Source organism: Lissotriton helveticus, chromosome 7 (assembly GCF_964261635.1).
Source record: "Lissotriton helveticus chromosome 7, aLisHel1.1, whole genome shotgun sequence".
In the NCBI taxonomy this organism is placed as follows: domain Eukaryota; kingdom Metazoa; phylum Chordata; class Amphibia; order Caudata; family Salamandridae; genus Lissotriton; species Lissotriton helveticus.
In genome coordinates this window covers 68,015,658-68,159,836 of record NC_136068.1, presented here as the reverse complement: position 1 = coordinate 68,159,836, position 144,179 = coordinate 68,015,658, and the positions used below count along the sequence as shown (strand labels likewise).

General features: G+C 45.0%; 1 protein-coding gene and 1 long non-coding RNA gene across 3 annotated transcripts; one reads left to right on the top strand and one right to left on the bottom strand.

The window, feature by feature from the left end:
- Window positions 1-34,957: 34,957 nt before the first annotated feature.
- LOC144768072 (solute carrier family 2, facilitated glucose transporter member 1-like) lies at window positions 34,958-107,381 on the top strand. Its single transcript, XM_078651460.1, has 8 exons — window positions 34,958-35,336; window positions 41,629-41,869; window positions 51,427-51,589; window positions 51,804-51,991; window positions 88,976-89,080; window positions 90,451-90,552; window positions 103,022-103,225; window positions 106,120-107,381. The coding sequence occupies exons 2-8, from the start codon at window positions 41,681-41,683 to the stop codon at window positions 106,276-106,278; spliced, it is 1,110 nt and encodes a 369-aa protein (XP_078507586.1). The 5' UTR covers window positions 34,958-35,336; window positions 41,629-41,680; the 3' UTR covers window positions 106,279-107,381.
- A 1,935-nt stretch (window positions 107,382-109,316) lies between these two features.
- Window positions 109,317-131,027, bottom strand: LOC144768073 (uncharacterized). Of its 2 annotated transcripts, none has more exons than XR_013598463.1 (2): window positions 130,934-131,027; window positions 109,317-111,392 (listed from the first exon to the last, which is right to left on the bottom strand). It is a non-coding gene; the product is annotated as an uncharacterized LOC144768073 (long non-coding RNA). The 2 variants fall into 2 exon arrangements; XR_013598462.1 differs by lacking the exon at window positions 130,934-131,027 and adding an exon at window positions 118,867-119,002.
- Window positions 131,028-144,179: the final 13,152 nt, after the last annotated feature.

Sequence of the window (144,179 nt, the reverse complement as noted above, 5' to 3'; positions counted from 1 at the left end):
TTGTTCTTTTGTTTAAGCCTGACTGCTCGAAGCCACAGCTACCTTGGCTAAGGTTTTCACAAACGAGATTAACTGGACCCAAGATGGTATTGTGAGTGTATTGCATGGTGTGGTCCCACAAAAACACACACCACTTTCCTCACAGTGGTGTAATGGTGTAATTTATGGAATTCTCTGGAACAAATATAATGCGAAATTCCCAAAATTACATGAATTATGCCAGCATAATTTAAATTCAGGTAAAGTCTTGTCTGCATTTGAGCACCACAAATATTTATAATAAGGGCTCCCGGTTTTATGGTATTCATTTTTTTAACACTACTGTCTGTATTTGTCCATATTTATTTGTTGCTCAATTTATTAGTATTTATCCATATTCTGGGTTTTGTGAAAAAAGTAAGCTGAACCGAATATCTTTTCACATTTACTTACCCTATAAACTTGCTGTCGTGCTTGAATGCCTAAAACAAAACAAAAGGATCCACCTCTAAGGAGGGTTCTATTAATTGAGTTTCTCAGTGTGTCAAAAAGGTGTGTTGCCTACCTTGGTTGGACGCACACCGTGTTTGCTTAAATACCCCTCACACACCAAAAGGGCTCTTGGTGTCATGCTTCATTATATGGGTCCTGTGATGGCGTTACCTTGAGCGAGGCAGTGTTGACTTCTACAATGCAGTGGCAACACCCTTCCCACCCATTCCAGAGGCTCATGGAGCATTGTCCCCCATTTATCCTAATTAACAATTTAGAAATACCAATGGGTATTGTATAAAGTATATTTAGCATTTTTCACTTTTCTGTATATATCATATAACCTCATTACATTTGATTGCAACATAGTAAGTACTGAAGGGATCAGTTTCAGTCCTGATGAAGAAGCCCCGATGCTTTGAAACATGTTGACTTGATCAGGAGTATCCGCACATTACAGCAGGACCACCGTTTTTAACAGTACCAGTCTCAATGACCTATTAAAGTTTTTTAAGTCCATGGGGCCAGGTCCTTTTTAATTCACCTTTTGGATTCACTCTTGACCCTTCCTCTCACTACCCCTACACCACACATAGTACTGAAAGATCAGTGCTCCCCCGTAGTCGCAGGTCGTAGCATGCCCGTACCGCCGCGGGGCGGGAAGACCCCTATGATGAAGCATGACACCAAAGGCCTTTTTGGTGTGTGCGGGGTATCCAAGCAAACACTGTGTGCGTCCAACCAAGGTAGGAAACACACCTTTTTGACACAGTGAGAAACTCAATTAATAGAACCCTCCTTAAAGGTGAATCCTTTAGTATTGTTTTAGGTTCTTAGAGGAGGCGGTATCCACCTCCAGGTGCCCGCGTAGGGCACTACCTCTCCACTCCCTAATCCTGCTTTTTGTATGCTTGAATACCTGACAGGTTTCATTAACCCCTCCCGTGCTCATGACGAGCTCAGCTCGTCATGAGGCACGGTTGCGCTGTGCTGATGATGAGCTGCGCTTGTCATGACACGCGCGGCGCTCACACGCTGGGCTAAATCCCCCACTGTGCTGAGCATTCTGAAAAACAGGCGTGGTCACGACGAGCTCAGCTCATCATGAGCACAGCGCCACCGTGCAGCGTGACGAGCCGAGCTCATCACAAGCACCGTGGCTTTGCGCGCGTCCCCCCTCACCCCAGCGCCGCAGGGAATTAGCCCCGCGGTGAAGGGGTTAATATGAACAGGCACATATGATAAATCAATGCACTTATATGAAACTATCAGCCAGATTCATGAAGCAAAATTGTGATCGCAATAGCTGCGAATTAGCTATTGCGATCGCAATTAACAGAAAAGCTATTCATCATGCCAAAAACACAGGAATAGCGAATTCGCAAAAAGTAAATAGCGAATTCGCAAAATAAATCGGAGAATCTAGGAGGAACCCCTATAGTGAATCGGAAATAGCGAGAATCCATGGATTCTGCGATTTGTTTTGCGATTTCGCTAAATAATCGCAAACGCAATTCATGACAACTCGCAATTTGCGAAAAAGCCGAAAATCGCTATTTGCGAGGCTCAATTTAAGGAGAATCAAAAGCAGGTGGTAACCATAAAAAAAACACAGTAGTAGCATGAGGACTCTCACAATGCCAGGACTCTACATGGTGGTCAGGCGGCGAAGGCTCCAGGCTGCAGCACGGAACAGACGCAGGATCCAGGAGCGAATATTCCGCCTGCGGGTCACCCTGCTGGGCCAAATTGCGGAGCAAATTTACTCCAAGTACCACCTGAATGGGCCAATGATCATCAAGCTGATCCGGGACCTGGACCCCCTGATGCAGCACCCAACAAGGAGGACCAATGCCGTGCCCACCCATGTCCAGGTCTTGTGCTGCCTGCACCTACTGGCCTCCGGAAGCTTCCAGGGGATAGTCGCTGTTGCAGGGGGGGTCTCCCAGAGCACCAAGTCCCGCTGCCTTATGAGTTTCCTGGAGGCTATGCTGACCCGGCTACACCACTACATCTCATTCGCGACCACCCAACAGGACTTGAATGAGACAAAGCTACATTTCTACAACGTTGCGTAATTCCCACATGTAATTGGATGCATTGACTGTACCCACATCCACATCTGCCCACCAGCACAAACGGAATACATGTACCGCAACCGCAAGTCCTACCACTCCCTCAACATCCAGATGGTTTGCAACGCTAAGACTTACATCACGGACATAGTGGCACAATACCCGGGGAGCACACATGACTCCTTCATATTCCGGCACAGCGGCATTCACACACGACTGGCCAGGGGACACTTTGGCGAAGGACACCTAGTAGGTAAGTACACATGACCCCAAATAGTACATTGTGATCATGTAGCTGCGCAGAACAGGCACTCACCCGCTGCTCCTTTCATTTAGGTGGCAGCGCCTACGGTCTCCGTGAGTACCTCCTCACCCCATACCTCAACCCTGCAACACCACAGCAACGGCGTTACAATGCTGCACACATACGCACAAGAAATTGCATTGAGAGGACATTTGGCCTTTTGAAGAGCAGATTCCGCATACTTCACAAGACTGGTGGGGCCATCAAATACGAGCCTGAGGTCTGCTGTCGCATCGTGGCCGTGTGTGCAATACTCCACAACATTGCTACCAAGCGCAGGATACCTGTCGAGATCTCTGGCAGTGAGTCGGAAGGGGACAACCGCCCACCTGCACATGTGCGTCATGCACGCGGGGAGAACCCTGCAGAAGGACACAGGCGCCGCAACCACATCACTATTAACTGTTTCTAGTGCCCACATTCCCCTCACACAACACTGCACTCATGCATGACAAATGTAATAATTACATGAGTCGGATTTAAGTGGAACCATACATTCTTATTGTTAAATCACAATAATGTGGCTTTTGTTGTCCATGATTGCACATGGGAACAGTATTATGTCATACGTCCCAATGCAGGGGTAGAGGACTTGCTTGCAGATACTGCATGGCCCTGCAGACTGAGTGAATAGTGTCACTGGCGCCTCCGTCCTGACGCTCCCAGTCGCCTCTCCGTGTCCTCAATGACAGTGTTGGCCCGTGATGCTGCAGTGGGCCTGCTGCTGCGGCTGCGTTCAGTCACCGGCGGCAAGGACATGCTGCTGTGGCTAGACGTGCCCTCGCTGGCATCATCACCACCCCCTGGTTCTCCATGGGCAGTTGGCTGCAGACTGAGCACTGCTGCTGTCACCTGATCCAGTGCCCTGGCTACGTCCTGGCAACACTGGACCATTTGCACCTGCATTGCAAGTGACCGGCGGGAAAGTTGGGATGTAGCATTGCCAATTATATGATTAGACCGGGTGTAGGCTGACAGGTGGGTCAGCAGCTGGCGGTGGTGGCGGCGGGTGATGTCCTGCTGGGAGACCAGGATCTGGTTGTTCTCTCGCACAGCTGCGGTCAGCTGTCCAACATGCTGCGCGGTATTGGTGAGCTGCAGATGTTTGGCAGCCAGGTGACACGCCTGCGTCTAATGTACCTCAAGCATGCGGCGTTCAATAGCCAGGCCAGGATCCCGTGCATGGACAGCCCTGCCCGCGCGTGTTGAGTTGTCACACTGCTGGCGCGTCAGTCCGCTAGAATGCGACCTGACTGCGGCTGTGCACCTCGTCTGCCTCCTGGCTGCTGGTGGTGTGGCCTGTACCACTGCCGTGGGTAATGGTTGGGGTGGTTGCTGCCCACCTGTGGCTGCTGGGGTGGCCCTGCCCACATGGGGTGGTGGTGGTGGTAGTGCTGCAGGTGGCTGAGATGGTCCTGGTTCAGGTTGGCCCTCACCCTCGGTGTCCTCCGTGTATTCATCGATATGTAGGGCCTCACTGTCGGTGCAGGGCTGTTCTGCTGCACCTGTGATGTAAATGGGTGCATGATTAATGATATGTATCTTGCACATGAGATGTTGCTACATGCATGCAGGCCTGCTTTCCCTGACTGGCTTTTAGAATTACTTTGAATTGACAGGTCTGCCTGGGTTGGGCTATCTGGGAATGTTTTTTACACTACAACTCCCACAATGCAATAGGGCATTTCAGGTGTGCATGGCCTGCAGTACTGGGGTTCTCAAATTGCTAGCTATGGGGTCATGGGCACTGTTAGGGGACGGGCTCGCTGTCGCATGGCACTTACCTTGGGATTGTTGGGTGGGTCGGGACGAGTCAAGCTGGGTGACCCCCACGCAGGCTTCAGGAGTCAGGGTGTCCTCCACGAGGTCCTCCAGTGGGGTGTTGGGTGTGGCAGTGGGGTCTCCTCCACCGGTGGCAAGACGCTCCCCAGCCTCTCCGCAATCCGCTCTTTGGCACGACCTCTGAGGTCGTACCACCTCTTTTTCAAATCGTCGATTGACATCTGGGTCATCCCGACAGAATTTACCTTTGCGCGGATGCGCAGCCAGATGCGGCGCTTGTCAGCCTCTGGCACCCTCCTGGAGTCCTTGCCAAACAGGCGTGCATGGTCCTTACAGACCCCCTCAATTAGGAACTCAAGTTCTTGCTCCGAGAACTTAATCTTCCTCTTCCTCTCATGGCCACTGCTCCCTGCTGCTTCCTGTGACATTTTGGAGCTTGTGGAAGTCCTGCTGTGGTGCTGCAAGTTCACTGTTGTGGAGCTCCTCACAGTCCTGCTTCCACTATCAGGCTCAGTGGTCTGAATGAGGGAGGGAACAGCCTTCTTCCTGGTTGTGATGTCATCATTGGGCTCGAAATGCGACTTCCCGTTTTTGCGATCTCACAGTTAGCGAGATCGCAAATTGCGATTTCGGTAATTGCGAAATCGCAATATCAACCAAGAAATCGTCCGATTCTGCGATTAATATGCGATTGGGGCAAAATCGCAATCGGCAATTGCAGGCGATTGCGATTCGCATTTTTTGCGCGCATTTCTTCATGAATGCCATTCTACGTATTCTAAATTGCGATTCGGTAATTTTCGCAATTTGAAATTCGCAGAATGTTGCATTGATGAATATATTCCTATGTTAATTGTTATATCTACCACTGGTTAGGCCTCTTTACTACAATTCCTTTTTTGTTTTCACCCACTTACATATCAATCCGCAGAATCAAAGGATGCTGAGGCAGCGCCAGGACTTAAACCTGTTCCAAAGTCTTAAGCCCTGGATATTACTTCTGCACAGTTAAAGCGCAGAGAAGGCCCTCCGCTTTCAGAAACGCCCATGAATTCAGTGGGTCCACCTAGTTCTCACAGGTATCACCTCATCTTATGGACCAGAAGGCATGAGCAGCCGTGGAAGAAGTTATGGATGGGCTAGGACAGTGGTTCCCAAACGTATTCAACCTGTGGCTCCCTTGACCTAATTGGCAGTTGGCCGTGGCTCCCCATCATGTCACTCTTTTGTTTTTTTACGGGTGGGAGGATGTAAGCCAGACCTCGGGAGTACTTCCAATTTTTGCCCTGAGGTGAATTGGGATGAAGCCAATGAATACACTGTCTTGGTGTCACTTTTAGTTTCAGGTATTTCTTTCATTCCTCTGCCACATTCCTCCTCCCAGAAATAAAACATACATGGCCCAGTCTGGGGTGATTGAACAGCGTGCAATCCTTTAATTCCAGGTACATCTCGGTATATATTTTCCACTTGCTTTCAGCAAGTGAAAATGTGGTTAGAAACACACTTTGTTTCATTGTTTTAACTCAACAATCAGTAAAAATGGTAATTGTGCATCGGTAGTTAACCCAAAAATAAAATAGAAATAACCAAGCCAGACAACTCAGAATACGCTCCAAAATCATTATCCCAAGTTCAAGGGGAGCTTTTCGGAATCGGACAAAAGTGGATAAAATGTAAGCACGTCCAGTGGTTTCATAACACTACATTTTCTCTAGGTGAAATGCAAGTTCAGCTTTATGAAATAGCTTCAGAGCAGTGGAAGTACCAGTCCCAGATAAATAAGCGGTGCATGTCTTATCTCACATTTCAACAGTCAGGCCAACAATCTATTCTACATATATTCTTTTTTCCTGTAATTAGGGCCCATCTAGATATTTGTTGTAGCAAAAAAATACTCATCCTGACGTCACTTCAGTGTGTGATTGTAGATAAGGTTTGAAAATACTCATTATATTTGGGAGGCCTTATTCTTGCTTTGAAATAATAAGTAAATTAAACAGCTGTAAGTTTGTACTTGCGGCGTTTTACCTGTTAGCGCCAGTGTCTCTTCCTGAGGCAGTGGGGAGCAAATCCAGCAAAAGGGAAAATGTTGGCATTTACTAACAGCAATGCAGAATAGACAAGCACTCACTGTTGTGACAATATATATGTCATATATAAACCTCTCCTGAGCACATGTGATGCTGGAGATAATGACATCTTAAAAAATAATACTCTCCGTAAATGTTGATTTAGCAAGAAGTAGCACAAGTAAGGTATCCATCACAGCGAGGGTGAACCTTGCCCAGGCCAAGGCCTCTATAGCCTCCCATCTGCTGCCACAGGCAAGCAGTCGACACTACTAGAAATTAAACGTGTTAATGTCCTTCCCTGGTACTGCCATCTTGATCCCTGATATCAGGGATAGAGGGGCCGTCCAATACGAGCCAGATCATGCGGAAAACGCAACTTTTCCCCGATCTGGATTGGGGGACGTCAGAGGCAGAACAAGTCTTCCCTTCTGGCAAGGAATAAGGGTTACACGGGGCAGCTGGGAGGAGGTGCTGTTTCTTAGAAAGGGAAGGTGTGTTTATTTCTAGCAAGTCCGACCATAAAATTATTTCAGTGGCAAACTCCTGGAATATACGGAGGAAATAAGGGGGAACTGCTTTCATAGAGGCTGAAAGGTAAAGGGTTAATATTATTACACTAATAATTTTGATATGCTTTGTGCCTGGCCTTGGCTGAGGGTCAGACTGGGTCCGTGAAACGAATCCAGGCTCCAATTGGAGCCTATTTCGAACACAGCAGCGAGTTTGCCCACTGGAAATTCTGTCTGATAATTTCTGGCACGGACACAAACAAAGTGCAGGAACAGCAGCCAGCATAATTACAGGGGCTTGGCCGGTCACGAGCTTGTCATGTTCCCCTTTTTTTGCAGTAAGCAAGAGGTATTTTATTCCGTGTGAAACCAACCTGTATAAATAGTGAAGGATCCTCAAAAGAGCTGCGCAGCAGAACACGGGCTGCAGTAACGCTCGACAGGGCTGCTATGCATAAGCGGAGGCTACCTGAAAGCACGTCAGAAGCGCGTATGGCGGCCGTGCGCTCCTGGGCCAAACCAAGATTTAAAATTACTCAGGTGGCATTTGAAACTCCCCTGTGTGTTGCGCCGCACATGGGTGTCATTTGAATACCATTCACTGTCTTGCTGCCTTAAAGCTGACTGCTGACAGGTAGCGGTAGGGCGTCTAAAGACGCATCACTTGTTAATTGCGCACCTTCTCACCATTACAATACTGCATGATTAGTAACCCTGGGCGTAGTGGGCGGAGTGGGGCTCCGTGGAGCTACGTGAAGTGGGCGCACAACTACGCCCACCCACGCACTCCGCGTAGCCCCACTCCGCGCCGCCCGCCTCCCTCCCGCCCTCCCTAAGTACATAAATGAAGGCATAAAAAGCTTTTAAAAACACTTACCTTGTCTGCCGCGTCCCCGGGGCTCCCTCTCGCCGTCCCGTGATTCGCGACGCCACCGCATCGGATCCTAGTGCGCATGCGCGGGCGGCCGCGCATGCGCATTCCTCACGAGAAATGCGCATGCGCGGCCGCCCGCGCATGCGCATTAGAATCCGAAATGGCGGCGCGCATCGCGGGACGGCGAGAGGGAGCCCCGGGGACGCGGCAGACAAGGTAAGTGTTTTTAAAAGCTTTTTATGCCTTCATTTATGTATTTAGGGAGGGCGGGAGGGAGGCGGGTGGCGGCCGGCTACGCCCCGTGTGCGGAGCGCCCGTAGTGCCGCCTGGCTACGCAAAATACGTAGGAGACGGCACTCCGTGCACGGAGCGTATCTGGCCGCCCAGGGTTAATGATTAGAAGCTTCCTCAGCGCAGGCCATCTTCCCACATTGTGCGCGGCGCCCCTGGTGACTCTTAACGGCGCACCGGGGTGCCGCGGCGCACAATTTGGGAACCACTGGGCTAGGACAAAAACAGATCGGGCCTGGCCCTTATGTCGGTGTCTGGCGTCATCTAGTGGGGCAAGTCATATTAGCACCATGAATAAACAGCAAAGGATTTGATTGAAAATCTGTCCATGGATTTTTCGGCATCAATTTAAAGCCATGAAAACATTTTTTGCCGCCTGGGAAATAAGCCCATTTCCTCCCAACCCCACCCCTCCTCCGATGGCCCTGGGCATGAAACTCAGGGGCATATTATCAAGGGATTTATCTCCGCTTTTTTGGCTTTAAAAGCCAAGAGAGCGGAGATAAAATTATCTCCCTATTACCTAGCTGTCGCTAACACCAGTTAGCGACAGCTAGTAGGAGATAGCGACCATCTTGGGCCCCGCTTTGCATATCAGAGAACTTTATCACTAATGACATGCAAAGTGGGCGTGCCAAGATGTTAGCGACTGGAAACAGTCGCTAACATCGCTATCTCCTATTACCAACTTTTGGAGATATTCGCGCTAAGCGAATATCTCCAAAAGCTAACACCTGCCCCTGAGCAGTTCTTAGCCATGTTATCCAATGGGAGGTGGATAACATGGCTAAGAGCATTTGCTCGGTAATGCATGAATATCGCTCACTTTTCAGCGATATTCATGCATTTCGGCCGATTTTTATCGCTTAGGAGATAAACCTTGATAATATCAAGGCTCCTAAGCGATAAAAATTGTCGCTACACGGCGATAAAATTATTGCCGCTAAGCCAACCTAGCGATAATTATCGCTAGTAGTTGGTAATATGCCCCTCAGTAAGTTAGCACTGCTAATAAGTTGGTGAAGAAGTCACCGTGGTAGACAGATTGAGTCCAAAAGGATATACCGGCTATTTCACTGTTACTCCAACATGATGAAAAGCGTTAATTGTGGTGGAATTTGAATTTTGGCACCCCCCTTTTTTCTCAGCCCCCACTTGACGGATCCCCCGGAAACTTTCCATGCACAATACAGGCAAAAAAGAACACTTTTTAAAAAAAAGTTTTATGGAGATTTGTTAACGGTATCAAAGTTATTAGCAACAGAAAAAAAATATTTTCTATAAAAATGCATACCTAACTATAATTACCCTGTGGAGACTTGTACATATATTTATATATGTAGTTTCTGTAACATCACTTTAATCTTTGGTTCTTTCACTGAATGTCTTTCTATCACATTGCTTTAAATAGGCCTGTCCGGTACTGAGTACCAGCACTTTTTTTATTTTGAGAGGTAGAGTACCTGCACTTCTCAAGTGATATAATACTTTTAATTCGAGAGTGCCAGCACTTCTCAGAAACAAGCAGGTACTCTGGTGCAGGGTACTTGCACTTCTATTTTTCCATTTCAAGATCTATCTATCTATCTATCTATCTATCTATCTATCTATCTATCTATCTATCTATCTATCTATCTATCTATCTATCTATCTATCTATAATATATGGTATACTATATATATATGTATATATATATATCTATATATATATATATATCTATATATATATAATATATATACATAAAATATATATATATATATATATATATATATATATATATATATAACAGAACCCTTTCAAGTGTCTTTAAATATGTGAATTCTGTCTCAGAGTGGTGATGATTTTCCTAGAGAGTTTTGCAGTTCCTTCAGGTGGTCTCTACTTATGCGTTGTACTACCGAATATTGACGCCAACAATGGTTATATAGAAGAATATGGAGGACAAAATATTGAGGGACAAAATATCAAAAGATAAGTGCATATAGGGAAGTAAGAGTTTTATATTCCTAGCTCCACATCTATTTATCTTGAAGATATATGAACTGTGTAGGTACATATATGTGGATGTAGGTATAGGAAATCTAGACTTACTCATCTGTTGGTTCTTTTTAAATTATATTCTCCTCTATTTTCTGTCCCACTGATATTGTGGGATTCATATGCAGGGGGTGTGGCGCCGCGGCTAGGGCGACGGACTCCGGAATCTGGGGATCACGGTTCGATCCCCGGCACCGGCGGCAGATTAGCCCAGCACCATGTGACTCTGGGCAATAGCTTGCTTAATCTTCCTGACGGCCCCCAGCGCCTAGAGACCCTTATGGGTGATTGTGCACTTTACAAATGTGGATTATTATTACTAAATAAGTGGTATTTGGAGTTCCTTTCTCTCAGGGCATTTCTGGGTTTCATATAACAGAGCGGTTTATGATTTTTGTGGTGGTTACCATTCATCGCAGGTCCAGTTCTGGGGTTTGATCCTCTGAATGTTGTAAGGCCCTGGCAAAGAACCTTAATGGGAGACCATTTCTCCAGTTCCTGGAGTAGCCAGTTGCTACTCAGAGGTATCTTTTTGGGTACAATCAGTTACAACTAATACCCCACAAATAACTGTATCAGTGCACTGCAGAGGGTTAGCCAAGCATCCCTTGGCCTAATTGACTCTCAGCAGTACCTTGGTCAAGCTGTCAAGGCTTATAATAGGAAGTGTTTGGTTCTAGGTGATATATAGCACAGCAATCACACGTAACAAGGATAACACTGTTAAAAAAAACAACAGGGTGGTTTTTGGAGTCATACAATGTAGGGTGGTGAAAAGAACCCTGGTCCAGGGTCATGTTGGCAACACATTTTTGACCTATGGTATCTCTGGAATGGTAGCTTCTACAAGGACTATTATTGAACAGTCCTACCCACCAAATGACACTATTGAGATCCTGCATTTAAGTACAAATACCCAGTTTTCGTCTCATAAAACATCTATATATGGAAGTTAAAAGGTATTACACATTGTTGAGAGATTTGCAGCCTGATTCATCAAGCCGAAATCGGCTCGCAAAGGGCCAGATTCTGAGAATCTGGCCCTTTGCGAGCGCTTTTTTTGCATTTGGGATTCATCATCCCAAATGCAAAAATCGGTAATAGCGATTTCGCTAATTTGCGAGGAATTACATTTAAGGAATCTCTATTTGAGATTCCTTAAATGCAATTCATCATCCATTTAAAAATTGCGAATTCGCAATTTCGGCCCGCTATTTACCGCGAGGTCAAACCTCGTGGTAAATAGCGAAAAGTTAGAAAAATGCTTTTAAAAGCATTTTTCTAAGTTGCATGTTGCACACACACATGTCCTTTGGACATGTGTGTGCGCAACACCTGTTTCAATTTGCATTTAAGGGGTGCTACAGGGTGTCCTTTGGACACCCCTGGCACCCTTTAAATCGCTATCTTATTTGCGAATAGCTAATTGCTAATCGCAAATAAGGAATACTCCCCATTCATTCCTATGGGCCTTTTGGCCCATAGGAATGAATGGGGAGTTATTCCTTATTTGCGATTAGCAATTTGCTACTCGCAAATAAGGAATGTGTAGGAATCGCTATTTATTTAGCAATTCCTACATGAATCCCGTTTTGCAAGTCCTTAATAGCGATTCCTTATGAATCGCTATTAGGGGCTCGCAAAACGGGAGAATGATGAATCAGGCTGTTAGATTCCCTCGAAAACAAGGCTTGCGTTTGCCTGCTTCAATTTACCTGTATGGGGGAATGGGATTTCTTAGTGCAGTTCCAGGAACTTGTGGAATCGAAGGCGGTGAAAGCAGGGTAAGATTGCTGTTGCCATTGAACAGAATTTCTCCGCTCCTCGATGCATTGCCTCCTTACCATGCTAGTTTACATTCTGTGTTTGGTTTCCACAAAACAATCCTGTTCACAATTTAGTACTCACTTTTCTGGCCAATAGCTTCCTATTTTGTTTTTGTATATAGGTAGCCATTAATCTGTTTTTCAGTGTAGCACAACTCCTGTAGCAGACCACTGGAAACCATTGAGTTCTTCTTCCTGTGTGTTCCTGAGAAATCCAACCCTGCAAGGCACATTCCTCCTAGCACCAGACCTATGAGCTCTAGCATAGGCAGTACAGTTCTGCAAGGCCCATTTTTATTGGTTTTGGTCCTATATGTACTCGGCTTGCATGCAATAGTCACTGTGCTTTCACTCAACTAATCATAGCCTGATACGTCCAATCTTGAATATCAAACTTTAAGTATTGATCTTCATTTGGGACTTGCATTCAGAAGGTTTCATAATGCCTTTTGTTTCTTTTGTTCCTTGTAATTGACACTGCTTTCTAAAGAGCATCCTATGCCACATGTAGCATAAGGGCCATCACAGGGACAGGCAGAGTAACATTCTGATGAAGCAAGGCTTGCTGTAGACCAGCTTATAAAGAGGTGAAGATTTGACCCAATGTCCACCCCCTGGTTACTGCTGTTTGCTGGTGTCCCTCTTACAATACTTGGAGGTGGCATTCATTTTAGTTATGTCTGATCCCCCAAGTTCTCAGGGATGAGCTTATAGAATCTGAAGGTCCTTGCGGTGTTGGCGTATTGTTGTCTAGAGACATTTCCATTCAAAGTCAAAGTCAAAAACAAAGTTTATGTAGACCATTGATCTATAAACCACAGTTCGTCATATACAATTTACATCTTACAAATTCATATTCTTAACAGTTAAAAAAGTCATATTATCCTAAAAATTACATTTATCACACTTTAAAATCAGGAATTCATTTGGATTATGGAGCTACTGGGTACTTTTAAGCCTCCAGTCTTTCAGGGAACTTATACACACCCTGCATGTATTTCCCGATAGCTATCGCGATATCTAAATTTTCCATATCGACTAGTAGCTCCCGTGCTTGTGAACGCTCCTTAACATCATATTTTAAAAATATCGGTCACAGAAACTGTTTACGTAAAATTAAAATTATATAACAATCCAATAAAATGTGCAAAATATTACATTTCATTGAAGGAAGTATGTATAATCTACACCTGGTAATAATGCTCTATCACCCCGGATACTCTACCTCCCCGTCTACTCTTCCCTGCCATCTCACTGTACTTGAGCACCAAATCCCCAATCACTGACTCTATTCTCTTTAGCAATGATTAACAATAAAAAAAAAATAAAATGCCTATTACATTGGAACTGTTTTCTCAAATCATCTTTCTGTTCTCTGCTTGATTTTACATCACTAATCCCAGAACAGTGATGGTGTTTTTAGAGAAGCACAGTAACATTTGGATAGACAACATTTTTACAGCTAGAACAGTAAATATGGACTGTTCTTGCATTGAAATGATCATGCTGTTTCTATCCGTTGGACCGTTGGTCTTTTCCCCTCCATCCATCAGCACGTCAATCAATTCATTCATTCATACAACCATGTGAATTCTACCCAACCTGTTTGTCTTTACTTCCATTTATGCCTCCTACGTTTCACTGCCCAACCCCGTCTTACACAATGCCCTGAATGTTTCAGGATATATTTTGTGCTTAAATTAAAATCCTTATGGGAGTTGTAGATGCACACATGCACACAGATATCAAAAACATGCACACAACCAAGTGGAGAAACACCTACACACTCCATATACGAAAATAAATACACACATATACTCATATTGAAGCACAGACAATACTGAGGCAAACAGACTCAGAACACACAAAGATGCAAACATTCAGATACAGACACACAAGCAACACAGATCTGTGACTGGGGGCGAGTGTCTGAAAAGTTTCAGCGCTCTGTCCATCATCTCCTTGTGTTTACTTTGTTTTCCCTAAGTTGGCAGGGTATGCCCAGACGTGGGTCCATTGCTCACTTTGCCACTGGATTCAAGCTAGCCTGGCTGATGAAGGGTGTTACCTCGAAACCGGTCCCAGGATGCTTGTTTCCAGTCCAGGGAGGACCTGGCTTGGCAGTTCGGGTTGGACTGTTGTGTGTGTGTGTGCCGTCAGTGTACATTTGGAAGTTCAAACTGTTGATGCTGTAGAAGCAGCGCCAGGATGTGTCGATAGATGCTGAAAAGAATACACTCCTTGAGAAACACCACAATGCACTGGTGTGTGGACAATTTGACTAATTCGATCCTGAATTTTCAGCTGCGGTTAGTGACAAAACAGACAAACATACACATATACAGACATTCAACGAGAGGATCACACCTCTAAACCAGAATATGCAGTACCTCCAAGGCAGATTCTGCACCTTAATCAGAATGTGCCACACAGGCAAAGTTTAAAGTCCATATGATAAAAGTTTGTTATCTTTAATAGAATAGTATGGAAAGCTTCCTAAAGAAGATGTTGTGGCCTCCTATATAAGGTGGGAAACAGCCTTTACAACTAGATTTTTACCACTTGTATATTTACCACGTATTTTTTAACTCTCATGCTTTCAAAACGCATATGCATTTTACAATGTATGCCTATTCCACATATTTGAGTTAAGTTCAGGGGTGTGGGGGAGTCTCCCCCACAAATGCATTTTATATATATTCATATGCATATATAAACAATGCGTGGTAAGGGCATACGTTGTAAAATAATATGTGATCTAAAAAATGTGGGGTAATAAATGCATGGCAAAGGCATGCAGAGTATTTCCCTGCGTTGTTCCGTCACTTAACCGATAAGGTCTGTAGTCCTCTACAAAAGCTCAGAATGTTTCTGTTGTAACTTTAATCTCCAAATGGTACCTCCCGTCCACAGTTTCCTATTGTAGCTGACTGATAGACGTTGTCATTGACTATAACAGGAGGTTTGAATGTATACTAAGCAGTGTGGTGGATGACAACGTTTTCAGCTTGTTGGTAACTTTGAACAGTTCTGCTGGTCCCTTTATGGTATTTCGTGTGATAGATCTGGGTATTGCACTGGGTTGTCCAGTCTGAGATTGTGTGTATATTTGTGGTCCTGAGATGGTATGGTTGGAGGGAGAGAGAAGTGGAGAGAACTATTCAGATGTACTTTATTATTATTATCTGACATATGAGTGTCATTGTGAGATGTAAAGAAGCGATCAGATTGTATAGATATTTGGGACCTACAGTGGTAGACTATATTAAAGTCCTCCAAATTGTCCAGCAGTGTGTAACTGATCTCGTCAGTTATTCCATGCCTCTTCATTTGCTGGTGTTTTTTTTGGGGACCTATACAGAGCTAGTGATGGACAACCCTCATAGCAGATATGTCTTATGTGAATTTAACAGGTATACGTTTGAAGTCATCCTATAAGATCTTGGAATGCTTGCCATAGACGTGTGGGCATGCAGGGCCCTAGAAAATCTGCATTACAATAGCATGACTAAACATTGAGTGGATCAGGGACGGTGTTAACCTTAAAGTCTATGAGGCAATGTGTCCCTAGAGACAAAATTAAAAATAGCACTTTAAAAAATACAGTCAATATGAAAGGACTGACTCGGAAAGGGAGATTGAGATTAGACAGAGTAACTCAATAATTCAATTACATAGAAGTAATTTGCCATGTAGGCCATCAAAATTCAGGAATATATAATGATGGCCAAAAATCAGGGAAATGATACATCTCAAGTGTGCAGAAAAATCCATAAGAGATCAGACAGCATTCCTAGAGGCTCAGGAAAGGTCCCTCAAAAGGTTCTAGCTCGCCCACAAATTCAAGGTTTTATTGCAGTTTTCTTTCATAGAAATTACAGGAACTGCGAAGTCAGCATGGTAGGATCATTGCTCCAACAAATCACATGTTCACAGTTTAAAATTCACAAAACCCTCTCACTTTAGCACAAACCCACCACATGAATATTGATTTGCCCCTTCTGACCTAATATCGCCCGGAGGTGTTGGAAAAAAACTAGTTACATAAACAACAGTGAACCATTGTGAATGAATGCAATACAGTGTGGAAGTGGAAAGACCTTGGGTATTGTTGCAAAATGGCTTTCCTCTAGCGGGCTCTTCGAGAATAGTGTTATACAGAAATAAACAATCATCATCTTGCTGTATGTAGAGTAAGGTGAGAAATATAAACACCTAATGAACATCATGACATCCATTTTGAACTAACTTAGGTGTAGGTATCCTAAGCCAGAAATAAACACTTTAGCACATTGTAATGATTTGGTTTCAATTGAAATAGCTCCATGTCAAAATTCATGTGTGAATTGAGGTGGTGAATGACTAACATTAATGCACATTTTAGTTTAAGTACAAAAGCTCTCTCAGAAGCTTTGAGGGCTTTTAATAGAATACCTGCAGACCTTCCATGACGGTTTTGAGGAACTACTATAGAACTGCTAGAAGAACATCCATAAGTTATACAGGTGTTATATGACCGCCTGTAAGGAATCTCATAGAATATTTTAAGGCTTACAGTACACACTTTGAAATCCCCATATGGTAATGCTGAGGTCTTCTACCGAAGCCTTGAACACATCCTTTAAAAGCTTTGACTCTTTTATAATCTCTATGTTAACTGAGATATATTATACTTATTATAATGCTGTTCTTTTTCTCCTGGTTTTCAATAAACTCAAACTTAAAAAAAAATGTTTGAAGGCTTTCTTCTTTCTACCAATCAACGCCTCCTACACAAATTTCATGGACCTCTTTTAGAATGCTTGAACACCCCCTAAAGAATATTTCAAGGCATCTTGTAAGACCATTGATGGTCTTCTGCACACACTTTGAAATCCTCCCATGAGAGGTTTGTATGTATCCTAAAAATGACCTCCCTAAGATACTTTGAAGTTCTCATCTGCAAGCTTTCATAGCCTCCTATTGAACTTTCAAAGGACTTCATTAGAAGCTTTATGGGCTTCTATGGATGTTTGAAGACCTCCGACAGAGGCTTTGAAGTATGCCTGTAGATGCCATGTATGGTAACTACAGGAGCTGGGAAATTTTCTTGTTGAAGCCTTGAATTCCTACTGCAGAAGGCTGAAGGGCTCCCGGGAGACATGGCTACTAGGCAGTGACATCACAGAGGTAGTGTCATGGGTTACCGTCTGCAGTCCTCCCTGGGCCTTTGAGCCTGGGGAGAGATGGAAGAAAGGAGAATCTCTGATTGGATCACTCAGTGCTGTCCATGTTTTCTTCGATACAGGAAGAAAGTCTATCTGAAAAACGGCAAACCTAGAAGACGTCCCAAAATAAAACGTCCAATGGTGGAAGGCAAGGTAAGGACATTTTCATTAATGTTAGATGAAGAGATGCTTCATTTGCTGTACAAATCTTCTAATTTGTTTTGAATATCAACTTTGAGAAAGAGACCTCATATACTGTAATAAAGGTAAACACGCAAATCTCTTAAACTACAGGGGTTTAAAGGAGTTAACTATTTTTTTTACAAATAACATTGTGACATCTTCGTAATTTGCTCAAATCTCAGCTCTGCCAATAACACTGTGATCCTATTTTTTGTGAATAATTTTGTCAGGTCAGCCTTATAGAAGTCAGGTTGATTTGTTTTACAGAAAGACTGTGCTTAAGGCTTCAGTCTGTCTCTTATCCTTCTTGCTCTATGTAACAGGAGAGAGGCCGAAACCACCCCGTGTTCAACAGGTATATCACAATTGCTTTCCCCTGTCCCCTAGACCTGCAGAAGTTGGGATTGAGATACACACGCTACTTGGTGCCACCACTGGACCATTGCCAGCCTGCTCGCACACATGGACCTCAGCCAATGGAATATCGTGACCAGGCACCAGATGTCCCATGGAGATGAGACATGGCCCACATTGTCCTGCCCTTTATTGACTACAAAGAGTGTGAAATAAACTCTAAGGGCCTGATTCACAAAGGTAAACTTACACTTTTGTAAAGTGTACGATTGTTTACTATTCACAAAGAGATTTAAGAGTACTGAGCCCGATTCACAAAGGTAAACTGAGACTAGCTTTACAACTTTTGGTATTCGCAAACGGCATTTACGAGAAGTAAAGTTAGGCTTTTGTCTCAGCTGAACTTAAGACCAAAACTTAAGTTTATCTGAGACAAATGTCTAAATTTTCTACTCGTAAATGCCCTTTGTGAATACCGAAAGTCGTAAAGCTAGACGTTTGTCTCAGTTTACCTTTGCGAATTGGGCCCAGTATCTTTACGAGTGCGGAGTCTCCACACATTAAAAGATCGTTCTTTTATGTGCGTTGAAAGATATTACTCATAAATGCCTTTGTGAATATCAAACAATTGTAAACTTACACAAAAGGGTAAGTTTACTTTTATGAATCAGGCCCTAAAGGGAGGGAGTCAATTAATTAAATGTAAAATGCCCCATTATGATGGTGGCAGTGATGTCTATTATTACAGCACTGTGTTTAGCAAATGTCCTAGCCACTGCCAGGCTGCATCATTTCACCGCTCTGACACTGCCCATGGCTTTCCATCATACCATGTGACCAGCAGCTGCAGACATGGCTGGCCTTGTTTGAGACCAATGGGAAGTGATGTACAGCATCAGTCCTGCATTTGAATGCTCTCCTTGCCAGAAACTTGCACAGAATAATTTCTCTGGGTCCTGCTCCACATTCTCCACATCAAATCAACCTCTGTCCCAGCTTCTCAGATCCCATATTCTGTTTAGGTCTGGCTGCAGGCAGCTTTATCGGTCTACCACCAGAGCTTTTGTCATCAAAACAATTATAAAGAAGTAAAGAGAGAGGATGGGCTCTGTTCAGCCTTCTTCAGCCATTGGCTTTCATGTGTTTTTCATGGCTTGCTATTGCTTGGATGGGCTGTCTGTCAGTGTCAGGGCCCTTTGGGGATGGTTACTTTAGGTGGTCCTTCTTATGAACTCTGCAGATGCACCGTGATGTGCAGTGTTGTATATTCTTACTTGGTTCATTATGACTACTTGGTGTCTGTAGTCCTTTCTTAGTGTTCCTACCTTCTCTATCTCCCATAGTTCCTAAGTGTGTTCTATCTGGTGTGTTTGGATTCCAGCCTTGGCAGTTGGTCTGGTCAGCTGTGGGGTTTCACTGCTCTGCTATCTTATTCTATGTAACTTAATAAATCCATCTTAATTAGCTGAAGACGTGTCCTGCTGCTTACCTAACCTATTTACAACATGCAGCCTTAGCCAGGCTGTGCTCGATATATTTACCTTGCTGCCCACTGACATTTCAGTTGCAGACGTGTCTGCACTACTTGCTATTGAGATGCTTACGCCTATCATACAATGACGTCACAGTGCATTCACTAATTGCTGTGACTTATCCACTTGTTTTACTTTTGGTGTCGCAATACCATATTGTATTTAGTGTGTTTTTCACACAGTATCTACAAGCAGACACACAGGCCTTCCTAAAGAGCAGGAAACAAGTTGACTTTTTGACAGAAGTATCTTATAATGCAATTTTTCATCCACAGTGGACTTCAGACTATTTAGCGTATACAGCAGTGAGCCTCGCAAAGTGAATTGTGACTATACTGATTTGTGGCCCTGGGACCCTTGCTAAACGCGTGTTGGGGTTAATTTCTGACTTCGAGAGGCAACAGAAATGGGAACCGACTGAAGAAAGACTGTTGACTCATTACTGTTTCATATCGGTTTATCAGTCGGTTTTTGGAATATAACTAGCAAGTTCCTGGACTTAGGCCTCATCTTGGCCAAGAGGGAAATAACGTCCCATTGGAAGGCTGCGGCTGGCCCTAGTTATGTAAGGTGGAAGGCAGCGCTGCTACTGTGGGCGGGCAGCGAGAGCTCACTCAGGATGCAGCAGGCGCATAGATCCCAAAGTGATAGAGCATTAGAAGCGGCAAGGGAATGGGAGGCCCTGGTAGCGGAACTCCGGATGGTAGATGCGGATGCTGATTCGGATTCCGTAGAATCAGCGGGGGAGGAACAGGCGTAACTGGCACTTCCAGGGTTGGGAGGAGTTAGCGTGGGGGGGAGATCCCCGCAACATGGAAGGTTAAGGGGACTTTTAGTATAGATAATCTGATGACCCATATAAATACGGCACAAGAGTAGTACGTTCGCGACATTTTTTCCTGAGGTAGCAGCGCCAGCAGCAGGGGTGGGGGGATGGGAGTTGAGGTTCATTAAAGGGGACATGAAGGGAGTTTGATTGTTATTCAGAGCCAGATCTATAGCCTGCTTGCTGAGGATTGTGGGAGTAGACGGCAAGATGTCAGGATAAAGGGAGACTCTATATTGTAAGGTTGGGTGCATATTTGTCGAAAATTATTCGATCAGAAATGAGGAATGCTCTATATTTATATGAGTCCCTTTGGTGCTGTTTGTGTTTCAAAATAATAAAAAGATTTACAAAAAAAAATAAAAATCAGTCGGTTTTTGGAATTCGTCCTGAAAATTAGTGTAGGTTGGACTTCACAGTTCCTATAAGAATGTGGAACTTAGCAGGAAACTCCATTTATGTGCCATGACTCCTAATTTTACTTTACCACACAATTCAGGCTACCTGTAGTGGCAACTACCATCGAATGAACTTGTCGCAATGAATGTGCTGGCCTCTGCCTGGCACTTTCCCAAAGGTGGACGTTGGCTGCTTTTTGCCTGAATTGTATTGTTTTCTGTTTCCAGGAAGTGACGTGGACCCTCATGAACTCTGTCTTCTCGTCTGTGCTCGGCTCTCTTCAAATCGGATACCACACCGGGAACATGAACACCCCTCAGATGGTAAGGCAGGGCACAGGGGCAGATTGGCTGCACCTTTGTGTATGCGTCAGACTGCAGGTGTGTCAACCTTAATTTAATTTAATTTAACTGTGGGTTTATATAGCGCTAGAATCAACTCCCAGAGGAGTATCTCCGCGCTTCGACCGCTTGGGAACCCGTCCTGGCTCACCCTGAGAGATGGTCCCTAATGGGTTTCTCTAAGGTGCGACCAAGCATCCCCGGCGGTCTGGGGGGCCGTTGTGAAGATGAGGCAAGCTAATGCCCAGAGTTGCCGAGTGTGGTCCCTGACTGGAGTAGGCACCGAGGCGAGAATTATCGAGCCTGCTGACCCTGGTCCACGACCCTGCCGCGTCGGGAATCGAACCCTGGTCCCGGGCCGTCCTCTGCTTACGGGTCTGCCGCCTCTAACCAGTGAGCCACACCACTCCACTTACAGCATTATGCAGAGTATCTGCATACTTCTGCATATAGGAACAGCTTGTACAGTCACACTGATAACATGAATGCGCGTGGACATGCCTGTCACGTGCTGCAGGTGTAGGTTATGTTTTAGAGGGTGAACAGCGCTTACAATGCAACTTTTACAACGAACTACCTTTACGACGCAACTTTTACAACGCAAGTTGTTACAACGACTTGCGCTGAGGGGCGCTCTAGGATAGGGAATAGTTTAAATTACTATCCAACACCTTCCCTACTATCCACGGGGACTGGAGATGGAATAGTAAATTAAACTATTCACTATCCAGCGCCCCCCAACGCAAGTCGTTGTAACGACGTGCGTTGTAAAAGTTGCGTGGTAAAGGCATGCGTTGTAAAAGCATGCGTGCTCACGACACATCCGCTTTAGAGCAGGCTTCCCAAGAAGCTCTCCTGTGTGCACCCAGCCTACTAATGCTCTGCTTGGGTAAAAAATATACGTACAACAAAATTAAATAGTGCTTATTGGAGACAAAAATGTGGGTATTTTCAGACCTCATGAGTTGATGTTTGGAGCAAAATGGTTGAATTTGCAAAATATTTTTAAGCTGATATCAGAGAGAAAAAAAACATCATGCAGCGTTAGGGAGGATTTACTGATCAAAAAATAAATTACATTGGTGCCAGGGGCATTGCAGCTTTGGCTGTTATGTATTACACACATAGAGGCATTCCACATTGTCAAAGCCTGCTCTGCATTATTGCTGGCAACCCTGCCTGATGCACTGAGGTGTAAAGCGCTCTGATATCCCTCATGATCAAGCGTGCGCTATATAAAACTTTATAAATAAATAAATAAATAAATCACTGCTGACAATTCGTGAATTGTGTGGTCACTAATGTAATCTCGTCTGATGTGTCACTATTACAGCACTAATAATATTAGTAGCTTGGTGGGGGTTTCATTGACCATAATTAGCTCTTATTACAGAAAAAGATGGAGACCCCTGCCTTAAAGCCTCCAGGTTGAAAAAAAGAATAAGCCATAACAAACAAGCACTGGCACAGCTAAAAGATAGTAGAATGCTCCTGATGTCCACTGCTTGGATTGTGCTGTATTGGAGTATTTCTATTGTAGTCGCTGTGAATTGTTCTGATTTAAACGGGATTCCTGACGCCCTTTCGAAGTGCCTGCTTGATAGGAAGAGCGTGAGGTTGTGCTAGATTCTTCATATGGTGCAGGAAGCGATGCTGCACATACACATGACATGTTGCTTACCCCCAGATGCATCAAGCATCCATTTTGCGATTCCTTATTAGCGAAAAAGAAGGAATCGCTAATAAGGAATAGCAAAATGCTATGCAAGAAGAACTTGCTCAAAAAATAGCGAATTCTTAAAATTCCTTAATTGCGACTCGCAAATTGCGAGTCACAATTAAGGAATACCTCCCCATTCATTTCTATGGGTCTAGAGGCCCATAGGAATGAATGGGAAGACATTCTCAATTTGCGAATCGCAATTAGCGAATCGCAAATTGAGAATGCGATTTCAAGGGTGCAGGGGTGTCTAAAGGACACCCTGTTGCACCCCTGAAATTGATCTGTGCACATGTGTTGCGCACACACATGCCCTTAGGGCATGTGTCTGCGCAACATGAAACTTTGAAAAATGCACAAAAGTGCATTTTTCAAAGTTTTTGCAAATTACCATGAAGTTAAACTTCATGGTAATTTGCCACTCCTATTAGCGAAATCGCACATTTTTGAACTTTGATGCATTGCTTTTAAGAAATCTCAATTTGAGATTCCTTAAATGCAAGTAATCACAATTTAGCGAATTCTTAATTTGCGATTTTTGCATTTGGGTTGATGCATCCCAAATGCAAAAATACCGGTCACAAAGGGGCAGATTCTGAGAATCTGCCCCTTTGCGAGCGGATTCTAGCTTGATGCATCTGGTCCTTAGAGTGTAAGAAACAGGCAGCTGGACATGCCTAGCACTTTGAGTATTCAGGCTTCTATAGTTTGGTTAGTATCAGTGAGGAGGATCTGCAAGACTGAAGGAGGAAAGAAGATAGGAAATGAGAAAAAATGTATCTCCCATCTGCATAGAAATGGCATGAGAACACAAAAGAGGAGATAATATACTCCAGAAAGTTAATGCATAGAGGGAAAGGACATGTCCATGTATAGGGAGAGTCTTGAGGGATGCCAAAAGTGAGGTGGGTGTGGCAGCTTGAAATCACACAATTTCAGTGTGTGCTTGCAAACATAACTGGAGTTTAAAAGGGTTTTATCGTAGAAGAGTCATAACTTGCTACAACATGTTATTGAAAAGCATTTCTTTCTGAAATTAACTCTTCTAAAGAGAGCAGAGCAGAGGTCGAAGCAAATGGGTAATAATGGGAACTGAGTTCCACTACTTCAATGTTTCTATTATTTGCATCCAATCCTTTTAATAACCAATTTAACAGTTTGTTCCTGCTGCCACACACACCTACACCACACTAGTTACATTTCCACTACTTTTTGTTACGCTTTGACCTCTGGTTAACATTGGTTTAGTAACATCAGTGGAAGCTCCACCCTGAGGGTTGTCTTGAGCATCCCACCATGGCGTGGAAGATGTGGTTGTTGTTGACCAAGGAGTGCATACACATGGTTGGCTTGTGGGGGCCCACGGGTTGAATGGGGTTGTCTGCCGGTGCAGCTGACCGCCACCTGCTAGTACTAGATTGCAGAGGAATTATTCTATGGTTTGATGACTTTCAGACATTATTTTTATTAGTTTTGCTGTGAGAGAGATTAGAGCAGGACAGTGGCATCTCTTCTGCTATGGTGGAGGGGTGTTGCCCCCCTGCCCCCTACCCACCAGCTGCCTCAAAACATCAGGAAAAGAAAAGTAAAAGGATAACAAACACATTTGATTATCATTTTATTTTTCCTTTCCTGACGAGTCTTTGTGGTTGGGGACATGGGGGATGACAGGCTGCAGGAGGAGTGGTGGTAAGTGCACTGTGATCAGTGCGCATGATGGTTTGGCCGGCCGAACCGTCATGCGCACGGAAGCTAACTCCAACCCGATCTACCTTGCCGGGGTAGAGACAGCGGACACAGGCTCCCAGTCTTACTGGGAGCGCACATTCAGATCGCTCTAGCCAATCCTTATGCTGCTTCCAGCAGCATGAGAGCAGCGTCAGGATTGGCCGCAGTGGAGTCCAGGAGCCTGTACCTGTGGGGGAGAGGAGCAGAAGAGCACGACTTGGCCGGCTGCAGGTAAGTTATTATTATTTTTTTTAATTTGTCATTTGTCATCCATCGTCCCGCAAACCCCCCCCTCCGGCCTTGCCACTCTTCGAAAATAACAGCCGCTACTGGAGTAAGGTTCTCCAAAGTCGGCCCTGGAGGACGGGATCCATGCCAGATTTTTAGAATATCTCAATTTAGATAAATGTAGTTATCTTAAAAGTCTGGCCCGGATCCGGCTGTCCAGGACCAACTTTGGAGAACCCTGGACTAGAGGAATATGTAGCAAACTACGACTGTATGTTCCAGTATGCACCAATTTCTAAACGTATGCCATCCTTCTGACATGGATAGAGTGACATCCCTGCACGACTTCTTGAAGTAGTTCTTGCTTCCAATCACCAACTCTTCCTTGGGGGTGATGCTTCTCTCTTTCCTGAGCTTAAGCTCCCTTTCCTTGGAGCAGATAATCTTCTATATAGAAGGAAGATGGTCCTCAAACTAAACATTTCAAAATATCAGAGTTAATCAAAAATTCTGAAATTTTTTGCGCAACTAATCAATTTGCGCTCCTTATGAGTCGATTTTTACAGTTTAATTGAAAAAGTATGTGCAGAGATATCAATTTCATATGTAACAAAGCTAAATTTATTTACATAATTAGATTTAAATCGCTATACATTTGGTGGTTGCTCCAGAGGGGGAACGTGCAAAGAAAACGGTGCTCGAATAAAAGTGAGTAGGGGAACTTATTCCCAAGGAGAGAAAAATAGTAGAGAAAGGTTGGAGTTTTTGTGTGAGATTGATCATGTGTATCAATCTTGCGCAAAAAAAATCTGAATTTTTGATTAACTCTGATACTTTGAAATGTTTAGTTTGAGGACCATCTTCCTTCTATATTGAATGCTACCCAGGTCCACAAACTTGTAATGGGAAACCCCTTACCTGTAATGGCAGATAATCTTCTAGCACATATGATCAGACGCAGAGCTCTGTTTACCTATACGTATATCTTCATTCCTGAAAGACATCGTTACATCCCGGCTCCTCGCCAGACTCTGATGTGGTCTGGGCAGTGCACTATCAACAGATGCCACTAGGATGGCATCTCACATTCACCCAGCATGCCGGGCAACTCAACCACAGCTGGAGAAGCATGAGTTAACCATGGTGTAGGAGAGCAAACTCATTGGAGTGCCATGAGCTCTAAATCACAATTGAAAGGCAAGCTAACGAAGAGAGAGAGTATGCCATCCGTTGTGCACTCTTTCGCTTTACTTTCAGATATGAACAGGAAGTGCCTGGTCTGTCGCTAGATATGCTTATTTGTTGGGCCTTTCCGTGAAGGAACGTCTGATTTTCAAACAAAGGTGTCTCAGTGGTGATGGTCACTCCAGATCTTCCCCATCTGTTAGGTCACTGGGCAGCTGTTAGATCTGCCCATCATAAGCTCCTCCTTCACCAACCACCTTTGGGCATGGTCACAGTGGCCAAGCTTGTGGATTTGGGTGGTAGCTCCCAGACCCAGAGGAAGGTTGGAGGGGCACAAATTGATAGGTAATACACTGTAGGGGTGGCCAGACCAGCCAGATGACCCACCTCCTACGGTCAGGGTGCGGCAGTCCCTAGATTGCTTGATTTCCCATTCCACTGAGAGTCAATATCTAAAGAGAGTAACTTGGTTATCTAGTTAGATTGCACCAGTATTATGGCCTAGTGAAACCAGTAATAAACAACTGTATCCACAAAGGATAGAAATCAGGACCCAAAGAAAAGGCCTCATAGTGACATCCCACAAGTGAGTATGTTGTTTTTTTATCCATGTTCTTTATTGTCCTGCCAGTTAAATATCTCTGTAGTAAGACCCAAAAGGGGCAGAAACTATGGGGCGGCTTCTGCCAGACCATAAAGTAGCTTTAGAAAATGCACGGGTCAACAGTACTATTTCTACAGCACTGGGAGATTCCTCCCAATGTGTAAGGGACATTACAATTTGTCCTGGCCAAGACTTCCTTGTTAAAGGGTTTGGGCACAGCATTGGCAACCTCATCCCAGATGTGACAAAACTTCTGATGTCATGCAAAAGGAGCGCCACGGGTGGCCAGCAGGCCTCTCAGGGTTTTCTGACAGCAGAGGCAATTGAGTCCTGAGTTCAAAATAACCCCCCTCTGCTTTCCTCTAAATAAGCACCCCTGTTGTGTGTTGAGTTAAAATATTTACAGTTCTTACGAAAGCTAACTAGGCATTGGTGTGATGACTGAAACATGTTGACTCAGGGATACAGGGGATACTAATTTAACTCCTTTAAGGTGCCCTTTGAAAGTAAAATTAACCCTCAGGACACCCTAAACTATTTAAAATTGAGCACAATATCCAAAGAGCGCCCCTGGCTACCAAGGTTACCTATTAGGTATCTGGATGATAACGCTATGATGAAGCATGCCGCTTGGAATTCCTGTGGGTGAGAGTCCTGGTAATACCATAGGGTGATCCCCTTGGGCAGGAATGGAGAGACAGGCTAGGCACAGAAGTGTTTCTCAGCCTTACTTGGGGGCAGAGATGCACCTCAGGGTATGTGTGGCATGGGGAAAAGCCAAACAATCTGTGAAGTCATTTCAATGGGGCCAAGGACCTCAGGGAAAACAAATCAATCCTTGTAGCAAATATTGGCTTTTGTCTCTGGATTCAGAAATTCCAGATCTTGCTACAACCTTATGGATTAGCCAAGTACCCCCTTTTAAGCTTTGACTCTTGAAGCTGCTCCAGAGATCTGGGTGTCCCCTCAGCAATGGCTCATCCACTAAGGTGGAGGATAGTTGCCCCACTGCTTTTCAGCATAAAATAATAATAACACTTAGGGCAGGGTCGAGCTTGACTGTCGTCACAGCCTACAGGGGAAGGAGTAGTTAGTGCACCTAAGTGCGCATGACAGTTTGGCCAGTCGTTTTGGGCCAGCCAAATAGTCATACTCACTTAGCATGTTCTCCACCCGGCTGTATTGCACCGCTTGGATTAAGAACATACATAGGCTCCCACTCCCCGTCTGAGCCCCGAACCAAGCCAGGTCACATTTATCAGCTGAAACAGCTTCTCTCTATTTTAGGGTTTTTTCTGTAATTGTGGCAGTGAGTATGTGATTCCATAGCTTGGGCGTGACGCACATACACGTCTATAGCTTGAAAGTCTTTCTTCATGTTCCATTGTGGTATATCACAGAGGCCGCTCGCCGTTTACATATCATGCACCATTGTCGGTAGTGCGTGAGCCTCCTTTCATTTGCTTATGCATACAATTAACATATCATTATATGTAGGTGGTCCTTATACAAGGTCTGCGTAAAAACTGATGTAGTAAAACTGCACCTGGAATTACCAACACCGCAGGGAGCGGTAAATACCAGTTGTAGTATTACCACTCTATCATGAGTTATTACACTAACAATGAGCAGTAATATGCATCCTTTTCCCAGGTGTTTTTTTTTGTTCCTTACATTTTACTTTGCATAAATTCCGCTTGACTGTCGCAGGCAAAGTGTGGCTTTCGACATCTCCCATGCATGACTGCAAATCTTGTTCAGGCAGAAACTCCTGTTTGTGCCAAATGAGGATTACGGGATACTCAAATTGAGGCCACAAACAGCAGTGTGCAACACTGTGAAAACAATACACAGAGGCCAAAAGTGAGCACAGACCACTGTTTGTAAGTCCTCTTTGAGGGTAGTTTCCAGCACTGCTCAAGTATGCTTTATCGAAGATGGGATGTATGATGTTACCACGCAATCAAAATGATCGCGGTACATCACAACGCAGTTTTTACAACGCAAGTCGTTACCACGACTTGCGCTGTAGGGTGCTGGACTTAGGAATAGTATAATTTACTATTCCAACTCCAGCCTACGTACAGTAGGGAAGGTGTTGGAATAGTAAATCTACTATTCCTTAGTCTAGTGCATGGGTACTCATAAACTTTCTCTCGGGGGCCAAATTTACAGTGTGGTTTGAGTCCGAGGGCCGCACCGGTGGGGGCGGGGTCAGTGGAGGAGGGGGGGCTAGAGCAACAAAAAAAAAAATTGTGACCATGAGGTTGAACACAGGTCCCTGCAGCAGACGCCTTCGTCCACTGAGCTACCAGACCCGGCATACACATCTCTCTCTCTCTCTCTCTCTCTCTCTGTCTCCCTCCCTCTATCTCCCTCCCTCTATCTCTCTTTCTCTGCCTCCCTCCCTCCACCCCTCTCTCTCCCTCTCTCCCTCCCTGGTCTCCCTCTGTCTCACTCACTTTGACTGTCTCACTCCCTTTCACTCCCTCTCTCTCCCTCATTCTGACTGTCTCACTCCCTCTCCTTCCCTCTCCTTCCCTCTCCCTTCCCTCCCCTTCCCTCCCCTTCCCTCCCCTTCCCTTCCCTCCCCTTCCCTCCCCTTTCCTCCCCTTTCCTCACTCCCCCCTTCCCTCACTCCCTCACTCCCTTCCCTCACTCCCCTTCCCTCTCTATCCTTCCCTCCCTTCCTCACTACCCTTCCCTCACTCCCCTTCCTTCACTCCCTCACTCCCTTCCCTCACTCCCCTCTCCTCACTTCCTCCCCTTTCCTCAATCCCCTTCCCTCACTCCCCTTCCTTCACTCCCTTCCTCACTCCCTCCCCTTCCCTCACTCCCTTCCCTCACTCCCTCCCCTTCCCTCACTCCCTCACTCCCTTCCCTCACTCTCATTCCCTCCCTTCCTCACTCCCCTTCCCTCACTCCCCTTCCCTCACTCCCTCCCCTCACTCTCCTTCCCTCACTCCCTCACTCCCCTTCCCTCACTCTCTTTCCCTCCCTTCATCACTACTCTTCCCTCACTCCCCTTCCCTCACTCCCTCACTCTCCCTTCACTCCCTCCCTCCCCTCACTCCCTCCCTCACTCCCGTTCCCTCACTCCCTCCCCTTCCCTCACTCCCTTCCCTCACTCCCCTTCCCTCACTCCCTCCCCTTCCCTCACTCCCTCACTCCCTTCCCTCACTCCCCCTCCCTCACTCCCTCCCCTCCTTCTCTTCCCTCACTCCCCTTCCCTCACTCCCTCACTCCCCTTCCCTCACTCCCTCCCTCACCACCTCCCTCACTCCCCTCCCTCACTCCCCTTCCCTCACTCCCCTTCCCTCACTCCCTCACTCCCCCCTCCCCTCATTCTCTTCCCTCACTCCCCTTCCCTCACTACCTCACTCCCCTTTCCTCACTCCCTCCCTCACCACCTCCCTCACCACCTCCCTCACTCCCCTCCCTCACTCCCTTCCCTCACTCCGTCTCCCTCACTCCGTCTCCTTCTGTCGCTCTCCCCCCTCTGTCGCCCTCCTCCCTCTGTCTGTCACCCTTTCTCTGTCTCCATTTCTCGGTCTCCCTTTCACTCCCGCTCTGCCTCTGTCCCTCTACCTCCCCCTGTCACCCTCTGTCATCTCACCCTGCCTGTGTGTCACCAGGGCTGAGACAGCTTCCCCAGCCTGCTTCCCCAGCGCGCACAGACACACAGCCCCACCCTAGCACTTCACAGGTCTTTAAAAAGACCATTTGCATGTGAATGGGGCTTTGCTGTATTTCACCTCCTCTTAGCGCCCCTGCAGCTCCACTCTGGCCTCGCTGGAATTAATCGCCCGGCCCCCACAGAGCAGCAGAGTGTTTGCAGACACTCTTTGAAAACACGGGTACGATGTCTCATGGTCCGCGGGCCGCCACTGAAGGCTTGCCGGGCCGCTGCCGGCCCGGGGGCCGTACTATGAGTACCCGTGGTCTAGAGTGTGCCCCAGTGCAAGTCGTGGTAACGACTTGCGTTTTAAAAGCTGCGTTGTAATGGTACTGCTGTGTTTTGACCGCGTGGTAAAGGTTGTTTACCTCGAAGATGCACTGTGTGAATAGATAGCACCCTTCAGCTCAACCCACACACAGAAGAGCAAGACCATTTCATCTGTTATCAAGGGGACCTCTGACTAGTGCATGTTGGAATTAAGTCGGGATCACTGAGACAACTGGTCCTGGAGGTGTGCTCTCATTAGGCCGATTTCCTCCCTTCATAAACGTTGAGCATCCCAGAAACGGATGTATGACATTACAACGCATGCTTTTACCACGCATGCCTTTACATCGCAGTTTTTACAACGCATGCTGTTACAACGCATAGCGCTTAGGGGTGCTGGATAGTGAATAGTTTAATTAACTATTCCAACTCCAGTCCCCGTGGATAGTAGGGAAGGTGTTGGATAGTAAATTAAAACTATTCCCTATCCTAGAGCGCCCCCCAGTGCAATGCGTTGTAATGGTTTTCATTGTAAAACCTGCGTTGTAAAAGCACTGCGTGGTAAAAGTTGCGTGGTAAAGGATGTTTCCCTCCCAGAAACAGACACTTTTCTAAAACTGTAGAACTTTTATGATGTTATAATATCTCAGATTGACTCTAAGATGAAGTCTAATTCAGAAATTCACGTATGGATCAAGTCGAGGCCTTTAAATCAGCTGGTATGAATATTTGGTTCAAATATATTATGAAATACTTTTTTTTAAAACTATAGTGTCAGCATGCCAACATCTTTAGGATTGAATTAAAAAAATAATTTAAAAAAGCATCACGTTTGAGATTGTCCACCCTAGTAGGGCTCCTGCAGAGAGCAGGTCTGTACCCCTGTCCCCCAGTAACTCTAAAATGCTTCTTCCGCCTCCTGCACAGATCATCGAAGAGTTCTTCAACGACACTTGGAATCTTCGCCATGAACAGCCAATGTCCGTGGAGACCCTCACCATGCTCTGGTCCCTCACCGTCAGCATCCTGGCCCTGGGGGCCACCGCCTCCGCCCTCTGTGTTGGACTGCTGGCCAACAACTATGGAAGGTGAGTGCAGGGGGGCCCGCGAGAATGGTCTTTGGCTCAGGGCTACTTGGTTATGTGGCAGGGCGGTCAACATTATGCATCAGGGTTCACACAGATATGAAGTGTAAAGTGGCATATTTTGAATAAGGCTTCCAGTTTTCCGATTTTACTGATTTTTTTCAGATAAATACAGACAGAAAACAATCTATTTCCTGTCTGTGTTTATTTTTTAAAAGCGGAAAAATACAGAAAATTGTCCTTCTTGTGAGTGACTCTCCTTGTTGTCCTTCATGAATTCCAGACCAAGTGCTATGCAGATAGGTGCCATGCAGATTTAAAAACAGGATGAGATTCCCTTAAATACAAGCATATGTTAACATATATTTGTGTATAATGCTAATATTTACCTGTCGTAGTTTTATTTTGTTATATTTACCTGCTTAATTTGTCAACTGCAACAGGCACCAGAGTAGGAGTGCAAGTTAATCAGTTAAATAAATGTGGAAATATACCATTTTACATCTCAATGTATTCTCTAAACATAAAATAAATATGGATAAATACCAATAAAATGGCCACAAAATAAATATGGATAAATACAGATGGAAATGCCTTCTCGGTGCTTGATTTGGCAACGGTTCCACCCCATTACTATCAGTTTAACATCTAAAAACAGCAGTCGGCAACTGAACGGCGACCTGCTTGTGCATGGCATAATGCCTGCCACTGCACAGCAACCGCGGGTTAGCATTTTTAGTAACTTTTGATCCATCTGAGCTAAAAACCATTTTTTTGTTACAATTTCTAAATTATGCAGAACATGATGGATTTTGTGGCAAGTGCAACTAGTCCATAAATATACAGAAAACGCTGCGGCTGCAGAATCGCATAATTTTAATGACCAGGCTTTGGCTCTCAGTGGATGTCTTGGTGGCAAATCCATCAGAATGTGTCTTTCAAAATTCAGCAAAGTTGGATGCTGTCCCTGGAGTTTGATGTCTGTGGGTCAGTAAGTTCAAGCATCTATCAGGGTATGCCTTTGGGGGAACGAAAAATCATCAAGGTATGACATTGTGTTACATTATTGAAATGCGGTGGCAAACATACACCATAGCCGCACCGCATAACCGAAAGCTCTTCTGAAGCTGATTGTCCAGCATTTATTCGCCACCTAGTGTCTTTCCCCTCATCCTTCTGAATATTTTGGGTGGATACCCAATGTTCATGTCTTGCCCTGTTTAAGGGAGTAATACTGAAGTTTAAGTATAAAAAACTCCTATCTTCACTTAAATTACATTTCAGAGATTTACCCCCAGATTCATCAAAGTCCCGTTTTGCGTGTCCTTAATAGCGATTTTTATGGAATCGCTATTAAAGACTCGCAAAACGGGATGCATGTAGAAATCGCAATTTTTTTTGCGATTTCTACTGCTTCCTTATTTGCGATTCGGTAATTGCTAATCGCAAATAAGGAATGGCTTTCCCATTCATTCCTATGGGCCTAAAGGCCCATAGGAATGAATGGGGAGTCAATCCTTATTTGTAATTCGCTATTACCGAATCGGAAATAAGGAAGCAATTTCAAGGGTGCCAGGGTGTCCAAAGGACACCCTGTAGCACCCCATGAAATGGTAAGGTACACTGGTGTTGCGCACACACATGTCCAAAGGACATGTGTGTGTGTAACATACAACTTAGAAAAATGCACTGAAGTGCATTTTTCTAAGTTTTCGCTATTTATTTGCGGTAAATAGCGGCCCCAGATTGCGAATTCGCAATTTTAAAATGGTTCATGAATTGCATTTAAGGAATCTCAAATTGAGATTCCTTAAATGCAATTATTCGCAATTTAGCGATTTCTAAAATTGCGATTTTTGCATTTGGGATGATGAATCCCAACTGCAAAAAAGCGCTCGCAAAGGGCCAGATTCCTTTGCGAGCCGATTTCGGCTTGATGAATCTGGCTGATAATGTTTACATATACACATTCTGCAGGGTATGGTTCATACTCTCACTTGTTGCTTCTGTCCTGTCTCAATGCACTGTGGTGGATGCAGTACAGTTCTTTTTCATTGCCAGTATTTTTGTTGTTAAATACTCCTGACAAATTTCATGTTTTTGCCATTCTTTAGGGGAGAATATGCCTCACATTTGGGGGCATTTACACGATGCTTGTCGCTTATAACAAAGCTTGGCGTGTGCCTTCACCTTAGAAAACTAATGTAGGACTTCCTTCTTAGTTTCATGGCTTTTGCATTTCTTCAGAAGAGAATAATCTTTTTCATTTGGAAAGCTTACATGGTGCTTACATACCTCTGAGGTGAAATAACAAAGGACATGCGTGGGCGTGGCTTGGGTTCAGATAACCAATGGAAGACTTCCTTCTTAGTTTCACTGCTTTTGCATTTCTTTAGACAGAGAATTCCTTCCATGCTGCTTACCTGTCACTAGCACGAAATACCAAACTACGGATATATTACAGCTTCCAGCTTTGTTTCCTGGTACTTGCATTTCTTCACAACATTCCTTTAATTTGGAAAGTGTGCTTACATATGACTGTGGTGAAGTTACAAGAAAGATTTGTGCCGGTGCTATCCGGTGCTCAGCACCGGCACTTAAATATCAGGGCCGGATCTATGAATCTTGACTGCTGACTGTAAAAATAAATATAACTTTCTTAATTGTACGTGCATTCTTTGTACGTGCAGCCACTCACTGCTGGCTCATGGCTCCCGTCCCGCTGCAGCGTGTTTTCATATCCCGCCGGCCGTCGACTCCGAGAGTCACAGTCTCATCAATCACGTCACTCACTGACTGTCAGTGTTAGACAGCGTTTGGGACCGGGCCGGGCGGGGTAACCGTAGTCATGTTGCAACTTGCAAGTTGGTGTCAGCCGCAGCTGCAACTGTGACTCTGACTCTCTCTCTGACCGTGAAATGCACCCAGGCGCAGGCACCCTCGGCTGCCCCTGTCCAGCCCCCAGGCCAACTCCAACCAAAGCAATTCAAGGGCAGGCTGGCAGCGAATATTTAATAAATAATATATGCAGTGTGTGACTGTCTGTCTGTGTGTACTAGAACTGAAGTAGTTAACTTTCGTTGACGTTTCATCATTTTTTCATCATCATGGCATTGGCGCCTGGCTGGCGGCCGGCCGGCTGCAGAGTTGTTGATAGTTTCTATTTGACACAGGGTGCAGGAGGTGGGCGGGCCAGGGGGCCTCGAAACGGAAGTTGCCAGGTGGGGCCGGGCTGGAGGTTCTGATGGGGGTAGGGGCTGTGTGTGAGCGCTGCAGCGCGCGCAGATTTTTTTTCATTTTCGTTTAGGCAGGCTGCCACAGGCTAGCCACGCCCCAGCATAACCACCGCGCTGCGCAGTTAGTTACAGCGGCAGGCGCAGCTCCTCCACTGCTGCCCCACCAACGCCAAGAGAGCACAAATTAGGCGCGACGGCCCCAGCGGCCCTACCAACGACGACGACACCGAAGGGCAGAGGCAGAGCCAGCTGAGCTGACCCTGGGCTTGCTGGCTGCCCTGTGCTGTGCTGTGCCAGCGGTCCGTGATGGTCTGGTGGCCGGGCCTGCTGCAGCCGGTTGGCCCGGGTCGGTGTACTGTCTCCAGTTACTTGGCTGGGCCTGGCAGACTGTGGCCTGCTGCTAGTAGCAAGCACGCAGCAAAGTAGAGCTGGGCAGAGCTAGCTAGCTAGCTAAGCTAGCCTCTAGCAGTGTGTGTGCCACTGCCTGCCTGCCGACTGGCCCCACACCATGAATAACGGTAAGAAGTACTGAAGATAATAATACAACAATAAATTAAGTTAGTTAAGAGCACCACTAATGACTTACAGTTTTAAGTTAAGCTTAGGTGATGATGACCCGATCTGCTCCCACACTTTGTTCCTTCAGTTTTTCTTTCATTCCGGTGGACGAGGGGGAAGGAAGGGGAGGGGAGGGGAGGTGGGAGGAGGTGCGAGTCTGCGACGGTGCCAGAATGGAACCTAATGGATTTCTAGGTATTTTTACAGGCAGAAATGAATCTATCGTCGGCCTGGTATTTGAGTTGTGCGTGCCAAAGAAGTACTGTAAATTGCTAAAGGTCAGTTGTTGTAATTGGGCCTGAATCCATCGAGCCAGCCAGCTTATTGTTGCTCCATTCGGTTTTCAGGATGGCCAGGCCAACATACTGACTATCTCAAATGATAATCATTAAATTGAAATTGTTCCGATAAAGTATTTTGGCATTCAGTGTCACTGCTCGACTTGGCGTGCTGTGATTGCATTGCAATAACGCAGTAATTGTTTTCAAAACGGTAGTTTTTACTTTGCATTGTTTATTAGGCCGTGTTAACAATTTAACCACCATCCAGATAAAAACCACCTAAAGTGCAAGTTGTGTAGGAAATTATAGAAAAGACTGTACAAACAAATGCTTCTGATGTAACCTGCAGATGACCTTGCCTTTTTTCCTGAAATGACAGTTCTAAAAGTGTATGGCACACTGCTGCACAGAGAGTTACTTTTAGTGCAATTATTTATTATGTGAATGTATGTGAGCCCCCTGACCTCAGTGACTGTCCGCGCGCCGCTTTCAATTGGCCCACCCCATTCTGATATCATATCGTGATGACTGGACATTGCGTCTTGCCTGGCTCGATTTTGACCCCTGATTTGCACGCCAACCTGCCTGGAGAGCTCCGGGTAATATGCGTGACTGACTCCTGTCCTGACTGTAAGACGTGACGTCATTGTTGTTCCCGGGGCTGAGTTACTGCAGCAGTGCCAATCTAAGCTGCTTGAGGTGTGCGCTTCCCTTCCCGTAACACTCTACCTCCCGCCAGTTCTGTTCCATATTTAAGCCCTCCACTGTTGCACGCCAGGCCAGCAGCCGGCCGCCGCACAAGCCGGGCTCAGCCTCAGGCGCCCGCAATCGGGTGCTACTGCCTACCGGCTGACTTGCGGTGCGGTGCCAGCTAGCCAGCCACGGAGCCACCGGGTCCTTAAATGCGCATTTTATTTTGACTGTGGTAAAATATCTGCTGCGCCTATGGGCTCTCATTTAGATTAAACCAGGATTGCGGCACCATGTCAGTGCAACTGTGCGCATCGCGCATGCCTAAAAAACCCTGCACTATCCTATCTGGCTGGCTGCCACACTTGTAGGACACACACGGACACCCTCTGGCTTTACCATACATGTGAAGTTTTGGGGCTCGAGACGAGAGTTGCAGTGAGTGCTATAATTATATGCAGTCAGAGAAAAACTCCACTGGAGTGGAAACCCAGTCCAGCACGGGGGTTTTGCACTTTTGCTGTACACACCATCTGGTCATATGTCATCCACAGCCAGCACAGAGCAGCGGATCTATGTGAAACTGGAAGGAAGGTTTAGTACGTAGCTGACAGTGGCCAAAGTAGTCGTCTTGTAACAGTGAGTCTGCCTGTCCCTCCGCTGGCCAGTACAGTGATGTAGTAGTTAACATGATTGAGGCTGTGATGACTGAGTTCAGTATCTCCAGGACCCAGTCCCAAGTCAGCGATCTAATGGCGGTTCCGTTCGGCCGGTGACTTTGGGAACTTGACTTCCGACCTCAAAAGTCCTGCCAATAATACCCAAGTCCTGTAATACCCTGCCTGCCCGATCACGCTCTCCACATGCTGCTAGTGTTCTGCAAGTGCAGCTTCCCGAATCCCAAGCCTACTCACCACTATTCTATGCCCCCCAGAGTACTGATGCTCCCTGCAGAGGGGTGCAACGTCTTCCTCTGTCCCCACAGCCTGTGCCATCCCCGCCCGCATCTCTGCTATTCGTTTGTTGTTTTTCAATTCCGTATTTTTGCGTCACAAATGCATGGTTCACCCGGATGAGTTTTTTTTTAATAATCTTTATTGGCACAGCAACTGACTGCAACATACAATATCTGTGGAAAACAGGCATGTTAAGAACAGTGTTATTATAATCCCCCACACCCTCGCTCTACCCATCTGTACCCGATATGCATATTGGAGTAATAATACCATGTCACCAGGAAACAACTGAAAACCTGGATTGATAACTTTATATAGATGATCATGCCTTCTGTATACATCTGGGTTTTTGGGCTCGCCTCCCGATGTGGGTGGAGCTAATAAAGTAAGTGGGTGGAGCTAGTGGAGGGAGTGGGTGGAGCCCAAAAAAGTGGGTGTGGCCTCCGACAAAAATTTCAGCACCTGCACTTCATATTTTACAAATTAAGCACTGGTGGGCATGGCATCAGCTCAGGCAGCCGACACCGGATTTCCCTCTTGCTCAAAACAACCCCTTTTCAACATCTGAGAGGGTGTAGGTTGTGGGCAATCCCCTCAGAGAGTGTGTGGGTGGTGGGCATCCCCTCAGAGAGTGTGGGGGCTGTAGGCATCACTCTCAGATGCTGCACCAGCCCACCTGGTGGATGCAGCTCAGTTTACTCACATTTCAGTTATTTTTTTAAGTCAAATAGTAGCTCTCTCTGGAAATTACTTACATGGTGTGTGCTTTCCTTCAGAGGAGAGCATTCCTTACAGCTGTGAGTACTTGGATGCTGCTTGGATTTGACTGCTGTAAAACACCAACAGAAGCATGGCCACCATACCAACAAGTAAGACAGCCATTAAGGGCTTACTTCCTGTTTGGATGGAGCCATTTTAACCTAATGTAGGACGTGTTTCATACTGTTGTGTGTTGCACCATTCCTACCACCATCTACTATGCTGAATGCAGTATATTCAAATACTTCCTTTTTAAGTTTACTCAATTTCACATCTGCACCTAAGACTAATGATCAACCCTCTATCCAATTCTAATGTTTTGATGAGGGTTTTGTGCCTTGCCGGGTCACATTAGTAGGAATCGCAGCGGTCGTAGAGGCTTCAATAATGGTAATCTAGAACCATATTGGCTTCTATGTGGACTCTATGTATCCCGTATGTTTCTGCTACTTAGGGCCTCATTGTGAATGCCGCAGTGTCTGACACCGAGAAGTTCGGATTTTATCATGTGCCATAATTATCACCAATGGGGCATCACATGGATTTTGGTATTGACAGCACCTAAGTCTACATGTCCTGGTATTTTACTAAAATATTTTCCACATTCAATTTAGTAAGGTTTGGTCTGCTGAAATGTATCTGCGAGATGCAATATTTACCTGTTGCTATAAAAACTCCACAATTGTACCTGCCACTCATGATGAAGCCCTATACATCTGTCAAGTACCCTGTAACCAGGCAAAATCGGAATTTTGATTTCCTGTATGTATATATATATATATATATATATATATATATATATATATATGATCAAGAGTACACAATACTCGAAACGCGTTGCCAGAAAGTTCAACAATAAAACATCTTGCCTGAAGCCGTGGGGTCTGTCTCCTTCTTTCGCCACGCCACGCGGTGTGGAGGTCTGAGGATTTTGTTCGTCATATATATATATATATATATATATATATATATATATATATATATATATATATTCAGAGCAAACGTCCCTTGCTGGAGGAGGAGCGGCCGGCCAGCTGGTGCAGGTGACGAGTCAAGGACCAGACTCGTAAATTATTCCGAGCAATTTCAAAAAGACACCGCACTCTTCTCGGATGTTTTCAAGCGTATTTAATCCAACTTTAAGAAAAACTTCCTCACCTACGCGTTTCGAACACAACTGTTCTTGATCACGGTACCGTGATCAAGAACAGTTGTGTTCGAAACGCGTAGGTGAGGAAGTTTTTCTTAAAGTTGGATTAAATACGCTTGAAAATATCCGAGAAGAGTGCGGTGTCTTTTTGAAATTGCTCGGAATATATATATATATATATATATATATATATTTTTTTTTTCTTTTTTTTTCTATTATTCCCATTTTTTGGATTGGTGAAGTTGAAGTGGGGTATTATTGTCCATACTGTATTTATAAATTTAGTTTTCGCTATTAGGGAGGACAATACAGATGCATACATTATTTCAAACACCAATATATTTTTGTTTTTGGGGGTGTATAAATGTGGACAATTAGATTATTGGACTGTGTGGGAAAAAGTCAATTTTATTGATGTGAACTGTGACTGCGCTACCAATAGGCCCAAACAATGTGACCCACAAACACAACCTCATTTCTTTGAGGAATCCCTGATGGTGACAATGCCTTGCCCCACATCGCCTTGACTTCACAGTGACCCTCCTAAAGGGAATCCTTCAAACTGCACACGCCTCATTAAGGGCCTGAGGGAATATGACCACACCAGCCCCAACACAATGGAACTCCATTGACCCAAGACCAGAGGCATCATCTTCAAAGCTGGAACAACTGGCACACCTGCCCTCCTGGGAGACAAGCTTACCATCTCTGGTGGACCACTGGTTCTTAGAACATCATCAACATGAAAACAAAGTAGTGCACAAAATGCCAGAAATTAATCAAAAGGACTCCTCCATCTAAATGTAAATGTCATGGTACTTATAGAGCGCACTGTCACCAGACGGTCACCTTGCGGTGTCGCCTATTCAGCTCCCTGGCGCTGATACTCATACCGCTATGGAACCCTTCCTGGCTTTCCCTGTGAAGTGTCCACTCCTGCGCACCCCCAGGGTGAAGCCAGGCATCCTTAGCTCTGTTGGGGCCGGTGTGGAGGCTAAGCAAGCTATTGCCCAGAGTTGCAGCGTGGGGCCCGTGATTAGAATAGGCACCGAGGCAAGAATTAACAGGTCCGAGGAAATTTAGCTCAAGACCCGCCGAGGCGGGAATTGAACCCTGGTCCCGGGCCAGACCTCTGCATCAGGGTCTGCCGCTCTAACCATTGAGCCACAGTCCTCCTTATCTAAGCACCTAGGATCTGTAACGATATCACCATATCCAACAGGACTGTCCCTTCCCTGCTCTAATTTAAGAAAGGAGCAAGGGCTCCTTAAGAACACTACAGCATGATGCAACAGCACTTGCACTTCCCTTTTGAGTAAGTATAAAGATATATCCATTCATGAAAAGATACAGGAAAGTATTGGAAAATGGTGTTCACTGTTGCTGAAAAAGATTTGCAAAATATGTGACAACATTGCAAAGCATGCTTCAGGTAGTTAGTTGTTTCTCTCAAAGCTTTTCTGCACTTTGAAGAAAGATCCACACATTTTCCTGACTGCCTTCTCTGACTCCAGGCTATGGTTTGCAGTTGCAGCAGGCGACTTGCAGCAGATAACACCTTCCTCAGTCTCAGTACCTTCAACACCCTCCAGTCACATAGAGGAACTATTGTGGCCGCTATTCCCTTCCCCTCCCTTTCCCTTTCCCTCCCCTCTCCTCCCCTTCCTTTCCTTTCCTTCCCCTTCCTTCCCACATCTCCTCTCACCAAGCCTCCCTCTGTAAGCCCACAATTCTTTGTTACAGCAAGGAAAATACCAGAGGCAGTGGTTTATTATGGTGTCACATTCAAAATGTAAGAAAGCATGACATTGACTTATGTTAGAGTAAGCTTGATTACTAATACATTACACACTGCAATTCAAAAACAAATTCAACGCATTCTTGGAATAAAAGAGTTATCTGTTCAAACATAGCACATGCTGCTTTCGCCTCCCTGGCAAGCTGTATCCTGTGCAAATATCAAAACCCCAGCTAAGGAAAATTAAGTGTGTAAGAATAATTCTGAGTGCTTTGTCTATTGATCAGTTTGCATTTGGAGGTTGTTTTTGTCCCCATAGTTTTTCTGCAAGATGTGTCTGTGAGAGTCGATAGTCTGTTACTAAAGAGCAATACGAACTGAGCTTACGCTAACATTAGACTGTGTTTACAATGTCCTCCATCTTGCATTGATGTCACAGTATACCATGTAATGACTACTGCTGCTACCAAATCTCCTTGGGGGATTAAGTTCTGTTTACAGTTTGTAAAAGTAAAAGTTTAGCATGATTTACTATGGGCATGACAGATGCATACAGACAAAATGCATAGACACAAACACTGCTGTTGACACCAAACACAGCTTATGGCTTAATGGATGGCTACTAGAATGTATACATTGTGTATTACAAAAAGCTTGAGTGGGTCTTGTTTCCTACAGACGGAGTGCCATCCTTATCGCCAACTCCCTCTCCTTGTTGGCCGTGGGATTTATGGGCATATCAAAGCTAGCCGCGTGCCCTGAGCTGCTGATCATTGGACGCTTAGTGATGGGATTTTTCTGTGGCCTCACCATGACGCTTGTACCGTTGTACATCCAGGAAGTGGCACCCACACACCTGCGCGGGGCCTTCTCCACCATAAACCAGCTATCCTACACCATTGGGATCTTAGTTGGGCAGGTAAGTTTGCTGTCTTCTTGCCAGCGCGGGCGCTCTGTATTGGGTGAACAGCGCCTGGATACCCTCACGGGTGACAAACAGCGCCCTACAAATCTACTGATTGATTGAACTGTGAAGTTGTTCTTTGTTTTTTATATCAAAATAGGGAAATCATACAACTATATGAGAGTCTTGTCCACCGGTTGGACTGTTTGAGGGGTTAGTAAGAATTGAGTGATGTGTATGCGGCCAGCAATGGAGTTAATGAGTTAAACTTGATGTATGTGGTGCCACCAACATGGGGATGAATGGCACACCAGTGATGTTGAGTGTATATTTATTGTACCACTAGCAGCCCGTCCCGACCTTGTCCGGGAGCAATCAGGCTTCCCCGACCCCCCGCCCGCCCCGACATTGTCCAGCAGCCTGGGCCCCCGTCCGCCCCTTCCCCCGCCTGCCCCGTCCCCCGCCTGCCCCGACCCCTGCCTGCCCCGACCCCCCCCCGACCAAACATTGTCCGTGGGTCCGCGGGAGCCTTACCTCAGCCACCGCTCCTCCCCCGCGCTCCTCAGTTCACCGCTCCTTGCCGCTCGTCACCACTCATCCCGCATGTCCGCCGGTCCTCACCGCCTGTCCGCTGCTGGTCACCACTCCTCCCCCGCGCCATGTCCGCCGCTCCTCCTCACGCTCCTGGACGCCGCTCCTCCCTGCGCTCCTGACGTCAGCACGCAGGTCGTGGCCGGCGCTACTTCGAAGGGACTACTTTTTTTTTTAAGGTACATTTTTTAAATAACGCATATTTTTATAGTTTATATAGCCTAGGTCCATCTGCACACCCTGACGATTACAATGATGTATCGGGTGTGTGGATTGGCGCTGTGGTTCCCGAGTTCACCCGCCTCAAAGGTTCAAAGTTCTTGCTTTATAATAGTAGTATAGATTAAGAGACACAGACACACAAGTGAAGGTTAGAGCAGAGTTATTAATGCCCCTCAACCACATTCCTCGGTCCAGTTGCCTCTTGACAGAATCTTATAATTCAACATTGTTCCGAGAGGAAAAGAACCAACTAGTATATTTATTTATTTATTTATTTCCAAGGTTTTATATAGCGCTACTGGACCCGGGGGTATCAGAGCGCTTTACAAGAGAGGTAAACAATTACAGTAAAGTAAAACAATGTGCATTAAAACATGAGTTACATAAAATAGGGTAATAGAATGTGCTGGGTGTTTAAGGGTGATGGAGATCCATAGGGGGAGGGGGTGTCGAAGTTCAGAGGGAGAAGGGGAGAGGCAGAGTGAGATGCGGGGAAGGGGTTGAGGAGGAGGCGAGAATCAGGGAGGAAGGAGTGTAGAGAGTCAGACATAAAGTAAAGTAAAGTCCACATTTGTAAAGCGCACAATCACCCGTAAGGGTCTCTAGGCGCTGGGGGCCGTCGGGAAGATTAAGCGAGCTATTGCCCAGAGTCACATGGTGCTGGGCTGACCTGCCGCCGGAGCCGGGGATCGAACCGTGGTCCCCAGATTCCAGCGTCAGTCGCCCTGGCCGCGGCGCCACACCTCTCCCACATCAGTGCGGTTAGATTCCCCAATATAGGTAAAAAGGAATGTACCACAATATCATTTGCGTGCATGCGGCCAGTATAGATGGAATGAGCTAGACTGTATGGGTCCATTCATTGGGTATCTTCTCATCCTGATTTTGAGTATTCCAACAAGAGACCGGGATATGGTGCGGTTAATGAGCTCTCGTGTGTGATTCTGTTGGTGTTTTTGTTGTTTACAGTCAGTGGGTTTCAAGAATTCATGAGCCAATGGGCTGTGGAGTTTCATGTGCATTGCAGGAGGACTTGTCAAAGCATATACGTAGACAGTTTGACGTGGCCTTTGCTTGATATGTTGCTATGTGAGTGCGATAAGTAGTGTTAGCAGTGGTTGTATGACTAAACAACTACCCCATTGACAACGAATGGCTAAACCACGAAATCTAAACCACTACCCAAACCAAACCACTACATCCTGTACAACGAATTACTAAACCACGAACATTTATCATTTATTATTTTTCCTGAATCTACCAGTCAAGGTGTGAATTGAAACAGCCTGTGGAAGATGGTCACTTTTAATTCTTGATTCAATGTAAGAATCAACAGTTCAGTGAAAAGAGAGCTATAGACCTGAAGAAATATTCAAGTACTGCTTTTCTTAAAGGTGATACATGCATATATTAAATTTCGTTATCACCATTTGATTTCCAATGAAGCGCTGTCAATGATTAAGATTATAGCTTGCTCAAAGTTTTCCTCGACTATCCTTTTGAATAATAACTGTTGTCTTGGGTGTTCCACAAAATCTCTCCTCTCTTATTTCAGTTCTGCTTTGAAATGGGGTCGGCCAGATTGAATCAAGGTTTACGGCGTATTCAATTTTCACAGCTGACACTGTCATATGCAGCCTCCTATTTTTCAGATTGTATTTTCAACTCTCTTCTAATGGACGTCCCTAGATCTCTGTACAAACTCCTGTATTTTGCTGCGATGTCTTTTTTTCAACTCAATAACTAAGATCACTCGCATCGAGGTCTGATCTTCATCACATCACTTAAAAACAAGCATTTACAATGCAACGGTTTCGCCTTTGACAAAGTTAGAGCTATTGGCATTGCAAATGACAAATTATTTATTTATGTGTTGGTTTTGAAAACAGATAAATAAATGGCATTGTCATTTACAATGTCAATAGCTTAATCTTTCGCAAATGAGAGACCTAACGTAAACAAGAGGGGGGGAGGGGGGCCACCAGACAGGACTTTATAGTGAGTACACATACACACAAACATCTTATAGGACAAACGTTGCACAGAGGGCGTGTCATACACAGATGACAAGCAGTCCTCGCTATGAAGAGGCCGTGTGTGTTGGTACATCTCACAACGGAGGCACGTGTCATGCATAGAGTGGGATAAGTATCTTATGCTGAAGATACAGTTACACTGTGCAGGGAGAGAACGGTCATCTTGCAGTGCGAACATACATCTATCATAGTGCTGACTGAAAGAAAGATGCTTATACTGAGGATATATATTTATATATACACACACACACACCTCACAGTAAACGCACACACACACCTCATAGTGAGTACACGAACATGCCCCAATGAAGGCGGGTGTACAGTGAGAGCACGTGCGTCTGACAAAGTAAAGTGTCCGGGTACATGAACATCTCACACTGATGGCTCATGGACACCTTTTCGTGATAGCACACATTCATCTGACAAAGGGCACATGTATGTGGAGATCTCACAGTAGTGACACGCATGCAGCTTTTAGTGAGAGCATCTACATCTGACCCAATGTATAATGTACCGTGCACCTCTCACCGTGATAGCAGCTATGCACCGTATAGTGACAGCACAAGTACACCCGAGTGGAGAGCAGTGGGTCAGTGTTGAGCAGTTTGAAGGTTGATGGACGGGCGTGGATCAGTGTTGGACAGTTTGAAGGGTAGATGAGCGTGGGTTAGTGTGGGATGGGCTGACGGTTGGATGGGCGTGGCTCAGTGTTGCACGGGTTGAAGAGTGGCTATCAGTGGGTCCGTGTTGGACGGTTTGAAGGGTGAAGGATGGATGGGCATGGGTCAGTGTTGTCTGGGTTAAATCATGCAACAGGCCACGCTTAGTGCTGGGTGTAGTCGAGAAGCCCACGGGCGTCAGGCTTGGGCGGGTTCAATGCTGGTCATGCATGGCTGTCCGGGGCGCTGACCTGGGCTCAGTGATGAATCGGCATGGCTTGATGTCGAAGGTTTTTGGGGTATGGTTTGTTTTGCTTGAAATCGGCAAGACTGGCGAGAGCAGGTGCTGTTTGATGGGCAGGGTTCAGTATTAGGTGCAGGACACAGCGAGTGACGGCTCTGAGCAGCAGGCGACACCCCGCCATATGAACATAACACACCGTGCACACAATCTTAATTGATATTCTAGTGTAATGATTGTTGTTTTTCTTTTTGCTTGTTTAACTGTTTACATTGCAAACAAGCCTTTTTTGTCCTGCCTGAATGTTTTGTTTACTGTATATGTTTTGTAATGAATAGGACGCAGAATTTTGTCCCACTTTATTTGTTCGTGTCAGATCTTAACCTTGTTATTCATTAACTTTCACTGTCCGGCTGGGCAGTATTAATGTAGCACTGATTCTACTCTATACAGATTGTGTATCTATATTAGTTGCTTTCCAAGGACCACTGTTCTTATAAAATACTTATTTCGTTTCAGGTACATATTTATTGCAAGTAATTCATATGTAGTGTTTTGACCATCAGATTCAAATACTAGATGGACAGCTAGTACAAAATGTAAATAAAGTGAGATCCTAGCGCTCACAATTCTAGTGTTTCAAATGGCAAAAGTGTTAATTACCGCAGAAGGGTATCCCATTAAATGTGCATTATCTGGAATATCAAAGCAATGAAATCCATCCAGTAAGAAAGAATCTAGAACCTAAACTTCTGGAACCAAAAGGACAGCTCGCAATGTTACTAGCCTTTAATCATCTACCATAATAAACAAAGTTCGATAACCAAGTATATTCCATAAAACAGTGCAAGCCTTCCTACAGTCAACACCGACAGGCATTAATATCAGGGTCCATGTAATCTACAACACAACTATTTGTTCTTGCTAATCTGTGAAATCGATTTCCGAAATGATGTCATTGTTTTTCGATGGAAATTCAACAGTCAATGCTCCTCTATCAAAAGTAACTCAAACAGCTTCTTTTAGAGCGGATATTTTCATACAATCAACCTATTGGCTAGGGCAGAAGATGACTTTGTTGTTGATATGCATTATCTGGGGAGTGTATTCATAAGATACAAACTCCGAATTATTCTAACTGTAATTCCGCCAAATAAAAATCAATCTGAGCTATTATTATTATTTAAGGATTTGTATAGTGTGCCAGCTACTCCAAAGAGTGCTAAATAGCAAGTCTGATCTCTAAATAGGATAATAGGGAGTCTAGAAATACGAACTAAATAGCCAAGTCTTTAGCAAAGTTTACAGCAAAAAATCTTTGGAGGATTTCTGCTTTGTAAGGGAAGAGCTTCTGGAGGCTAATGATAAAAACTGAGACCTATTCAAAGTTGCCCTATTTTTATTTGATCTCCCACTCCCACCATTGTGCCCATAAAGGGGTAGTTGTCCTGACTCTTGCTAAAAGATGTACCCACTGTCCTAGTAAAATACTTATTTCATGAGCTTTGTTCACACGTGTAATTTCATCTTTCCTACCCACTTTGCTACGGAAACATTTGTTCACTAGACAGAGGTCCACCTCTCTGATTTCTAATAATGTGTACAAACATAAAACTGTGCTAGAAGTGCCAAACGTGGCAGAGGTTGAGGACACGCGATGGGCCGATACATTCTGGTCTATAGCCTGACGGGCTGTAAGCTTATTTCCATCTTTTCCTCTAGCGTTTTTTCCTTCGACCTTTCGCTTGTCCAGCATTAGACCTGCCATGCTGCAGAGGAACTTTATTTGAATGCTCTTCATCCATTTACACATCAAGGCTGAAGGAACTCTAGAAGCCAACTCCTGATTTTTTCAGCAGTTGTGTCCGGTTTTGCATTTCTTTTTGCTTCCAATACTTGCATCTTCTGATAATAGGTCCGCCGTCGCACATAGAGGCCGGGCACTTCGATATAAACACCGTGTGACCTCCCTATTTTATTAACTAATTCTTGACTAGTAGAGTCCCGGCAAACAGATGTTACTTTGTTTGTTTCCATACGATAGTTTGTTCAAATATGTTTTTATTACCATCTTGTAAACCACAGACCCACAAACCGGGAGGGGGAGGGGGGACTGGCTCACGGAGAGCGGGAGGGGGGACGGGCACACGGAGAGCGGGAGGGGGGACAGGCTCACGGAGAGCGGGAGGGGGAGGGGGGACAGGCTCACGGAGAGCGGGAGGGGGGACGGGCACACGAAGAGGGGGGACGGGCTCACGGAGAGCGGGAGGGAGCGGGAGGGGGGACGGGCACACGGAGAGCGGGAGGGGGGTCGGCGGGAGGGGGGACACGGAGGAAGGCAGGACAACACAGCTAAAGGAACGGACAGGAAAGGAACCACTCACCTGGACTTCCTCGGTCCACCTCTCTGATTTCTAATAATGTGTACAAACATAAAACTGTGCTAGAAGTGCCAAACGTGGCAGAGGTTGAGGACACGCGATGGGCTGATACATTCTGGTCTATAGCCTGACGGGCTGTAAGCTTATTTCCATCTTTTCCTCTAGCGTTTTTTCCTTCGACTTTTCACTTGTCCAGCATTAGACCTGCCATGCTGCAGAGGAACTTTATTCGAATGCTCTTCATCCATTTACACATCAAGGCTGAAGGAACTCTAGAAGCCAACTCCTGATTTTTTCAGCAGTTGTGTCCGGTTTTGCATTTCTTTTTGCTTCCAATACTTGCATCTTCTGATAATAGGTCCGCCGTCGCACATAGAGGCCGGGCACTTCGATATAAACACCGTGTGACCTCCCTATTTTATTAACTAATTCTTGACTAGTAGAGTCCCGGCAAACAGATGTTACTTTGTTTGTTTCCATACGATAGTTTGTTCAAATATGTTTTTATTACCATCTTGTAAACCACAGACCCACAAACCGGGAGGGGGAGGGGGGACTGGCTCACGGAGAGCGGGAGGGGGGACGGGCACACGGAGAGCGGGAGGGGGGAGGGGGGACAGGCTCACGGAGAGCAGGAGGGGGAGGGGGGACAGGCTCACGGAGAGCGGGAGGGGGGACGGGCACACGAAGAGGGGGGACGGGCTCACGGAGAGCGGGAGGGAGCGGGAGGGGGGACGGGCACACGGAGAGCGGGAGGGGGGTCGGCGGGAGGGGGGACACGGAGGAAGGCAGGACAACACAGCTAAAGGAACGGACAGGAAAGGAACCACTCACCTGGACTTCCTCGGTCCACCTCTCTGATTTCTAATAATGTGTACAAACATAAAACTGTGCTAGAAGTGCCAAACGTGGCAGAGGTTGAGGACACGCGATGGGCTGATACATTCTGGTCTATAGCCTGACGGGCTGTAAGCTTATTTCCATCTTTTCCTCTAGCGTTTTTTCCTTCGACTTTTCGCTTGTCCAGCATTAGACCTGCCATGCTGCAGAGGAACTTTATTCGAATGCTCTTCATCCATTTACACATCAAGGCTGAAGGAACTCTAGAAGCCAACTCCTGATTTTTTCAGCAGTTGTGTCCGGTTTTGCATTTCTTTTTGCTTCCAATACTTGCATCTTCTGATAATAGGTCCGCCGTCGCACATAGAGGCCGGGCACTTCGATATAAACACAGTGTGACCTCCCTATTTTATTAACTAATTCTTGACTAGTAGAGTCCTGGCAAACAGATGTTACTTTGTTTGTTTCCATACGATAGTTTGTTCAAATATGTTTTTATTACCATCTTGTAAACCACAGACCCACAAACCGGGAGGGGGGACTGGCTCACGGAGAGCGGGAGGGGGGAGGGGGGACGGGCACACGGAGAGCGGGAGGGGGGACAGGCTCACGGAGAGCGGGAGGGGGGAGGGGCACACGAAGAGCGGGAGGGGGGAGGGGGGACGGGCTCACGGAGAGCGGGAGGGAGCGGGAGGGGGGACGGGCACACGGAGAGCGGGAGGGGGGACACGGAGGAAGGCAGGACCACACAGCTAAAGGAACGGAGAGGAAAGGAACCACTCACCTGGACTTCCTCGGCCGGCGGTCGGCCGCCAAATGGCCCAAACAAACCTCAACCATACAAAAAAAAAGCCCCGCCCACCGCCGCATGACGTGGCCAAAAGAGAAAAATTCTCGGGAACGCCCCCGAATCTGGTCCGGCCTTGACGGACAGATCCGGCACCCAATGGCTAGCCTCCATTTATGGAGCTAGCCAATGGGAGCCGGGGGACGTTCCCGAGTTCCTTATTGAAAGCAAAGGATTTCGCCTGCGCCGAAAAGCTGCGCAGAGCGCAGCCTTCGCCAGGCGAAACCCAACAAACCTACAGTGCCATCTACTGGCCTAATAGGCTAAATTAAAACATATTAGTATTTCTACTTCGTAATTAAAATCAGTAAATGGCAAATATATTTTTAAATATTACACATTCCCAATTTTTTTAATATATCCAAAAATCAACATCCTGTTCCAAATTATTGTATTATTATTGCACTTGTTTTTAAGATTCATTATTAACATTTTGACACTTGCCTCTGGTTTAGTAAGTCGTGGTTCAGGTGGTCGTTGTTCGTGTACAGTAGTGGTTAATGAGGTCGTGGTTCTGGTAAAGGTTGTGGTTAAGGATTCGTTGTTTAATACACTCGTTGTTAAGGATTCGTTGTTTAATACACTCGTTGTTAAGGATTCGTTGTTTAATACACTCGTTGTTAAGGATTCGTTGTTTAATACACTCGTTGTTAAGGATTCGTTGTTTAATACACTCGTTGTTAAGGATTTGTTGTTTAATACACTCGTTAAGGATTCGTTGTTTAATACACTCGTTGTTAAGGATTCGTTGTTTAATACACTCGTTGTTAAGGATTCGTTGTTTAATACACTCGTTGTTAAGGATTCGTTGTTTAATACACTCGTTGTTAAGGATTCGTTGTTTAATACACTTGTTGTTAAGGATTCGTTGTTCAGGCTGTTTTCTGTTAGCAGTGTCTCGGTAAACAATGACATTTAACAGTTGGCCTATATGAGCAGTGATGGATGGGTGTAAGGAGTTCTGTTTTACATGTTCTGCTGCTTTTGTCAAGGTAAAATGACTGCTGTGATGAGTATGGAAATATGTATCTAAATTCTGTGAGAACTGCCTGACGTGAAATCAAGTCTTGAAAACTTTAATTACATAATACTGTAGGAAAAGTTGCATGTTGAGTTTGGGAAACAGAACAGAGTACAACGTCCTTTTAAATAATATTTCAGGACTCTCTTTTTGGGAGCATGAGGAATCTTTATGCACTTGCTTTGGAACAGCTCAAATGTTGTCCTTGGAAAATTTGACCGGGCTTTGTACTTGGTAATTTTCCACATGGCGTGGGTAACAGGACACCAATGTATACATAACAAACACAAATCACTGCGCATGGCTACAGATCCTGTTAGAGTACCAGCCCCATAATTTGAAATCCAAAATAGCCCATACAAGCAGACATCTTGTAACACCCAGCCTTACCAGCCTCTGACCACCCTCAGGGTAAGCAAGGTTTTATACCCAGCCTCACCAGCCGCTGACCACCCACAGGGGGAGTGAGGTTTTCTACCCAGCCTTACCAGTCTCTGACCACCGTCTGAGCGAGCGAGGTTTCTACCCCAGCCTTTCCAGCCTCTATGAGCATGTGTGTCAGTGATGGGAGAATGAGTGAGACTCCATTAAAGCTTATCATGAATGTCGCAAGAATAAGGGTGAATTTAATGTCGTCCATAGAATCATTGAGACTCACCATTCTTAATTGGTTAGTGAGGATTTGGGATGTTTCCGAATTTAGTGTTTTTAAAGGCGTTTTATATTTGTTGCAGGTCATGAGTCTGGAGAACGTCCTGGGGACTAGACAATGGTGGCCGGTCATGTTGACATTGTCCATGGTCCCGGCTGTCCTCCAGTTTTTTATTCTCCCCTTCTGTCCAGAGAGCCCCCGCTACTTGCTCATCAACTGCAAGAAGGACGTCATCGCCGAGAGAGGTGAGAGCACTGCCGTCTGGGTTTGTGTCCATCCCGGGGGAGGAGGCATGCCACGTCACCTTTCATGCTTGGCCCATGTGGGGAGAGATCTCCGGCAGGGACCGAGCAGCCTCTCAGTCAGGGTGATCGTTCCATCTGCGGCCTCTCTACATTTGTGCCATAACCATAGCCCATCATCCTCCCAGTCACAAACCCATGTCTGCTCCTTTTGCAGTGCTACAGAAGCTGAGGGGCACCCAGGATGTCATGGAGGAGATGAAGGAGATGCAAGAGGAAGCTTGCCGCCTCAAGGACCTACCCAAAGTCACAATGTGTCAGCTCTTCCGAGTGCCCAGCTACAGGATACCGATGATCATCTCCCTCATCATCAATGCCAGCTCACAGCTCTCAGGCTACAATGCGGTGAGTGGGGCACCCAAAACTATCACAGTCAGATGTTAGGGTAATCCAGGACATTGGAAGGGCTCTCTTCTTCATCAAATACATCAAAAAGCTTACCAAAATCATACACACCATTCAAATATAACCAAAAAATCTAGCACCTTATCTCAATCCTGGCTGTCTATTCGTGCTAAGGATGGGATTTCTCTCATGCTTGTAAATGCCGCAACGCCTTGGGATTTTTTGCTTCAAACACTTGCTAAAGTAGGTCAACTCTGCTCATAGTCAGCTGTGCCTATTGAAATTAATCAAACCCTTTCCCCTCTGGCTGATACTTTATAGACGGTGATATAGGAACGTGTGCTATTCCAGAAAGGTGGAGAATGCAGTGGGATGAGGGCTACTATATGTGCCATTTTGCTCATAAAAGCTTTCTTCAATTTCACTCCCTAGTTAGTAGAAGGTGCACAGACACAACATAGGCAAACCACAATCTTAGGTCACTTTACTGGAGCTCCTTTGATTTTTGTTGTAATTTAAGTTGGCTAGGGTGTCCTGTGTACGTTAAAATAAGGAGATTCAGCATCTTAAATTCACCAGGCTTACAAATGGATGCACTTCTTCATAGGGCTTTACACCAGCAATTCCCTGATGGGAGAATTGCTTCTTTGCAATTGATTGCCCGCTCACTTTAATGTTTTAGGAAAGTTGAACTTTTTTCTCAACCATAGTCGCTATAAAAGTATTTTTTTATTTTGCGTAAAGTTCCTCTTTAGTTTGTACTAGCAGCCCGTCCCGACGTTGTCCGGGTATGAATTGCTGCCGGCCAGTAGTATATTGTTTTGTAGGATTTCGTTTTGATAGCATTTCTTATCTGTGACAGGCCTGTGAAACGCTCCGATTCACAGTGCACTGCTGATGCACTTAAGAGTGCGCGTTTAGTAGTGTGTGAACTCGAGTTTCTCTACTTTATTTTTCCTTGCAATATTATATAGCGCAAACTCGACAACATGCATGAGCACAATTTAAACAACCATTATTCCGCAACTTTCTTTCCGCATACCATCACTCCGCATACTTTCATTACGAAAGTACCATGACTCCGCAATGCCATTATAACGCATGGCATTACATTTTATATGCTTTTACCACGCATACATTTACAACGAAATTCGTTGTAAATGCATGAATGGTAAAAGCATGTTTTTTTTTATGTTTGGATAAGGTAAGTATGGGTATAGGGGTATATGTTTTGGGGTACTGAAGTATATGATTTGGGGTGTTTGGGTATTTTAAGGGTTCAGATATAGTTTTTGGTTATGGGGTACAGGGGTAGTTTTAGGGTTTAGGGATAGGTATGGGTTTTGGGGTACAGGGGTATTTTTAGGGTTCAGGGCTAGGTTTGGGTTTTGGGGTACAGGGGTATTTTAAGGGTTCAGGGCTAGGTTTGGGTTTTGGGGTACAGGGGCATTTTAGAGTTCAGGGGTAGGTTTGGGTTTTGGGGTACAGGGTTATTTTTAGGGTTCAGGGCTAAGTTTGGGTTTTGGGGTACAGGGGTATTTTTGGGGTTCTGGGGTAGGTTTGGGTTTTTTGGGGTACAGGGGTATTTTAAGGGTTCAAGGCTAGGTTTGGGGTACAGGGGTATTTTAGGGTTCAGGGGTAGGTTTGGGTTTTGGGGTACAGTGGTATTTTTAGGGTTCAGGGCTAGGTTTGGGTTTTGGGGTACAGGGGTATTTTTAGGGTTCAGGGGTAGGTTTGGGTTTTGAGGTAGATGGGTATGTATAGGGTTCAGGGCTAGGTTTGGGTTTTGGGGTACAGGGGTATTTTTAGGGTTTAGGGATAGGTTTGGGTTTTAGGGTACAGATGGGTTAGTGTTTAAGGGTGTTGGGGTATTTTAAGGAGTAAGGGTGGGTTATGATTATGGGGTGCAGGGGTATTTAAAGGGAGCAGGGTGGGATTAGCACACAATATGAGACATGGCATGAAGGGCGGAACGTACCACACGCCCCCAGCGTTTGTCACGCCCCCAGCACAACGCAGACACGCCCACAAGGGACTACTTTGCTGGCATGGTTCTTTTACCTTTTAAATGTATATTGTGGGCGTCTGCATAGCCTATGTCCTTCTGCTGCAACTGCCCTTTCCAACGCTGTATTGGGTGTTGTGATTGGTGCTGTGGTTCCTGAGATTACCCGCCTCAAAGGTTTGGGCTCTCTCTTTATTATATTAGTATGGATTTCTTGTTTGATTTCTTTTTAATTTACAATTTTGAAGTAGTTCCTATGTTTTTATTATTCTTTGTGTGTTTCAGTGCTTAGTGAGTGGCTCCTGGCAAGGTTTCCTCTCTAGGGCCTTAAGAAAAAGGTCCACCAGGGGAGGCGGGACAATGATTGGGCTGCATGTTGTCTATATTCCTCAAACAAATGTACAGTTTAGGTTGGTTCTGAAAATAAACAAGCCCAACAGGTTTTCAGTCAGAATCATTAAAAATGGAGAGTCTCTGAAGAATTACACCACGGATAGTGCTGGAGGAATTATTTCCATCATCGATTCTCCTGGATGCACATGCCCATCTACCAGTCGGATGGCCCAATGGTAATTTGTAAAAAACACAGTTGATGGACAGAATGTAGAACAATGTCATACATTCACCCCAGTACAAGGATCTGGGCCTAAATCCATCGTTTTTTTGCACTCCACACCACCCTGGGTCAGACACTGGCTATATGCAAATCAGCTCTGACCCTGTGCCTCATGGGAACAGTCCAGTCCGAACTACCAAGCCATGTCTTTACCAGACCTGAATCAAGCATCCAAGGACCAGTTTCTGGCTATCAGCCTTCATCAGCCTGGATAGCTTGACTCCAGTGATGTGGAGAGCCTGGGACTCACGTCTGAGCATACCCAGCCCACTCGGGGTGAAAATTGCAAAAAACACAGTTGATGGACAGAATGTAGAACAATGTCATACATTCACCCCAGTACAAGGATCTGGGCCTAAATCCATCGTTTTTTTGCACTCCACACCACCCTGGGTTAGACACTGGCTATATGCAAATCAGCTCTGACCCTGTGCCTCATGGGAACAGTCCAGTCCGAACTACCAAGCTATGCTCAGACGTGAGTCCCTGGCTCTCCACACCACTGGAGTCAAGCTATCCAGGCTGATGAAGGCTGATAGCCAGAAACCGGTCCTTGGATGCTTGATTCCGGTCTGAGAAAGACATGGCTTGGTAGTTCGGACTGGACTGTTCCCATGAGGCACAGGGTCAGAGCTGATTTGCATATAGCCAGTGTCTAACCCAGGGTGGTGTGGAGTGCAAAAAAACGATGGATTTAGGCCCAGATCCTTGTACTGGGGTGAATGTATGACATTGTTCTACATTCTGTCCATCAACTGTGTTTTTTGCAATGGTAATTTGTGTCATTGGCAGGGCTTTCTTTCAGATTCACATCAGCCCCATAGGCCCTTTCAAAGATGGTGGCTCCTGTGTCAACACATCTTTGTGAGGAGCAGATCCCAGATCTTCCTTTCCTGCATCGGTGACTTGTAAATACAGCCCCTGTATGTGTAAGTCAGTGCTTAATTTGTAAAACAAAATAAGTTCCAAGGCCCTTGTCAGGAGGCCACTGCAGCTTGCACCAACCATTACCCCTGTCAGTGCTGCCAATGACAGTACCAACACAACTACTAACCATAACACTCCTCCCGGTGTGACAATTCAGACTATTCCAGGCCCCAAAGCTATAAGAATGGCTTGGGTGGCAGGTATTTGTTATTTTTAACATATATTGAATTAATAAACAATTGTTGTTCTGCTCATCTCTAAATAAAACAAGCAGCAGCACCATGTGGCAGACTGTCATAAGTGCTGGTGTTAGCAATTTAAGGCTGGTGCAGAGCACCAGAAAACACTGTCTCAAATTAAGCATCGGTATAAGCTCTTAAAGACATGCAGGCTATGGAGGTAGTAAGTGGAGAGATAATGTGTGTCTCCATTTGAGAAGAGGAGCTCTAGAGCCCTGAATGGGCAGGAAAGTAGGGATACTAGGCTTTAGTATGAGAAGGAAAGTGGATGTCAACGTGAGCTTTTTAACAGAAATGACGCTTTGTGGGGTGGAATACAAAAGAAGTGGCTGAACAGTGAAGTTCAGCAGGATAGAACTCTGAAGGTAAGCACAAGAGACTAGTTAGTTTGCAGAATGGGCGGCTTAGATGACGCAGAGAATTGTTTTATGGCATGAAGAATGGAGATGAAGACAGCGAGATAGAAAGAGACATGTTGAGGTAGCTTTTGCAGAATCATTGTCCATCCTGAGATCTGTAAGTGCAGATGTTTATAGCTCAGTCTCAGGGTTTTGTAATCATCTGCCGAGGAATGAGATATTTCACATCTTCAGTGAGTGAAAGCTGGGAGCAGCACTTCATTTGTATATGCTGGTGCCCAAAGTTTTTCTCAGAAGTTTGGTTTATAAAATTCGGTGTCGGCACAAAACCCAATCTGTTCTTCAATCCTTTTATCAATATGGTACTCTCAAGAGGTGTGGTGACCCTGGTGAAGAAGTTAACCACTAACTTTGTGGGTTTGTCTTGCTCCGGAGTTGCATCTGTGGTTCGTCTTGTGGTTCTTGCCACTGAACACGTTGGTTGGCCCTCTTCTTTTTCCTCAGCCCCTGCCACAGCCTCTCCCTAAAGAAGGAGGGTGAGGAACATGATGAGGAAAGAGTGAGTGTGGTGTTTGTGGGGGCATTTGAATCAGAGGTTTCCCCAGTGGCTGCTGTCCTGGGTATGGCTCTTTAGGGTATCCATAAATGGGTGGAGGTTGTATACCACTGCTGCAGCTATCTCCACTGGAGGAACAGCTGAAGGAATTCTGTTTGGGTCTATGAGATGTAGACCCATCATCTGAAGAGGTTTCCCCACCTGTGGCCTGATAATCTTCTTTGATGTAGGGGTATGCTTTTTGCTTTTCAGATTTTGTTTTTCGCTTTCGGATGTTAGGTTTCCGAACACCAAGTCTGCTCAGTCTGAATTTCACCAATGCCTCTTTAATCAGCTACCACTTTCCCTGCACCTTTATATCACTCTTGCAAGTTCCTGCTTTCTCCCTTTGCCCGTTTTTCTCTTCTTCCTTCTTTCTGTTTTTTGCTTGTTTCTCTCTTTTGCTCTGGATCAAAGTCTGATGAGGAAAATTAAGTGCCAGTCCCCAAAAATGAGTGCCGGTGGCCACCACTGGCAATTTTCGGCTCAAACTAAGTATGGGTTGGTAGTGTGGTAAACATCCTATACGACAAATGCATTGCAGCGCATGCCATTACTGTACACCTTTTACTATGCAAAATCTTTTACAACGCAGGGCTTTACACTGCAAACCATTACAACACATTCCCCAAAGCAATGCCCCGGTGAAGTTAGAATAGTAATGGCGTGTTGTCAATGCGTGTGGAATAAAGTGTCCTATTCGGTAGTGCTGTAGCGCTATGGCGCATCTTTCCAAGGGTGAACATGCAAGGTGAGGAAAAGTGCGAGTCAAATGCTGAGCACAAGGTGTCATAAAACCTGCAACTGAGGGGATTTATGGCGCCATCTGGAAAATGATGTCATAATACATCTCAAAATCCCAGCTGACATCATCAAAGTGACACTCTGGAAGGCCTTTTATTGGTGATTGCTAGAGAGGTGGAGCTGCGCAACGAGAACTGTTCTCTTCTATGAAGCGATGGCCCCTTTAAGATCTAGGTAGATATAATCCAGATTTGTAGTAACAGGGTCAGGTGAGTGCTTGTGAATGGTAATAGTGGCCTTATAACGTATGTTGAGAATGGCAGTGGAAGTGTCAATTCTGAAATGTATCAAGGCATGCTCAGATGAGGAGGATTCACTGGTAGAGTGGAGTAAGAAAGAGTGTTGTGCAAGAGGAGGGTGTCAAGGGGGTTGCGTGAGCTTGGAGGATTTTGATGGTTGTTGGCCAACCAGAGTTGTCCTAGTGCAGCTGTTTGTGATTGCTCAGGTGCAGATTCAAGTCATGAAGGAAGATGAAAGACAAAGAGGGCAGCGTATAGAATAGCATTAGGGTCCACAGAGAAGGATCCTACAGTGTTAAGGAGGAGAAGGGCATCCTGATGTGTTGATGGAATAGGGTAACCATAGTGACCAAGATGTGTTTAGGAGAGGAACAAGAGGAGTCACGTGGTATGGGTGATAGTGTCATGTGTAGGACTAGGTGAAAATGTATTCCTGTTTGGGAAATTTGCAAAATTTGTGAATTTTCCATCACACAAACTTTGTTAAATGTGCTAGTTCTGCTTTATACAAAATTTGCAAATTTGTGACATCAGCAAAATTTCACATTACATATCGTTTTACTTGTATGACCGGATCGGGCAGAAAAATTTCCGAGACATTGTGCGAGTATCTCACATGATTCTTTGAAGCAAGATGTCCCATTGCATGAAAGTCTGTGTAACAGCACATCATTTTTGAGAATTTTCTTGAAAAATGGCTGCATGATTTCTCACAAATGTGAGAGGAAGTCGATTCCAACCCCTATATTGGAGTTGTGGCGGGACAGGAAAATGTGGCTTTAATGGTCGGGAGACCAGCTAGCATGGCAGCGAGATTGCTTAATATGTCCTTGCTTGTTTTGAAGAAGAGAGTTGTAAAGTGGTAGACTGTCTTTAGTGGTTCGGTAGACTAAAGCCTCTACTGCAGGGATCTGTAAATCACATAATTGCCAATGGTTGAAATACCAATGGCTCCACTCAGCCTTTCAACCTACTGAGGTGAAAATAAATAGGTGCTATTGTGTTGAATAACAATCAACATCTGTTAACTGGCAATAGCACCAAGGTCAACCTGGGTTCTACAGAAACGCCTGCTATGTTATATAGTGGAAGTCAGAGTTAACAGTTATGACTTGTTATAGGTGGATCATGGATATCATGGGAGAGGTTTAAGACCAGCATCTTTACCCCGTTTACCGCTGCGGACATTCCGCCATGGTGCGTGCGTTCTACTGAGTGGGCGGGCTGTGTCGGCCAACGGTCGTGTGCAGCAGGTAGTGCTAGTGTCGGCCGTTGGCCGACGCGAGCACGGAAGAGGTTAAAATTGAGTGCTCTGTGTTTAGTCAAGGAGGAAAGGCAAAAAATCCTAGGTAACAACGTTTAAGGGTGCCGGTGAAGGGATCGATAGTAAGAGAACGCAGTGGCATGGTGCGCTGGTGGGCAGTGTGAGTCTTCACTCGTGGACTTAAATGACGAGAGTGACAACAGGAGACGGTTGAGGGGGGCTTCCATCCACCAATTAAATTTACAGGTTGGATGCCAATCTCTGGGACAAAAGCACCAGCCATCAAGCGTACAGTATGACATATGTCTAAAGGTTAATGCCTGTGAACTCATCAACTACAACAGTAGGCAAAAGAATGGCCCATACATTAGGCTGAAGCGGTACCAGACACTCAAGTTTACAGTAGGTAGTGCTTTCAGGGTGAAGCAACACCAGCCATTCAAGAGTAGTTAGATATGAGAGCAACAACTACTTAACAGTACTAGAAGGCACTCGTAGGGCACTATTGTTAGGGAATAATAGAGGGAGTGGCCCACCAACCAAGGGAGTGGGTACCAACACGATCAGCACAAGAAAAGTCCATTGGACTAATGTCACTAATAGTTGCCCTAGTTCAAGCAGCACTTCATTCACACCAGTGTAAAAAATCAGGGATTCCCACATTTATAAACACAAAAACATTTCAATTAGAAAACCTGATTCTTTACAAAAATTAGTCAAATGTATTGATCAATCAATGAAAACTGTTAAAAACACAATAATAAAAGGGTTTTTCTACACATTCATGATACTCAAGGCGGACAAACGTAATATATAAAAGTACAAAAAGAGACAAAAATAAAGTCAATCATTTAAAAAAACATCATAAATCATTAATCCGTTTGGAATCTATACACCATGTCATGCTAGTATCAGCAGATGACACCAAGATAGCTCCTCGAATTTAATTCAAAACAATGGCGTTGGCACATTACGGTGTGTTGCCTGATTCGCACCACCTTTTTCAAGACCGAGAGATAGATTGTCTCTTTTTCACAGTTAAAAATTCAATAATATCTAAAGAAAACAACAAAAATACATAAAAGTATGTCATACTCACAATATCACATTTGACATTATCCCTTTATCATACATACAATTCTAAAAACATTTCATATATTAAAAACAATTTTTCAAAAAATATAGGCATATATGATCACAATTGGCATCCCTTAATGGGACGCTACATAGCCGTTATTAAGAACTAGGCACTTTATTCATATTAACTGAATGGCATCCCTAAAAGTATGTCATACTCACAATATCACATTTGACATTATCCCTTTATCATACATACAATTCTAAAAACATTTCATATATTAAAAACAATTTTTCAAAAAATATAGGCATATATGATCACAATTGGCATCCCTTAATGGGACGCTACATAGCCGTTATTAAGAACTAGGCACTTTATTCATATAAACTGAATGGCATCCCTTAAAGGGGCCCTACATAGACGCTATTGACAACTAGGCACTTTATTCACATAAAATAACATCCCTGGGGTCCTCACATTTGAACCCGTTCACATGCATATTCCTCCATCAGGTAACCTCCTTCCATACCTGAGTGACCGTATATTACACTAACTGGCTACGCATAACCAGAAGCCCCCATACCACAGAGAGACCTTCATATTTTCGCATACATGATATTACGCAAAAATAGAAATAGGAAGACTGCTGTGTTTCCATGTTCATACTTATCAGCAATCTATAAACTTTGGGTGATATGCTACATACCTCCTAAGTTGTGTCAATAACGCTCAATTCTTTATATGAGTCCTCCAGATGGCTGCCCCGTTTCTTTCTGAAATACAGTGGGCGCCAAGAGAGTATATCATTAGCCCTATATTGTTCCCAAAACAGTCCTATGATTATCCACAAATTGTGACAAAACCCATGCTAATATATACCGAATGGAGAGGGCAGGGCCAGTGCATCATTGCTGCTGATTCGCAGCAGTGACCAGTGGCCCCCTCAGTATGAATTGCACATGTCGGTTTGGCCGGCTACCTTGATAGGGACATGCGCAATTCAAACTCGCAACACAGCTGTCTTAGACAGCTGGGTTGGAGACCAGGCACATGGCTCCAGTTCCTTTCAGAGTGCTGAGGTAGCCTGCTCCAGCCAATCCAGATGCATCACTCATGCTGTATGAGAGCAGCATCTGGATTAGATAAGATAGTTAGCTGTAGTGTTAAGTCTCCTAATCACTCACGGGCGGGTGCTCGAGTGGTGGTGCACACCACTAATTATTCCGGCTCTGTTTCCCCGATTTCAAGAGAAGTAAAGCAGTCACGAGAGACGTTTCTTCTAGATCTTTTTATTCCGAAACAAACAAACACGTTTCGGCGACCTGCCTTCTTCGGTGTTTGTCGACACACCGGGAGGCCGCCATACATTTCAACATTACAGGCACGTGTCGCAATGGAAAAGGCACTTGCTCAACATCCCCGCTATGGGCGACATCTTGTAATATGCAATTTTAAACATTTCATTTTGTTGCACATTCTTTAAGCTATCACAAATTCGACAAAACATTTGTACCACGATGGCATTCAAACTTATTTGAATTACAGGCTCATCTGTCGCATTCTTGCATTTCCTTATTGGATGAGCTCATTATACGCCACATATCGGCTTACAGAATTGCTAATCACATTGCCCTTTACCCTGTATGGGTGTTTAACATTTCATGCACCCATTAGTTATGCGGTACTCCAGTTGTCTCTATTAATTATATAGAATTCATCATGCCGTGGATTGGCTTAAGTCCCTTTTATTTACATTGGACACTCATTACCTCATTGATGCATGCACGTTATCATTACCAGCAGTTCAGTCATTCCTTTTTTTTCATAAACATTCAAATGACTAAATACCACAAAATATTCCATATACCATCATAATATATGTCAAATTTCATTATCTCCACTTTTCAATTGGCCTCTTAATCATATTCAAATTTAATCAGAATTGCTACAAATTATTATTATTATTATTTTTTTTTTTTGAAAACCTTTATTGGTCCATAACACAAATTACACTGCTGTAACGCCTACAACCCACATCAGTAGGCCGGCAGCTTTGACATGCCTTATGAAGCTGTATATACTTTTTTCGATGGGGGTGTACTCCTAACACAGCATGTCACCTACAACCCATCCGGGCCGGCCGCGATGTATCTAGTTGTGGGCCATATAGGAAGTTTACATCTAAGCATCTTGAACATAATGCAGTTTATAAGCAACGGAGTTTTGAGGTTACTTTTTATTTTTTATTATTTTTTGTTTTTGTTTCCTTAAATCAACTTTACAACATATTATTCACTTTTCCTTCCCCTAATGAGGCCACCATACGGTGTATGTGGCGTGGTGGAGCTTGCAGTGTGGATTGCCAGTGTGTTGTCCTGCAGCAGTTCATATTGCCGGGCATTCTCAATATTACAATCACGCACCACGTAAACGTCCCTCATTATCAGGGAAGGTATAACTTTTTGATGCCATTCAAAGAATCTGATGTTGTGCTATGTCCTGGATGTGATGTAGTGAGTGTTTCCTAGTGTGAGGAAAGTTGTAAGAAAACAAGATACAATACACCCAAACAAAGTGTACCCAAGGGGGGGGGGGCAACAGCCTCGCAGTCTGCTCCTCCTGTGTAGCTACTGGTTTTATTCAAGGGTGTCCCGTGCGATGTGTCATATGCCTATACATGTGAGGTCTGGGGCGTGCACTTCCTGGCCGAGGGAAGAGATTAGGGGGTGTGTGTTGGAGTTATATTGCCCCGCTGTTCGGGGGTGTGAGCTCTGGGAGAGGGGCGGTGGCCTGGCTATTGCTATGCATCTCTCCACCGTCCTCCTCTTCAGATTCGTCGTTATCTTGTGCCTGGAGCAGATATGTAGTGAGGGGACCCCATAGGTCTTTGGGGCGTGACTTATGAGGTAAAAGGTCAGCTTAGTTGTGGAGTTGCTCCTGCCACGCAGACATAGTACTAAGCCAGTCCAGAATTGCTACAAATTTCACCAAATTTCACTCTCCCGCAAAGATTTCTACAAAGGTTATACAGTGATTATCACACAGCTTTCCTTTGTTCTGTTTAGTCTTCTCTGAGAACCGCCCAGCGGATAACTATCAAATGCCCAAATGTGATGCTAGTTCCTCCCCACTGTTTAGACCTCTCGGGGACTTTGTCTGACAGTCCACAATATAACATGATTCTAACCTAAGTCTCTTTAGTCTGTCTCCATGTTCTGAGGCACTTGGTCTAGACCATTGAACTGTAATAGATTTCTATTGATGGCATGCTTTTCGGCATAATGTCTCGCCACCGGGTAAGACACATTTTTTACTATTGCCCTTTGGTGCTCTAGAATTCTTATCTTCAAGGGGTGTATTGTACTGCCTATATAACATAAGCCGCAAGGGCATATTAGGCAGTACACTGCATAAGGAGTACTGCAGGTTAGAAATTTAGCAATAGGTCTTTTGATCTTTACATCTGGAATACTGTAGGAGAGGACTGTTGGAATTCTTGAATGATGACAGGACGCAGGAAGATTCAAGAAAGGTACCATTTAATGACCATCCACTCTCCTCACTAATTTACACACCAACATTCCACAATGAGCTTCAGGGTGGAAGAGTCCAACAAGGGGCAGGGAAAAGGGGTGGACGGAACGTACCATTAGGACTAGTTGTAACACATCTCCCTTTCTTATATTTAGAACATTTGTGAGGAAAGAAAAGAGTGGGTTAATGGTAGGCTGGACGCACCAGCGGATAACTCGAATTACCTAACAGAACACTTTAAGATTGTACTCTTACAATATTATCAAAACTCCACCACTGACCATTTTCAAACTGTACCACATTTTTGAACACTTTTACAATTTTACAGGTAGAGTGAAATTTGCTGGGGGCAGTTCCTGACTTGATGTTTCTTCTTGCCTGCGCCATGTCTCCCACCTCCCACTTTTTGAACTTCACTCCATGTTTTTGGTCATACCATTGTTTGTACTTGGTTTGATGTTGTCTGACCTTCTCTCCAGCCTCCTCCCAATCAACTTCCCTAACCTCACCACCATTTAACCAACAGGGATTTAATTTGGTGCATGGCTCCCTGCCGCGTAAAGACACAAAAGGAGAGACCCCCGTTACTCTGTTAGGTGATGTGTGATAGGCCCACAGACATTCCCTCAAAGAGTTTTCGACATCATGTCTATTGATAGTAGCTAGTTGAATATTTTCCTTAATGACTCTATTAGCTCTCTTCACCATTCCATTTGCTTTCGGACAATAGAAGGCTGTGGTTTCATGCCTTATGCCTGACAATTTCAGAAAATCCAGCATCTCCTCAGAAGTGAATTGTACCCCATTGTCGGTTATTAGTGTGGAAGGGATACCTTCCTCGCTGAACACCTCTTTTAGAAATTGGATCACTGATTTGGTATTGATGCTATGCACGAACTTTTGCTTGATCCAGTGTGAAGTATAATCGATCAGGACCAACATGAATCTTCTCTGCAGGACCTGATTCTGCATAGGCCCAATGATGTCCCTTGCCAACTTGCTCCATGGCTTGGTTGGAATACTTACTGGAGACAACGGAGATTTGTGTATTATTTTTGTCTTATCACTTTTCTCACATGCTCCACATTCTTTTACTACTTCTTCCGTCATGGCATCCATTTTGGGAAACCAGAAATCGGTTCTTACTCTTGCCTTAGTAGCACTGCGTCCAAGGTGGCCTTCATGCGCCAAATCAATGACTCTCTTTCGTAGTTCTTTAGGAGGCATTGATAGAGATCGCAGGTCACCCGACCAATAATTTTCACCACTTATGTTTTCGGGCCCATATACTTCAATTTATCATATACATTGATCAGATGACCTTACAATCTACTACCAATAATCATGAGTCCCTTTCGATTATTTTCAGTGTACCCGACTTACCATCCACCGTTACGGGTACCTATGACCATGATGGGTCAGGGAGCTAGCTGTAAAAGGAAAGGCAGCAAAATACAAAACCCAACCTAAAAATAATTTCGATGTTTTCATCAAATGACCACGGACAACTGGGAAGTTTTAAGATTCTTTATCTAGAATTCAGTTTTGGAAAATCATAACGTTTATAGTAAAGACAGTCAATAATCAGAATTTTTACTATGGAAACAGTTTTCATGAATATGAATGGGAAATTAGGAGTCCTAACAGCTATAGTAAGGGTGTAAAGTGAAACACGTTATAACTCTAGTAAAGTATTTCAGTTAAATGTTATAAGAGAAAATTATAGACCACATCAGGAAATTGCAAACTGCAATGGAGAAAATGATTTCTAAAAGGTAGGGTAACATAGGAACACGCAATGAAATTAAATGCAAATAACTTTATGATATGCAATGGTTGCAGAAAAGCATGGACAATTATCATATGCAAAGTATGTCTTTATTGAAGCAAAGACAGAAAAATAGAAAGGTGCAGTTTAGAGTTTTCGGCAAGATATTTACCTAGACTGGTGTGAAAACCAACCCTGGCCACGGGTCAGTTAAGGACAGGAAATACCCCAAGGAATAGCAGTCATCAATGGGACAGCAGGTGCAGAATGGACACCCCAGGACAGGACAGGAAACCCAGATTAGGATCAAGACAGGACCACCAGGACACGACCAGCACCCGCAGTTCGGAAGCAACGCCTGCGCTCCACCCTCTCTGCAGCTATCAGTCGGAACCCCGATTGGGTTAGCGAACTCCCCAGCAAAGTGCTCCGCCAGCACTTAAGGTTTAGTAAAACCTTAGTCTATGGTCAAATTTCGAACAGAGTGCTCCGCAGCGCTCTGTATATTCAGTCACCTATTGAGTGCGTTGGGTCAGTGACAGGTCAGCTATTCAGACAAGTCGGACAATTTCCCTAGCTAAACCTAGGCTAGATATACTCCTTTGGGTCAGTGTACCACCCCCCAATGTTGCAAAGTGTCAGAATCCCCAATTTCGATTGGTCCTAAGGTAGGATGGGTTAACACACCAATCAGAACAGACTTATTCAAGTCCTATTTTGCATTCTAAGGTACCGCCTAGCAAGATTGGGGTTCCCATGAGAGAATATGCAGTATACAATAGGAATAATGTCATTGTATCAAGTTGGGAACACAATTTCTCTATCCTCCTGGGTCAGAGGTGGCGTTCTCAGGAGCATCTTGTCTGTGACTGCCAGCTGGCTGAGTTCCACCGCTCAAGGCTACTGCTGCCTGGGCTGCGTGGTCATGCGCAGAAAGGACTCTCAAGATGGCTCTCGACCCAGTTGGATCCCCGTTTACCATGGTACATGAAAAGTAAGCGAAAACAAATTAAACATAGAAATAAATGAATAAACTACATAACATGATTGTGTACTTATGAATAATCACTATAAAAATATACTATGCAATTATTTATTAGTGCAACAGACAAAATCACAAAAGCAGCGGTGCAAGCTTCACCTCGTTATTAGAAAGCGCGGCCATCTTATGGCTATTACGCATGCGCACCCTTTCCCTCCAAATGTGACTGCGTCATGTCACATGATTATGCCTAACGCATGCGCAGAATCAGACTTCAAGCAGCATCCATTTTTAAAGACAAGGGTTATTCGTATTAGTGAAACACATAGGCAAGCATCACTATGATACACACGCACATTCAAAATACATAAAATTAGTAAAACGAACAATTGGAATTACGAGATTATAATAAATTTTCGAGGTTCTTGACTCGAGCAAGTCGCGATGCGAAATCTTGCTCTATCAATCCCCTCTTTGATGATATTTACTATCATCACAAAATAATGGAACCAGATGCCAACTTTCTTTCACACCTTGTACATTTCTATCTCTTCCAACAGGCGATTCAGTTTCTCTTTCTCATTTTTGGTAGGGTGAGAATTTTTCACCTTTTTATAAATCTGATTATTCATTTCTTCCAATTCAAGCTCATCCGCACTCCGTTTCACTCCTCTCGCATTCATTTGGTACTTCTTTGTGTGTTTGCGACATTTGCAACAGACAAATATGAGAAATAGGATAAGACCTATCACTCCAATTGGCATCAGTACCTTAAACAGTAAGCTTTTACCTAAGCTAGCTAACCAATGACCTACATTGGAGAGACCATCAACTAGTCTCTTCCAGGCACTGTCAACCTCGAGTGGTTTGAGTTCCTTTTCCAAATTAGTAATGTTTTTCACATATCTTTTAAGCTGCACACTTTTGTCCGGAATGTAAGTGCAACAATGTTGCGCCTTCAACATCCGGCAGACTCCGCCCCCTTTTGCTAATAAGGTGTCAAGAGCAAGTCTGTTCTGCAAAACCATTGATCTGATCGCAACCATCTCAGTATTGACCAGCAGAAATCCATGAGCCGTGTCAGTAGACAACACATCCACTATTGTGGATAATTTGCAAATTCTGTGAGTGTTCAGAACCACTCCCACTCCAGGTATCAGTGCACTAAAAATACTACCCATTATTTCACCTACGCTTTCTCTTTTACTACGCACTAAGCCATTAGTGTTTTCATTGCTTCCAGCAATTTCATTCACGTAGTATATTTTCGGGAAAACAATGCCAAAATAGCAGCTTCCATACCAGTGATCCGGTAATTTGAAATAGGCCTTGTTTGCACATACATAATAAATTCCGGGAAACACAGGTTCTGACCCATTTTTGAAACCCCAACCTCCAATTACCTTGTAATTGTGTTCACATTGACTGGAACCAATGAAAATATTATTATAATAACTAGTCTTCTCGCGATGAAGACAGAGTTTCCCTTTCTTTTCGAAATCCAGCAACAAAGCAGGCCCTGCCCCGCCATTTGAGGTGCTTTCCATGTCCTCAGCCCATTTTGGGGTTTTCTGTCTTTTGTCATTTGCCTTTCTTTGGAAACTCTCCCTTCTTTTCTCTGCCATGTTCAAAAATATTTTTTCTTGTTCATGTAATGAACAGGTCAAGTTGTCTCTGTGTGCTTCATTTAAGTCTATGGTATCTATAGTCAGAAAGTATTCTCCCATATACCGTGTAACGTCACTTTTAGTTTGTACAGGATTCAAGTTTCTACGTATGGGAAGTTCAGAAAATATCACGTCTGAATTAGAATAGTAATACTGTAATGGTCCTCTTTTATAAAATAAGCTTGCTAAAATGCTACAGGAAATTCCATAGGTCAGAGGTAGGTGATGATAAGTCACGCCTTCAGCTACAGAAGTAGGTAGCTTCATGCAGACATAGCAGTCTTCTATCTCCATAGTTTCTAAATAATGCACTAACAAGTTTGCGAAAACATTTAAGTGTGTCTGGTTTCAAACTCCGTGGTAATGTAGTCCTTCCTCATCTGATGCTTCTAAGTCTCGTTTTGTCTGTCTAAGTGCTTTTTCACGTCTTTCTACACTTCGTGTTGTCAGTTCTTCAGTGTCGGTTGTCTGAGTAGGGTCAATATTAGTATTTTTGCTTACCATAAAAGGAATGAAAACTGTTAGTCCTATCCAAACTAATATTACTATAACTATACTACATATACATACCTTGCAGCATGTTTTGCAACAACTGCGGCTAGGTCTACCACTCACGTTTGAATCAGACATTTTGGCTCAGAAGAAGTTTTCAACCCCTCTTTGTGGCCTTGCCCAGGTATCTTTATGCTGAGCAATTTCACGGCGGTTCGTCCTCTTCCTCTGCAGAGTAATCAGTAATCCGTTCCCAGTCGCTTTCGTCAGTAATATCAAGATCCTCTAAATTTTCCAGAATCAGGTATGTCCATTCAGGATCCTGGTATTTCTCATTCAGTCTTTTTATTCGATCACTCCTTCTTTTGGAGCTTTCTCCAGCTTGCTCTGCTATTCGTATGCTTTTTCTTCTGTCAGCAAGTTTCTCTTCTACTGTTTTTATTCTCAATCTTAGTCTCTTAATGTATCTTGGTTCGATATTTTTCTTTTTCTTGAGTCTTTTGGTTTGCACTGTCAGTTGACTTTCTTCTAATGCTCTTTTGTTTTCATTCGTTTGTGGCGCTTCTTTTGTCTCTTCCCTTCCTGTCTGACTAGTCCCAGGTCTTGTATCTAATTCTTCTGCCTGGTTACTAAGCTGGCCTGGTTCAGGTGATTTTGGTTCTGGCTTTCGAATGTCTCTGTTTCTGTGTCCTGAACACGTTCTTCTAGTTCTATCTGATCCTGTTCAAGCACTTTGATCTCTTGATTTTCTTCCGCTCGAACTTTTGTACTAGTTCTAGTCTGTCCCTTTTCAATATCAGGAGTCAGTAGAGGAGTATCGATTACTTGTTCTGTCCCTGTCTGACCTCCCTCTTCGTCCTCGGATTTGATGTGAATCTCAATGATCTGAGGGTCTTCGCCTGTGCCTGTCTCGACCTCTCTATTCCACTCTCTATCTTCGTAGATTCGCTCTCTTGTTCTGATTGGGTCTTCAATGAAATCGATTATAGGTATCCAATCATCTTGGCTGGTGCTCGGTTGCTCGTCATCAGCTACTTCCGGACCAACGTCTGCAGGACCCTCAGCTGGACTGGCGCTCGGCTGTTCGTCATCAGCTACTTCAGGACCGACATCCGCAGACCCCTCAGCTGGACAACCTTCAGCTCCAGGCTCCTTGTCTGGAATTACCTTTTGAGTATGGCTGGCATGGATCCACCTGGGAATGCCTGCACACTTCACTGCTGTCGTGGTCACCAGTATTACTTGGCGTTTTTCTCCCCACCTCGGTGCAAGGCAACTTGAACGAGTATGCTTCTTTATTCTAACCCAGTCACCTGGAACCAATTTGTGAACTGGAGTTGTCGGGTTGGCGACGGCGTCTTCCCCAATCTGGCGAGAGATAGAACGCACTTGGTCACCCAGTTTCCTGCAATACTCAAGTACCAAATCATCAGAAATGCTTAACAGTTTGTTTCCTGGTACCCATGCTTGTCTCATCACTCTTCCCATCAACATTTCATGGGGGCTCAGGCCTGTTCTCCGATCTGGAATGCTTCGGAGTCCCATCAGAACAAGAGGCAAAGCAGTAATCCAATTCATTCCAGTTGAGTCACACATTTTAGCCAACCTCGATTTAATAGTGCCATTTATCTGCTCTACCACTCCAGAAGCCTCTGGACGATGTGCACAGTGTAATTTTTGTGTGATTCCAAATGCTTTACAGAGTTGGTCCATCACCTCATTCTGGAAATGTCCGCCTCTATCTGATTCAATAGTGACTGGCACCCCGAACCTAGGTATCAATTCTCGTAGTAACAATTTGGCTACTGTTAAGGCATCACTCTGTGGGACAGGGTAAGCTTCCACCCATTTTGAAAATAGGCAGACCACTACAAGGACATATCTTTTTCCCTCGCAGCGTGGCATGGTGATGAAGTCAATTTGTATTCTCACAAAGGGACCCCCTGACTTTCCAATTTTCCCCAGTTCAACTACTGTTCTTTTGCCAGCGTTGTACTGTTGACACGTCATGCACCTCTGGCACAAGGATTCTGCTACCTTCCTGAACTTCGGGTTGTACCAGGTCTGATGAAATACCAGCACCATGGCATCCCTACCAATGTGTGATCCTTCATGTATCAGTCTGGCCATAGGGGCAAGCAGGTTTCTAGGTAACACAGGCATACCATCTGGGCCCACAATGACACCATCCTCACGTCTTGGTCGACAACCAAGTCCCTTCCACTTCTCTTTCTCTTCCCAGGGCACAGCATGCTGCCATTCTCTCACTTCATCCCAGGTAGGCACTTCTTCAAACACCATAAGTTGGCAGCTGTTTCCAGTCCCACCCAGTCTGATATTCATTGACATGCGATCCATAGCACATTGTTTTGCTACCCGATCAGCAAAATCATTTCCCAATGACACTGGGTCAAGGCCCTTTTTATGAGCAACACATTTGACCACTGCCAATTCTTTTGGTAATTGGATTGCCTCTAGAAGGTCTTGGATAACTTTTCCATTTCGAATGGGAGTACCCGATGAAGTCAGGAATTCTCTTTGTAGCCATAATTGGCCAAAGTCATGCACAACCCCATAACAGTACTGGCTGTCAGTATACACTGTTATTCTTTTGTCTTTTCCCAATTTGCAAGCTCTTATAAGGCAATTAGTTTGGCTACTTGTGCAGACTTTACTCCAAATAAACAGGATGCTTCTTTAACTTTGTCTAACGCAACCACAGCGTAGGCTGCACTTAGGCCTACAAGTTCATGTCTCATGCATGAACCATCCACAAACCATTCCTCATCATGTACAGGCAAGGGTGTTTCTTTAATGTCTGGGCGGGGTTTAGTACTGAATTCTGTCAGGTCAATGCAGTCATGCTCGTTCCCTCCCTGGTCTTCTAAAACCATTGGGTCAGGGAGTAGAGTGGCTGGGTTCAGTATATTACACCGAGTGATGGCCACATTTGCAGCACCCACGAGAATCCTCTCGTATTTAGTCAGCCGACTAGGGGTGAGATACTGAGTCTTGGTTCTGGTTAGTAAAATCACAACTGCGTGTGGAACATACACAGTTACAGGATGTCCCATGACAATAGATTCACTCTGTTCTAAACTTGTGCATGTTGCAGCCACTGGTTTCAAACATCCAGGTAATCCAGCAGCCACTGGATCCAAAGTGGCAGAAAAATATGCCACGGGCCGTCTAGTTAAGCCATGTTCCTGAGTTAGGACCGACAATGCACAATTGTCTCGTGTGTCACAGAATAAAGCAAACTCCTTGGAATAATCTGGCATTCCCAAAGCAGGAGCGGTACACGGACAATCCCGTAATTTAGTAAATGCTGTTAAGCTTTCATCATCCCATTCCACAGGGTCCGGTGCTCCTTTCTTTGTCATTTTTATCAAAGGCTTGGCATGGACTGCGAATCCCACAATCCATTGCCTGCAGTAACCTACAACTCCAAGGAACATTCTAACTTCTTTCTGAGTACGGGGTAACTGCATCTTTTGAATTATTCTAACTCTCTCTGAGGTCACTTTTCTGATTCCCTTTTCTATCTGGTGCCCCAGATATTTCACTGATTTTGAACAGAACTGCAATTTTTCAGGGGCCACTTTATGTCCCTTTTCACTTAGGTGATTCAGTAGGGCAATGGTGTCAATCACGCAATCCCTATGACTTTTGGACGCCACCAAGAGGTCGACAATGTATTGCACCAAAACAGACTTTCTAGGTAAGACTAAAGTTTCCAGGCATTTTTTCAAGATCTGATTAAAGATAGAGGGGCTCTCTGTGTACCCCTGGGGGACCCTGTTCCAAACATACACGTGACTGTTGAAAGCAAATGAGAAAAGAAATTTGCTATCTGGATGCAATGGGATCGAAAAGAATGCATGACATAGGTCAATCACAGTGAACCATTCAGCATCCCAGGGAATCTGATACAGAATCACTGCTGGGTTTGGGACAATCGGACAGCAAGGAACCACAATTTTGTTTACCTTTCTCAGGTCCTGCACTACTCTGTACTTGCCACTAGGTTTCTTGATTCCAATTATGGGGGAATTACACGGGCTACTCATCACTTCTTGTATGATGTTTGCTTCTAGCAATTTCTGTATTTCAATGGCAACTCCTGCTCTCACTTCGGCACTCATTCTGTAAGGCTTAGTATTGAGGTAGGCTGCATTTTCTTTTATGGCTATTTGTATTGGGTCTACATTGGCCATTAATCCTACATCCTTTCCAGTAAAGTCCCATACTTCTGATTTCCCTGTCTTTTGGAGTTCTTCAGGTAAGTCCTGTATAGTCATTCGTTTAATTTCTGAGTCAGGTCGGACTAACATTAGCTTGTAAATACCATCTCCGTCTGGAGTTTGAATCTCAACGCCCTTTGGTGTGCAAAAGATAGTGCAGTTCATTTTGCACAGCAAATCACGTCCCAGTAAGTTCACTGGACTGGTATCACAGACGACAAATCTGTGCATTTCTTTGAAGTTCCCTATTGAGATCTCCATGGGCTCGGTAACAGGTGTACTAATCAATTGATTAGATACTCCCACTACTTGGATTGCTTCTCCCGAGAGGGATAGGTTTGGAACGTCTGCTGTTCTTACAGTAGAACGGGTAGCACCAGTGTCCAATAGAAAGGTGACATCATTTCCATCAACCTTTCCTTCAATGTATGGCCCTGACTGGTCTACCGGCAAGGAGGCGCCAAGTACGCACTCCTTGTCCTCCCCTCTCAGGCCCCGTCAGTACTCGTCGTCACAGAAAAAGGTGTCATTTAACAAATATTGCGAAGTTGCTGCATTTCTGTTCTCATTGCCCCCCCAGATCTCTATATCATCTCCCTGCGGTGATTTTCCCTTAAAAGTTGGCTTTGGCGCTCGGGGTATTTGAATCGTTTTTACCTGCTGCTGGGTCTTTCTTGGCTTTTCATTCTGCGTCTGTGGAGTTAAATCAGGGGTTTGGGTATTATCGGACTGTAAATACGGACACTCGTCTCTCCAATGTCCAATTTCCCCGCACTGGTGGCAGGGAAATTTCTTTTTGGCTTCTTCTCTGCTCATTTTTGCTCGGGGCTTTCCTCCACCCCCACCCCCAGGGCCTTGGTTCTGAGAAGTTTTATTTAACTTATTCAATTGTTTTTCCTGCTGTTCTGCAAGCTTTACTTGAGCCCACATCACTTTCTCCTTCAGGGCCTTCTTCTTTTCTGCCATTTCGTCCTCACAGTACTTTGCGTACCGTAGGACCTAATCCATTTTCTTGGACTGCCAACCGATTTTGTTATCTTTTATCCACTGACAAATTTCGGGTCTTAAACCGTTTACAAACCTGTAAATGAAATGCGTCATGTCCTTCATTTCGATGTTATCTATACCACTGTACGTTTTGAACACCTGCAACAGCCTTTCATAAAAGGAATGCACAGTCTCGTCCCTTTCCTGCGTGGTTCTATATATCTTGGTCCAATCAGTTTCCTTTGCGGGCACTTTTAGCTTCAGATGCTGAATTACCTGGTCATATTTTTTCATCACTTCCTTAGAGGGTTCTCCTGTTGCTGAGTCCCTCGGGTATTCCTCACTAGGCCAACCTATGGCGATTTTACACTCCGTCCACAGATCTATAGGGACCACTATGTCGAAGAACCCATCCAGGTCCTTCCACAAGCATTTTTGCACCTTTACAAATCTTTCTACCTGCCGGTACCAATCGACGGGCTTTTCTCGTAATTTCGGGAAGTCATTGGTAAAGGACACAATATCCTGTCTGGACCATGGAACATGTACATATTTTCCTCCTGGCACTTCGCGCATAGGGCATAACTGTTCTGGTTTGTCTGCTTCTTTTAAAACGAATTCTGGGGTTACCTGCTTAGACCTGGCCTCATCTTTCTTTTGGGCCCATCTTGCTTTCCATCTTTCTACGTCTCCCCATTTCTGCAACACTGTCAATAGTTCCTTGACCTGTGCCTTTTTCCCTGATATATTCAGGTTTTCCAAATCTTTGTCTGAAAATTCTGCTCTGTATGGTTTCTGCAAGGGTTTCGATTTTGAAATATCTATTCCCATGCTAGCAGCAGTATCTGTCAATTTTTCATGAAGTACTCGGGCATTTCGGGTAAGACTTTTGCAAATAAACAACAGCTCTTCTTCAGAGTAGGTATTTAATCTGTCTAATCCTACATTTCCTGCCATTAGTTCTTCTATTTCTACTCTCAGTTTGTAGAGATCTAAAGGTTTCGTCTGCGGAATTTGTTTCTCTAATTCTTGACTCCATCTTTCAATTTCTTCAGGAGTCACCAACGTGACACTCTTAGTACCCGAAGTCGATTCCATCTGAATCTCCCTTGTGTTGAAAGGGTTATGTCTTTTCTGCATCCTTTTCACTGTATTTCTATTGGGCAGATCCAATAGCGAGACCTCAGACTCGCACTCACTTGTCTGGTCATCTACAATTAAGGGTTCTGGTCTTGGCTGGGCTATGACTGGGGTAATGACTGGAGGTTTTGGACTTTCGCGTCGGTCCCCATACAACGGAACCACGGGTCCGATTGTTACTGGGATTGTCAATGCTTCAGGACTGGTATTTAACTGGGAAATTTTCTGAATTATCTCAGCTCTCTCTTTTGCTAGAACTTCTCGCTCCTTTTCTTCCAATAATCTCTCTAAGGATTTGTCATGTAACACCTGCGGGGTCAGAGTGGGAGCATAACTCGGGGCAGTGGGATGTGTCTCACTTGGTCCGTCACCATAATTAGGTCCTGGGAACAAGCTTCCTGTACCTAGGGACCTTGGTTCCTGTTGATATAGAGGCTGTAAGAACGGCATTCCTGAACCTGATGGTCTCGCCTCACCCTCGTAGGGAGGTCTCGGGGAAAAATCGCTTTCACAGGAGTATCTTGCTTCTCCACTAGCTGATATTCTTGAATAGATATCTCTTGTATCTACGGGACCTAAGCTCTCGGTATAAGGAGGTATGGGGCAACCCCCTCCTACGCTGGCAGATCGGGCTTCATCCTGAAGATGAAGTCTTCGGGAATTATCCCCCTCGCTAGAAGGTCTATTTCTTTCGTTATAAGGAGGCGGACTTCTCATAAACAGGTCATCTAATAATTCATCATCCGACTCTCCAATAGGTACCCAATGTTTGCACTTTTCTGTTTTCTTCTCCCCCCCAGGAGGACCACATGCTGGCATCATGGGAAACAGTCCTCTACAATCATATTCTGTCTCCACTGTTTCATCTTTTTGGCTCGGGCTTCCTGCTTCAATTTTGGATAAAATTTAGTTAACCCTTTATCCATTCGGGGCTTATCCCTTTCAAAAGCCTCGATTTCCCATTCCTCTAGTGCTTCATACTGCGTCAACCTAGGTCTGGGATGTAAGTCATTTATTCGGGTTCTCAGATTGAATAGAATCCTACTGTTAAAGGTACCCTCTAACGGAAAAGCCAATACTCCATCATCTTTCGTGTATTCTGCCCAGTTCTCCAACCATACACATGTGTTTGTACCCTTTATCGAACATCATGAAAGATGCGGGAGTGTTGGGTGGCGGTATGACAACACCTTCTCTAGTTTTAATCGGCTTGTCCTTTTTGAAATAATTTTTCACTTTGTTTACAAGAGACACTTTTCTCTTATTTCCGTACATAATGTTGTTTTTAACGCCTTTCCACTGATCGTTCTCAAATCCCATATGCCGTGGATCAGGTCTGGTATGCGGTCTATACGAATGCCACATACGATTTTTACGAGTGACTTTGTTTACAAAACTCACTTCCTATCCCAGTGCGTCTATTATATTTTGTGCAACCAATGAAATGCACGAGTTCAAATAATCTCGACCAATGGGTGCGCGGCCTCTCGCGAGACCGTTCTCACGCTTTGGCACTCACCCCTCCTTTACAATTCCAGCTCCGCTACTAATCCGCTGTGACTACCAATCCCAGCGCGGCACAGAGTGACGTCAGAGCAGCTTCGCGCCTGACTCCCTCCTTTACAAGGTAACGGAAACTTTCTTTCTTTCTAAAGTGCTAGTATTTGGTTATTTAACAACGAATACACATTCGCCACTGTGCTCAAGTGTCTAGACAGGAAATAATTAGTTTCACTGCAAGTAAACTACTTCCATTTACTTTTCACACTCTACGAGTAGATCTCTTCTGCCTACCCTTCACACTAGCATTGGAGCACCTGCTACTTCCCTAGACTCATCCACTTTTCTGGGATATATCTAAGCCTAAAGTTTCACCAGCGAGCCCCTCTGCTTTCACCCAAGCTCCGATGAACCTGCTACTCTTCCGGTGTGACCCTCACTAGGTTATGCCACAATAGGAATTTTGCCAATGAACCTCGTTACTAACATTTATTCAATCATACATTCAGGAAACCCTAGTTAGCGCTTCTAGTTCTGCCTAACCTGCACTAACTTTCCTTGAAAGCCAGTGACCTCAAAGCAAGTGGATTCTATTCACCACTCGCTATTCAATTCCCCGGGGATTTCTGACAACACTTAAGACGTTTTACTAATGAATAGATAAATACATATAACAGTATAAGAATAAGAACAACAGGAGAACCTGCTTTCCTCCTGAGGCGAATTAGCCGGGAGTCTTGTTGCTTCATTTTTAAATATTTTGTGTGTCACTCATACCTGTGTTTTTAAACGCACGCCGCTCTTGGCATCTAGGAACCTCTGGGGTACTCACGCGCTGCACAGCTGACTGAGCGCTGTTGCTGCATCTCACTTCCCAGATCCCTCTCGCCGCCATCGACCGCGAGACGCGAGGCCACGCCCCCTCGAGGCCACGCCCCCTAAACCCGCCTTAAAAGCGCTGATCACTAGCGCTAGAGCCAGAACCTGCTTTCCTCCTGAGGCGAATTAGCCGGGAGTCTTGTTGCTTCATTTTTAAATATTTTGTGTGTCACTCATACCTGTGTTTTTAAACGCACGCCGCTCTTGGCATCTAGGAACCTCTGGGGTACTCACGCGCTGCACAGCTGACTGAGCGCTGTTGCTGCATCTCACTTCCCAGATCCCTCTCGCCGCCATCGACCGCGAGACGCGAGGCCACGCCCCCTCGAGGCCACGCCCCCTAAACCCGCCTTAAAAGCGCTGATCACTAGCGCTAGAGCCAGAACCTGCTTTCCTCCTGAGGCGAATTAGCCGGGAGTCTTGTTGCTTCATTTTTAAATATTTTGTGTGTCACTCATACCTGTGTTTTTAAACGCACGCCGCTCTTGGCATCTAGGAACCTCTGGGGTACTCACGCGCTGCACAGCTGACTGAGCGCTGTTGCTGCATCTCACTTCCCAGATCCCTCTCGCCGCCATCGACCGCGAGACGCGAGGCCACGCCCCCTCGAGGCCACGCCCCCTAAACCCCGATCCCCTTGATAAGCATGTGCTTATACCGGACGCGCAGCGGACGGGCGCAGCGGGCGCGCCGTCAGCGCGCCGAAGGCGCGCCAAAGGCAAGCCCGTCTGGGCCCGTCCGGGCCCAGACGGCCTCAGGCCTAGACACTCTGCCCAACTCACGGGAACGTATCACTTACACCCGAGATGCACTGCTCGCCCGGAATCCTATAAAACATCCTCAGTGCAAATATATCCTTAAGGAAGACACCCCCTTCGAAGGATGCAACCTCTGTAATACACCCGAGCACACAGAAACTCCCCAAGGACTCCGCCTTGGCCTTCTGAACTGCAGATCCCTAGCAAAACACGCTCATGAAACATACCTGCTCATTCAGGACCGGATGTTAGACATTCTGTTCCTGACCGAAACATGGCTGACCCCACACACTGACTTTGACATGGTCAATGCAACACCCCCCGGTTACCAAATCTGCGGCCTTAATAGACCTATCGGGAGAGGTGGGGGCCTAGCCATAATTCACAAAAACCATCTCAAATGCAGAATAGAAGAGGGAACCATCAAAGATTGCGAAAATTGTAATTTCACCATTCAGATCTCGCCATCTATCTCCCTCTCGGGAGTTTTAGTATACCGGCCGCCGGGCGCACTGGGAGAATTCTCCAGTACCCTGATGGATTACATCTCACTTAAAACTATTTCAGTTTCGAACTTCCTCCTTCTAGGGGACTTTAACCTTCACTTTCTGGATCCCGCGGACAATGCCGCATCCAACCTTCTCTCTGACCTAAACACGGCCGACCTCCACCTCCAAAATACTAAAGCCACCCATGAGAAAGGCCATCTTCTGGATCCTATCCTCACCAACGTTAAGAACTTAAAGACCCTGGACCCAACCCCTCTGCCCTGGACAGACCACATGCTGATTCCAATGCACTGGTCAATCAATCCCACCACTGTTACTAAACAGAAAACGAGGATACGCACCAGACAATGGTATAAGCTAATACCAGAGGAATGGGAATCCATGCTCCGGGAAACCATGAGTCCCCTGCCCACGGACCCCAACTCCGCTGACAGAGAATTTAACGACTGGCTAGTCCTTCTCCTGGACAATCTTGTTCCCCTCAACAGTACCCTAAAACACGTCAAACGGGCCACTCCCGCTCCCTGGTACACACCCGCCCTCAACACCCTCAAGAAAGAGTGCAAAAAGTCCGAACGTTCTTGGAGGAGAAACAAGTTGACACCAGAGAAAAATGCGTACCAGTCAAACATGAAAGCATACAAACGTGCCCTCCACGAAGCAAAAAGGGCCTTCTACGAGGAAAAAATAAAGGGCTCCTCTTGTTCAGCTAAGGAGACATTCTCCATCCTTAAAGAGCTCCTCTATGTCCCCGACCCCCCACAGACACCTATGGACCCCAAAGCAGCGGAGGAAAAATGCGTAAAGTTGGCTGCCTTCTTTGACGAAAAAATCAAAAGAATCATCACCTCCCTTCCTGTCACTAAACCCGACATCATAAAATCCAAGGACCCACCGCCAACAACCAATAAGCCACGTCTAGCGGCACTCGGCCCAGTCACAGAAGTGGAAGTGATGGCCGCACTCATTTCAACCAAGAGCGGAGCCCCCAGTGACCCAGTGCCGGTACGGTTCGTCAAATCCATCTCTCAGGCCATAGTCCCTCAACTGACAGCCCTTATTAACACCTCACTGGCACGGGGAGAAGTCCCCCTGAACTGGAAAGAGGCTATCGTCAAAGGACTCCTTAAAAAACCTTCGCTAGACACTGCCGACCTTTCCAACTATAGACCTATCTCACTCCTCCCTTGGATAGGCAAGGTGGCAGAAAAACTAGCAAATAAAAAATTATCACACTTTCTGGAGTCAAACCATCTCCTAAACGACTCCCAGACGGGCTTCAGACCAGGTCAGGGCACGGACACCGCCCTCCTGGCTGCAGTAGAAAAGACCAGGGAAATTATCGATACAGGAGGATCAGTGGCAGTGGTCCTCCTGGACCTGAGTGCGGCCTTCGACACGGTCAGTCACCAGGTCCTGACTCACCGTCTCGATAATATCGGGGTAAAAGACAGGGCACTGAAATGGCTCTCATCCTTTCTCTCCCAACGCTCCTTCCAAGTATGGGAAGGTGAAAGCCGCTCCCCCTCCATTCCCCTCCAGTGTGGCGTGCCTCAGGGCTCATCCCTGAGCCCCACGCTGTTTAACGTGTATATGGCCCCACTGGAGGAACTGGTGTCACCCTATGGAGTATCCATAGTCAGTTACGCCGACGACACCCAGTTAGTGGTAACGCTCTCCCACCCCAGGCTAGAACCCTCTAATCTCCACGACTGTCTAACCAGTGTACATCAGTGGATGAGCAACTCTGCCTTGAAGCTAAATGGCTCCAAGACAGAGATTCTGCTCCTAGGGCATAACACCACGAGCCTTCCCCCGAACATCTGGCCCGCCTGCATGGGTGAACCCCCCACCCCCAAGACTGAGGTCAAGAGCCTCGGAGTGTGGCTAGAGACTGATCTCTCCTTTAGGACTCAGGCAAGAAAAACAGCCGGCATCTGCTACGGACTACTGAGATCATGCAGGAAGGTACTCCCCCTACTGCCTTTCCAATCGCGCCTCCTGCTGATCCAAGGCCTAATTTTATCGAGGCTTGATTACTGTAATGCCATATACCTAGGATCCCCAGAAGCAGCACTCCAAACTCTTCAAAAAGCCCAAAATGCCGCAGCCCGACTCCTCACAAACACCCCGGCAAGAACATCTGCCAAGCCCGCCCTGAGGACGCTGCATTGGCTCCCTATCAGGGAAAGAGTGACCTTTAAGGCCCTATGTCTGGCCCACAAGGTACTGCACAATGCTGGCCCCCCTATTCTTCGGAACTGGATCACTCCCTACCGACCCACAAGAGCGCTCCGCTCCGAACATGGGAACTTCATCACGGTCCCCAAGGTGAAGAAGGCCCGGTTCGGTGGCCGCCGCCTCTCGGTCAATACGGGAAAAAATGGAACTCACTGCCCCTGAGCCTCAGAACAGAACCTAACCTTCTAAAATTTAGGAAGGCTCTCAAAACATTACTCTTTCCCTGAGCCATCCATCCCACTCCTGACTATCCTCCACTGGTGGTAACAGGTTCAGCGCTGGGATACCCCTGGAGGTGACTACGCGCTTTAGAAATCTATAAATAAATAATAAATAAAATAAATTTTAAAACATTTCAAAATTTTTAAAGCAAACACTTCAAGTGAGTGATCAGATCACTCGAATTGTCTACTCTCATTAGCAGCATCCAACTTAGTTAATCTTAACTAGTCCTACCTAACCTTTAGCTATTCCCTAACCATCCTCGATGCTACCAGAAAATTACTGATAGAGATCGCAGGTCACCCGACCAATAATTTTCACCACTTATGTTTTCGGGCCCATATACTTCAATTTATCATATACATTGATCAGATGACCTTACAATCTACTACCAATAATCATGAGTCCCTTTCGATTATTTTCAGTGTACCCGACTTACCATCCACCGTTACGGGTACCTATGACCATGATGGGTCAGGGAGCTAGCTGTAAAAGGAAAGGCAGCAAAATACAAAACCCAACCTAAAAATAATTTCGATGTTTTCATCAAATGACCACGGACAACTGGGAAGTTTTAAGATTCTTTATCTAGAATTCAGTTTTGGAAAATCATAACGTTTATAGTAAAGACAGTCAATAATCAGAATTTTTACTATGGAAACAGTTTTCATGAATATGAATGGGAAATTAGGAGTCCTAACAGCTATAGTAAGGGTGTAAAGTGAAACACGTTATAACTCTAGTAAAGTATTTCAGTTAAATGTTATAAGAGAAAATTATAGACCACATCAGGAAATTGCAAACTGCAATGGAGAAAATGATTTCTAAAAGGTAGGGTAACATAGGAACACGCTATAAAATTAAATGCAAATAACTTTATGATATGCAATGGTTGCAGAAAAGCATGGAAAATTATCATATGCAAAGTATGTCTTTATTGAAGCAAAGACAGAAAAATAGAAAGGTGCAGTTTAGAGTTTTCGGCAAGATATTTACCTAGACTGGTGTGAAAACCAACCCTGGCCACGGGTCAGTTAAGGACAGGAAATACCCCAAGGAATAGCAGTCATCAATGGGACAGCAGGTGCAGAATGGACACCCCAGGACAGGACAGGAAACCCAGATTAGGATCAAGACAGGACCACCAGGACACGACCAGCACCCGCAGTTCGGAAGCAACGCCTGCGCTCCACCCTCTCTGCAGCTATCAGTCGGAACCCCGATTGGGTTAGCGAACTTCCCAGCAAAGTGCTCCGCCAGCACTTAAGGTTTAGTAAAACCTTAGTCTATGGTCAAATTTCGAACAGAGTGCTCCGCAGCGCTCTGTATATTCAGTCACCTATTGAGTGCGTTGGGTCAGTGACAGGTCAGCTATTCAGACAAGTCGGACAATTTCCCTAGCTAAACCTAGGCTAGATATACTCCTTTGGGTCAGTGTACCACCCCCCAATGTTGCAAAGTATCAGAATCCCCAATTTTGATTGGTCCTAAGGTAGGATGGGTTAACACACCAATCAGAACAGACTTATTCAAGTCCTATTTTGCATTCTAAGGTACCGCCTAGCAAGATTGGGGTTCCCATGAGAGAATATGCAGAATACAATAGGAATAATGTCATTGTATCAAGTTGGGAACACAATTTCTCTATCCTCCTGGGTCAGAGGTGGCGTTCTCAGGAGCATCTTGTCTGTGACTGCCAGCTGGCTGAGTTCCACCGCTCAAGGCTACTGCTGCCTGGGCTGCGTGGTCATGCGCAGAAAGGACTCTCAAGGTGGCTCTCGACCCAGTTGGATCCCCGTTTACCATGGTACATGAAAAGTAAGCGAAAACAAATTAAACATAGAAATAAATGAATAAACTACATAACATGATTGTGTACTTATGAATTATCACTATAAAAATATACTATGCAATTATTTATTAGTGCAACAGACAAAATCACAAAAGCAGCGGTGCAAGCTTCACCTCGTTATTAGAAAGCACGGCCATCTTATGGCTATTACGCATGCGCACCCTTTCCCTCCAAATGTGACTGCGTCATGTCACGTGATTATGCCTAACGCATGCGCAGAATCAGACTTCAAGCAGCATCCATTTTTAAAGACAAGGGTTATTCGTATTAGTGAAACACATAGGCAAGCATCACTATGATACACACGCACATTCAAAATACATAAAATTAGTAAAACGAACAATTGGAATTACGAGATTATAATACATTTTCGAGGTTCTTGACTCGGGCAAGTCGCGATGCGAAATCTTGCTCTATCAGTATCACTCTATTATTTCGATAAACTTTCCCTCCTATGGTACTTAGCTCATCTCTGACTTCCCAAAATTCTTCCACTTCTGCCTCAACATCTTTCTTCTTGTTTGGCCATCCATTCTTGATCAGCTCTTTTAGGACACTGAGCTCATTGTCCTTCTTCATTCCATCTTCCCACTCCATTTCCGTGATGGCTGGAAAATCCATCATCATTATCGGACTGTCCAGAGCTTCCTCTGTAACATCTTCTTCTGGAAGGGGTGATCTAGATAGAAAATCAGCAATGATATTTTCCTTGCCCGGCACATGTTCAATCTTGAAATTGAAATGTTCCAGCCCCAGTATCCATCTGCTGATGCGTGGGGTGCAGTTCTCCAGACCTTTCACTGAAAAAATATATGTGAGGGGCTTGTGATCTGTCCGTATAGTAAATCTTAAACCCCATAGAAAAAACTTAAAATGTCTGACCGCCCAAAAACACGCCAAGGCTTCTCGTTTGATTACTGAATAGTTCTTTTCTGGTGGAGAGAGACTTCTAGACGCGTAGGCAATAATCTTTTCTTCATTTCAGTTTTTCTGAACTAGAGTAGCACCTAGTCCATAGTTTGATGCATCAGTTGTCAGAATAGTTTTCTTGGTAGCATCAAAGGTTCCAAGGGCTGGGGAGTTGACTAAATCTTCCTTCAAGGCATTAGCAACAGTCTCCTGTTCTTCGTTCCACACAAACTCCTTGTTTTTCTTTAACATCTCTCTCATGGATTCACACTTAGCAGCAAAATTTTCCACATATTTTGACATGTATTCCATGAGTCCCAAAAATGACTTTAACTCATCTTTGTTTCTTGGGTTGGGGGCTTCTTTTACCGCCCGGAGCAAACTGCTCTTTGGCCTAAATCCTTTTTCCGAAATCGAATGGCCCAAGTATTCCACTTGCTGGACTTTTATCTTACATTTTTCCTTCTTAACTGTCAAACCAGCATCTGTGAGTCTTTGGAAGACTTGCCTCAATACACCATCAAGTTCCTCTGAATTTTTTCCATAGACCAATATGTCATCTTGGAAACACATTGTGCGTTCCACACCGTCCAGAATTTTCTGCATGGCTCTTTGGAAGATTGCAGCAGCCGATGCAAGGCCGAAAGGCATTCTTTTGAACATGAAGGCGCCAAAAGGCGTGATAAACGCCGTGAGCGGCCTTGAATCTGGATGTAATTCGATCTGGTGGTACGCCATGGATAGATCTATTACGCTGAAATACCTTGCAGGGCCCATGGTGCTTAGCATTTCATTTATTACTGGCAAGGGATGTCTCTCTACCCAAATACAGTCATTTAAACTGCGTAAGTCCACACAGAGGCGGATGCCCTCTCCATTGGGTTTGGCCGCCAGAACTATCGGAGCCAACCACTCGGAACAGTCTATGGGTTGAATTATATCCATGTCACATAACTTCTGCAACTCATTTTCTAAGGGTTCTCCCAATTTATAAGGCACAGTTCGCAGACCATGTACCACAGGTTTAGCATTCTGCTTTAATTTAATCCTATGCTGAAAATTGTGTAAGCATCCCAGTTCCTCTTTAAACAGTTGTTTGAAATCATCACAAATCTTTTCCCCCCCATGAAACTTCTCTGTAAGTAACACTTGTTCCACACTATTGGGATCCAGTATAATTCCCAACTCTTTTTGATGAACCCATCCTAAAAGGTTGGAACCCGATGTCACTACATATACAGTCCCATAGGTTTTCCTATCCTTGAATTGTATCTGCACATCTTTCATGCCCAAAAGGGGAATATTACCCTTGTTGTATCCTGAGGGGGAAATATCTGGGGATTTAAGCTTACTAATCTTATTCTTGCCTGTGGACATATAATCATCCTTATTTATTAAAGTGAACGGAGAACAGGAATCTGCAAACATTTCAACCAAATCATCATTAATTAGTACATCACATTTTGGGTAAATAGAATTCACAGTGTCATCAACATCTTTCACTTGCAAAGTAATTTTTTCTACTTTTTGTTCAATGCATTTCATATCTCTACTAGTGGCCCTATCCATATTCTTTTCATGTTCCCTGGTGTGCAACTCTCCATCGCGACACACTCTGGCAAAATGCCCCCTCCTATTGCATTTCTTATAAGTGACATACTTGGCTGGGCATTGGAAATAGGTGGCAAAATGGTTGTTGCTACCACAACGGTAACACTTGGGACCCTTCTCTTTGTAATCTACCTTGGTGTTAGCATTTTCCTTAAACTTCATCTTATACACGTCATTCCTGTCTTCTTGATTATCAATGGTAGCTACTGTCTCCCCATCAGGCTTCATTTCCTTCACACACTTAGCTGTGTGTTCCACTGACTTGGCAATTTCTATAGCTTCTCTGAGCCCTGGATTTTTTGCCAACAGTTTCTCCTGGATGCGCGGATTATTTGTGCATCTTACCAGTTGATCTCTTATTAAAGAGTCTGTGAGATCACCAAATTCACATAACTGTGTAAGTCCCCACAATACTGCAATATAATTTTGTACTGACTCCTGTTTTCCTTGACACCTTTTAAAAAAGTTGTGACGCTCTAAAACCACATTGATTCTATCCCCAAAATGTTTTTCTAACTTCTCCAAGGTTTGCACATATACGTCTACCTCTCCAACAGCATTACCCTCTTGCTCAGGCACAGGTAAAGATTCATATACCTTACGCCCTTGTACACCCAAATTGTGCAGCAGAATATGTTGTTTTCTTACTGTATTGAACCTTTGACCACCTATGGCTATCAGATATGATTCAAAAAGTTTTACCCATTCCTTCCAACTAATCTCGGGTTCCCCTATATCATTCAGGAAAGGCGGGGGTTGGTTCATGCTTGCTGCTGCCATTTGAGACCCTGGAACAATAACCAAAGGGAATATAACAATATGTAGTTACCGTACTGCACAGCTTACATGTGAAAAATAAACAGTCCCCTGGTTAAAATGGTGATGCTAAAAGGATACAACACACTGCATTTTAGAATAACTGTAAATATATACTGTGCCGCTTACATGTAAAGGATATATGGAACAAGATTATTTTGAAAAGCTCCCAGATTTACTTTGGTGGTGCTGAAAGAACACAAAACGCTGCAGTTTTATAGTTATTTTGGAAAATATGAGACCTCTTAAATCCAAGTATTTTTAATAGTCTGTAACTGCTCCCCGTTTTACCAGTTCTTATTTTAAATTCTCACCCGACTAAACTCGTTTGCCTTGATAAGGAGTTCCCACGACCTGAATGAAAAAGCCGATCCTTTGCTACTGGTGCGCCGGCTAAATCGGAAACCCAGATACAGCTGGTCTCTAAGGCGAGTAAGGAGGATATACGGCCCTGAGTTCCTGGTGCGCAGTAGTTTTATTGCGGCCAGAAACTACTCGACACCCCGGCAATGATATTCCTCCCGTCCGACAAAGAAGTTGAGTGCAGGCGCCAACCAGGGACACTTCTCCTCAAGACGTCAAGAAATCCTGTCAGGCTCCAGAAAATCTTACGCAGAGGGAAAACCAGCGCAGGCGCCAACCCAGGACACAGCCGCATGAAATAGACGGGAAACCTTCCTTTAGCAGAATGAAACACTCGCCGATCTTCCGCAGCAGACCATCACGACCGGACAGCACTCCTGCTTCTCCTCATACACCTGGTACACCACGGAGCTTCCACAGCGGAAAAAGTACGTGTGGGGCTTGCGACAAAGTGTGCTTTGAAATATGATCTTCCACACGGTTCGTGAACAGATGCGCACACAGCGGAAACTTCCTCCTCTCGATCGGTTTTATAAAAGTTTCAGTTCACCTCCGCAAGCCAAACATACAGGAATTAAACTTATTCTCCTGATCCCACACTGACTGTACGCCTTACCCAGTTCCAAAAGGCATAGATACAAAATGCCTCACACAATATGGTTCCACTCGCCACTACTGGCGAAAACGTCCACAATTTTGAAATGTAATCCTCACACGTATGGAGAGAGTACTCAAAGGGGAGATGGACACCTCTGCCCCCTGCGCAGTTCCGTCGCCAGTGTTGGAATTCTTGAATGATGACAGGACGCAGGAAGATTCAAGAAAGGTACCATTTAATGACCATCCACTCTCCTCACTAATTTACACACCAACATTCCACAATGAGCTTCAGGGTGGAAGAGTCCAACAAGGGGCAGGGAAAAGGGGTGGACGGAACATACCATTAGGACTAGTTGTAACAAGGACCCTTTTACTATTTGAGCAGGCCTTACATTTCCCACATGGATAGAACCTCCACATTTCTCTCAGGGTTCCCATCCTGTGGGATTCTTTCTCAGATGGCTCTTCACTAATTTGTCTTTCAGTGAAGGAGCTTTCCTAAAAGTCACCAACGGATACCTTGGGATGTCCTCACTAATGACATTGTCAGTTTTTAAAATATGCCAATTTCTTCTAAGCATTCGTTTTAGGTGGTTAGCTTCAGCTGAATAGGTGGCGACCATCCTAAACTTGCCTTCTTGTGTGCGATCTGATTTACGTTTCTTTGCTAGTTTATTGTGAAGAAGATGTTGTCTAGGGATTCCCCTTACTTTCTTTAATGTATTTTCCAAAAGCTGGTTATCATACCCTCTTTTTGAAAATCTCTATACACACTCTTGGGTTGCTTTTTCAAAATCACATGAACGTGAACTATTCCGCTTCAATCGCATAAGCTCTCCGTAAGGGATACTTTGCACCAATTTGGGTGGGTGATTGCTGGTTGCATATAGGGTCAAATTACCCGCCGTGATTTTACGATATAATGCGGTGTGTATCTGCCTGTCTGTCACAAACACCTTCAGATCCAGGTAGTCCACTGCCACTGAACTCACTGTCCCTGAAATGTGTAAGTTCACATTGTTCTTATTCAGATCACTGATATATCCTTCAGCGGTCTCTAAATTGCCCTGCCATATTATGAACAGATCGTCGATAACTCCGCCTGTCATATTGCCATCTTCATAGATTTTGGACACCTGCTCCTCCCACCAGCCAACGAACAAGTGTGCATAGCTGGGGGCGAAGCAGGTGCCCATCGCCGTGCCAGAGACCTGTCGGAAGTATTTGTCCTCAGACAAGAAAATGTTATAAGGCAGAATCTGGTAAACTCCAATAACATTGCAGTATGCTCAGCAAATCTCAATTGTCTCTTATTCAAAAAATATTGCTGGGCCCTTATGCCATCATCGTAATTGATGCAGGTATAGAGACTTGTAATGTCCAGCACCATCAATTGATATGAGGGATATATATATATATATATATATATATATATATATATATATATATATATATATATATATATATATATATATATATATATATATATATATATATATATATATATATATATATGTATTCCATGCTAAGCCGACATTTAACCCACTTGTTTATCCCTTCATTTTCAGCCTGGCTATGTTGTAAATAAACAAGATAATGATTAATTGACTACTATTTTTTTTTTGGGCTGTTTTTACTGGTTTTCTGTAGCTCATACAGGGTGCATGTCTAAACTGTTTGAAAATAGTATAATGTAAATTAATTACTGAGGATCTCTCATTCTGTGCTCTCCCCCTCCATCCCTCTTACATCTTCTCCTTTCTCTCCCAACCACAACCTGGCAGCTAATCAACTATTCCACAAAGCTGTTCACGCTGGCGAGAGTTGGGAGCCCCATGTATACCACTATGGGGGTTGGAGTCATCAATATCATCTTCACCATCGTTGCTGTAAGTATGTTGGACTACCTTGCAAGGTTTTTACCTACCTATTTTCCTTCCTTACATTGTGGATTATGTCATCCTGTTTACACCCTTGGTCTAACACTCAAAAGATCAATGGTACGGATGCTTGAGTTTGTCCAGTCACTAGTGATCACTTTACACCACATCTCAGAGAGCTCTGCTGGTTCCCAATAAACAAAAGCGCTCATTTCAAACTCCCCACACACATATCCAGGGCCCTAAGCAACTTAGGCCTGACCTACCTGTACAATAACAACTAAATTCACCAACCACCCAAACACCTTGCTCTGCAGGACTCCTACTTGCACATGTCCCACGCATACACAGAACCAGATCAGGAGGACGGACATTCTTATACAAGGCTTCTAAAGTGTGGAACGTCCTCCCACTCCACATCAGAGTCTCCTACTCTGTTATTGAATTCCGCAAGAAGCTAAAGACCTGGCTTTTCAATTAACCAACCTATCCAAGGCAAGACTAGGCACTCACACCTGCTCAGTTCCAAGATATCCTCATAGGTGGCAATGCTCTTTGGAAAGACACATAACAAATAAACATAACATCACTCGGGGCTGCATACCAGTCCATCACTTTTTACCTACAGTGCCACTCCAAACATTGATCACGGATAAGCAGACCAGCCTTGGTCCTGTTCCCCGTTCCCCTGCTCTGCCGGGGTTTAGATACTTGAACTTCAAGCTCATGGCTGTCAAGTTACCAACATGCAACAGGTAGCAGAGGTGAATTCACACACCCCATGACATCTCATGTCTGATACTTGGTGTCCCCCCTCAAATCCTCAGAAGTAATTTCTGCATTAAGAGTAACTTTGCTTTTTGTTCCTGCCTCTGGGCCCAGGATGAGCAGTCCGAATGTAAGGGATACGAGCAGTTGCTCCTACTTTCAGGGGAAGCTTCCTCTCAGAGGAGGAATTATGTGTGAAATTAGAAAATAATAAAAACTAGTCCTGGGAGAAATTTTAATTACCCTCACAAATAGCACGTAATCCCAGAATTTCATGTAATGGACATTTCTGATATTACTTGAAAGTTTGCATTACCGAATTTTCCATAATGTTTGCTTGCACAAGACTGATTTGCAGAGAAAGTATCTTGCCAAATGACATGTTTTTTGCTAGAACCTGTCTCCTGGCAGTATCTTGTGAGACTTCTTTACCCATAGTGCGTGCTTGTGTTAAAAATGGATGCGAGATATTGACAAACCATATTTCGCATTAAAAGCATAATTTCACCAAATGTTTATTGTATTTGTGATATATTGCTGGAAAATATTTAGCAGTTTTATTATCCTCTCTCAATACAAAGACTGACAACTGTCTTTGTTTTGCCCTGCAGGTCTTTCTGGTGGAGCAGGCAGGTCGAAGAACCCTCCTCTTGATTGGCCAATTGGTCATGGCACTGAGTGATGTCCTACTGACTATTACCATTGGCACCTTGGTGAGTACACATTCTGTTCTGGGGGTTTCCTTATGCCACATAATTGATCATACTGTTTTGGCCACCCTAACATATTCTCTTGTATTCTTCAGAGTCTTACTGTTGGACAGGTATGGAACAGCAGAATGAGGTTCACTTTACCCAGTCACAGTCTTAGAAAGTCCAATCAAAACTTAGCATTGTATAACCCCCTTTCAACAACAAATAATGAAGATATTTAATGTAATGGAAACATGACCATGACAGTACCATGTACTTCAGCTTCTTGATATTTAGATCTTCAAAACACTTATTGCTTGACATTGCAATAGCAGGAATCATGTCGAAGCTTATTCAAAGAAGATGTCTCTTGGAATAGTCTAGGGGCTAGATGTAGGTAAATAGTATTTACCGATTCGTAAATACCGAATTTTACCGATTCTGTATTTACAAATCGGTAAATGCTATGTAGGTATTTTTACCGAATAAATTACCGAATCGTTAAAATTCGGTAATTACCGAATCGGTATTTACCGATTCGGTAATTGCCATTCATTCCTATGGGCCTGGAGGCCCATAGGAATGAATGTCAATTACCGAATCTGTAAATACCGATTCGGTAATTGGGGGAAATATTGAAGGGTGGCAGGGTGTCACTTTGACACCCTGTTGCACCCCTCAATTGTGCATGGGTGCACATGTTGCAGACATACATGCCCTTAGGGCATGTATGTCTGCAACATGGCACTGTTTAAAAAGCAAAAGAAATGCTTTTTAAAGGGTTTTCATTATTTACCACCAACTTCTAGTTGGTGGTAAATTACGAATTCTTAAACGCCTGTAGCACTGATTACAGTGCAACCTACATGTCAAATTACAGATTCTGTAATTTTACCGATTCGGTATTTTACCGAGTCGATAAAATCACCGAATCTGTATTTTAACATGCCCCTACATCCCAAACTCCAAATACCGGTCGGTAACGGCCGAAATCGGCCGTTACCGACTGGTATTTGCCTTCCTACATCAGGCTCCTGATATTTTATTTAGAGTCTGATATTCCCACTCCCCTGCCCTCTTGACACTCTAATGCTTGATGCAGAATATCACAGATATTACATAGAGGTTTGAGAGAACATAAGAGAGACCACTATGGTGCTAGAACAAAAGCTGTAAATTCACATTATTTCCTGGGGAGGTGCCAGAGAAAATAAGCAGAATCTGGGTCTGTACTGAGCATCAGTTTGTCAATCCATTGTTGAAATCTGTTTTTAACACAAAATGAAAAGTCAGTTTTAAGTCACTTATGGTATGGCTACACAAAGGTCTAAAAGGGCTGTTCAGTGCAGAGAAAAAAAAGGTTCTCTTTACCCAGTGCAGCATCTTTAATAATCACCAATAGAAAAATAGTTTTTTATGTTGTCAGCTGTGGTTTTAAAATATATTGTGACTTCTTTAAATGGCAGAACTAAATGGTGAGAGAGATCCTCATATGTAACAAATGCCCATTTCCATAACTTTATTCACACATAATCCACACTCTGCCACTTTATGTAAAACCTGAAAATATTACTTTTTTTAATGCAGATCTCCTGCCTCACTCCCTTCTTGATTACAGAGAGTGTTTTAGGCAGTAAGTAGACCCCTATAAACACCTTCTACTAGGAGTGCTTCTTTCTGAAAAGTTTGTATGTGTGTGGGGGGTCTCATTTCCTTGGTTTGCCACATTTAAGATAACTGAGTTGTTTTTTATGACAAGAATAATTTGTATTGTGAAAATAGCCTAATAGTTCACTGTGGAGGGCTATACTGGTTGTTAAAGTCCCTGAACTTGAGTTATAGGCCAGAGCCCCAAGCAAGCGCCTTTAACTAGGGAGAGGGCTTTTAACAACCAGGCCAAGGCGGAAGGTATGTAAAGCTGTTAGAACATTCCACTAGGCCTTGGGGGAGATCTGCTACGTAGAACTCCACAAAGTGACAAAAAAACTCTGCAGCGGTACACAATGTTCCACAGAGTGCGTTACATCACGCTGTTCACAATGATTTTTAGCACCGGGTGTTTGTCCCACGCTGCAAAATCATCACGAATCGCACCACGCGCAGCACCAGAGGTCACAGCTTCTTTGTGGCGCTCGAGTAGATGTTCTACTTGACCGATAGCTACCTCAATGCGAACAGAAGGTTTCTCAACGCGATCGGAGCCCCCAACATTCCAGTGAATCTAAGCATGTTGGGCACTTCTCAGGGTAACCTGCTCCTGAGCGGTTTATATAGCCCCTTCAGTTATGCAACTATGTTTGGTAGATGAATACAGATGATTAATTGATAGAGGGATCATTAATATTGCGGGGTGCCAAGGGTTTGATGCAGAAGTAGCTCCTCTGAATGTTCCTTTGATTGTCTGAACAAGGGGCACCTATTTCTAGTATCCAAGATACCTCCCAGCACAGTATAGACTTGAAAGGTGACCACTGTTTTATAAAAGAAAGTGCAGAAGCAGTAAAAAGCCAGTGACACAAAAACAACTCATATGCAATGATGACATCAAGAACCTGACAAAGAGAAGGCATCGAAGACAGATGGAGAAACATGTACCTATCTACCCAACAGTGAGTAGAGCATTCTAGGAGGTCGGGAATCATAGTTGTTAGGTTTGCAACTAGAAAGCTAGAAAGGAAAACAAATCAGGGACACATATAGTAGCACAAGTAGGCAATGAATCACATGAACAAATTGTCCAAATGTGGAGAATCTGTCCCTAGCGCCTGGCTTCCCATTAGGATTGCAGGTTAAGAGCGAGTTTGGAAGAGATCACAGAGACATGCACTCACTAAAAGATCTGCTTGGAGCAGTAGAATGCGATCACACCACCACCAAATCACAGAGACTGTGGAAGACTGGGCAATGGCACCAAAAGGACCACCAACCATTGTAAAGGTGGGAACTTCCGGGGCCAAAAGTACACAAATGGGCCAACAGTAGTAGATACAGAACTCAACATCACTACACACGTCTTTCGTATTTATATTGTCTTTCCTCTTTTCGCAGTTGATACAATCTGCCTCGTGCCGTAATCAACTTTGGTGTTTTTTCCCCACACGCTACCCTTCTGGTTTTCCTTGCACTTTCCTATCAGAGTTGCTACCTCGTCTTGTTTATATGTCACTCTTCCTACTGCTCATATGCCAATGTGCTGGAGTTGCCTGCTCCATGGCATCCTCGGGATCAGTGCTGGTATACCGGTCAATGTCTGGTCCTATTACCACCTACGCTGCCCTCGATCTAGGTAAGCCACTCTCTCTGATTGTGGCTCCCTCCTCTCTGCATCAACTCCTACTTGATCGTTCTTGTGCACTGTCTAACCTGTTGGCTTATACCTTACTTATACAGAACTCCCTCCATCTGCCACCTCAGGTCAAGTCGATGCATAAGACCGCTACTAGATGTCAGTCCTTGCTGGGGATTCCTGACAATGCAGCACCCCAGTGAGCGCTCCTGTGTCTTCTCTTTCATGCCCATTTTCCCCTTCTTTCTTGTTAAGGTAATTGAGCTCTGGATACCTTCGGATATACTCTGCGAAAAATGTATGAATAATTTGTATAAGCTCATGAATCACCCCCAAAGGGGTATCTCTGCGCTAGAAAAACGACAACCCAGATTAAGAGTTGCGGAACAGTTCCATTTCCAAACATTTCCTAAAAGTAAGGAAATCATTGCACTTACGGAGGCATGGAGGCAAGTGATTCCAGTATTGGGGAGCCAGATGGGAAAACGATTTGCCCCCAGAACGGACTTCCTGAAACGACGGGTGATGAGGAGGGAAATTTACCCTGACCGTAAAGATCTACTTGGCCGATAAGGACGACGTTTTTTGGTTAAATAACTGGGTCCTTTGCCATTTAGCACCTTGTGTACGATACAGCAGATCTTAAACCCAATTCTCTGCTGCATAGGTAGCCAGTGTAGCTGTCGCAGAAGAGGGGACGCGGTTGTTCTGGATGGCATATTCTGTACCAGATGGGCAGCAGTATTCTGGAACACTTGAAGTTTATTCAATAAAGCTCCGTCTGTGGCAGTCAAAAGTGTGTTGCAGTAATCTTGGTGGATACTCACTAGCGCCTGAATTTGGGTGCCTGCCAAGAAGCGGAGTTTAGAGGTAGTATTATTGTTGTAAAAAAATAGGAGAAGTTGGGTATCATCTGTGTAAGAGAAAGCGGTGAACCCAAATTCTTTGACATTCTTGGCAAGGAGAGCCACATACACATTAAACAAGGTGGGGCTAAGGCAGGAGCCCCGAGGTACTCCCTTAGTGAGCTCAATAGTATGCACGCGGAAAGGACCTAAATTAACCCCTTCCACGCTCATGACGAGCTGGGCTCGTCATGAGGTAGCCTCCTTGCACGCTCATGACGAGCCCAGCTCGTCATGTAAAGTGCGGTTTTAAAAATCTCAGCGCGCGAGCGGAATTCCGCCCGCACGCATGCGCTTAATAGTCTGCAACATTGACTTAGAAAACTGGAGAACCATTGTAGATCGATTCCTATCTCCTCAAGTCTGTGAAGCAGTCTATGGTGCGACACAGTGTCAAAAGCAGCCGATAGGTCTAATAGCAGCAATAGTACAGCCTGATTATAATCCAAAGAAATCCTAATGTAGTCTGTGACCGGAATCAATGCAGATAGTGTGTTATGCATGGGTCTTAAACGGGTCTGAGAGGAATCTAGGCAGCCTCAGGACTATATATTTTCCATGAGTATTTTATTAATATGCCCTTCTAGGAGCCTACTCATTAACAGGAGGAGAAAAATCGGACGATAATTTGATAGATTGGAAGGGGGAGACCTGCCTTTTTACAAATTGGAAGTATTTGTGCCGGTTCCCGTGCACGTGGCAGAATTCCCACTTCCAGAAATGAATTTAATACTGGGCAAATGGAAGGGGCTAATTGCCTAAGAGAGAAACATTCCCTGCAGGGGATGAAATGAACGTCAGTGTAATTTTCGGAATGTCCGGTTTATCTGTGGCGATAGAAAAATTCTCATATATATTTTATTCATATTTTCTTGTGGTATAGCGCTAGGATTCCTCTGTAAATCTCAATTTTTGGCTCAAACTTGTAGCAATGGAATGGTAGCCATCTTGATCTGGGAAGGTTAGAGGTTGGTAACACCAAATCCATGCCAGGGAAGACAATATGGCGGCAATTCAGGTAACCAAATTCCTACTTCAGCAGCTCCCATATTAGAAATGCTTGTTTTTCCCCTTGTTCGTGCTGCTCTCCATTTAACATCAAGCACAAGCAAGAAGAATGAATTGACATCTGAGAAACATTGACACAGGGTCAAGGTAGACCCATGGGTGTGACTACCTCCTTCCACTTGAATGAGGCAGGGCCATCTTGGAAACCAGCATGTTGATTACGACAGGCCTGCAAGCCCCATTTCTCTTCTCATTGAGTGTGTTGCTTTCAGGTAACTGTTAGCCATGAAGCACAGCCGTTGTTGGTCACCTGTGAAGTGCGGCCAACATGGGTATTACAGAGTATTTTAGAGTAAAATGTGGCCTTTAGCTTGTGGTCCCTAGCCTTCTTCCTGGCCTGTGGTTTATGTGCCCTTCTTACTCCAGTACGTAACTTTAGGGTTGGAGCTGTCTCTCTTACATAGGTAGATTTGTAGATTTATGTAGTGCGGTTTATCGCCCAGTGAGGGAATCCAGGCGCTGTCCAGGGGCATGGAGAGATTAAGGGATTTGCCCAGAATCACAGGAGGTTGAGCTGATGACGAAACACTAACCCAGATCGCCAGCTCCAGAGTTGGTAGCTCTGGCTGCTGCACTACATCCTCTCCCCTCTCTTGGCACTTTAGAGGACATATAATTAGGCCTTCCTGCACCTACAGCATACATGCCAGTAGACCCGATTCAGGCGGGAGACTCCTGATTTATGAAGATAATTTTATTGTATTTAAGGTGTCTCCCACCAAGTATTGCCTGTCTCAATACAAACCATTGGAGAACACACATTTCCCAGATTTTCTTTGTCAAAATCTCCCACTACCCAGCTTGAAAATAGTTGGACTATGCTACACTCCCTCTTTGCCCCCTTTACTGAATCGTCCCTCCCCACCTCGGACAGCTGACTCTGCTTCTTAACTTCTTCCCCTGGTGACATCAAGCTCAGGCATCCAGGTAAAGAGTGGAGAGGTTAAGAGAATCTTCCTATTGTGTATTTCATCTTTGAGCTTGGAAAGGGCAAAATATCAGAACCCCTGCTTTTTTAACTTCCTCTCACCCCTATCTTCATCTAACATATTTATTTCTTCCACAGCCTTACCAAACTACCATTTCCTTTAATTTTGGGTGGGGCGAATATCCACTATGTTGTTGTTACTAGGTCATTCACAATTTGACTCCTTAGAGTGCCCATGCTGACCACCAGTAATTAGTGCCTGCCTCTGGGTAGCACGTTTGTCACCCCTGTATGGGCTATCCAGAGCATTGTCTATACAGCATTAGTGTGGATGCCTGCAAAAAGAGCATGCCTGTGGATTACACCTCTGTCAATCCTGAGTGGGCTCTAAGGAGCATTGTCTATACACCATGAGTGTCGATGCCTGAATCGAATGCATGCCTCTGGACTGTCCCTCTGTGACTCCTGGGTGGGCTCTATGGAGCATTGTCTGTCCAGCATGAGTGTCGATGCCTGCATCGAGTGCATGCCTGTGGATTACACCTCTGTCAATCCTGAGTGGGCTCTAAGGAGCATTGTCTGTACACCATGAGTGTCGATGCCTGCATCGAATGCATGCCTCTTGACTGCCCCTCTATAACACCTGGGTGGGCTCTGTGGAGCATTGTCTATACAGCAGGAGTGTTGAAGCCTGCATCGAGTGCATGCCTGTGGATTGCACCTCTGTCAATCCTGAGTGGGCTCTAAGGAGCATTGTCTATACACCATGAGTGTCGATGCCTGCATCAAATGCATGCCTCTGGACTGTCCCTCTGTAACTCCTGGGTGAGCTCTATGGAGCATTGTCCATACAGCATGAGTGTCGAAGCCTGCATCGAGTGCATGCCTCTGGAGTGTCCCTCTGTAACTCCTGGGTGGGCTCAATGGAGCATTGTCTGTACAGCATGAGTGTCGATGCCTGCATCGAGTGCATGCCTGTGGATTACACCTCTGTCAATCCTGAGTGGGCTCTAAGGAGCATTGTCTATACACCATGATTGTCGATGCCTGCATCGAGTGCATGCCTCTGGACTGTCCCTCTGTAACTCCTGGGTGGGCTCTATGGAGCATTGTCCATACAGCATGAGTGTTGATGCCTGCATCGAGTGCATGCCTCTGGAGTGTCCCTCTGTAACTCCTGGGTGGGCTCAATGGAGCATTGTCTGTACAGCATGAGTGTCGATGCCTGCATCGAGTGCATATCTGTGGATTACACCTCTGTCAATCCTGAGTGGGCTCTAAGGAGCATTGTCTATACACCATGAGTGTCGATGCCTGCATCGAGTGCATGTCTCTGGAGTGTCCCTCTGTGACTCCTGGGTGGGCTGTATGGAGCATTGTCTGTACAGCATGAGTGTCGATGCCTGCATCGAGTGCATGCCTGTGGATTACACCTCTGTCAATCCTGAGTGGGCTCTAAGGAGCATTGTCTATACACCAGGAGTGTCGATGCCTGCATCAAATGCATGCCTCTGTACTGACCCTCTGTAACTCCTGGGTGGGCTCTATGGAGCTATGTCTAGAGAGCATGAGTGTTGATGCCTGCATCGAGTGCATGCCTGTGGATTGCACCTCTGTCAATCCTGAGTGGGCTCTAAGGAGCATTGTCTATACACCATGAGTGTCGATGCCTGCATCGAGTGCATGCCTCTGGACTGTCCCTCTGTAACTCCTGGGTGGGCTCTATGGAGCCTTGTCCATACAGCATGAGTGTCGATGCCTGCATCGAGTGCATGCCTCTGGAGTGTCCCTCTGTAACTCCTGGGTAGGCTCTATGGAGCATTGTCTATACAGCATTATTGTGAATGCCTGCATTGCGTGCATGCCTGTGGATTGCACCTCTGTCAATCCTGGGTGGGCTCTATGGAATATTGGCTATACAGCACGAGTGTCAAAGCCTGCATCGAGTGTATGCCTGTGGATTGCACCTCTGTCAATCCTGAGTGGGCTCTAAGGAACATTGTCTATACACCATGAGTGTCGATGCCTGTATCGAGTGCAAGCCTCTGGACTGTCCCTCTGTAACTCCTGGGTGGGCTCTATGGAGCATTGTCCATACAGCATGAGTGTCGATGCCTGCATCGAGTGCATGCCTCTGGAGTGTCCCTCTGTAACTCGTGGGTGGCTCAATGGAGCATTGTCTGTACAGCATGAGTGTCGATGCCTGCATCGAGTGCATGCCTGTGGATTACACCTCTGTCAATCCTGAGTGGGCTCTAAGGAACATTGTCTATACACCATGAGTGTCGATGCCTGCATCGAGTGCATGCCTCTGGACTGTCCCTCTGTAACTCCTGGGTGGGCTCTATGGAGCATTGTCCATACAGCATGAGTGTCGATGCCTGCATAGAGTGCATGCCTCTGGAGTGTCCCTCTGTAACTCCTGGGTGGGCTGAATGGAGCATTGTCTGTACAGCATGAGTGTCGATGCCTGCATCGAGTGCATGCATGTGGATTACACCTCTGTCAATCCTGAGTGGGCTCTAAGGAGCATTGTCTATACACCAGGAGTGTCGATGCCTGCATCGAGTGCATGCCTGTGGATTACACCTCTGTCAATCCTGAGTGGGCTCTAAGGAGCATTGTCTATACACCATGAGTGTCGATGCCTGCATCGAGTGCATGTCTCTGGAGTGTCCCTCTGTGACTCCTGGGTGGGCTGTATGGAGCATTGTCTGTACAGCATGAGTGTCGATGCCTGCATCGAGTGCATGCATGTGGGTTACACCTCTGTCAATCCTGAGTGGGCTCTAAGGAGCATTGTCTATACACCAAGAGTGTCGATGCCTGCATTGAATGCATGCCTCTGGACTGACCCTTTGTAACTCCTGGGTGGGCTCTATGGAGCATTGTCTAGACAGCATGAGTGTTGATGCCTGCATCGAGTGCATGCCTGTGGATTACACCTCTGTCAATCCTGAGTGGGCTCTAAGGAGCATTGTCTATACACCATGAGTGTCGATGCCTGCATCGAGTGCATGCCTCTGGACTGCACCTCTGTCAATCCTGAGTGGGCTCTAAGGAGCATTGTCTATACACCATGAGTGTCGATGCCTGCATCAAGTGCATGCCTCTGGAGTGTCCCTCTGTAATTCCTGGGAGGGCTCTATGGGGCATTGTCTAGACTGCATGAGTGTCCAAGCCTGCATGGAGTGCATGCCTGTGGATTGCACCTCTGTCAATCCTGGGTGTGCTCTATGGAGCATTGTCTATACACCATGAGTGTCGATACCTGCATCGAATGCATGCCTCTGGACTGTCCCTCTATAACACCTGGGTGGGCTCTGTGGAGCATTGTCTATACAGCATGAGTGTCTAAGCCTGCATCAAGAGCATTCCTGTGGATTGCACCTCTGTCAATCCTGGGTGGGCATTATGGAGCATTGTCTATACAGCATTAGTGTGGATGGCTGCATCGAGTGCATGCCTGTGGCTTGCATCTCTGCCACTTCTTGGTGGGCTATGTGGACCATTGTCTATACAGCATGAGTGTGGATGCCTGCATTGACTGCATACCTGTGCAATACACCTCTGTGATTTCTCGGTGGGCTCTATGGAGCATTGTCTCTCCAGTATGAGTGTCGAAGCCTGTATCGAGTGCACGCCAGTGGGTTGCACCAATGTCACTTCTGGGTAGGCTCTCTGGAGCTTTGTCTATACAGCATGACTATGAATAAATGCCTGCATCAAGAGCATGCCTGTGGATTGCACCTATATTACTCCTGGGTGGGCACTATGGAGCATTATCTATACAGCACGAGTTTGGATGCCTCTATCGAGTGCATGCCTGTCGCTTGCACCTCTGTCACTCCTGGATGGGCTCTCTGGGGCATGGTCTATTCAGCACGAGTGTGAAAGGATGCTTGCATCAAGAAAATGTCTGTGGATTGCACCTTCATCACTCCTGGGTGGGCTCTTTGGAGCATTGTCTATACATCATGAGTGTGGATGGATGCCTGCACCGAGTGCATGCCTGTGGATTGCACCTCTGTCCCTCCTGAGTGGGCTCTAATGAGCGTTGTCTATACAGCATGAGTGTCGATGCCTGCATCGAGTGCATTCCTATGGAGTGTCCCTCCGTAACTCCTGGGTTGGCTCTATGGAGCATTGTTTATACAGCATTATTTGGAATACCTGCATCGAGTGCATGCCTGTGGATTACCTCTGTCACTCCTAGTTGGCCTCGATGGAGCATGGTCTATACAGCATGCATGTCGATGCCTGCATTGAGTGCATGCCTGTGGAGTGTACCTCCGTTGGTCCTGCTTGTGAGTATCTTCTCTTTCACTCTTGACTGGACCCTTCCGATTGGATACCTTTATCCGGTGCATGCTTAAGGTTCCACTTCGTTGCTTCTGGTTGTGTTTTAAAGATGACTTTCCATGCCTGTCTGTAACCCATTGCATTTTTAAGGGTTGTTTCTCTGCTGCTCACACTTAACCACAAACCATATGCTTTTCCTGTCTAGGTTAGTAGAAAAGTCCACCTGAGCAGCTATCGCTCACATTACTTCATTCTACTTCATGCAAATGTGTAGCTACAGGATGTCAGAAACACAGGGATGGCAGTCCACTATCCATCATGCATGGCAACTAAACTATTCCCACATAGGTGACACTATCAACCCAAACCCTTTGAGCCAGACACATCCATAAATGAATGACTGCTTTCTAATCCTCACTTCTCTTCCCTCTACTACACCCTCAGGTTCATGAGCTATCTTATAAGAATAAGATCACCAGTCTGGTCAGTCCAACACTATGTCAAACTGCTTCTAGTGGGCCAAGCCTCAATCCAACACACAGTCATCAAGTACATCCACAATGTCTGGTGTGCTATGCATTTGCCAACAAACGTCACTGCTTCATTGAGTGCAGAAAGCACTTTGTGCAAATCCAAAGTAAGCAAAAGTTAATGTGCAGGTTGTTTCCATAGGAAACCTTCCTTGTGTAGATAGTGTCCACATCAAATCTACTCCCATAACTCTTTCTTTACCTTCTGCAATCTATAACTAAGTTCAAAAGCATTTAACCAAGCTATGACGTCTCCACACTACTACCAAACACTCTAAAGCCTCTATGTGGATATGACCTAGGCTTTGCAAAGGTGGGATGCTACTTTCCTCTGCGACGTTCCATGTAGAATACGTCTTTGGACCGTGCTTGCAGGACCTTCAGCTCAAGTTTTTTATACTTGCTGCATGAACCATTTCTATCGACACCACATCTCCTATGCTCTTCAACACACACAACGTCCATGTGCCGCAGGAAGATAGCTTCAGGGTTCCTCCAGGGCCTGTTTCTGCACCTCTGGGGCTAATCTATCTTCTCCGTTTGCAGTGCCTTCTACTGAAATTAATGACTTTAATAGTTAGTTTCCAAAACTGCAATTGTATTTACATGCATTCTATTCCCGTTAGAAGTGGTTCTGATTCTTGATTTCACTTTCAAAATCAAATACATATCATCTAACTCAAAAGGTCTTCTTGGGTAAGGATGGTAGCTGAGGCCACACTGATTGTTAGTGAGGGCACTTTGGAGCAGTTGGGATTATGAACTTCATCACCGTACAACTTGGTGCTTGACATCCTGAACTTTTATGAGTAATATTCTATTATTTTGACTATAAATGTTTTCTTGAAGTCAGTCTGAGCCATCTCTTGGAGTGTTCTGGATACTATATAAAGTTTCTATCTCTGACATCCCAGATTGTTACAGAAAGTGCATTTTATTGGCATCCACAGATTTATTTGAAACAGAACATGCTATAGGTAATAAATTAAGACATTGTCCTGGAAATCCTTCACCATCTCTTTGGATGTTCTAGATCATGCACAATAATTCTGTCTTTTGCACTCAAATATATCTCTCCCAGTGTTCTATATAGTACTCAAAGGTTCAAATATTTTTTCGTAAAGAGTTGTGTCTCGAAGTGGTAGATAATCCTTGACATTTCTGTCTTTAAGAGTTAATGGTGTCTCTTTAGATGTTTTTTTTACGAATGGATACACATTTTCCCATTGAAACTCAAAGTATCTCTGTGATTGTTATACCTAATACTTAATGAATCTGTGTTTGGTATCTCTGAATGTTCTGCTCAATACAAGAGGTCTCCTTATCTACAACCAGATACGTCTTTCAGAATGTTCTAAAAACACAAGAAGATTTTATTCCATGAGTTACTTCCCTCCACCCTGTTACTCCAAAGGGTATTCCAGAAGTCGCTCAAATAGATTTCCTTTAATTGAACCTGTTTTTTCTACAGAGTGAGATCCCATGGATGAGTTACCCAATGGTCCTGGCTGTCTTCACCTTTGTGGCTTTCTACGAGGTGGGTCCGGGCCCCATTTCCTGGTACATCACCGCAGAGCTCTTCAGTCAGTCAGCCCGGCCCGTGGCCATGGGGGTGGCCAGCAGCTGGAACTGGCTTAACAAGTTCTTCGTGGGAATGTTCTACCAGCCACTCCGGGTAGGTGAAGATGTTAGGCAACGGCTCTTTATTTATCACACTTCTTTTTGTAATTTCTCCTACTCCTCTCTTTCTTCTCCCTACTATTGGTGGCCCCCTTTCTAACTACCTTCTGTCTATCTCCCTCTCTTTTTTCTTTATTTCATTCCTTAATTATCCTTCGTTCTTTTTTATAGCGCACAATTCTTTCTTTTTTCTCTGCACTCTCTGTCCAAGGTTTTCCTTTTTATGTACTTTTTCTTTTATATATTTGCTTCTTTGTGACATATTTTTTCCATGTTCCTTGTTTCTATTATTGTTAATTGTTTCTTCTTTAATTTTGCTGTTAGTCCTAATTTTTCTTTGTCAAATATTTGCAATGCTTTTTCATTTCCCTCATTCTACTTTGGGTTTCTTCATGTATATTCTTTCTTTTCATTATATACATCTTTCTTCTTTTCTTTCATGGTCTTCTTTTTCCTACCTTCTTCCTTCTTTCACTATCTTTTTTCCTTGGTTTCTTCCTTTATTTTGGTATTTTTTTTCATTTTCATATATTTTGTTTTCCTATCTTTTCCTGAGTGTTTCGTTCCCTCTCTGTAGCTATTCATCTTTGCTTATTCTAACTTTGACTTCATTCTTTTTTCTCAGTATCTATAATCTTCGCCTCTTTCGATTATTCTTCTTTGCTTTCTTTTGTTTTATTTCTAATTTCTTTGTCCTATAAATTCTTTCTTCCTTATTTTTAATGTATACTCACTACTTTGTTCACTCCGTTTCTTTTATTCATGTATCATCCTTCAGTCATTCTTTTTTCTTTATTTCTTTGTATATCTTTCTTTCTTCCTTATTTTTCCTTGTATTAGTCATAAACCTAGTGAAAGTATTGACCTGTAGAAGAGGGAAAAGGCACATCTAAGAACACATAGGGTTTTGTGGCGAGTCAGGAATGTATTTTACTTTCTATTTGGATTGTTTTTTCTTGTTCAGAGTACACAGAGTGACATGCTTTTGTTTTGTGTGAGTCATTTCTGGAGGTGGATTGTTTTTGCTCGATACTTATTATATGATGTTATGTTTTGTCAGCCGTTGCTTATTTGGTGGTATGATCAGCTTCGATGAGAGAAAGTCTTATGAATGCGTGTCAGGACTTAAGGGGTAACAAATAGAAGATTATGTTAGAGCCTGATTTACAATGAGCAGTACATCGGAAGAAATAGCACACATTGATCATTATGTTATCACATTCTGGATCACTCGTTATTACATCAGTTTTCAGCATATCTACACACTAATTTCAGTAATAACTTTTAAAATGTTTTCTGTATTTATTAGCACACTCGTTGCCACCAGCCTTTTGCTCCTGGTACAGGTTATGGTTATTCCACATAATATGATTTTTCATTAATGATATTTCCCACGTAATGTGATATTTCATTAGTTCGTAATACTACTATTCTTATTTATAATTGTCAGAATTTGTTCAATGGGACGTAGTCCAATTACATCACATTTAGCAGATTTTCATAGGATTGTAAAAGAGGCTCGTAGTATTGAAATATCTAGAGCTCTTTACTGTAGGATCAATAGTTCTACTGAAGGGCTCATCTAGTTTATGAGAAGCCCGCCACTAACTCCTACGCCAACGTTTCTTCACTGACACAACTTTCCCCATTCACTGGAAGCCTCCACTGTGGTAGTGGAAAGCTCCCTGTGACAATGCATGTAAAGGGTAGAAGAGCTCTTTGCGCAGAGAATAGATTTGTGATTAAGTGTGTACGGTACGTAAGCAATGATGAATGTTTATAGGCGCAAGTAAGTATATGTAAACAAAGGGCCAGATTCACAAGGGTAATCTGGGACAAAAGTCAAACTTTACGACTTTTGATATTCACAGAGGTCATATATACGAGTCCTATTTTTACGTCCGCAGTCAGGATGGAATCTCCAGTTCAAGCCGTACTATACAGCTCGGGCCGGAATCTCCGACTCGGGCCAGATGAAGTGTAGTCAATGGGCCCAAATGCACTTTTTACAAAAAAGAACATTAGGAAAGTGAGATAAATGGTAGAGGAAGTCATGAAAATATGTTTGGGCAGTGAAAAGGGTGTGGCCAGACACTGCATCACATCCCAGAAAAGTTTTCTCCTTTGCATAATGGTACAAGCCGTCCACAATGTGCGCTCTTCTGAGTGTTGACTGTAGTGTTACACCAAACTTTTTATCTAACGTTCCTAATGTTCCTTTTTATAAAAATTACTTTCTGGCTTATTTATTACACTTCATCCGGCCGGAGCTGGAGAGTAAGGCTTGAACCAGAAAGTACAATTTGAGCCGGAGATTTTGGCCTGACTGCGGATGTAAAGTTGTGACTCGTAAATGACCTCTGTGAATGCCAAAAGTTGTAAAGTTAGCCTTTTGTAAAGTTGTAAAGATTGCCTGTGTGAATCGGGCCCATTATATTTTAAATAGTTAAGTGCAGGTAGGGGTAAATAGGGAAGATATTTTTATGAGGGTGTGTGCTAAGGATTCTTTCTAAGAGGGTTTGTCTGTGTCAGGGGTTCTTTGTAATAAGGTAACCGTGGCAGTGTGTGTGTGTTTTTGGTGTGCGTTTTTGTGTGAGTGTGTGTAGGAGAGCTTTTTTAAATGGGATATGTCTGATCCTGGGATTCTTTATAAAAGAGTGTGTTTTGCTAGGGAGTGTGTCTGTCATGGGTTATTTACAAGAAGGTGTGTTGTCTGGGGTTCCCTGCACCAAGGTGTTTTGGTCTACATGGTTCTTTATACCAGAGTGTGTCTGTTTCTGTGTTTCTTTGTAAGGTTGTGTGTCTAAATCAGGGGTTTTCTATATCATGTTTAAAAAACGAACTGTAATTATCTGTACCGCTTTCTCTCCATCTGACTTCCTCTTTTAGCATCTCATCGGCCCCTATGTCTTCCTCTGCTTTGCCATTATCCTACTGGGGTCGTTCGTCTATACCTTTTTCCGTGTTCCAGAGACGCGTGGGCGCACCTTCGAGGAGATTGCTGCAGACTTCCGCCAAGCTGACTCCATCCTTATGAGTAAACTGTAATGAAAGTGAAGGGGGCACTTTCTAAATCCACAGTCTTCTCTCAGTAATGCGCTCTGAGTGACACTGCAACCTTCTTCCCTGCTAGAATGTTGTGCACCTCGAACATTCCCATCTTCTCGCCTTGAAGGGTAAAGGTGGGGAAACTTTTTCAGTGAATCATGCAACCTGATAAATTCTCATAGCTTTCTAGAGGGAAATAATCACGTACCACTTACATTCAATCAAAATGTGTTCCTCTCTATCCAAAGGTGAGCGTAACCGACTGACTATCAAGAAATTTTGGAACTCAATTGGCTGGAAAGGCAAGATTTATCAATATATATTCTTTAGTATGGTTCAGGAATCAATTCAAGCGGTACTCATACCTTTTTTTCTCTCAAATATAGAGAGGTGCCTTGGTAGAGGGATTTACAAAATTCTCAGAAGTTTTTTTTGTCCTTAATATTTCTTATTGGATTAGCGACATGAAAGAGCGATACACATCCCTGAGTTATCAGGGGCACAGCCCTTGTCCAAAGGCTACTGTGGAGCTCACTGGTGCAACTTGAGGAACTACCTGCTTGGGTCCATGTCCCTGCATCTTTTCCAGAACTTTGATAATCCCTGCTATGCTGGCCTCTGCCCATCCAGGAATCTTGATCAAAGCGTTGGCCTTTGTGTTGAGGTTCTTCCTTCTTCAAAATTAGGCCAGCTTCAGAATTTCACCCTGTCCCTTTATTTCCAAATGCAAAGCCTTTACCCACAGAGAATCATGGTAACGTTCAAAGTTTGATTCCCAAGCCACTGACAGTCTGAAAATGTGAACAAATTGAAAAAAGAATGTGGCACTTCATGCGATGTCTGGAGTCCCATCACAGCCTTTATGCTTGACAGCTGAAGCACAGCTTCCATCCTATCCATGAAACAAGGGTGTGTGTGCTGTTCTGATGACTGATGTTTGTTGTTGTCCCAAATGAATGTTGAAGGATTGCAGGATTGAACAGTGTATTCCCATTGAAACTTTTGGCTCAAACTCCCTTGCACTACCCTTATTTTTATAATGAATGTCCAATAACGTCAGTACTGCAAAACATTTTTCACTTGAAATGCTCAATAAATGAATATACAAGCAGTGTGAGCTTGTGCTTCAGCTGTCTACTTTTGTTTGTCTCTCCAGAGAACTTGTCCTCTGTGCTTCTGGTATACAAGCCACCAACAGTTAAGAACAGATGAGGGAGATTTAGAAAAACAAATTAGGGGATTTCGTGTCATCATTATATTTAATAGAAATTGAGAAGGTTTTAAGCAGGAGAAACACAAAGCTATGTTTTGCTTTAACCATGTGGGAGCTTCCTGCTTAACTTGTGTTGTTATTTATACTCCAGATGCAGTTTCTTGTTGACTCCATGCTGTGTCGATGTATGCAGCCAGTTCTGTCTTTTTGGCCATGTGCACTTGGCCTGCGGACTTTTTCAGCCCATGCAATGGAATGCATTGACCTATAATGTTATAAATCATACCACATGTCCCAGATTGCAACCTCCCTTTGGTTTGAAAGCCTGAAGGTGTGACAGGTGAAATAGGGAAATTTGTCAACTAAGCAGAGCTAGATCCTTTTCTTAGGATTTGCTGGGCTATATACCATCAGAGTGATGGTTTGCTGTTCCACCTACAAATTATCAGGCGAGGCAACAGTAACACGAGCCGCCACACAGACACAGTTTTAATTCTGCATTTTCACTTTCTAACACCATGCACACTTGGATACTAGGGTGTGTTGCTCAGAGGAAAAAGGAAATATTTTCCAATAACATGAGATTACATGACACCAGCTCTCAATTGACTAGGAGAATGAAGCTCCCCTTTATCTGAGACAATCCGCAGCACCAAGCAGCTGGCCTCCCTACAGTATCTGGTAATGTATGGCTGCTCAAGGCTAGAAAGGTCACCAAAGTGACCTGAAAGATTGCATCACTGTCTAGTGATAGCACTCTGATATGACACTTCCACTCTTCTCACTGTCACTGCGTTCTTTTGACATTTATGCTTTTCAGTGTGAGCTGAAGAGGCCGAAATGCCTCTATTTTGTGCAATATTATCAATAGAAAAACAAAACATATTCTTCATAAAAGCAGCCACAGTATCTGAAGAAGCATTGGAGCTCATCCACCTAGCTGTGCCCCTCTGCTATCTGCCAATCAGCATGGTTGTTAGGCCTGTCACCTTTAGGGTGGTCTTCCTCAAACAATGTGCCATACGCCTCCATATTTTTCAGATCTCATTTTTGTTGGCCTTAGAACTCTGTGCACTACATGTACCCTCGGCCTGTAGATGAAATGCTACTAGTGGGCCTGCAGCACTAATTGTGCCACCTACTTAGGTAGCCCCTTAAACATGTCTCAGGCCTGCCATTGCAGCCTGAGTGTGCAGTTTTAAACTACCATTTCGACCTGGCAAAATAAACCTTTTGCCAGGCCCAAACCTTCCTTTTTAATATAATTAACCAAGAGTGTAGGCCGTAAACAGCATATAGGGCAGTGTGCAATGTATGTAAAATGTCGGACATGCACCTTTAAGTTTTACGTGTACTGATAGTAGAAAACTCTTAAATTCGTTTTTCACTATTGCAAGGCCTGCGTTCTCCCATAGGATAACATTGGAGTTACCATATTACATTTAATAAGGGTGTCTTTCAAATGAGAGCAGGTGAACAGTTCCTGTTTGATGTCTTTGGAATTGTAACGAAAAAGACTCTTTTATGATAAAGTCAGATTTTGAGCTAGAGTTTTGAACATACCACTTTTTAGAAAGTTGGGGGCAGATTTACAAGCCCCTTGCGCCACTTTTAAGTCACTTTTAACATGGGAAAAGTGACGCAAAAATGGCGCAAGGTGGTAAATCAAGGGGGTTTAATTACTTGGTAAATGCTTTCACAATATTAGGAGGGCAACCTAATTTCCTTGTTCACATTGAACTTTCCAATTCGAATTGCATGTATTGTTTTCAATTACTTTCCATGTCTCGTTTTTCTCGTTTTTCAATTAATTTCCAGACGTTGGTGTCTTTTTCCATACATTTCTTTTTATTAAGTATCCAATTGCATCACATTTGAAACAGACACAGCCAACACGTTTCATCCCTTATAGGGACTTTATCAGGACCTAAACAAAAATGTTTTTAAAAACATGTAATCAATACTTTTCACTTATTAAAATCAACAACTCTGGTTCTTATTTTTACATTACATTTTCTTTTTTGTGCTGACTGACTTGGGCCTCTTGTTCCTAGACCTTTTAGATCGCTCCATTATTTTTGGACTACGATGGACTATTACGTTTTGATTGCTTAAATACAGAAGTGACTTACCTAGACCAGAATCTGACGATATTTCATTTTGTGCAAACAAAAAGAAAAGACTCCTTGAGTTTACAGGCCACAGGAAGTGAAACATGTGCTGGCTGTGCCTCACAAAAGCATATTAGTTACCATCCATGGCCCTGAATAAGCTCTGAGAATTGAAGAGTTTCTGTTCATATTTCTGATTGCCTTAAACTAGCACTGGATGCATTACACGCAGTCGCAGCCGGCATTAATCGTGGGTGGGGTGGGTTCAGGTTCAGGCGGGGGTGGTGAAATAATACATTTTTTAAATGTAGCTGTCCGCTGGTCGGGTCCCGCGTTTTCACGGCTCCTGCTTCTGTTATCCTGCCGCCAGCAGGAACAGAAAGCAGGCAGCCTCCCTCCCCTCCCCTAAGCCAATCACACCGCTGCAATGGTGGCATTGTGATTGGCCCGGCGCCTATGGGGAGGCCATTTTCTCCATGCAGGCTACATTGCAGCCTGCATGGAGAAAGGGCAGAGTGCGCATGACTGGTTTGGGCGGCCACAGAGGGCCGACCAAACCAGTCATGCTCACTCAAGAGTGGGTACACCACTCCTCCCCTGCTCGAAGAGCAGCCCGCCCACCCGCATCAAAACACTTCTGCTTTCTCGCACTGCGAGCAGCAGAAAGATAAAACGGTAATTTCACCATTTTATGTTTCTGCTTTGCGCACTGCGAGAAAGCAGTGGGGCAAGGCTCCTCCGCTCTAGTGGAGGAGCCGCCCATGATTTCATGAACTCTCCTGCATCATTATGAATAGCCTTTGTGTCCTGATAGACTCTTCTGCTACCAAACTAATGGATATGGGGTTTCCCATTTCCAAGGACAAGTGGCATCAGAATCATCCTCATTAGCACCCAGCTTGGATAAAAATATTAGGCAGGCTGTTCACCATGGGGCCCATCACCAGGCTGACTGTGAAGAAGATGAAAACGGTAGTCTTGCCCTTAGCCACAGCCTACTCCATAACCAGCCCTGAGCTGTGTAGGGCTCCAAGGAGGATGAAGGGCAAGATGGGCAGCAAGTAGAAGCTCATCTGGATGAGGTGAACCAAGAGAACCCTACGAGCTTGCAGGCTGGAGGGAAAGATGTTGCCTGAGAGCAGACCTTGCCATAGAACTAGCGCATAGAAGAGACTGATGGCTGCCAAGCTGGGCAGAAGGATAGTAAGGTTCGTGGTGAACCTGGAGTAAGCCAATAATGTGCTGGTGTCCATACTGCCCATGTGGCAGAAAATAGACCTTCGTCTGACACTTCCCTCGAAGACTTACTGGAAAGCCAAGACCACTGGAGCATCAGGGGGTGCAGAAAGAACAGGAGCAGGGCCTTGTGGACATTCTCCTCGGAGAAGACAGACTCCTAGCTAAGGGGCCTGGATATGGCCAAGTAGTGGTCCAGGCACACGGCATGTAAGGCGACCAACAGCACGGGCTGGAACACAGTGGTCTTGGCAAGCAGAAGCAAGTTGCGGAGCAGAAAGACACTGAAGTATACAACATGACTCAGAGTGGTGCAAGCTAGAAGCAGGAATCTGACTTTTCTGGACAACTGGTGGTGCTGCCAAAGGAGGGAAAGTCAGCCTGCACCAATCAGAAGGCAGATGGCCAAGCTGGGAGCCAGCACAGCAACAGCCAGGGTGCTGTCAATCTAGCTAATTTCCTCTTGGACGGCAGAGGTATTTCCTTCAGCTTCAGGCACAGAGGTCCTGTTGACGGTGTCCAGCTGAAGAAGCTGTGGCGATGTCATGACCACCCTGGAAACGAAGAGAAGGGAAAAGAAACCACACAGGTATCAGGAGGCAATTAAGTCACTTAGGAATTGAGAGAATATTAAATTATCATCATTACTGGCCAGGAGGTTAGGAGAGAAAAGGTCACCATCTGGCCTTAAACCATGGGGGGTGTCAGAGCACCAATTAAAGACTGCCTCAAGAGAAAAAGCACTGAAATGGTGAACACTTTCCTCCTGACCGCTACCAGCTTCACTGATAACACCCAGATCACCTTAATACTCAACTCTTACAGGTCAAAAGTTCAAGATTCAATTAATGCCATTCTAACAATGATTGATAGCGAATTACAAAAAACTCAGCTCTTCAAAAACAGAAGTACTCACCTGTGGGTCGTGGAAAAACTATAACTGCACATCTAGTTGACCCCTTGGAATTGGGGCAGCCTCCTGCCACTTTGATTGAAGTGTAGAACTTTGAAGTAATCATAGACTTCAACGTCTCACATTAATCCCAAGTCAACTAAGTGACAAAAGACTCATTCTACACAATGCGACCTCTATTAGAGATTTATCAATATGATGGGTTCTCACATACAATACGGGCATCACTGTTGCTGGTGATATCGAGATCAAATAATACAATAGGGCACTACATTGGAGTCACCAGAAAATCAACTACCAAACTAAACAATATTGAACATGGCAGCTAGACAAGTCTTCCACCAAAGAGACGGTATCGTATTAAACCTGCACTCTGAGCAATTCACTGGTTACTAGTGGCCTGAAGAGTATCATTTCCCTCTGAATTGTTCAAAGTGTGATCATTACAATTGATACTCATACTATACAAGAAAGAGAGAAACATCAGCTCCCTCCTGCTAGTATTTCATACTTAAAACAGAACCTGCACAGGAGGAAGATGCTTCTCAATGAAGACATACTAATTGTGAAAACACCTTGAAAGTATACAAAATATGAGATCTACCATTAATCATTTGCAGTTCAGAAGATGATCAAAGTCCTAGCCCCATGTCAAGTTTGGAGCACTCTCTCGGGGCATCATTCATCACACCAATAGTGGACTAAAAAGTTCCTGGTTACTCTTCTCTCATTCATGCACCTCAGACTCACAACCACCGTCTTCTGAACTGCAATGCATTTGAGACCTCAACAAAAGGTAGAAAAGGGATGTAAGAATGATCCAATACGACATGATACAGTTTAATGTGGTTAATAGTAACACTGTTTCAGAAGGTGGGACTCATAATCTAGTGGGTTTTAAAGGGTCCTCCATCTCCCACTCCATTAAAAAAACACAGAACAAGCTTTGTCAAAGCCAACAGGTTTGATTTTGCCTATAGCATGTATGCTGACATACATTATGTCGGCTCTCTCCGTCATTGTCTTCCTCTGCCTTTATTTATCTTTACATATAGTGATACATATAGTACACATATTTTTGTAGATTTTATTTATACAGAGTACACATTTTTATACATTTACGTACATTTTATTTGAAGATGCAGTTGCACAAAACTACTTTTTTTGCGAATAAGCAATTTTATTATTTTGTGAATTTGAACATTTGCTGTGCATTCAGGGCCCCACTCCCACAAAGGTTATGCTACGTAAGCAGCACATTTCACAATGAAACTATGATAGAAAACTAGCCTATCCCTTCCACCTCTCTTCCCTTGGACATGCTGATTGCATCATGAAATGTGACAAGTATATGGGAGCTCTAGCCTAACCGCTCTTTCAGAGACATGGATATCTTCGTTATGTGGGGGGCAAAGTCAGAGGTCCACAGTGTTTTCTATCATGCCCATAATTACTACAATTATCCAGCCACAACCCGTGGACTAGATTGTGTCCTATTTTCTGTAGAGTGCTAAAGAAAGTTGGGGTTTTTATAATCTCGGGCTGAACAGAACCCCACCCATTTCCAAGTTTAATTGGTTCTCAGATGATGAGATGACAAAAGGGTCTCAACATTTGTTAGACAAGATGTCCTAGACTGGCTTGGACTTTCAGCAAAGTTTCACCGGCAAACATATGTGAGAATAGTCCATAATTTTGAATACGTTTCCCTTCAAAGATTGAAACAGTAACCGGAAAGTCTATCAGTCAGAAATATAACAGAGTATCACCTGAGAACTAGTGGAAGCACCGACTGTACAAATGAGGGGCACAGCTACAGTTTGCTGTCGAACAAGAGAAAGAGACAAGTACAACGTTGTACTCTCCTATAAATAGTATGAAATCGCTTGATCAGGTTTATCAAATGCTACACAGATGCCAAAGAGCACCTATGTGCTGACTTCCACTCTGATTTAGAATATGCAGATGGTGTTAACTAATCTTTATTTGGGTGGGTTGAATGTACTGAGAGAAAACACTATAGGTGAATCAGGATGTGAACAGTTAGAACATTTGTGTTTACAGAAGCAAATCTAATATGTTCTGTGACAAAATGTGGGTTTAGGGTAAATCTTGGGGTGAAAGACCTTATCTAAGGCCAAAGCCAGGTTCCTGTGACAGCAGAGGGGTGAGAGTAATGTACAACATTGTAGCACAGCAAAAGGTAGAGTAGGGCAAATTGTGTAAATACACTTGTCTTGGCCACACATTGACACAGGAACAAAGGAAAAGGAATCAATGAGTATGTCAAAGGTCACACTGAGTTATTTATATGGGTGGAGTTTGAGGCAGAAAGAGGTGGGAGATTTGCCTGCGGCTGCAAGACTTTGAGAGGGGTAAGCCAGGTTAGACTTGAGTACAATGTGCACGAGACCACACAGAATGTCATAGACAGAGCTGTGCTTGGAGAGAGACACCCTGTCATGAAGGAAATTGTGAGGTCAAACATAGAGTGAGAGGCAAAGATAGGAGATATTAAGGCAGATGTAAATTAGAAGACTGGTCCGAGGTAGTAGGAGAGGTAGGATTAGACGCAGCACATAGAGGTCGAATTACTTGTTTACACTCACCAAGAGAAAGGCTGCACTGTGATTTGACTAAAGAACGGTGTTTGAGGGAACTTCCTCAGGTCACTCAGTCAGTGACTGAGCCTGTGTTAAAATAAGGGATATTTCGGACATTTCTTAACTGGTAGAGAGCTAAATCAGCGGCCTGTGAAAGTGTTGTGGTATTTGTCTGAGGTCAGAGTATCAGTTATATACATATGGGTATGGGGACATGGATCTAAAATAGCTCCATAAGGTCGCGATAAGAGCAAGTGGCAGAAGAGGGGTCAGTGTGAGCTACCAAGGGACGAAAGGGCGTGCCTGAGTTCATACACAGTACAGTACAAAGGCCATTGAAATGTGAGCGAATAGAACCCATCTTGCACAATTAGATCAGATGCTTTTAACTTCACTTCCTTAGGTCACACCCAAAAGTGTAAGTATAAAGAACTCCCCATTCTCTACCCTTTGAACTTTTTTCTCGTCTAAGGTAAACCAAAGCACTACCAAGGGGAAATTAATCCCTCTGCTCTGCCTCTTCTGCCCCTAACAGTACCCACCTGTACACTGTTGCTTTCATCAGCACATATCATACCCCCATTGGTATAACCGGACCCATAATGGTACCACCCCCAATATCTCTGCCCCAAACCCAACCTACAATCTCACCCGCACCCATATGCCCGACACTGCCTTAGCTTTATCAGTAACACCATCTGTGCCCTCATCCCATCTGCACTGAAGTTTACAAAAAAAGAGATGGATGGAATACTTGAATTAATGTCAGCCACTGGTAATCACTATGGGAACATCCTAGTCCATCTTCATTTTGTGCATCATGCCACCTCAGTTTGGACCCAGCTAAATGCAAATCACCCTTGATCCTGCTCCAATAGGAACAATCCAGCCCACACTGTAAAGCCAGGTCCCCCCTGAACAGTATGTCAATCACCCTCACCTACTTAATTTTCCTCCTTCACATTGGCACTCGGTGATCTATCCACATCCCACCACTAGCCCCCCTATGTATCACCTCATCAGTGCACCCACAATGGGATCAGATTGTCAGAGGTACCACCACCCCACTTTCCCACCCAAGGTGGCGCATTACACAGCTGTGGATCTCCTTTGAACGTAGTCCGTGCACAATGGGCCCCATCACCTGGCCGATTGTGAAAAAGACGAAGAGGGTGGTCTTGGCCGTGGAGACCACCAAGTCTCCAACCAAGCCTACACTGTGCAGGGGCGCCAGGAGGACAAAGGGCAAGATTGGGAGTAGGTAGAAGCACATCTGGACGAGGTGAGCCAGCAGGATCCTTCGTGCGTGCAGGCTGGAGGAGACGACAGCGCCTTGCTGCCGTAGCACTAGAGCATAGAAGAGGCTGATGGCTGCCACGCTTGGCAAAAAGATGGCAAGTATCATGGCAAACCTGGAGAAGGTCAGTAATTTGCTGGTGTCCAGACTTTCCATGTGGCAGAGGATGGAGGTCCGCCCATCACTTCCCTGGAAGATCTGCAGGAAAGCCAGGGCCACCGGAGGCATCAGAGGAACCAGAAAGACCAGGAGCAGGGCCTTGTGAACATTCTCCTCAGAGAAAACTGACTCATAGCTCAGGGGCCTGCATACGGCCAGGTAGCGGTCCAGGCACATGGCATCCAAGGCGGCCAGCTCCACGAAGAGGCCATAGTTTTGGAAGAGAAGCATGACCGCGCACAGCGGCCGGGACGCGGTGGTCTCGGCGTGGAGAAGCGAAAAGCGGAGCAAGATGGCGCTGAAGTATATCACGTGGCTGAGCGTGGTGCAGGCCAGAAGCAGGAAGCGGACCTTTCTGGCAAAGTGGGGGTGCCGGTGGTTGAGGAAGAGCCAGCCGGCGCCGGTCAGGAGGCAGAGGGCCAAGCTGGGGGCCAGCACGGCCAAAGCCAGGGCGCTGGAGATGGCGTGAAGGTCCTCGTGGTCGGCGGCTGAGTTCCCGCCAGCTGTAGGCGCAGCGTCCATTCTTGACGGTGTCCAACTGAAGAGGCTGTGGCGAAGGGATGGCCAGATAGGAGAGGAAAGGAGGGAACAGAAGCCACACTGGTATCAGGAGGCACGCATTTCACTCAGGAAGTGAGCGGATGCTAAATTATCCTCATTACTCGCCCGGAGGCTGGGGGCTGCGTGCGCAGAGGGCATTATCTGCCCATAACCAGCAGGACGTGGCAGGTGTCCAATTAGACGTTGAGTCCAGAGAAGCACGGAGATTGCGCTTAGAGGCCCGGAAGAAAAATAAATAACCCACCTCTGCCCCTTCTCCAGACCCCTAGTGGGGTGCAGGGTTCTCTCGTGCCTTCTAACCAATCTCAGAAACTGAAATACGAAAGACTGCCAAGTGGTCATCACTGTACATAAAGCAGATAAAAAAAGGCTGAAAGTAGGAGCTCCTCCAGGTGTTTCATCGCTGACGACAGCACCTCTGTGAAAAGAATGCAAGGTTGGCAACTGCCAACTGGCTGCCCCAGTGCCCCTCATTTTATATCCGTGAATGGGGGGGCATTAGTATATTTGTTCTGGAGGAGAGGAATGCTCCTTCTTTTATCTGGGTCGATTAACGTACAATTTGTAATGAAATACCAGTGCAGACAATTCTAGTTTTCTCTTAATAAATGTCATATTCGAAGTGAAAGAACAATTCAAATAACAGGTCTTCACTTTTTTCAAATTTATAACACATTATTTGTTCTCAGAAAGAGTGAATCGCGGTTGCTCCTCATTTTAACTGTTCACAACAGTGGATATAACTTAGCGCATCTAAACACAAAAGATGGACTGAAGAGAGTGGAGGGCAGAAAGATTGAGATGTTTCAGATCTGGGAGGTGCAGCCAAAGAACACACCTGGGGCCTCATTAGGATGACGGGCGGACTTTGTCCGCCCTATCGGTATCCTGGACCACCCGCCATAAGGGCGGGGGTCCCGTTGGGGGAATTAGGACGTGCCCGCCACAGTGGCGGGCACATCCTTCATTTTTAGCATTGTGGCGGGCGGTGCACTCTGCACCGCCAGCCACAATGCTAAAAATGCATTTACGCATTTGCATATACAAAGCGGCAGGCACCGCGCAGTGCCTGCCGCTTTGTACATGCAAATGAAGGGGGGTACCATAGGTACCCCCCTGTGCACCCCCACCTCGGCCTTCACCAGGGGGGCCTGCAGGGGCCCCCAAAGCAAAGACCGCCTGCCTTTGGCACCTATTTGCACGCATCATAATATGGCTGGCGGTGTCCATTGGACACCGCCACCATGTTATGCCCTTTCCGCCACGGCCGCAAGGCGACCGGGCGGAAAAGCGGCGGACTGTCTTTCCGTCCGCGCGGTCCCCCCCGCCATACTAATATGGCAGGGGGAATTTGGGAAACAGTGTCGGGCGGATTGCCTCCGCCAGGCCGGCGGTGGGTACCGCCAGCCTGGCGGAGGCAATCCACCCAACATCGTAATGACCCCCTAAGTGTCAATAGCCGTGGCGGGTGCGCGCGGGCTCAGAAATCCTGAATGCGGAGCGCCTTCTACTTCACTTTCAGGTCTGAAACCCTAACGGGTGTTATTCAGGGTGTTTAGAAATAGACGCGTCACGCATCTCGTTTACTTTGTGTTAGATCGATGGTTTTACTTGTTCTCCGATTATGAAGGCGGTGCTACATACACTTTCAGGGCAAAATACGTGTTGGGGTCGCTATCTGGCAACAGCATAAAATGTTTCTAAAGGAAACACATTCTGTGCTCATCCATAAAACACTCTAAGACAGAAATTCGCTTGATGTTAAAGCTTATCATTTTGGGATAAAAAGTAAATTGATCAATATTTGAAACTTTTCGGTTGGCAGAATGCATTTCGCGCCCACTCACTGCAGTTTGTTATTAAAGTTTAATTTGCTCCAATTTATAAAATCATTTGTAGACAACATGCAGTTGGTGGTCGGTATTTTCAGCAGTTTGCAAACGAAATGCATGCTATGGACAGTCCTAGTGCTATTTTGTGTGTAAAGCACATTTCTCTCAAGATCAAAAAATGAGTTTCCTCTCAAGGGCGTAGCTTCCATTGGTGCAGCAGATGCAGAGGCACCAAGGCCCAGAAACCTAAACCCCACCCTCACCCTCACAAATTGCTTTCTTTTATCATTGAAACTTTAGCCAGGGGCCTATTTCTTCCTTGCACTGGGCCCATGGCACACTGGCTGCGCTACTGAGTTCTTTCTGTGACTCGTAGGGTTTGGCCTACAAAAATCGAATGTCTCCTCAGCTCTCTTTTGCCAAAAGATGACTTTTTTAAACACCCCATACAGTCTTTCTCCTATATGAAAACAAATAGGTTATTACCTATTTAATGTTGCTCACAATCTGTCACTGTAATGGCTTCAAGGCACCGTGTCCCCTGTAATTCCCACTGCCCAGGTGCCTGCTTTGTGGAAATATGAGTTTTCTATCAGTGGTGGCAGCCATAAGATAGTCTATCCTACCCTTACCGACCTCCACCCGGGGCCCATCCTAACTTACCACTGAATGGCCGCCCTGGGCAGCACCCACGCGCCTGGGCTTGCCCAGGGAGGAGAGCAGCAAACCCCGTATCTCCTCCGACCGCAAGCCATGGATGATGGGGTTAATGACTTGCCCGGCTGTGAAGCAGACGATGGCCACCATGCGCCCCAGCGTCAGCACGTCCTCGCGGATTACGCCGCGGCTCTGCAGGGGGCTCAGGCAGACGTGGTTGACCATGGGCAGGAGGAAGAGCGTCATCTGCAGCAGGTGATAGGCCAGCGTGCTCTGCGCGCGCCGGTTTGCGGGGCTGATGGCGCCGGAGCGCAGGCCCTCGCGCACCACCAGTGCGTAGGACGCCGTGATGACGGCCATGCTGGGCAGGAGCTGTCCAACACTCAGCCCCGCTCGGGTGTACGTCAGCCAGGCCGCGGCGTCCAGGCACTCGTTGGTGCAGAGCAGAGGGGCGTTGACGTCACTTCCTGCCGCAAAAACCTGCAGAAGGGCCAGCATGAGGCGCGGGGCCAGCGGAAGTAGAAGCATTATGGCCAGCACCTTCCAGATGTTCTGTAGCAAGAAGAAAGACTCGTAGGTGAGCGGATGGCAGATGGCCGCATAGCGGTCCAGACACATGAAGACGAGGGCCCCCAGCTCTATGGCGATGCTGTAGTTCACCAGCAGCAGGAGCAGTGCACAGAGGCAGCGGGGGACGGGCTGGTTGACGTACTGCAGCGAAAATCGCACGATAGACGCCGGGAAGTAGACCAGCTGGCTCAGCGAGGTGATGAGCAGCAGCAGAAAACGCGCCTTGGAAGCCAAACGGCGGTGCTGGTGGAGCAGGTAGAGCCAGGCCGAGGCAGTCAGCAGGGCCATGGGTAATGCCAAAGTCAGCACAGCTATGGCCAACCGGTCGTACATCACCTTCCAGGAGTGGTGTGAAGGGCCGAGGGTCTGGTTGTCTCTGGCTTGCGGCAGCATTGTTTCTGATGGAGACGAGGCCCAGGTCTGTTCTGGGAGTATTTTTCTGAATAGTGGATGAAAGTTATGTTTTCTCAAGTCACAACTAACTTGGGTCCAGAGGCCAGGAGGTCCATCTCTAACAGACTACTGGAGTAGGGTTGTGTTGTTTGGGACACGGTCCAGTTCTCACTGACCAGTACCAGTAGGGCTCACGGGGTTGGGGTGAGGTAAGGCTCTTTCTATCAATAAGTCGTAAGATTCTGAGGTTTGGTTGAAGTCCAGAACTTTTAGGTGGCTGGCACTAGTGTCTCTTAGGTGGTGGTGAGATGTTTTTCTCTCAGGTGATGGTCTTCTTCAGGGTAGGAGAGGTCAAAGCTGGATCCAAACATGGTTCCCTTGGACTAATGAAGGTCTGTCTCCTGCATCAGGAGTATGTTTCTGGAACTGCGGATGAGATTTGCTTCTCTTGCCCTGCCGACAAGGTGGCTCTGGAGAGGGGACGAGATCTGTCTCTCTTCAAGGCTGGTGTTGGCAGCGGTGAAACCTCCGTGATCGAAGTTCCGAAGTCAACATGAAGCATCAAGGGAAGATACTAGGCTAATTGGTAGCAATTTTTGTCTCAAGTAAATGCCATCATTAACAGGCTGCTTTCATTATCCTGGCAGGAGGGAGAGGGGGCTTGACAGGTGTGAGGTAAGAGTCGTATAACGAGCGGTCCACCCTTAACAAGCTATCCTAGTCACCCAAGATCTGAAGGCGTGCTGGCAAACCATACCTTCTTGGTCTCTCAACGTGGACGCCATGCTTTCCCCTTAGCAGTTCATGTTTTCTCTGCTTTTCCACAGTCCTCCACTAAGCAGTCCATTCTCCCCCACTTTTTTAAATTCCTCCATCTTTCCTCAGCAATTTCTGTCTTTCATTTATATTCCGTTAATCTGTTCCTGCTTTTTCTCTTTTCCACCCTTGATTATGATCCCAGTTTCTGCTCTCTCTGCTTTTCTCCTTCTCTCAGCCAGCAGGTCCTGATGTCAGAACACTGTTCTACAATCTTTCGGACGGGCTAAGCAAACCAGTAACCACAACATTTGTAAGTGTGAAAAAATGCCATTTATGTAGGAAACCCTGGCTATAGCGTTAAAGAAAATATCACTCAACATTGAGATATTACTAATAGTGCCCTCCCCACTACCCTTAAACTAATCAACATCTTTCTCGTAACTCTTCCCAAAATGCAACTCTGAAAACCCTACCCGACAGGCCGACCTAAATCACCTGACAGTCCAATCCTCTAAGTTCTGATTAATTCCATCTCAACAGCTTCAAAGACATTATCCCTCTCATGAGCTGCTCCACCTGACCAGTGGCGAGACCTAGTATAACAAACACGTAGCACCTGCTGTGTGCATTGATAGCATTTTGCTGACAGTGTACATGGATGGTGCTTTGCGTGTGCATGGATGGCGCTTGGTTGACGGTGTGTGTGGATGGCCCTTGGCAGGTGGTGTGCGTGGATGGCGCTCAGCTGGTGGTGTGTGTGGATGGTTGTGTGCGTGTACTGACTCATGGCTGGTGGTGTAGCTTGCATGGATCCCCCATCATTTTCTGACCCAGAATCCCCCACAAACCTCAAATTTACTTACTAAGTCACATTTTCCTACATTTCTGTGTGGGTAAGTTGTAGGATCACTAAGCAGGTACAAATTTGCTCTTCCCAGCATTCCCCATGGTCTCATGAGAAACATGATATCTCACTTGTGTGGATGCCCAAAGTAGCGTCAGCCTAAAAACGTATAAACAAATTGCACTTTAAGACCAGTTTGGCGCCCTCCTCAATTTCTACACGTTTTTGGCCCTTCCATGTCATAGGCACTTGGCCCATTCACACAAGTATGGTATAATTTTTATCCGGAGACCAAGGGGAACGCTGAGTGATAGGAAATCTGTGCTGTGCGGTGATCCCACAACTTTCCCACAGAGATATTTGAGAAAATGTGACCTTTTAGCTAAATATGAGGTTTGCAGCAAATGTTTGGAAGGAAAATGTTGGGGTATCAGCACAAGCCACACCTCCCTGGAGCCCCACAGGTGTCTAATTTTCAGAAATGTCGTTTTTTTTAGGATCCCCTAGATGTATGCAAACCTGGGACCAAAAACACAGGTGCCCACCTATCTTTCATAAAACAACCTGTTTTTTCAAGGGTGTCACCTGCGTTTTTGGTCCCGGCTCAGCGGCCATAAGGAAACGTACCAAACCCACACATTTCTGAAAACTAGACACCTTGGGGAGTTCAGGAAGGTATGGGTTGTATGGACCCCCAAAGATTCCCTACCCAGAATCCCCTGCAAATCTCAAATTTAGCTGAAAAAAACCAAAATGTTCTCACATTTCTGTGTGGGAAAATTGTAGAATCACTGGGTGGACACAAATTTCCTACCAACCAGCATTCCCCCTGGTGTCCCGATGAAAATGGTATCCCACTCGTGTGGGTGGGTCAAGTACCCGCTACAGGCAAGGGCCCAAAACGTACTGAGGAGGCATCAAAATTACCTAGCACAAAACGACCTGGTTTTACAAGGGGAGTCACCTGGGTTTTTGACCCTGGACTCGTCGGCCATCCAAGGAAACCTACCAAACCCACACATTTCTGAAAACTAGATACCTGGGGGAGTCCAGGGAGGTATGGCTTGCATGGAACCACCAGTTTCCGTCCAAGAATCCCCTGCAAACCTCCATTTAGCTGCAAAAATCAAATTTTCCTCAAATTTCTGTGTGGGAAAGATGTGGGATCTCGGGGCTGACACAAATTTCCTACAACCCAGCGTTCTTCCAGGTCTCCCGATAAAAATGGTATCTCACTTGTGTGCAGGGCCAAGTCCCCGCTACAGGCAACGGTCCAAAACGTATTGAGGAGACATCAAAATTACCGACCACAAAACAACCTGGTTTTGCAAAGGGCGTCACCTGGGTTTTTGACCCAAGGCTTGGCGGCCATCTAGGTAAACCTACCAAACCCACACATTTCTGAAAACAAGACACCCGGGGGAGTCCAGGGACATATGGCTTGCGTGGATCCACTATATGTCCTATAATTCACATGATAGTATGAATATCCACAATTCCAGAGATGTTCAAATAGCTACTGTTTCTGAACTCTAGATTTTGTTCCCATTTCGGAAAATCATAGGTGTCTTTGATACCTATTTTTCACTTTTTATATTTTACCAAATGAATTGCCATATAACCGGTACACAAAGAAAAACCATTGCAAGACGCTGCTCAGTTATTGGCTCTGGTTTCCTCGGGTTCTTGGTGAAGCTACAAGTCCTATATAGCCCCACAACAAGAAGGGTCCAGCTGATGTAACGGTATATTGCTTTAAAAAATCTGTCATACTTAGAAGAAGTTACAAGGGAAAACATTGCCACAAATGGCTGTTTTTTTCAACTAATTTTCAATTTTTCTTATTTTCAACTGTTGGTTTCTATGAAAAAACCTTGAAGGATCTACACAAATGACCTCTTGCTGAATTCAGAATTTGTTTACTTTTCAGAAATGTATGGCTTTCTGGGATCCATTATTGCTTTCACACCCCTTTCTACCAAAAACTGGAATGAGGTTTAAAGCACAAGAAGTAGCAAAAATAGGCTGTGGCACAGTAGAATGCCAAAACAGTGTAAAAAATGTTGGGGTTCTGATAAAAGTCTGCTTGTCACTGAAAGCTGGGAAGATGATGATCTCAGCACCACAAACCCTTTGTTGAAATATTTGCAGAGAAAAAACCCAAATGTTTTTTCTGTGAGACTTTCCCCCCATTTTTCCATTAAAAACAAAATGTAGCTGTACGTTGGCTAATTTCTGGGTCCCTCCTGGGGGATCCATAAACCCTGGGTACCTTTAAAATCCCCATGATGTTGGAAAAAAAGGGCGCAAATCTGGCGTGGATACCTAAAGTGAACAAAATGTTACAGGGGCCTAAGCATGAACCACCCCAAATAGCAACAAAAAAAAAGGCTAAGCACGGGGAGGGTTGAAGGTTAGACCTAGCAGCGAAAGGGTTAATCACTGCTGCAAGACCCATCTTTGAGTCAATTTGGTCTATACCACTGATGTACCTGCCTGCAAACTCGTCTGCTCAGTAAAACATTTCTTAGTAGTCCTCCATAAAGCCAACCCCTTCAACTGCACCATGTCATTCACCCCTAAGTAAATGATCAGAATATATAGTCTTGGGAGTAATTTTTGCTACACTAATGTAATCTAGGAATTTCACTTAGCCTAAAAGACATGTAATGACCACGAATGCACGATTATGTCATGTTGCTTAAATAAGACGTCTGTTAGTTGCACATTGCAGAATGAAAATCCTTTTGCTGGTTCACCTGCTTCAATAAGAATAAAAATAGCCTTGTTTTCCCTGTGACATCTTCTCTGAGTTGGCCAGTAAGGCCACCACCATTAAGGCCCTTTGACAAAATCCATATATGTATAATTAATAAGGGAGGTATCAGACAACACAGTTTCTACCCAGGTGAGAGCTTCTACGAACTGGAAGGAGGGAGTGGTTGGGTTCCAGGTTAATGTGACATCTTTGTTCGATGGGTTGCAACTTAAATATTCCCTAGGGGTGACTGCAGAAGTTAGGGAAGCATACAGCAATCAGTGATGGGAGGGTGGACGCTGCTCGAGTATCACCAAGACACTAATGGGGCAGCTAGGCATGATTCGTATTAGATACTGATTGCATGAGTGTAGGCTGGTGGAAGTAGTCTGGTTCGGGACCTGGGACTTTAGGAAGAGAGAGAGAGACATGACAATTGTGATGGGCATTTGGACAATTTCTTTGTAATGGGAGAGGTCTGGGGCCTAGCCTATGCCTGTAGGTACTAGGCAGATGGGGTTTCTGTTTTAATTAACAGAGATGCACATTAAGCAGTAATGCAAATGCCTAGTAATAAAAATGTATCACAAAACGTAAAACTCACATGTTCTACCAAAACCTGCTTATTTTATACCAAAAATAAACCCACTCACTCCACCCACAACAGACCCATGCCTTTCCCTAAGCCCAAGGCAAAAAACATTTTAAAAAATGATCCCCTTACCCAACTCTCCCACCTAAAGCACTGACAAAAATCACCCCATTTCTAAAAATGTCCCCTCTAAATCATCAACTCATTTACATTTTCCCTTTGTCTGTCCTTTACATTCTTCAGGCCTTTCAACATCTTACGGAGGAGGACAGACTGCCCTTGGGAGCACCAGTCTTAGTCGCCAGTGATGGCCCTGCCTGGGGCCTGATGGCGGGGCACTGGAGGCTGCAGACACCCTTGCCTCCTCCACGAGGGCCTCCATCCCATGGAGATGCAGCCGAGCTCTTATCTCACAACAGTGGTTGTCTGACTCTTACTCTTTACCCCAAGACCCCATGGCCAGACCTACACTAAGGCCAGGTGGATAGTCTACACAGAAGGTAGCTGCTTCTCAATGAAGACATACAAATAATGGAATAAACTTTCATAGTATGGAAGAATATCAGATCTTTCATCAATCATTTGCATTTCAGTAGGTGATCAAAGTCCTAGCCACTGAGTGAAGTTTGGAGGACTCTCTTGGGGCATCATACATAACTCCAATACTCCACACCAATAGAGGACACCGCTCCTCAACACTGTTCACTCATTCATGCACCTCGGAATCAAAACCACTGTCCTCTGGACTGCAGTGCATTTGAGACCTCAACAAAAGGTAGGAAAGAGCTGTAAGACTGATCCAATACAACATGATACACTTTAATGTGGTTAATATCAACACTGTTTCAGGATTTGGGACTCATAAACTAGTGGGTTTTAGAGTGTCTTCCATCCTCTACTCAGAAAAACGGAGCAAGCATTGTCAACGTCAACAGGTTTCATTTTGCACATGGGATGTATGCTGACATACATTATCCGCATACATTCGGCGGGCTGTCTGTCATTCGCTTTTTCTGCCTCTATTTATCTCTGCATCTATTGATACATATAGTACACATATTTTCCTAGATTTACATAGATTTTATTTATACATAGAGTACACATATTTTTAAACATTCACATACATTTTATGTAAAGATGCAGGTGCACAAAACTACATTTTTTGCAAGTAAGCATTTTTATTATTTTGTGACTTCGAACATTTGCTGTGCATTCAGGGCCCCACCTTCCACAAAGGCTATACTACGTCAGCAGCAAATAACATGATGAAACTATGATAGAAAACTAGCCTATCCATATCCCCTCCACCTCTCTTTCCTTGGACATACTGATTGCAACATGAAAAGTGACAAGTAAATGAGTGCTCTAGCCTAACTGCTCTTTCAGAGACATTGATATCATCTGTATGTGGAGGGGGGGGGGGGTCAAAGTCAGGGGTCCACAGTGTTTTGTATCATGCCCATAATGATTACAATTATCCAGCCTCAACCCATGGACTAGGTTATGTCCTAAATTCTGTGGGTGATAAAGAACCTTGTTTTTTTTATAATCTCTGGCAGAACAGAACCCTATCCATTTCAAAGTTTGATTGGTTCACAGATGATGAGATGACAAATGGGCCTCAACATTTGTCAGACAAGAGGTCCTAGACTGGCTTGACCTTTCAGCACAGATTCATCTGCAAACATATGTGAGAATAGTCAATAATTTGGAATATATTTCCCTTCAAAGATCGAAACAGTGACCGGAAAGGCTATCAGTCTGGAAATATAACTGAGTATCACCTAAGAACTAGTGGAAGCACCGACTGAACAAATGAGTGACATACCTGTAGTTTGCTGACAAGCAAGAGAAAGAGACAAGTACAATGTTGTACTCTCCTATAAATAGTTTTAAATCCCTTGATGATCAGGTTTATCAAATGCTGCACAGATGTCAAAGGGTACCTTTGCACTGACTTCCAATCTGATTTAGAATAAGCAGGTGGTGTTTACTAATATTTATTTGGGTGGGTTGAGTGTACTGAAACACTAGGCGAATCAGGATGCTTATCTAAGGCCAGAGCAAGGTTTCTATGACAGAAGAGGGGCATGGGTAAGGTACAACATGGGAGCACAGCAAAAGTAGGGAAGGCAAATGGTGTAAAGGCACGTGTCTTGGCCACACATTGAGACAGGAGGACAGGCAAATGAATCAATGAGTATGTCAAAGGTCACACTGAGAGTTATTTATATGGGTGGAGTTTGAGGCAGAAGGAGGTGGCAGATTTGCCTGCGATCTCAAGACATTGAGGGTGTAAGCCAGGTTGGACTTGGGTGCAATGTGCATGAGACCACACAGAATGTCAGAGACAGAGCTGTGACTGGACAGAGACACTATGTGATGAAGGAAATTGTGAATTATTCTCAGCCACTGGTAATTACTATGGGAACATCCCAGTCCATTTTTATTTTGCACATCATGCCACCTCAGTTTGGACCCAGCCATATGCATATCACCTTGATCCTGCTCCAATAGGAACAATCCAGCCCAGACTGTCAAGCCAGGTCCTCCCTAAACCGGATCACAGGCAACCCAGTCCCATCTGCAACATGTCAATTCCTCTCCCCTTCTTTGTTTTCCTCCTTCACATTAGCACTCAGTGATCTATCCACACCCCATCACCAGCCGCCCCTCTCTACCACCCCATCAGTACACCCCAATCAGGGTCAGACTGTCAGAGGTACCACCACCCCACTTTCCCACCCAAGGTGGCGCATTACACAGCTGTGGATCTCCTTTGAACGTAGTCCATGCACAATAGGCCCCATCACCTGCCCGATTGTGAAAAAGATGAAGAGAGTGGTCTTGGCCGTGGAGACCACTAAGTCTCCAACTAGCCCTACACTGTGCAGGGGCGCCAGGAGGATGAAGGGCAAGATTGGGATCAGGTAGAAGCCCATCTGGGCGAGGTGAGCCAGCAGGATCCTCCGTGCGTGCAGGCTGGAGGAGACGACAGTGCCTTGCTGCCGTAGCACTAGAGCATAGAAGAGGCTAATGGCTGCTACGCTTGGCAAAAAGATGGCAAGTATCATGGCAAACCTTGAGAAGGTCAGTAATGTACTGGTGTCCAGACTTTCAATGTGGCAGAGGATGGAGGTCCGTCGGTCACTTCCCTGGAAGATCTGCAGGAGAGTCAGGGCCACCGGAGGCATCAGAGGAACCAGAAAGACCAGGAGAAGGACCCTGTGGACATTCTCCTCAGAGAAGACTGACTCATAGCTCAGGGGCCTGCATACGGCCATGTAGCGGTCCAGGCACATGGCATCCAAGGCGGCCAGCTCCACGAAGAGGCCGTAGTTCTGGAGGAGAAGCAGGACCCCGCACAGTGGCCGGGACACAGCAGTCTCTGCATGCAGAAGCGAGAAGCGGAGCAAGATGTCGCTGAAGTATACCACGTCACTGAGCGTGGTGCAGGCCAGAAGCAGGAAGCGGGCCTTTCTGGCAAAGTGGGGGTGCCGGTGTAGGAGGAAGAGCCAGCCGGCGCCGGTCAGAAGGCAGAGGGCCAAGCTCGGGGCCAGCACGGCCACAGCCATGGTGCTGGAGATGGCGTGAAGGTCCTCGTGGTCGGCGGCTGTGTTCCTGCCAGCTGTAGGCGCGGCATCCATTCTTGACGGTGTCCAACTGAAGAGGCTGTGGCGAAGGGATGGGCAGGTAGGCGAAGAAAGGAGGGAACAGAAGCCACACTGGTATCAGGAGGCACGCATTTCACTCAGGAAGTGAGCGGATGCTAAATTATCCTCATTACTCGCCTGGAGGGAGGGGCTGTGTGCGCAAAGGGCATTATCTGCCCTCAAACTGCAGGACGTGTCAGTTAGCCAATTAGTCATTGCATCCAGAGAAACACTGGGATTGCGCCTAGAGGCCCGGAAGAAACATAGCATCATAAATAACCCACCATTGCCCCTTCGCTAGACCCCTAGTGCACGGTTCTTTCCTTCCTTCTCATTACCAATCTCAGAAACTAAAATACGAAAGACTGCCAAATGGCCTTTAATGTACATAAAGCAGATAAAAAAAAGGATGAAAGTAGGCGCCCCTCCAAATGTTTCATCGCTGACCACAGCACCTCTGTCAAAAGAATGTATGGTTGGCAACTGGCTGCTCCAAATTGTATATCCGTGAATTGCTTCTTCTTTTATCTGGATCGCTTAACGTAACATTTGCAATGAAAGACCAGTGCAGACAATTTCTTCTCGTTCTCTCTCAATTAATAAATGAAAAAGCAAAAGAACAATGTTATGTTATATTATGTCAATTAGATTTTGTAAGGCGCAACAGCTACCCAAAAAGGGTTTCCCGGCGCCAAACTGAAAGGAACAGTGAAAGAGGGGAGAGATTATTTGTTGAACATCCAAGCTTTTAGGCATTTGCGTAAGTTCCCGTAGGCTGTTTAATTGCGGAGCGACACAGGAAGAGCGTTCTATAAGGAGGGACCCAAGCAAGAAAAAGATCTACCGCCCATGCGCGACAGTCTGATTCTAAGGATCGAAAATTTTGCCTGAGTGGTAGAGTGAAGGGGCGTGAGGGCAAATAAAGGTGAACCAGGGCTTGTAGGTATAGAGGAGCCACTCCAGATTTGATCTTAAACATATAGTTCAGGGCTTTGAACATAATTCGGTTCTCTACCCTCAGCCAATGAAGGTCACATAGAGAGACAGAAATAGGGGCTGCTCTGGGGACTTGACAGAGCAAGCTGGCGGCGGAGTTCTGCACCACCTGCAGCTTGCGAGTCACATCCTTTTTGGCCCCCAGATAAAGAATGTCACCGTAGTCCAGTCCAGAGGTGACAAGAGCTTGGACTACGGTTCTCTGGGTGGGACTAGGCAACATCCAGATAATCTTTTTGAGCCATTTCAGGATGGTGAAACAATTCAAACAGGTCTTCACTTTTTTCAGATTTATAACACATTATTTGTTCTCAGAAAGAGTGACTCATGATTGCTCCTCATTTTAACTCTTTAGAACAGTGGATATAACTCAGCGCATCTAAACACAAACGACAGACTGAAGAGTGTGGAGGGCAGACATATTGAGAGGTTTCATATCTGGGAGGTGCAGCCAAAGATCACACCTTGTGTCAATAGCTGTGGCCGGGGCTCTCGGGCTAGGAAATTCCAGCTCCCTCTACTTCATTTTGAGGCCTAAAACTCTAAATCATATTATTCAAGGTGCAAACAGGATGTTTTAAAATGGACATGTCACGCATCTAATTTACTTTGTGCTGGATCGATGGTTTTACTCGTTCTCCTATCATGAGGGCGATGCTACACATACTTTCAGGGCAAAATACGTGTTGGGGTCGCTATCTAGCAGCAGCATAAAATGTTTCTAAATAAAACATTCTGTGCTGATGCATAAAGCACTCCGAGATAGAAATTCGCTTTCTGTGAAAGCTTATAATTTTGGGATTAAAAGTGAATTGTTGATCAATATTTGAACCTTTTTGGTTGGCAGGTCGCATTTCGCGCCCACTCACTGCAGTTTTGGTTATTAAAGTTTAATTTGCTCCAATTTAGAAAGTCGTTTGTGGACAACATGCAGTTGGTGGTCGGTATTTTCAGCAGTTTGCAGACGAAATGCATGTTATGGACAGCCCTGGTGCTATTTTGTGTGTAAAACACATTTCTCTCAAGACCAAAAAATAAGTTTCGTCTCAAGGGCGTAGCTTCCATTGGTGCAGCAGGTGCAGTGTCACCAAGGCCCAGAAACCTGAACCCCACCCGATACCTCACAAATTGCTTTATTTTATCATGGAAACGGTAGCCAGGGGCCCATGTCCTTCCTTGCACTAGGGCCCATGGCACACTGGCTGCGCTACTGATTTGTTTCTGTGACTCGTAGGGTTTGGCCTACAAAAATCGAATGCGTCTGCTCAGCTCTCTTTTGCCAAAAGATGACTTTTTAAACACCCCATAAAGTATTTCTCCTATATGAAACACACTAGGTTTTTACCTATTTAACATAGCTCACAGTCTGCCATTGTGATGGCTTCAAGGCACCGTGTCCTCTGTAATTCCTCGTCTTTGTGGAAATGTGAGCTTTCTGTCAGTGCTGCAGCAGCAAAGTCACATATCTGACCCCTACCGACCTCCACCCGGGGCCCGTCCTAACTTACCACTGAATGGCCGCCCTGGGCAGCACCCACGCGTGGCCTGGGCGTGCCCAGGGAGACGAGCAGCAAACCCCGCATCTCCTCCGACCGCAAGCCGTGGATGACGGGGTTAACAACCTGTCCGGCTGTGAAGCAGATGATGGCCGCCATGCGTCCCTGCGTCAGCACGTCCTCGCGGATGGCGCCGCGGCTCCGGCAGACGCGGTTGACCATGGGCAACAGGAAGAGCGTCATCTGCAGCAGGTGACAGGCCAGCGTGCACTGCGCGCGCCGGTTGGCGGGGCTGATGGCGCCGGAGCGCAGGGCGTTGACGTCACTTCCTGTCGCAAAAACCTGCATGAGGCGCGGGGCCAGCGGAAGTAGAAGCATCATGGCCAGCACCTTCCACATGTTCTGCAGCAAGAGGAAAGCAGTCAGCAGGGCCATGGCCAAAGTCAGCACAGCTATGGCCAACCGGTCGTACATCACCTTCCAGGAGTGGTGTGACGGGCCGAGGGTCTGGTTGTCCCTGGCTTGAGGTAGCATTGTTTCTGATGGAGACGAGGCCCAGGTCTGTTCTGGGAGTATTTTTTTTTTTTAATAGTGGGTGACAGTTCGGTTTTCTCACAACTAATCATTGTCCAGAAACCAGGAGGTCCATCTCTAAACGCCTACTGGAGTAGGGTTCTGTAGTTTGGGACACGGTCCAGTTCTCACTGACCATTATCAGTAGGAGTCCCCGGGTTGGGGTAAGGCCAGGCTCTTTCCAACAATAAGCCGTAAGATTCTGAGGTTTGGTTGAAGTCCCTAACTTTTAGGTGGCTGGCACTAGTGTCTCTTAGGTGATGGTGAGCTGTTGCTCTCTCAGGTGATGATGTTCTTCAGGGTAAGAAGAGAGGTCAGAGCTGGATCCAAATATTGTTCACTTGGACCAATGAAGCTTGTCTTCTGCATCAGGAGTATGTTTCTGGAAGTTCGGATAAGATTCACTTCTCTTCTACTGCCGACAAGGTGGCTCTGGACAGGCGACGAGATCTGTCTCTCTTCAAGGCCGGTGTTGGCATTGGTGACACCTGGTGATCGAAGGGCCGAAGCTAACATGAAACATCAAGGGGAGATACTAGTCTAATTGGTAGAAATTTTTGTCTCAGGTAAATACCACAATTAACAGGCTGCTTTCATTATCCTGGCAGGAGGGAGAGGGGGGCTTGACAGGTGTGAGGTAAGAGTTGTATAACGAGCTGTCCACCCTTAATGAGCTATTCTAGTGCGCAAGATCTGAGGGCGCGCAGACACCCCACTGCTTCTTGGCCTATCAACATGGACCCCCTGCTTTCTTCTTAGCAGTTCATGTTTTCTCTAGTTTTCCACTATCTTCCACTAAGCACTCTATTCTCCTTGATTCCAACAGTCGGTGGTATAAAGATAGGTAATATGTTACCACTCAGGTGATGTCGCACTAGTATCTACACAAGAACAATATCAGATAACGGTGCTGCAAGGTGAAGAGAACCACCAGTATCCCCAAAATTGTGGCCTAGGCCAACACAAACATAAATACAGTCCCCAGCACACGTCTTAAAGTCTTCAAATAAACACACAGTAATATGCGTTAGTACACGCAATTCAGAAACACAGTAGTTAAGTTCTTCCCTTTATTCTTTTCCTCTTTTGTTCCTTTTTTCCCCAAAAGAAGGATCTTTAGCCAGCCAACATGTGTTTCCTCGCCACACTGGGAAAGTAGTCCCGCAACTTTTTCAAGGCTTCAATCCCACTTGTCCAGAACTATTTCTAATGTGGTGGTAATGCCATCCCACAAGACAGCACAGAAGATATTCTCTTTGTCAAATGTAAAACCAGGTTTGTTGACGATCCTAATCCGATCTATGATCACTATATCAGTGGACGTATATGTAAAGGTCCAGATAGGTGTCTTTTTGCCACTAGCAATCTCCTGTCCCACTAGCAGGGAGTTGTCATCCGTCTCTCTATTTACCCAAAGTATCCTCGAGTACACAAACCAGTAACCACTGAAAACAATTGCAAATATGAAAAAATTCCATTTGAATGAGACAGGTGAGCAATCACATTGATAAATTCTGGCTTTAGCGTTAAATACTATATACAACCTTGCTATACATTGAGATAGTTCTAATAGTGCCCCCCACCCTTAGACTAATCATCCCCTTTCTCTTAATTCTTCCCAAAATGCAGATCTGAAACCCCTGCCCGACAGGCCTACCTTAATCACCTCACAGGCCAACGTCCGGCCCCCTAAATTCTGTTTACTTCCATCTCAAGAGCTTCACAGTCCAAAACCCTCCCATGAGATGCGCCACCTGACCAGTAGCGAAACCAACTATCACTCTATCCTAGATAAATACTTACAGACCTGTCACTTCATACACATAGCAAATGCTGATGAGTGACTATACTACAAACAATTCCTTTACTCACCTGTTCCATCAACTTTGAAACATTTTCTTACCTCCTTACCAAATAACCCACATTCAACCTACCTTTAATGCCCCATTAAAACCCAGCAATCACCATGGCTGCCATATCTAATTTCCAAGTCATTGGGAAGGTTGGTGCCCCAACCTATACAGTAATGGACGCGTTGGTATATTTACCAAAAAAGAGGACCCCTTCCTACTCACCTAACACAACCCCTACCAACCCCTAATAAAAGAGAGAGCTCCCATCCGATGAGACAGTACAAGCCAGAAATCAGAGCACCTGTAAGTGTAAAAAAGGCCATTTCAATGAGTGAGATGCACAATCACATTTAGCAAACCCCGATTTAAGCTTTACAGACTAACTATTGAGATATACCTAATCTGTCTCCCCCACTCTTATACAAACCAACCCCTTTTGCCTTAACTCTTTCCAAAAACATCTCGGAAAACTCTGCCCAACAACCCTATCTAAATCAAGTCCCTACCCAACAACCACTTGTTCAAGTTTGGATTACTTCTGGCTTCAACTTCAGGCTCCCATCCACATGCAATTGCTATCCCTCTGATCAATCGAACATTATTTAGACCAACCATCTCTCCATCCTTGATAAAAAAAAAAAAAGAAATTTGTCATCCAGAAAAACTGACCTCCAAACTGTCCCATTCCTTCCATCATCACATCCTTTAATCCAACGAAGCTGCCAGCCTATCTTTCTTCTCCTTCAGGAACAGATTCATACTAGGCTTGGGCGTGAAATTCCGCTCCGCTTGGGGAGTATGCAGAGTTTTTTCCACTCCGCGCTCGGCATAGCGTGCAGCGATCCGAAAAAAGGGGAGAGTTTTTTTCCTCACTCACGCTCGCCAACGTTATGTTGGTGAGTGCGATTGTGAAAAATCTTACTCCAGACAACGTCCTGGCGAGATTCCTAAATGCAGGCAGTTGTGGATGGCCGCTACCGCTCGGACTGAGAAACCGTACGTTCGCATGGAGAAAGCTGCTGCTCGAGTAGAACATCTACTCGAGCTGCAGAAAGAAGCAGTGCCCTCTTGCAGCGCGGAACAAACACCCAGTGCTAAAAATCAGCTCGAAAGGCGCAATGAACACACTCCGCCGCTTGTGGGACTCCACGTAACATGGTGGAGTTTTTTGGTCACTTGAACTCCGCCCAGGCCTACTTCATACCCATGAATGGCAAATGAACCATTTCTTCCTTAAAAAACTGATACTTTTTTATCTAAGGGCCTAACTTAGATCTTGACAGAGGGTAATACTCAGTCACAAACATGACCACTAGCCCATCCGCCATATTACAATCCCATTATATACTATGTAGATTATAATTCAGCGGAAAGGATATCCGTCACGTTTGTGACAGAGTATTCCATCTGCCGAGATCTAAATAGGGCCCTAAGTTCTCTGTGCTTGATTTCCCATATGTCTATTCACTTTCCACCATAGTTTAATTATCACTGCTGCCAGACCTGTCTCGGAGACAATTTGGTCCAGACCACTGATGCACCTGCTCACAAACTCGTCTGCTCAGTAAAATCTCTGTTCATAGTCTTCCATAAAGCCAACCCCTTCAAGGGCACCTAATAGAATTATCAGCATATATAGTCCTGGGAGTAAGTTTTACTATTCTAATTTAATCTGGACTAATCTCAGGAATTTTGCTTTACCTAAAAGACATGTAATGACCACAATTGCACAATTACGCCATGTTGCTTAAACAAGATGTCCGTTCTTAGTTGCATATTGCAGAATGAAAATCCTTTTGCTGGTTCACCTGTTTCATTCAGAATAAGAATAACCTTGTTTTCCCTATGATGTCTTCCCTGGGTTGGCCTGTTAGGGCCACCACCCTTAAGGCCCTTTGACAAAACCCCTACATTTACTATTAGAGGAGGTACCAGACAACACAACGTCTACTCAGGGGAGAGCTTCTAAGAACTGGAAGGAGGGAGTGGTTGGGTTGTGGCTTGATAACGTGACATCTTTGTTCTATGAGGCGTAACTTAAGTAAGTATTCCTAAGTGGTGAATGCAGAAGTTAGGGAAGCATACATAAATCAGTGATGGGAGGGTGGGCGCTGCTCACGTGACATCAAGACACTAATGGGACAGCTGGGCATGGTTAGTATTCCGATACTGATTGTGTGAGTGCGTGCTGGTGGAGGTAGCCTGGTTCAGGACCTGGGACCTAAGAGAGAGAGAGACATGAGAGATGACAAGTGGGATGGACATGTATGTAATGTGAGCAGTGCGGGGCTTAGCCTCTGACTGTGGGTACTAGGTAGACAGGGTTCTGTTTTAAGTAACAGAGATGCACATTAAACAGACATGCACATACCACCTAGTAATACAAATCTATTAAAAAGCCTAAAGCCCACATGTTGTACCCTAACCTGTTTCTTTTATACCAAAAAACACCCATCCGCTCCACCCGCAACAGACCCACCCCTTTGCCTGAGCCTAAGGCAAAAAACATTTAAAAATGATCCCCTTCCCCAATTGTCCCACCTAAAGCACTGACACACCCTCCTCCCCCATTTATTAAAATGTCCCCTCTATTTCATCAACACTTTTCGAATTTCCCTTTGTCTGTTGTTTACTTTCTTCAGGCCTTTTCTAAAACTTACGGAGGAGGACCTATGAATTTGAGCTCTGGCAGGTAGTGTCTGCCCTTGGGAGCACCAGTCTCAGTCATCAGTGATGGTGATGCCTGGGATCCGCTGCCTAGGCACTGGAGGCAGCAGACACCCTTGTCTCCTCCTTCTCCAGGATCACTAGCCAGAGGAAGGCCACCACCACGGAGATGGAGCTGAGCTCCTATCCCTCATCAGTGCTTGTCCAAGTCTGTACCCCAAGAAGACCCCACAGCCAGGCCTCCACTGAAGACAGCTGGATAGCCTGGAAAGAAGATGACCTTTTAGTATCTATGGTAAGCACATGTTTGTGTTGTCAGACATCCAGAGAGGATTACTGGTTCTCCTGAGCCCGCCTATAATTTTTTATGTGATTCTGTGTCCATGTTCCTTATTTACCGATTTCTTACCTACTTTAGAAATGGCTAAATACCGGTCGATAATGCTGAAATTTACCGAATTTCGGCGTTACCGACCGGTATTTACCCACCTACATCTGGCCCTTAGATTTTAAACATAATTCATATGCTGCGATTTGGACTAAGTAGCATTATTTAATCAATGACCACTTGCACAATATATATTTTTTAATGATGTAAAGTGTAAATATATGAATTCATGTGTTCATACTTTTGCTAAATACTTAAATGTGTGTCTAAAAAAAATGACTAAACTGCAAAGTATTATATATTTTGGAATTGAAAACGAAGGCACAATAAATTTGTTTTGCTCAAATTATTTGACAATATATATATTATTGAGTGATTGGTTGTGTGAGTACTGGTATGACTACTGTGATTGGGTATATAAGGGGTTGTGTGGGTGTCAGTGGACGTACAAGTGATTCTATGGGGTGTGAGTGGGTGTGCGAGTGATTCTGTGTATGTCATTTGCGATATCATCTGTGATGTCACTGTCCATGTCATGAGTGATGTAATATGTGAGGTCATAAGCAGTGCATTGCAGGGGCGTAAGTTATAGTTAGCTCAGGTATATAACTGCTGAATTTCACTGGTTTTGTACAAGTGAAATCTGAGCCTAACTATTACGTCCCTGTAACCTTTGATTTTTTCAGTGAATTACTAAGGTTTTTTAAACTTTTATTTTTGAAATACTATGCCTTTGTAACCTTTGTTTTTTCATGTCAACAGAACGTATTTCGTTCGGAAAGATTGCTATTCTAGTACTTTTAACTGTATATCCTGTTATACAACACACTCACATACATTCAACCTATCCGCATACATGTAGGAAGCAGTATAATCCCACACCTCAAACCCTTTGCTAGTTAATAAAAAAACTGAAATGTTATAAAAATATATCGATTTATTTCTCTACTTGTTTACAAAAGCATAAGCTTAACAGGGCATAGGTATACAGTATCTCTATTACATCAAAATCTCATCAAGAAACACAGTAATTACATACAATTATCATTTAAAACAAATTGACATAAAAATCAGGGCGAGTACACATAAAAGACAGACGACTATGTCATTGGAGGGCCCCATCCGTGATTATTTCATTTAGAGGCTGAGACCCGATACCATACATAAAATGAGCAATCAATGGTCCCAGTTTCCTCACAGATTGTGTTCCTTTTGTAAAGCGTCGACGCGTTTCGATAGTGCCTTTATATAATCACCTTTTTCAAGACTGAGTCATTGGTAACTCTCACAGACAAAATATTTTTCCCCAGTGAATATATATATATATATATATATATATATATATATATATATATGGCACACGAAAAAGACGGAGCCCACAGCTTCGGTTTTAATTCATGCTGAGACTTTATTGCTCTGATAGGCGTGGCAGCAGGAACAACTTTACCACCTGACGCGTTTCAGCGCACAGCGCCTTGTTCACAGGTAAGTTGGATTAAATATTGTGTCCAAGTGGTCATGTGATCTTCATTTCCGACCACGATTCCCAGAATGCATTATTATTCAAATTCACAGCTGGGCGTTATATTATTGTCAAAGTCCATTTAAACGCTAATTTTCACACTGCATTCGGGGAAATTGTTTAAAAAGCATAGTGCACTTCCCTGCCACGCACTGGGTACTTGCTTGAATTGAAGACACGAAGTCTGCCGGAAAGAGGACAACTCCTCCTTTGTTTCCCTTTCGCTTGTGTCACCACCATTGAGCTTGGAAGTACATTATTTGCTGGTGTGACATAGCGCGAGTCATGCCCCCTCTATTCCATAAACACACAATACTCCACTTTGCCGGGGGCCTCCAACTCTGCAGGGCGGGATCGAAAGCAGGAATGGAGAATCCTGTTTGAATAAGGCACACGAAAAAGACGGAGCCCACAGCTTCGGTTTTAATTCATGCTGAGACTTTATTGCTCTGATAGGCGTGGCAGCAGGAACAACTTTAACACCTGACGCGTTTCAGCGCACAGCGCCTTGTTCACAGGTAAGTTGGATTAAATATTGTGTCCACGTGGTCATGTGATCTTCATTTCCGACCACGATTCCCAGAATGCATTATTATTCAAATTCACAGCTGGGCTTGACTTGGTATTTTATACTGCATTAGTAGCGTTATATTATTGTCAAAGTCCATTTAAACGCTATTTTTCACACTGCATTCGGGGAAATTGTTTAAAAAGCATAGTGCACTTCCCTGCCACGCACTGGGTACTTGCTTGAATTGAAGACACGAAGTCCGCCGGAAAGAGGACAACTCCTCCTTCGTTTCCCTTTCGCTTGTGTCACCACCATTGAGCTTGGAAGTCCATTATTTGCTGGTGTGAGATAGCGCGAGTCATGCCCCCTCTGTTCCATAAACACACAATACTCCACTTTGCCGGGGGCCTCCAACTCTGCAGGGCGGACTCCAAAGCAGGAATGGAGAATCCTGTATGAATAAGGCACACGAAAAAGACGGAGCCCACAGCTTCGGTTTTATTTCATGCTGAGACTTTATTGCTCTGATAGGCGTGGCAGCAAGAACAACTTTAACACCTGACGCGTTTCAGCGCACAGCGCCTTGTTCAAAGGTAAGTTGGATTAAATATTGTGTCCAAGTGGTCATGTGAACTTCATTTCCGACCACGATTCCCAGAATGCATTATTATTCAAATTCACAGCTGGGCTTGACTTCGTATTTTATACTGCATTAGTAGCGTTATATTATTGTCAAAGTCCATTTAAACGCTATTTTTCACACTGCATTCGGGGAATTTGTTTAAAAAGCATAGTGCACTTCCCTGCCACGCACTGGGTACTTGCTTGAATTGAAGACACGAAGTCCGCCGGAAAGAGGACAACTCCTCCTTCGTTTCCCTTTCGCTTGTGTCACCACCATTGAGCTTGGAAGTCCATTATTTGCTGGTGTGACATAGCGCGAGTCATGCCCCCTCTGTTCCATAAACACACAATAATCCACTTTGCCGGGGGCCTCCAACTCTGCAGGGCGGGCTCCAAAGCAGGAATGGAGAATCCTGTTTGAATAAGGCACACGAAAAAGAAGGAGCCCACAACTTCGGTTTTAATTCATGCTGAGACTTTATTGCTCTGATAGGCGTGGCAGCAGGAACAACTTTAACACCTGACGCGTTTCAGCGCACAGCGCCTTGTTCACAGGTAAGTTGGATTAAATATTGTGTCCAAGTGGTCATGTGATCTTCATTTCCGACCACGATTCCCAGAATGCATTATTATTCAAATTCACAGCTGGGCTTGACTTGGTATTTTATACTGCATTAGTAGCGTTATATTATTGTCAAAGTCCGTTTAAACGCTATTTTTCACACTGCATTCGGGTAAATTGTTTAAAAAGCATAGTGCACTTCCCTGCCACGCACTGGGTACTTGCTTGAATTGAAGACACGAAGTCTGCCGGAAAGAGGACAACTCCTCCTTTGTTTCCCTTTCGCTTGTGTCACCACCATTGAGCTTGGAAGTCCATTATTTGCTGGTGTGACATAGCGCGAGTCATGCCCCCTCTGTTCCATAAACACAATACTCCACTTTGCCGGGGGCCTCCAACTCTGCAGGGCGGGATCGAAAGCAGGAATGGAGAATCCTGTTTGAATAAGGCACACGAAAAAGACGGAGCCCACAGCTTCGGTTTTAATTCATGCTGAGACTTTATTGCTCTGATAGGCGTGGCAGCAGGAACAACTTTAACACCTGACGCGTTTCTGCGCACACCGCCTTGTTCACAGGTATATTGGATTAAATATTGTGTCCAAGTGGTCATGTGATCTTCATTTCCGACCACGATTCCCAGAATGCATTATTATTCAAATTCACAGCTGGGCTTGACTTCGTATTTTATACTGCATTAGTAGCGTTATATTATTGTCAAAGTCCATTTAAACGCTATTTTTCACACTGCATTCGGGGAAATTGTTTAAAAAGCATAGTGCACTTCCCTGCCACGCACTGGGTACTTGCTTGAATTGAAGACACGAAGTCCGCCGGAAAGAGGACAACTCCTCCTTCGTTTCCCTTTCGCTTGTGTCACCACCATTGAGCTTGGAAGTCCATTATTTGCTGGTGTGACATAGCGCGAGTCATGCCCCCTCTGTTCCATAAACACACAATACTCCACTTTGCCGGGGGCCTCGAACTCTGCAGGGCGGGCTCCAAAGCAGGAATGGAGAATCCTGTTTGAATAAGGCACACGAAAAAGACGGAGCCCACAGCTTTGGTTTTAATTCATGCTGAGACTTTATTGCTCTGATAGGCGTGGCAGCAGGAACAACTTTAACACCTGACGCGTTTCAGCGCACAGCGCCTTGTTCACAGGTAAGTTGGATTAAATATTGTGTCCAAGTGGTCATGTGATCTTCATTTCCGACCACGATTCCCAGAATGCATTATTATTCAAATTCACAGCTGGGCTTGACTTGGTATTTTATACTGCATTAGTAGCGTTATATTATTGTCAAAGTCCATTTAAACGCTATTTTTCACACTGCATTCGGGGAAATTGTTTAAAAAGCATAGTGCACTTCCCTGCCACGCACTGGGTACTTGCTTGAATTGAAGACACGAAGTCTGCCGGAAAGAGGACAACTCCTCCTTTGTTTCCCTTTCGCTTGTGTCACCACCATTGACCTTGGAAGTCCATTATTTGCTGGTGTGACATAGCGCGAGTCATGCCCCCTCTGTTCCATAAACACACAATACTCCACTTGGCCGGGGGCCTCCAACTCTGCAGGGCGGGATCGAAAGCAGGAATGGAGAATCCTGTTTGAATAAGGCACACGAAAAAGACGGAGCCCACAGCTTCAGTTTTAATTCATGCTGAGACTTTATTGCTCTGATAGGCGTGGCAGCAGGAACAACTTTAACACCTGACGCGTTTCAGCGCACAGCGCCTTGTTCACAGGTAAGTTGGATTAAATATTGTGTCCAAGTGGTCATGTGATCTTCATTTCCGACCACGATTCCCAGAATGCATTATTATTCAAATTCACAGCTGGGCTTGACTTGGTATTTTATACTGCATTAGTAGCGTTATATTATTGTCAAAGTCCATTTAAACGCTATTTTTCACACTGCATTCGGGTAAATTGTTTAAAAAGCATAGTGCACTTCCCTGCCACGCACTGGGTACTTGCTTGAATTGAAGACACGAATTCTGCCGGAAAGAGGACAACTCCTCCTTCGTTTCCCTTTCGCTTGTGTCACCACCATTGAGCTTGAAAGTCCATTATTTGCTGGTGTGACATAGCACGAGTCATGCCCCCTCTGTTCCATAAACACACAATAATCCACTTTGCCGGGGGCCTCCAACTCTGCAGGGCGGGCTCCAAAGCAGGAATGGAGAATCCTGTTTGAATAAGGCACACGAAAAAGACTCCGTCTCCGTGCGCTGAAACGCGTCAGGTGTTAAAGTTGTTCCTGCTGCCACGCCCATCAGAGCAATAAAGTCTCAGCATGAATTAAACCGAAGATGTGGGCTCCGTCTTTTTCGTGTGCCTTATTCAAACAGGATTCTCCATTCCTGCTTTGGAGCCCGCCCTGTAGAGTTGGAGGCCCCCGGCAAAGTGGAGTATTGTGTGTTTATGGAACAGAGGGGGCATGACTCGGGTTATGTCACCCAAGCAAATAATGGACTTCCAAGCTCAATGGTGGTGACACAAGCGAAAGGGAAACGAAGGAGGAGTTGTCCTCTTTCCGGCGGTCTTCGTGTCTTCAATTCAAGCAAGTACCCAGTGCGTGGCAGGGAAGTGCACTATGCTTTTTAAACAATTTCCCCAAATGCAGTGTGAAAAATAGCGTTTAAATGGACTTTGACAATAATATAATGCTACTAATGCAGTATAAAATACGAAGTCAAGCCCAGCTGTGAATTTGAATAATGCATTCTGGGAATCGTGGTCGGAAATGAAGATCACATGAACACTTGGACACAATATTTAATCCAACTTACCTGTGAACAAGGCGCTGTGCGCTGAAACGCGTCAGGTGTTAAAGTTGTTCCTGCTGCCACGCCTATCAGAGCAATAAAGTCTCAGCATGAATTAAAACCGAAGCTGTGGGCTTCGTCTTTTTCGTGTGCCTTATTCAAACAGGATTCTCCATTCCTGCTTTGGAGCCCGCCCTGCAGAGTTGGAGGCCCCCGGCAAAGTGGAGTATTGTGTGTTTATGGAACAGAGGGGGCATGACTCGCGCTATGTCACACCTGCAAATAATGGACTTCCAAGCTCAATGGTGGTGACACAAGCGAAAGGGAAACGAAGGAGGAGTTGTCCTCTTTTCTTTCCAGGTGACCCTCCTGACTCGTTCAGAAGCGGTCGCTCCCCACGCTCCCTGGCTCCTGGTATCGTAGCGCTATTACGCTCCCTCTGTTCATTACTGCTGACAGCTGATTTGCGCATCGCTCGCTTTCCTGGCATTGTATTTTGTAATATTGTTTGTGCTTGCTTGTAATTTCGTTGCGCTGTACTGCTTTAGCATTGCTCTCATTGCCTTGTCATTAGGATCTGCCTGGTAAGATCGTGGAACTACATTGAATTGCACTGATCGCATTGCTCTGTGAGTCATTTGTGCCCGATTGTGCCTCTGCCCATATCTTTGAGACACCACAGACTGTGCCCCAATCTCGCCCTGTTTCGCTTTTGCTTGCAGCCATTTTGTTGTTGTTGTTTTGCCTCATAGCCCGTCCCTCCACCCCGCTCCCGCCTCCCAGCTGCTCCTCCCTCCCACAGATAGTTGTAGTTCGTCCCGTCTGCTCCAGCGCTGTGACCCTCCTGACTCGTTCAGAAGCGGTCGCTCCCTGGCTCCTGGTATCGTAGCGCTATTACTCTCCCTCTGTTCATTACTGCTGACAGCTGATTTGCGCATCGCTCACTTTGCTGGCATTGTATTTTGTAATATTGTTTGTGCTTGCTTGTAATTTCGTTGCGCTGTACTGCTTTAGCATTGCTCTCATTGCCTTGTCATTAGGAGCTGCCTGGTAAGATCGTGGAACTACATTGAATTGCACTGATTGCATTGCTCTGTGAGTCATTTGTGCCCGATTGTGCCTCTGCCCATATCTTTGAGACACCACAGACTGTGCCCCAATCTCGCCCTGTTTCGCTTTTGCTTGCAGCCATTTTGTTGTTGTTGTTTTGCCTCATAGCCCGTCCCTCCACCCCGCTCCCGCCTTCCAGCTGCTCCTCCCTCCCACAGATAGTTGTAGTTCGTCCCGTCTGCTCCAGCGCTGTGACTCTCCTGACTCGTTCAGAAGCGGTCGCTCCCCACGCTCCCTGGCTCCTGGTTTCGTAGCGCTATTACGCTCCCTCTGTTCATTACTGCTGACAGCTGATTTGCGCATTGCTCGCTTTCCTGGCATTGTATTTTGTAATATTGTTTGTGCTTGCTTGTAATTTCGTTGCGCTGTACTGCTTTAGCATTGCTCTCATTGCCTTGTCATTAGGAGCTGCCTGGTAAGATCGTGGAACTACATTGAATTGCACTGATCGCATTGCTCTGTGAGTCATTTGTGCCCGATTGTGCCTCTGCCCATATCTTTGAGACACCACAGACTGTGCCCCAATCTCGCCCTGTTTCGCTTTTGCTTGCAGCCATTTTGTTGTTGTTGTTTTGCCTCATAGCCCGTCCCTCCACCCCGCTCCCGCCTCCCAGCTGTTCCTCCCTCCCACAGATATTTGTAGTTCGTCCCGTCTGCTCCAGCGCTGTGACCCTCC

Excerpts from the sequence above, each read along its gene's own strand:
- LOC144768072 (XM_078651460.1), top strand. The coding sequence starts at position 41,681 with ATGGGCATATCAAAGCTAGCCGCGTGCCCTGAGCTGCTGATCATTGGA. Across the intron at positions 89,081-90,450 it reads TCATCTTCACCATCGTTGCT|GTCTTTCTGGTGGAGCAGGC; the intron begins GTAAGTATGTTG and ends TTTGCCCTGCAG. Across the intron at positions 103,226-106,119 it reads TGTTCTACCAGCCACTCCGG|CATCTCATCGGCCCCTATGT; the intron begins GTAGGTGAAGAT and ends TTCCTCTTTTAG.